The following is a 144,179-nucleotide window of genomic DNA, read 5'->3' as shown; positions in this document are numbered from 1 at the left end:
CAATAGACAAACCGGCTTCTCCTCCCTGCCCTGCAGCGTCACCGACATTAACCTCAGGTGGAAAGTCTAATAGAAAAAAAGTTCCAGCTACGTATCACGGCTTGTGGTTTAATAAAGGCGCGTGACTACTTGTTGAGGTGTGTGTTATTACTACCTGATGAATTGAAGAGGAGTTTTGATTGAAGCGGAATTCCTACACCCACATGATGATTGTGACGATAGTGATGATTGCTCCTTTTGAATTTTACATTAAAGGGTTTCCAAACACACCCATAACTACTGGATATAATAATAAGGATCGTCGTATAATTTTAATCAATTATGAGACGTTCAAATTTGCATTTAAATTCTCACTGAGCGATAAAAAAAAGAAGAAGCCATGAAGAAACCCAGCCATCATAGAGGAGAGATTTAACCAGAAATCAAACATTTCTGCTGAAAGTAAATGCAGGGAGTGAAATATGTATAATTAAACCCTACATTCCATAATATTCACTTATTTTCAGTAACACAGATGTTATTGGTTCCTCTATACTCGATCTCTTGGTGAGGTCATATCCTCACATGGGTTCTCATACCACTGCTATGTGGATGACACTCAACTAATCCTCTCCATCCCTCCCTCAGACCCTCTTGTTTGGGTCAATCAGCCCACAACACATGTCTTTGGACTGCGGGAGGAAACCGGATTACCCGGAGGAGACCCCTGAAGCATGAGAAGAACATGCGAACTCTGGGACCCGGGGTTCGAACCACCAACCCTGGAGGTGACCAAACAGTCTGCATAACATAAACATTTTGCTTGCTTACTCAGATTGTCTGTTGTTAAAAGCTCTTATACTGTACAAATAAAAATTTAATTGAGCATAAGAGAAAATAATCTCTATTTGGACAATAATAACTGATTTTGGAGCTCAGTGTGGTTTGTGTAATATTGCAGCAAATTTCAAACCCCTGCAATAAATAATACATTAGCACAGTGTGTTTGGGTGGATCTGTTTCACCACCTGTTAATACAATCATTACACAGTAATTTAAGATTTGAATTCCTGCCCTACAAATGTCTGAAAGCTAATCATGTGATTAGCCTCGTTAGCGAGAGCCGGGCCCTTTTCCACCGTAGAGCTTCACCCCGGCTCAAGAGCTTCAATCCAGCAGCGTGGAATGAGCTGTAATTATCTCTGGACACACAGTTGTTGAAGAGCGGAAGATTAGAGTTGAGTAACTCAGTAAGCACTCCACTGAAGTGTGAACCTCATGTTCTAAATATACACAGCTTCTGTGAATTCACAGGCCAAAGTTCTCAAATTAAAACAAATCATATTTAATCATTTAATTTAAAAAACCTAAATGGTAACACAGCATATACGACCCTTTGCTATTTTTTAAATGATTATTAAATGACCTGTCTGTCCACACAGAAATGCATTATTAACATTTTACTCAGATCCACGCTGTTTTTGGTAGCTTCTAGACTAAATGACCATGTGGTAATATCGATTTGCACTATGCTGTGACACGATGAAGAATGCAGGGCTAACATTAACTAGTTAGCTTTCTTCACAGATGTGCACTAAAGGTCAATTCGCATGGGATTAGTTTAACCTGGGGTAATATTTACAGTTTTTATAGAAGGTAAAAGACACTGTAATTTTCACCTGCACTGGAGCGCGCAGTCCGGAAAAAGTCCGGAAAAAGAAATGACATGACCAGTTCGCACACGATTAAAATCTCAGAGAAGCTCGGGTGATTATTACATTACCCCACCTCTCCATATAAAACTAATCCCATCCGAATAGGGCTTAAGTAATGGCAAGAAGAACAGTTTTTAAAAATGGGTCCATGGTTCACAAATTCACAGGTCAAAGTTCACCAATCGCAAAGAAGCAATTACTACCAGAAACAAATAGAAGTCTTTGACTGTGGGATTTTATTCCCGTGTTGTCTGATTGCTGAATTAATGAAAAAATAAGGAGAAGCAGTAGAGCCAAGAAAGCAAAATTGGGCATCATGCTCAATGAGTACGAGGGGAACTCTCTTTCTCTCTCTCTCTCTCTCTCTCTCTCTCTCTCTCTCTCTCTCTCTCTCTCACTCTCTCATCTGTCAATCACAGAGACACTAGCCAATCATGTGCATCTGTAAGGTCGTGTATGTGGAAGAGGGCAGATAGCGATTTCCCCTGAGTGTGTTATACCACCCTGAGATGCAGCATGTGCAGCAGTTTGAATTAACATGTTTCCGAGTGAACACGTGTTACCCTTCACCCTCCCTGTGTGGTAGCTTTCGTATGATAGACCTAAATGTTTAAAGTCTATCAGCTCAACAAGAGCTCATCAACTGAGTCAAATTCCTGGTATACAAAGGGTTTTTTCCACCAGTACAGCACAAACCCATTTCCAGTAAAGCATAATTCAGATCATTTGTAAATATTAATGAGAGAAATAAGGAGTATAGCGTTTAAAAGCGTGGTAGCCAGGCTTGTGAGGACATGTGGTAGAACACAGTTGATGAGTTCTCCACTGAACTTCATCTGTGTGTTGTTTCATCAGATTTGCATGAGGAGCACACTCCGCTCTACATACAGCATTTCAGCAGCTTGGGTTGTTTTTGTTTTTGGAAGGAGAGTAGTGTAAAAGTAGCTTAGTGGGTGTTTTGAATTGTCTTAAGAGTTTTGCATACATGCTTGTCATGAGCAGTGCATTAAATCGGGAATCAGAATGTGGAGCACGATGTGTTTATCTAGGACGCCGTAATGTGTGTAATTAGTAGTTAAGATGTTTCTTGTGCCACTGATGTGAAAAAGTTCACATTCCCAAGATTTCAGATGTATTGTACACTGTATATGCTACAGCGCTGTGTTTGACACACCAATGATTTATTAGTTTAGAAGGTGTGTAAAGCAACACCTATCATTACTGAGCAGTAATTACGAGAGGCAGAATTTTTTATTGCGGGATGCATTAACACAGTGTGTAGAATTTAGCATTTAGATTAAATGGGTTTAATGAATTAACGGCTGTTTAATTTGAGCTCACAATAGAAAGAATAATAACAATAATAATAATAAGTATAAACCCCGTACAGCACTAAACGTGCTAGTTGATAGCAGGACCTTGTAACAATTAGAGCAGCTAATAATGCTAAAGTTTTTATTTGATAGATAATTTAGATTATCAGACTATTAATATGTACATCTCAATATATTTATATTTAAACCTATTTATATTTATATCTCTGTACATTATATATTTATACCGGTTCTCAGAACCAGTGATTATTCAAACTGTTACTACCCGAAAGTTGATTATTTTCCTACAACAGCACACTTCTTCAAATCCCACCAGAGATTTTCTAGGGGGATCAAGTCAGGTGACGGTGATGGCCCTTGTATTGCAGTCCCTGCAACTGCTAACTGAAGAACTGGAGGCCAATCAGGGATTCGTACAAGAATATTGAAATAATTGAACATGACCATGGATATTCCTTAAGGTCACCATATGGGCACAAGGAAAGATTGAATGAATGACTTATTCATTTTATTAATTATTAATTATTACACTTATTAATTACCATGTATACTCTTTAATTATGTCGTATAATCTAAAATGCATTAATCATACAAAGAGGCATGGAACGAGGAAGCAGAAACAGAGAGAGAGGAAAAGAAGAAAAAGAGCTCAGAGAAAAAAGCGGCACCACCGGCGAACCTGCACAAAAGCATCCTACACTCTACGGGGAGTTCAAGAGGAGAGCTACATGAACATTCCCGAAACCTGGTCTCCCCTCACGGAGGCTCGCCCAGTGATATGGGCCTCAGCTCTCTGGAATATCATCCCAACAACTGGACAGTGAGATTGAGTCCAATGAATAAATATTAAAACAACAGCTGCATAAAGCTCTTGATCAAATGACTTTCTGCCTACACTATATTGAACAAGCCAGAGCTCGGGTTGCACAGATGAGAAAGTATATAAAGCCGAATGGAAGTTGTGAGCTTTTTGCCAAGAACTTGTGTGGTGAAGATTTACGTCGTGGTTTTGCTCTTGTGCCACTCAAGCCCTCCGGGGCTGTATACCTGTCATGTCTGTCTTTATGTGTGATGTGTCTATCATCTATCATCCCAGTGATGAGATGCTTCTGTAACCCTGTCTGTATGGTCCTATATACTTATGTAAACATATTTACTCTCAATTATCATCCGAGTGATGAGACTCTTATGTACGCACCATCATCGATGCCAATGTTAAATATTTATTTATTTTGAACCAATAAACCGAAGCCTCATCATGGGCGATTCAAATACACTTCAAATATCTAGCAACGACATCTGACTGAGTGATAGGTGAATTTTTATTTATTTTATTATTTTCTTCCCACTCCACAAGATCGGCTTCCTAAACAGAAGGTTCCGAGCCCAGAGGTCCCGAACTCCACCTGATAAGGTAAGAAGGAGTACTCATTACTGAGCATAAGCTGAAGACCACAAAGCAAGCATATAAGTGGGATTATACTGCAGGTAAGAATCTCTTTTAGGGGGAATCTGAAATACACCCTGTAGAATCTTCCAGGACTTCTCCTGCAACCGAGCCTTGTTGGAATTTGAGGTATGCTTGGGATCATTGTCCTGTTGGAAGGTCCAGTGATGCCCAAGCTTCAGCTTCCTCACAGATGGCATGACATTTTCTCCTAGGATTTCCTGATACTTGAATGAATCCATCTCGCCTTCCACACACTGCAGGTTTCCAGTGCCAGAGGATGCAAAGCAGCCCCAGAGCATCACCATGCTTGACTATGGACAGAGCGTTCATTCATTCTTCTTCCTCCAGACATACCGAACGAACTTCATTAATCTCTTCAGCAAAATCATCAACTTGTATACTAGATCCTTTGCCTATATGTTTCTTTAAACAGATTTGTCCTGGAGTAATTGAACCTCTTCTAAAAATAATAAATTCTTGGCGGGAATAAGGCAGGCCAGGTACATCTCGGGAGGTCATCCAAACCCACCTTAATTCACACCAAAATCATCAAACACTACATACACCATAACAAAGTTGTTGTGTCTGCACACTGAGCCTGCTGTGAAGCAAACACCACAGAATGAAGGCAGCTAGCCTCCCTGTCCCACACCAAGACTCACTGGCTCCTGGAGAGAAAGAAAACACCCATTGACCAAAATTTCACAAAAACACTAAACAGTAAACAAAGAAAGAAAAACAAAAGTGTGGTGGCTATAACACTCAGGCTCACTGACACCACCACATGCAATAGAGGCACTTAAATAGCACCTAAGCAGAACCAGAATTATGGTTAAGAGTAAATAAAATGAGAAGTATAGCCACTATATCATGGAGACAATAGGACAAAGCCACAATCTACACCCCATCAATAGTAAGGTGATGGTGTCAGAAAACAAACCTGAAAGAACAGGTTTGAGGCTGCAAAATGCACCAATTTAACAATTAGCCGCTCTCACTACATGTGGTTGTAAGCCAAAAATATATCCAAAGCTAAAGTCAACAAAAGTAGGAACAAACAGACACCAGAACAACAAAACATAACAGAAAAAGAAAAGACAGCACAAACCGAGAAAACAAAATAAAAATTACACCAGCAACAAAGAAAAAGCTTATATGCAACAGAGCAGAGGCGAGGCATGTAAACAGACAGCCAAGTGTGCCACTAAGCAACACGACCAAAGCAAAGCCTGTAAGCGAACCAGCCCAGCAAAATGCCCATAAGCAAAGCAGTCAAGCAAAACAAAGCAAAACAATCAAGAAAACGATCAAGCAAAACAGTTAAGAAAATGACGGTCAAGCAAAACAATAAAGCAAAACGGTGACATGTCACTTGTTAGTGTTACAAGGTCTCAGGTGTGAATGGGGAGCAGGTGTGTTAAATTTGGTGTCATCGCTCAGTTTGCTGAAGACAAGCAGACTAAGGACATGGATTACTGGAACCATGTCCTGTGGTCTGATGAGACCAAGATAAACTTATTTGGTTCGGATGGTGTCAAGCGTGTGTGGCGGCAACCAGGTGAGGAATACAAAGACAAGTGTGTCTTGCCTACAGTCAAGCATGGTGGTGGGAGTGTCATGGTCTGGGGCTGCATGAGTGCTGCCGGCACTGGGGAGCTACAGTTCATTGAGAGAACCATGAATGCCAACATGTACTGTGACATACTGGAGCAGAGCATGATCACGACCCCAAACACATCTCCAAGATGACAAGACCTCCACTGCCTTGCTAAAGAAGCTGAGCGTGAAGGTAATGGACTGGCCAAGCATGTCTCCAGACCTAAAACCTATTGAGCATCTGTGGGGCATCCTCAAATGGAAGGTGGAGGAGCACAAGGTCTCTAACATCCACCAGCTCTGTGATGTCATCATGGAGGTGTGGAAGAGGACTCCAGTGACAACCTGTGAGCTCTGGTGAACTCCATGTCCAAGAGGCTTAAGGCAGTGCTGGAAAGTAATGGTGGCCACACAAAATATTGACACTTTGGGGCTAATTTGGACATTTTCACTTAGCGGTGTACTCACTTTTGTTGCCAGCGGTTTAGACATTAATGGCTGTGTGTTGAGTTATTTTGAGGGGACAGCAAATTTACAGTTATACAAGCTGTACACTCACTACTTTACATTTTAGAAAAGTGTCATTTCTTCAGTGTTGCCACATTAAAAGATATAATCAAATATTTACAAAAATCTGAGGGGTGTACTCACTTTTGTGAGATACTATACATATCATTCAGCCACTGGCTAACGTTGCGATCACTGAACGCAACTCGCCACAACGCACAGGCCACCAGCTCCACTCTAAAACTATACAGAAACATATTAGCCTTGAGATGTTCATTTCATTACACCATGAGCCAAGCCTCAACATACCTGAGCAGAAACGGAAACGGAAACTGAAACGGAAATGGAAATGCCAGGGAGTGAGGAATTCTGAGTCACCAAGAACACATATGTGCCTGTCAAAATAGGGGTCCTTAAATAATAGGGTAGCTCCCACCTCATTTATATGCCGAAGCCATACCCCGAGCAGGGCCAATAGTTCAGTCACTTATCCTGTCACATTCTATCCCCTTTTATTTGAATTGGCGTCCCGATGATGACCCAACAAACACACACCCCTGGACTATTTCAGACTTGCATCCAATGGCCTTAACCAAACTGAAATTCTATTAGATGTAGGGCCTAGTATAGTGACTACGCTCATGCCCCCCTCCTCCACGGCCTGTGGTCGATGGTATGGGTTCGAATGGTGGCCTGCAGTGGCCCGCCCCATTCTCCACAAGGGCATGTCATCCATACATGACCGGCAAACCATCATACCCTGATGGTACGAGAAATACAAAACCAGGAACCCCAAGGACCCCAGAGGCTGTGGTTCCTCCATCAACACTTACCAGCTTACTCTATGATGGAACAGGGTCCTGAGAAACAGGAACCTGAGGAGCTGTCCCCCGACTTACTGGAGAGGTCTCCGGTACCAAACATCAGCAGATCAACATCCTCTGATGATACTACTGACAGCACCTCTTCCCCAAAAACAGGGGGATGTGTCAAGGCAAGAACCGGGCAATCCTTCCGGAACTGGGTCTTCAAGGCAGAGTGCTGAATGCACCTAACCTTGCCCATGTCATCCACTGGTGCAGTGGTGTATACTACACAACTCGTCTTGGGTGCCTTCATGACTTGATACACCACTGGGCTCCACAGGTCTTGAATTTTATGACGTCCTCTAGCGCCATACTCATGTAAGTGCACACTACCAACCCCTACCTCCTGGACTGGACCCAAAAGGAAGTCCACCGTAAGTCATGGCTCCTGCCCGAACCTTAGAAAATATGCAGATTCACCAGTCGCCTGATGAAGGGTGGTATTGTAGCAGAACATCAGCTGTGGGAGACATAAGGACCAATCAACCTTCCGGGACACAGGTAGGGCACATAGGAGGTTATGCAGTGTCCTATTAAAACGCTCGCTCTGACCATTAACCACTGGATGGTAAGGGGTAGTGCAATACTTTTCAACCTTATACAGGGCACAACGCTGCCATTCCAGGAAGGACTCAAAGTTATGGCCCTGGTCTGAATGGATAAGACCAGGAATGCTGAACTTATAAAACCATTCCACCACCAAAACTTGGGCCACTGTTTCCGACTGTTGGTCCCGTGTATGCACCGCCAAGGTGTACTTGCTGAAGACGTCCATCATAACCAGTACATTCCCCAACCCTGAACAAGTCGACTCCAGCACAGTGAAATCTAGTGCCAATATTTCATTTGGCTGAGAGGCCAGTAGATGGCTCATGAAGCTACTAGGAAAAGGTTGCGTGTCTTTGACTGCCTGGCACCGGTCACAGTCTCGACACCATTGTGCCACATCAGATGTCAGGCCCGGCCAATAACAACGCTGCCGCACCAACTCAGTGGTGCGTTCAACTCCTTGGTGCCCATGCTTATGGTGTAACTGCATTAAAACTTCTCCATGCAACCAACAGCACCAGCTGAAGTGCCTCTTCGCCCCCATCAGAGCGAAACACCCAGTGATGTAATAGAAATGGCCCAATTGGCATAACAAATTCACAACAGCCTTGGGAAGCTACCGGCACTCCTCATGCCTCCAAAACATTAGGGCTTCACCAATAACAGGATCCTCTTCCTGCAAGAACTGCATAGCCAGAGTTAGACTGGGCAGCACAGTAACTACTGCTTGAGAAAGCACCCCTGTCTTCCCAGCCTGCCTTACACTGGTGGGGAACACTGTGACAGGCAGTAACTCTTCTAACTCACCCTGGTTTGAAGGACCCTGCCAGTAGAGAGCATCTGCATTACGGTTGCTTCTTCCTGCGCGGTACCTCAGCCCAAAATCAAATACGGCCAATAGCGCAGCCCATCACTGATCCATGGCCCCGAGCTTGGCAGTAGTCAGGTGGCTGAGGGGCTTGTAATCAGTGAAGACAACACTCCTCTGCCCTAGCAGGTATTCCCTAAACTTCTCAGTCATGGCCCACTTGAGCGGCAAGAATTCCAACTTCATGGAGCTGTAGTTTAACAGATTGCACTCAGTGGGCCTAAGACTATGGCTAGCATAGGCTATAGGCCGCACCTCCCCCCCTGTTCCTGAGATAGAACTGCTCCCAACCCCCAATGACTAGCATCTACCTCCAAGATAAAAGGAAGGGAGAAGTCAGCATAAGTCAATACGGGGGCAGAGGTGAGCCTACGCTTCAACCCTTCAAAACTCACCTGACACTGCTCCGTCAATGCCGCAGCAAAACCTAACTCTGCCTGAGCCCTAGGCTTACGACTGGCAAATTCGGCCACCAGCCGGTACAGAGGGGCTGCCAACTTAGCAAAACCCTATACAAACCGTCGATAGTAACTGGCAAACCCCAGGAATGAGCAGAGTTCTGCCACCCCTGTAGGGCATGGACATTGCGCCACAGCCTCTATCTTGCTCGGATCTGTAGACACCCTTGTGGCAGAAATGCCATGTCCCAGATAACTTACCTCCTGCTGGAAAAACATACATTTAGGTAGTTTAGCCTTCAAACCCACTTGCTCCAGCCAACACAAACATGCTGTCATCACATGCAGCATCTTCGGCTAAGGATTTGTCATGGAGAAGATTTAGATGCTCACCTCCCCACTCTTACCTTAATACAAAGATCGGAGTGTCAAACTAAATGTACCAAGTCCCAATGTGAAAAATGGAGAGGTGTACTTACCATTGGGTTGAACAAACACCAGGTGCAATGTTGTATGATTACTCACAGGTACTGCGGCTCAATATAGATATACATATCATTCAGCCACCGGCTAATGTTACGATCACTGAACGCGATTTCCGCTGTAATCTCCGCCGCCAATTTGCCTCAATGCATGCGCCACCAGCTCCGCTCTAAAACCATATATAAACCTATTAGCTTTGAGATATTCACCTGATTACACCGTGAGCCGAGCCTCAACGTACCTGAATGGAAATGGGAACTGAAACGGAAATGCCAGGGAGCTAGGAACTCTGAATCACCAAGACACATATGCGCTTACCAAAATAAGGGTCCGTAAATAATAGGGTAGCTCCCACCTCATTGGGCTGCCGAAGTCATACCCCGAGCAGGGTCAATAGGGTAGTTCAATCACTTATCCTGCCACACATTTATCATACTATTCTCCTTGATAGACTAGAAAATGTTGTTGGCATTAAGGGAACGGTCCTCTCCTGGCTCAGGTCTTATCTGACCGATCTTTATCAGTTCGTAGATGTAAACGGAGGAAAAGTTTGGTGTTCCACAAGGTTCTGTTTTAGGCCCACTGCTTTTTTCTTTATATATGTTACCTCAAGGTAGAATCAGAAGATATGGCCACATCACCCCGATCTTATCTACACTGCATTGGTTCCCAGTAAAATTTCAAATTGATTATAAAATACTACTACTGACCTATAAATCACTGAATGGTCTTGTGCCACAGTATCTGAGTGAAATTTTGGTCTTTTATGATCCTCCACACCTACTTAGATCAAAAGGTGCAGGATGTTTGTTGGTACTCGGAATAGTGAAGGCTACAGCAGGGGGAAGAGCTTTCTCTTACAAAGCCCCACAGTTATGGAACAGTCTTCCTATTAGTGTACAGGACGTAGGCCGTCAATTACCACATTCAATTTTGCACTCAAGTCTCCTTTAGTAAACAGTGGACTAGTTCAACAAATAGACTTCATATAAAAATCATAATGAACTTTCTTTTACTTTCACACTATCCGTTGTTACCCAGATGAGGACGGGTTCCCTTCTGAGTCTGGTTCCTCTCAAGGTTTCTTCCTCATATCATCTTAGGGAGTTTTTCCTCACCACCGTTGCCACCGGCTCGCTCAATAGGGATAAACTCACACACTTAAATATCCTGGGTTTATATGTTTCTGTAAAGCCGCTTTGAGACAATGTCCCTTGTTAAAAGAGCTTTACAAATTAAATTGAATTGAATACCGCTGATCCATTGTGCTGAAAAGTTCCATGGAAACCTTCCGCATTTAATACATGCCTTAATGTACTCACTGAAACCTCAGTGCCTGTTGCCACCAAGTCTTGCTGCAGATCTTTTGCAGTCACTTGAGGGTTTTTTACAACCTGCCTTCTCAGAAGTTTGGTTGCAGCTGTTGACAGCTTCCTTTTTCTTCCCTGTCCATGTATTTCATGTATTTCTTTTTACCCCTAGCCAGTTCAGGTGTTTCATGTGTTCCAGCTCAAGCACACCTGGTGCAACTAATGAAGCCCTTGATTGAAACAAACAAACACATTGCTCTGTTCCTTCAGCCCCGGTCCTGCAGGCATTATACAGTATTTATTCCACTATATGCATATTTTTGAATTGGGTGACAGCTATATTTGATCTGATTTATTTATCGAGACTGATCCAGAATCCAGACAGTCGTTTATAACCTGGCTACAGTGACTTTATTCTTGTTAACACAAAATACTCAAAATGTTGAATGTGTTGTTTGTTAAATAAGACTAATGCTTCTTTCTGGCAAATAAATAAGTATTTATTTATTATTATAACTCAGATGAAGATCACGTTAGGTTAAAAATCCTTTATAAAACTTTTCCCCACAACTGCAGTAAACGTAAATATTCCATAACCTTTAATCGTTCCATTAAGACGGTATAATAATACAAAATTATACAGTCCGAGGGGGCAGTTACCCGACAAGGTACAGTGAGGAAACAAAAGGAAATAAGGACAAGTGAAATTCTTCGTGCTGTATATTACCATTTAAAGATTCCAGCTCTTCATATTATTTCAGTGATGCACAAACCTGAACAACCGGTGCTGCTCAGAATAAACTCTCTCAGCATATCAAAATGTACAATAAATAAAGTGGGCAAAAGTTCAGTCGTTTGTGCACAGTTAATCGTTACAGATTAACATCTTTCTTTGCGCAATTTAAATCTTTCCGATGTATTTCATTCCAGAGAAGGAAAATCTGATGAGGGAAGAATTTGTGGCCGAGAATAATCTCACGGTAATGGCAGGGATCATAAATGTCCAGTTTGTCAGAAGGAATAATGAGGCCGTCGGCCCAGACTCCCTGGTGATCCATGGGTCGGAGTCCGGCTCGTTGCAGACACATGCCCATGTAAACGTCGTCAATGGGCATCAGGGTGATGGACTGGGACATCTGGAGAATGGTCCTGGCAGTGAAGCGGGAGTACAGGTAGCCACCTCCACTGCAGTACGGAGCGTACACTTCGGCTTTCTCAATCAGTTCCGGGATGAAATATTTACTGGTGTTGTCCCGAATAGGTGTGCTGTCCAGGAGCAGCTGGCCGATGTACAGGTGTTTGCTTCCATCGTTATCTCTTTGCCCTTTGAGAAAATCCACCATGTTGTCCGTGTTGGCGAAAATGTCATCATCTCCATTAAAGAGGAAATCTGCAGTGGGACACCAGTTCTGCATCCAGTCCAGGAACAGGACCTGCTTGAGCGTGAGGTTATAGAAGGAATCCGCAAAGTCCCACTGCAGGATGTCCTGGTACCTCGTGTTCTCCAGCTCCAGGAGTTTGTTTACCCTTTGTTTCTTGAAGCCTGTGCCGGTGGTGCCGGTCAGGAACACGGTGCGGATCCACATCCCGTTCTGTAGTCTCTCCGCCGCCCATGTTTTGCGCAAGACTGCCCGCCGTTCGTAGTTCTCCGGTGAACTTTTGATGGCCAGCAGAAAAAAGGGTTCTCCTGACCCCTTTGGAATGGTGCACTTGTTAGGAACGGTGAGCAACATTGGGAAATACCTGCAGTGGCGGTAATACAGGAAGTCCTGGACAATAATTGGAAACGTAGAAAATTCCTCAGTGTTAGCGAATGACACGTTTTGTTCACACCTAGGAGTCGTCATCTCCAGAGGCTGGGCCTCACGAACCATCTTCTGTGATGTGATTTTGTCGCATTTTTCTGGCGTGATGATATACAGGATCAGAAGAAAACACAGAGAGTTCATAATGAGCAGAGCCATGGACTCCAGAGCTCGTCTCCTGCCCCAGGTTCCTTAAAACAACACAAGCAACAATTACAAACTTGAATCAGTCGAGCTGTTGTTGGAAAAATCAGTCGAGATTCCTGAATCCATTAACAATCAGTGTTCAAATTTAACATTGATCACTACAGTGATGTGTGACATTCACTGCTATGCTAAATGCCATGAAATTATCCTAGCCACATTGCTAACATGCTGTGTTGGGCGTTAGCATCTGGCATGTGTTAGATTTAGCTAATATGCTCATGTGACCTTAGGGGATGTTTATTAAACTTTTAGCTAGCAGTTTTAATCATTTACGGCATCCATTTACGCCATGCTCATAATAACTACGTTAATATCTGCACTAAAATCTTCTTTAAAAAAACCCAGTGTATTTTAATTTTAATTGCAAAGAATTATAAAGCTTGCTAATGTTATGGTTTATATTATAGCTTGTCTCATCACTCAAACATGATGGGTATTTATTTTTTACGATAAACGCAGAGTCCGTTCATGAGCAGGCGCATGTTCTGAGTTATGATGTCAAATGAATGCATTAATTAAATGTGGGAAATAAAAGATCATAGATTCCTTGAGACTTTTGTAGGAATCATTTTTCAGACTTCTTCATAATGAGAAGCTCCCACATCGGCTCCACATGATAAACAGAAACAACACCCTGAACTTCAAACTTTTATTGGTTAAAGTGTAAATTTGGATATTAACCAACGCTACAGCACATTCGTTCTCGTACCACGGGATTATAATTATAAAGACTTTATAGCTGATGTAATGCTTTAGAGATGGCAGTGTGAGTATATAAGTAACCTTTTTTGTTTTTAGTCGCAGAAACTTGAAAAAAAGTAAAAAATCAGAAGAATTTGTCTACTTACTGTACAGCCAGCTGACGTTCTCCATGTTCACCTGAGGACACCTGAGAGAGACAGAAAAAAACAATCTTGATCTTCTTCATCTTTACTTGGTCGCACGACTACAGAGGAAATGCATAAACAGTTTAAAACAACAACAACAACAAAATTGAGATTACCGGATATTTTCGAAGTGCTTAAACACTGCTGAAAAGTGTGTGCTGAATTGAAGTAGCTGGTCCATTTTGTCGTAGTAAGTCTTGAGAGTGTGTGTGAGTGTGTGTGAGAGAGAGACTGAGCAGTGAGACCAGCTCATAGCAAGCTTTATCTGGTAATCAGTATTTCAAATATTGTAATTGGGTGGGCGTGGCTAAATACAAACAAATGTTAATTACAATTTAACGACCTGACCTTCCCATCTCTTTCTTTCTTAATTCTTTACCAGTTCACTCCCTACTGCACGTCAGTGTGTGTGCGCACGTGTGTGTGTGTGTGTGTTTCTGTGCATGTGCGTGTGTGTGTGTGTGTGTGTGTGTGCGTGTGTGCGTGTGTGTTTGTTTGAAAGAAAGAGACGGTGACGGTAGTTTATGAAAACTGGAAAATGGTGTCATGAAGTTTTAATGCGGTCAAAGCAAGACAAGTGATTAATATAAACTAATTAATAAACAGTAAATAAAGATAAACAGAAATGAATATGCATGAATTAATAAATAGAAATAAACCACCAGGATTTAACAAATGTGTTTTTATTTTTCACGCACGATTTTTCATGTTAATCTTACACGTGATTTTCTCACGAGAATAATCCTTTTTCACATATGATCACAAATGGTTTACATACACACAATCACGTGTGAAACGTGTGCGATTTTTCACACAGTCACCATGACAACCCAACAACTCAACAGGACATTAATGTCAGCGTGTCGGATTAACTTGATTGTCCTGGTTGACCTCGTTAACCTCGTCAAGAAGGACATCTGGAGTTGATCCACATCTACATTCGCTTTTATCTGACAGTGATGCTCAGAACTCAACTCAAAAACTTTTCCTAATATCGAGCTTGACATCTTTTAAGGGTTCCTCCAGAGGAACAAGCGAAGAACCCTTATGGATGTAGTGTTGTCGATTCTGCATGTCTTCAAGTGATTTTAGTCTCCTAAATTTATATAAAATTATATATATATATGTGTGTGTGTGTATATATATATATATATATATATATATATATATATATATATATATATATAGTGTATAAAGTGTTCTTAGTCTCCTAAAAGGGTTCTACATGGAATCCCATCTGATAGCAGAACATTTTTGCAGGGTTTTACATAGAACTTTTAAGATTTTCCCTTCAGAGGGACAACTAAAGGACAGTCAAGAGTGTAGTGTATGAGATTCTTCAGTTCTTTATTAAATAATTAAGCTTTCTTAATCTGTTGTAAGGTTCTACACTCTTTTGTTTTTCCTTGTTGTTGGGGTGCTACTGTCAAGGGTACAGCTTTCGTGTGTATCGTTTAAATGATCCAGAAAATGCACCGTTCAGGGTAAAACATCCACACGGTAGGTACCACTTCAGTGACAAGGAAAAGAACTGTTTAGTACTGAAGGGTTCCCTCAGAGGGATAACCCAGTGTGCACTGAGAGCAAACAGTCAAACACAAACACACCCAGTGAAGACAATGCGTTTAAGCTTAATTACTGAAGTGGAAAATTCTTTAGCTAAACATCTCATACCTGCGTATGACAATATGGTTCGTTAGCTGCAATCTCGGTCTCCTCATACCTCTCTACAACACCAAATGATTTATGTTTTACGGCATTTGACAGATGCCCTGTGGTACCACCACTACCACATCAGAGCAGTGATTCCTACAGATCCTCAAACATCAAAGAACACTGCAAGAATGTTTACTAAGAACCTGACCGACGACCACCAGTTCCATTTTCTGAGCGTCCACCCAGGAAACCTGCCAGGGAGCGCAAGATAAACATCACCATCATGGCTCTGAGAGTGAAACGAGCAGTCCAAACACTGATACAAACTCAGAGATAATTACCTTGCCCAGAAATGTGGAGCCACACCCTTTAACTTGCCATAGAACCTTCACCACACCTACTGCTTTCTATTCTCCTTTTATTGTTTACATCACAAGTGACCTTTAGAAGCATTGCTAACATATCACTCTCAGACCTCTAATAAATCAATCAATAAATACATAAAAATATATATTTTTTCACAGATCAGCAGTAACATTAAAAATAACTGCGTAATATTTTGCCACCAATCAATGCATTTTCCCATCAATGCATGGACTCCACAAGGCCTCTGATGATGTGCTGTGGTATCTGGCACCAAGACGTTACCAGCAGATCCTTTAAGCCCTGTAAATTGTAAGATGGGGCCTCCATGGATCGGACTTGTTTGCCCAATGAATTGTCTTGGGAAATCTGGAGGATGAGTCAACACCTTGAACTCTGTCATGTTCCTCAAACCATTCCTGAACAATGTTTGCAGTGTGTCAGGGCACATTATCCTGGTGAAAGAGGCCACTGACATTAGGGAATACCGGTTCCATGAACTTGGTCTTCAGCAATGTTTAGGTTGGTGGTACGTGTAAAAGTAACATCCACATGAATGCGAGGACCCAAGGTTTCCTAGCAGAACAGTGCTCAGAGCATCACACTGAATCTGCTGGCTCGCCTTTTTCCCATAGTGCATCCTGGTGCCATTTCTTCCCCAGGACAAAAAATGATGCAAAAGAAAACCTGATTCATCAGACCAGGCCACCTTCTTCCACTGCTCCATGGTCCAGTTCTGATGCTCACGTTCCCATTGAAGGAGATTTCAGAGGTGTACAAGGGGTCAGCATGGGTGCTCTGACCGTTCTGCAGCTACGCAGCTCCATACGCAGAAAGCTGTGATGCTCTGTGTGTTCTGACTCCTTTCTATCAGATCCAGAATGAACTTCTTCAGCAGTTTGTCATACAGTAGCTCTTCTGTGGGATCGGACTAGACAGACTACACATCTCTCCTCAAACGCATCAATGATCCTTGGGAGCCCATGACCCTGTCACTAGTTCACCAGTTCTCCTTCATTGGACCACTTTTGGTAGATACTAACCCCTGCATACTGAGAACACCCCACAACACCTGATGTTTTGGAGATGCTCTGACCCATTCAACTAGACATTAAAATTTGGCCCTTGTCAAAGTTGCTCAGATCCTTACACTTGCCCATTTTTCCTGCTTCCAACACGTCAACTCCGAGAACTGACTGTTCACCTGCTGACTAATAAATATATACTCCCCCCTTTAACAGGTGCCATAGTAAAGAGATAATCAATGTTACTCACTTCACCTGTCAGTAGTTTTAATGTTATGTTATGATTTTTTCCCCTCTACCCTCTTCATGATGTGTTTTATTATTAGTATAAGATCTCATAATCTACATAATTATTCACATTATTTTTAATATTTATAATGAACCATCATTAGTACCTTTGACCCAGATCTAACACACAGGAGGACGGAGCTGGAGCTCTTTTAAGTCTGAAAACTTTCATATCTGGCCTGAGGGCAAAAACAGGTTTAAAAAGCAATATATATCATAAGCAAACAACAACCCACAATTCACAACTGGAAATACAAGACATGCTGGATCCACACTGAGTAAGGAATCATTGACTCCGGTCCGTTGGATTATTATTATTATAACACACACCCCGAGGTGGTAATGTGAGGCGAAGTGAGGACGTTACACCTCGGGTCTGCTTTATTTTCTAATAATTCAACAGACCGGAGTCAATTATTCCGCTTATACCCCAGTTACCACCTCACGACACTGTTCAGATCTTTTATTTCCAGATATTTGACGGGTTTTTCGTTCTTAAAACGCTCTTGGGTGTGGATCTAATTTATTACACATCCCATCTCCAGCCTCTGTTGCTAATTCCAAATTGTCATTTTAGTGCTAGCAATGGAGGCTCGAGCCTCTGAAATGCAATTATTGGAGAGAGAGCGAGAGAGAGAGAGAGAGAGAGAGAGAGAGAGAGAGAGAGAGAGAGAGAGAGAGAGAGAAATATCAATAAGCCTACTTGTTCACATGGTTTTTTGTTTTTTATTACTGCAATAATAAATAAAAAAAATAACGAATAAATAAATAAATATTATCGGGGTTCACCCCGTTTAGGGCCCTTAAAGATGTTAAAAGATGTTACTTAATATTGTGCAATCCTATAAGCAGCAAAATCAAAGAAAAAAGAAGATCATTTTAAGTAATCTTGGCCTTGTCTAATAAAAAAAGCTTGTCTAAAAGCTGCTGAACATTGATTGACCAATGGCAGCCATGCTTTTCAAGAATCACAATTGTCCTCGTGTACGATGATTGGACCTTGGACAAGGACAATTCTTACAAGATTTATTTATCAAGTCGTTTGGGCCATTGATTCCACATTTAGTGCCAATTTCATGTTTTGTTCTGTTAGAGTGCCACCAACTGGTCACAGTGAGTAATTTTAGATCTGTCCTCAGATTGAGCCCAAATATCTCATTCCGTTCAGGAGTTATAGCCATTTAAGTAAAAGTTGATGTGCTTTTGTGAGGCTAAATCAAAAGTTAAACTTTTTTTTGTGCTAATATTGAACTAAGGCATCTGCTAAATAGTCATGCAAAATATAGATACATACAGTAGAACATCTTTTAATTACATACCTAATTATTTATTTATGTATTTATTTATTTACTTTAATACCCATACACTCATGCAGATGTTTAATACTCAACAGATTTCTAGAATTCTTTTTACCTTTATAAGGGCCTTAAAAAAAAAAAAAATCTTATTAAAACTGTAATCTTTTATGTCAAATTCTTAAATTTAATCAATAAATGTATTTCGAATAATACGACACCATAGGGTTGTTACTAATCTAATGAAATCAGTATATTTGCACTGCAGAGGTGCCACAGGAGCTGCATCTGAAGTGTTTAATGCAGCTCAGATGTGGCATGAATGCATCTACACTGCAATTACAACTGCATAAATAATGTTATGAGATTAATGTTTTAAATATAAAACTTAGCCTATAGAAGTATGAAATGCTGGGGGGGAAACCAAAATGAAAGTTTTATATATAAAAGTAAGACCACCAGTAGGTGGAGGCAAATCACTGTCTTAATAAGTGAGTCAATGAATCATTCATTCAAATGATTTGTTCAAAACAACTGACTCATTCATGACCGAAGCAAGGGTGCGACTCAATCAACTCCCTAGTTCAGTAGTCAGGGCACTGATCAGGGAGTCGGCCATTTTAAGGGCTGTCTCAATCAAAAAAAACTTCCAGTGCACTGGAATGTTCGCTCCTGTTACGTTCCCCTTTCTACGTCTAGGGGTCAGAATGAACATGGGCACAGAGGGAGAGTAATGTGACCGAAACATTCATCATTCTCAAGAATAAGAAACCATGAGTGAAATTTCCAACAGAACGTGCATAGCTTGTGGAGAACGGTCTTATTTCAGATGAATCCAAACTGCACTTGCATGGATCTGATAGTCGAGTGTTTGTGTAGAGAAAGTCAGGAGAAGAATAGCAGCAAAACTACACTGAGGGTACGATAAAGCACTGAACTGCCTGGGGTTGTTTTTCCTACAGTGGTGTTGGTGAACTTGTGTTTATTGTTGGTATCATGAACTCAGAAATGTACAAAGGCATTTTAGATGCCTATAATACCACAGCCAAATGATCCAATAGATAAGGGAGTGGTTTGTATGTATTGTAACCTTATTTTTGACAGGTCTAGGTCAAAGGTCATCATCAATCATATATATTTTGACTGGTCTTGACAGGGGTCGTTAACGGTCATTACCAACTGAGCGTTATCTGACCGTCATTATCTTAACAGTTGTCGTTAAAGATGGTACATGTGTTAGGTTTGTTGTAATCTGTTGCATTCCAACACACACACACACACACACACACACACACACACACACACACACACACAAACACACATCCAACCAAAAATATCACACACACAGACACACACGGTCTTTCACATGGATCAATACATTCATGTGCATTCCAGACGTACAAAACAAATGTTTAGGCTCAACAACAACAAAAAAAAACCCCACGAGAACTTTTAATGAAATTAATTTCAACCAACGAACTACACTGAGTTAGAGAAATTACCTTTTCCTCTACAAGCAAATGTATTTTCAATTAACACTTAATTAATAATAAACACAAGTTTTTAAGTGGATTACTCATAAAAATTAAGTTTTCCACCTAGTTTTTACACATTATTTAAAAGTAATTGAAGTGTTAAGTACTTAATTACCATAATTATGAACACAAGTTTTTAAGTTCATTTTAAGGACCCTTTAAGGACGTATGTTTCATCCATAATGGTAAAAAAGAAAAATGGCTGTGAAATAAATTGGTGGAGACATACTGAGTACATTTCTGTTCCACAGTCTATAAGGATCCCCGCCCTTAATGTGGTGTGAAAAATGTACACACCCTCCGTGACTACATTACTTAAGGTTTAAACATTTTTATTTTGTGGTGGCAGCAAGACAAAACTTTTGTACATTTGGTATCTGGTGATTTTAGAATTAGACCCACCTGTCAGATATGTTTTGTGAATGTCTTTGTCAGGTAAAGAGCACGATGGCATGGAAAGAGTATACAGGAGTAATTGTGGTGAGCTAATGCTTAGGAGTTCTACAGTACTTTGACTTGGGAACATTCCAACATGGTCCTCAGAGAGGCATTATCTAAGGTACGTATATATAATATAGATCAGATCACCTGTCTGTCTTTACCCACTCCTGATCTGGAGTCAAAATGATTACTTTTTATTTCCTCGTATGGGTTTATGACACTGAGCTGTCATATACACTATAAGCACTATAACACTATAAAGGTATAGAAGCAGGCACGTTATTTTTAAAGGTTCCAAATTAATTGAACAGTTAAGGCATATTTCCAACAGAACAGAATATTAGACATTTAGTGTAAACTAGTGTAAAAAAAAACAAACCCTCAAATATTTCCGTGAAAAGATTGTCTATATTAAATGCATTATATTAGAAATGATAGTACAGTATTTGTTGATAAGTTGCAAACTCATACTTTATTCATTAACTAAATTTAATAATTTGTTTAGGAGCATCTGACTCTGGCAAAAAACTTTTATTGCATTTAGGCATACAATAAAAGTTAATAAACAAATGAGGAAGAAATGATTTGTACACTACTGCTGCAGATATTAAGTCAAACCATTTTGTTCAAACTTCAGCATGATCCATAGAGTAGCAGAAACTTATGGCACCTTATGAATACCATGTGAAGGATCAAGTTGACTCGTCACTTACAGTTGCAAAGACATGTCCTTGTGCAGGCAATGTAGCCAATAAATATTTCAATTATTTAAAAAACCTCACGTTGTTCATTTCTTGACAGAAGGATTACACATAAATCATACACATAGGTAGCTACACATGCATAAAATGTCCACAATTCTAACACATCTACCACATTCAGTCTCCAGGTTTAGTATTTTCTGATAGATTAGTTACACAAACTTATACTTACCACAAAAGTAATTTCAGAAACAAAGATTCACATAAACCACAAATGTACACATTGTTGCATATAGACCCGTGGGTAATTCTCCACTTGCTCTCTGGTTTATTGCTTGCTACTGTCCTTTGGGTTTTACCCTCATCCTACCAACATATTTAACATACAAGGACAACCAACTCCATCCTGCAAAGCTGATCTATTAACCGCTATTCGGGAAAGTTAGAAGCAGCTTAAGGGAGAATATTGTTTTTCTTTAGTGAAGTCCATCCCTCAAAGAATCCAGGCCATCATAAAAGCCCGAGGAGAAGCAACAAAGTACTAATTTTGATTTATTTTGTTTGTGTCATATCACAGCAAACCAGTGACTACATTTCCCATCCTGCACTGCGGCCTACAAATATGGATGCCATGGACCGCAATTCCCAGAACAATCGCCTTCATTCGAATCATGCACACCTGCATCCAATTCACAGCACAATCACAACCACAGTTTGAAAGGACATTCTATGCATTCACTCTTTGTGTAGTATACACTTATTTGCCTGTCTCTGTTGTTACCAAGCCTTGATACCATGCTTGTTGATTCTGGTTTTGACCTTGTTCTTGTTTTTGACCTCGCCTTTTTGCCTTGCCTTGTTTGGACTGTTTGCCTGACCTCTGCCTGTCTTTGTTTATTGATTTCTGCCTGATCCTTTGGACTTGTTGTTGTTTCATTAAACTGCCATACGTGCACTTGCTTCTGTCTCAGCCCCCATTACATGAGACTATACTTGGAAGCAGCAGGAAAGCGAAGGAGACATCATGCCAAGGTAGTAAGGAACACCCAACCAAGACACAACTCTAACAAGCTTCCTCAATGGGTTCCATAGATCCTCCAGAGCCATACGATGGATTTTTTGGCTACCCTGAGTATTGTCTTTTCGACTGCCCATTACATTTTTTGATGAATGGGTGTGTGAGTGTGTATGTGATTGTGCCCTGCGAGGGACTGGCACCCCATCCAGAGTGTACCCTGCCTTGTGCCCGATGCTCCCTGGGATAGGCTCCAGGTTCCCCGTGACCCTGAAAAGGAGTAAGCGGTAGAAGATGGATGGATGGATGGAGCCTGGTGCACCCCAAGCCTGACCAGAGGCAGTGGCTGGGGTTCATACTCTACTGGCTGGTTGACCAAGCCCACCAGTGGGCGGAGCGTCTGGCCCGTACAGAATCCAAGGGACTTCACAATGTAACTCAGTTTGTGGGAACTATTGATAAAGGCATTTGGGAGTCCAGTCCCTGCCATAGGTCAAAGTGGCGACCTCATCTCCAGAGCTCCAGACTGAGACCCACGAGGTGGTCTCACCTGCTGAACTCCCGTCGGAGGTCAACATGGCAACCTCCTCCCCAGAGCTCCATCACGAAACCCATGAGGTTGTCTCATCTCCAGAGCTCCAGCATAAAGGCAAATTCCTGTCCGAGGTTGAAGAGACGGCCTCCCAAGACACAATCCTGTCTGAGATCGAAGAGACAGCCTCCCAAGATACATTCATGTCCAAGGTCGAAGAGACGGCCTCCCGTGGCAAGTTCCAGCTAGGGGTCGACGAGACGACCTCCCATGCCAAGTTTCAGCAAGGGGTCGACGAGGTGACCTCCCGCTCCAAGTACCAGTCCGGGGTCGACGAGGCTACCTCCACCACCAAGTTCCAGTCCGGGGTCGATGAGGTGACCTCCCGTGGTAAGTTCCAGTCCGGGGTCGACGAGGTGACCTCCCGCACCAAGTTCCAGCTAGGGGTCGACGAGGTGACCTCCCGCACCAAGTTCCAGCTAGGGGTCGACGAGGTGACCTCCCGCACCAAGTTCCAGCTAGGGGTCGGCGAGGCGACCTCCCATGCTAAGTTCCAGCTAGGGGTCAATGAGGCAACCTCCCACGCCAAGTTCCAGTCCGGGGTCGACGAGACGACCTCCCATGCCAATTTCCAGTCCGGGGTCGACGAGATGACCTCCCACACCATGTTCCAGTCCGGGGTCGACAAGGTGACCTCCCACGGGAAGTTCCAGTCTGGGGTCGAAGAGACGGCCTCTCAAACCATGTTTACACCCGAGTCTGCTAGCATGGCCAACCAAATTCAGCTCACGCCGAGTCTGCTGACACAGTCAACCAAGTTCTCCTCATGCTTGAAGCAGACATCATGACCAACCAAGTTATGCTCAAGCTTGAGACTGATGACACAGCCAACCAAGCTCTGTGTACATCTGAGTCTGGTGACACAGCCAACCGAGTTCAGCCAGTAGAGTGAAGAACGACACTCAGCCTGTCTGCGTGACTGAGGACGCCGCTCAGCATCCCTATACAGCCAAGGACGCCACTCCGCCTCCCTGCTCCGCTGAGGACGTCGCTCCGCTTCCCTGCGCAGCCGAGGACATCGCTCAGCCTCCTTGCTCTGCTGAGGACGTGGCTCCACCGAGGACTTTTTTTTTTATTGTAAACCTTTTGCTGTAAACATTTCTAGTGTAACAATTTCTACACAACTTTTTACTGTAAATCTTTCTAATGTAAAACTTTAACTTAAACATTTCTTGTGTAGACTTTTTTTTACTGTAAACTTTTCTCCTGTAATAAACCTTAAATTAAACCTTTTGCTATAAACAGTCTAGTTAGCAAATTCTACTCTAAACTTGTTAGTGTAAATCTTTCTCATGTAGACTTTTGCTATAAACACTTCTACTGTAACCAAGGAGAAGTGCATGAGTGTGTGTTAAACAGAATATTGACATTGGTTATATATGTATTTTCTGTAAACCAAACCCAGAAAAAAAACATCTATCTACCACCTGGTATTTAATAAGGACTGGATTGTTTGCGAAAGAGGCTAATCGTCCTAACTTTGTTTGCACAGCTGTTTACAGGCCTGTTTTATTTCAAACAGCAGGTAGGTTCCCATGGAGGTTTCATCATGAGAAATGTTTTATGGAATGATGCCACTTTGTGGGACAGACTGCTGTGTTCCGCTTTAAGACCTTTATGTACTGCAGACTTTCCTGCTTTTTTTCCTTGCAGCTGTCATATTACAGCAAATCAGTGACTACATTTCCCATCCTGCACTGCTCCACCATGGACTGCAACTCCCAGAACACTCGCCTTCATTCGTATCAAGCACACCTGCATCAAATTCACAGCACAATCACAACCACAGTATAAAGAGACTGTTTCAACACAATGGCTTTGTGAAGTGTTGGGTGTTCTCACCGTACCAAGCATTTGTACCCTGTTCCTCGTTTTGTTTCATGTTCATTGATCTTGTTTCTTGCCATGCCCAGTTTATACCTGTTTGCAGATCGCCTGACCCATTGCCTGTTATTTGACCACGCTATTGTTTCATCATTTGGATTTGTCTGCCTTCCTCTCTTTATTAAAAGCTCTTATCTGCACTTGCATCCGTCCTAACCTTCATTACGTGGATTTCGTGACAGCAGCAAAAATAACAACAAAAAACATGATGGCATCTTTAGACTGTGTGTAGACTACGGTTCCGCGATGCCACGGAACACGTTAGCGTATTTCAAAAACGTATTCCATATATATTGTTGATGTATTAAATCTTTATGTAGCTTATTCCTTATTTGAAATAAGTTGTATGAATTTTAATGTGTGTATTTCACATTTCACTCTCTATAATGATTTAGAATGAAATGGTTCGGTCTACAGATAAGAATAATACAGTATAATATCATGAACCCTCTAAGCACTTTTTGTGCAGCATACTGATGGACAATTTTCTATTATACTGTACCTTTTAAGAAAACTTGTTGTTTTGCACTGTCTAACATTTTGTCCTTTTAGGAAATTCCTCATTTGGGAAAGCGACTCAGTGGAGAACAGATTGTTTGGTGCAAAAAACCACACCACGAAAAGAACATCATCTCCACAGTGAAGCACAGTGAAGCTTTTATCAAGTGGAGGGAATCATGAATATCTGCAAATTCCAACCTTCAGGTGTCTGCTAGTGAACTGTATACGGAAAGGAATTTCACCTTTCAGCAGGAATATGACCCAAGACCCAAGCCACAACTAAACAGTGTACTTAATGTTGCTTATCTTGCTAGCACATAATTCACACAATAAAATATTTAACTGAATCAGATAACTCGTTCCGGAGACCTAACCTAACCTCTAACCTGGCTAACACTGAACTGAACACATTCCCTGGATAATGTGCTGGTCTGATTGCTGTTGGTTGTTAATGTGACTCTGGCAACTTCTTTATATGGAAATATTTAAATCATCTCCTTTACTAACACTACTGCGCTGAATCACTGACGCGGACACAACAACACACTGCTATTCCCTGCTGAGCCTTTAATAAATCAGTAATAAACTTATTCCTTTTACAGCACAGCGATTTACCAACAACTTCCATTTCTTATTTCGTGAAGAACGACACATCGTGTTTTTTATATGTTTACAGTTACATTTAATGTTGTTGCGTGTCGGTGGAACCTCTGATGTCAGAAACGTTAAAGTTATAGCTTAACCACTGACACTGGAGACTCCTTCCATACAGAAAACTTCACCGTATCAGCGATTACACACTTTCAAAAAAAATCTGTCTATATAAAGCGTCCGCTGTACACGTCCCTGTGAACGAGCCGTTTCTATAGAAACCATAATGTATCAGGACGCGCGCTTTAATATAAACCTGTGCTACTGTCAGAGCTGCTGTTATAGAGAACTAATCACCTTCTGACCAATCAGAATCCAGAACTCAGCAGCAGTGTGGTGTAATGTTAAACATTAACAGCACTTCCCTGAAGCTGAGTTATATTTGTAAATAGTGATAAAGGGAGGGATATAAAACCTTTATAAGCATTTGTCCTGACTCCTTCCATTAAGGCTTCATAAACATAATAAACACGAATCAGTTTATTATCAGTGGAGCATCTGCTGTACACGTCCCTGTGAATGAGCTGTTACTATAGAAACGATAACATATTAAAACGAACGTATTCATTATAAATAAACCTGTGATTTGCAGCTGCGCTACTGTCAGAGCTGCTGTGATAGAGAGTTAATCAACACCTGCTGACCAATCACAATCTAGAACTCAGCAACGCCGTGGTGTCATAAACAAACAAAGAAACAAACAAACACGTTGCTCTGTTCCTTCAGCCCCGGTCCTGCAGGCATTATACAGTATTTATTCCACTATATGCATCTTTTTGAATTGCGTGACAGCTATATTTGATCTGATTTATTTATCGAGACTGATCCAGAATCCAGACAGTCGTTTATCACCTGGCTACAGTGACTTTATTCTCGTTAACTCAAAATACTCAAAATGTTGAATGTGTTGTTTGTTAAATAAGACTAATGCTTCTTTCTGGCAAATAAATAAGTATTTATTTATTATTATAACTCAGATGAAGATCACGTTAGGTTAATAATCCTTTATAAAAACTTTTCCCCACAGCTGCAGTAAACGTAAATATTCCATAACCTTTAATCGTTCCGTTAAGACGGTATAATAATACAAAGTTATACAGTCCGAGGGGGCAGTTACCCGACAAGGTACAGTGAGGAAACAAAAGGAAATAAGGACAAGTGAAATTCTTCGTGCTGTATATTACCATTTAAAGATTCCAGCTCTTCATATTATTTCAGTGATGCACAAACCTGAACAACCGGTGCTGCTCAGAATAAACTCTCTCAGCATATCAAAATGTACAATAAATAAAGTGTTACAGATTAACTTCTTTCTTTGAGCAGTTCAAATCTTTCCGATGTATTTCATCCCACAGAAGGAAAATCTGATGAGGGAAGAATTTGTGGCTGAGGATAATCTCACGGTAATAGCAGGGATCATAAATGTCCAGTTTGTCAGAAGGAATAATGAGGCCGTTGGCAAAGACTCCATGGTGGTTCATGGGTCGGAGTCCGGCTCGTTGCAGACACATGCCCATGTAAACGTCGTCAATGGGCATCAGGGTGATGGACTGGGACATCTGGAGAATGGTCCTGGCAGTGAAGCGGGAGTACAGGTAGCCACCTCCACTGCAGTATGGAGCGTACATGTCGGCTTTCTCGATCAGTTCCGGGATGAAATATTTACTGTTTTTGTTCCGAACAGGTGGGCTGGTCAGGAGCAGCTGGCCGATGTACAGGTGTTTGCTTCCGTTGTTATCTCTCTGCCCTTTGAGGAACTCCACCATGTTGTCCGTGTTGGCGAAAACGTCGTCGTCTCCGTTAAAGAGGAAATCTGCAGTGGGACACCAGTTCTGCATCCAGTCCAGGAACAGGACCTGCTTGAGAGTGAGGTTGTAGAAAGAATCCGTGAAGTCCCACTGCAGAATGTCCTGGTACTTCGTGTTCTCCAGCTTCAGGAGTTTGTTTAACCTCTGCTTCTTGAAGCCTGTCCCGGTGGTGCCGGTCAGGAACACGGTGCGGATCCACATCCCGTTCTGTAGTCTCTCCGCCGCCCACGTTTTGCGCAAGACCGAACGCCGTTCGTAGTTCTCCGGTGAACTTTTGATGGTCAGCAGAATAAAGGGTTCTCCTGACCTCTTTGGAATGGTGCACTTGTTAGGAACGGTGAGCAACATTGGGAAATTCCTGCAGTGGCGGTAATACAGGAAGTCCTGCATAGCAGTTGGAAAGGTAGAAAATTCCTCAATGTTAGCGACTGACATGTTTTGTTCACACCTAGGAGTCGTCATCTCCAGAGGCTGGGCCTCACGAACCATCTTCTGTGATGTGATTTTGTCATATTTTTCTGGCGTGGTGATATACAGGATCAGGAGCACACACAGAGAGATCATAATGAGCAGAGCCATGGACTCCAGAGCTCGTCTCCTGCCTCGGGTTCCTTAAAACAACACAAACAACACTTACAAACGTGAATCAGTCGAGCTGTTGTTGGAAAAATCAGTCGAGATTCCTGAATCCATTAACAATCAGTGTTCAAATTTAACATTGATCACTACAGTGATGTGTGACATTCACTGCTATGCTAAATGCCATGAAATTATCCTAGCCACATTGCTAACATGCTGTGTTGGGCGTTAGCATCTGGCATGTGTTAGATTTAGCTAATATGCTCATGTGACCTTAGGGGATGTTTATTAAACTTTTATCACTGTATTTTAATTTTAATTGCAGAGGAAAGAATTATAAAGCTTGCTAACGTTATGGTTTATATTATAGCTTGTCTCATCACTCAAACATGATGGGTATTTATTTTTTACGATAAACGCAGAGTCCGTTCATGAGAAGGCGCGTGTTCTGAGTTATGATGTCAAATGAATGCATTAATTAAATGTGGGAAATAAAAGATCATAGATTCCTTGAGACTTTTGTAGGAATCATTTATCAGACTTCTTCATAATGAGAAGCTCCCACATCGGCTCCACATGATAAACAGAAACAACACCCTGAACTTCAAACTTTTATTGTTTAAAGTGTAAATTTGGATATTAACCAACGCTACAGCACATTCGTTCTCGTACCACGGGATTATAATTATAAATACTTTATAGCTGATGTAATGCTTTAGAGATGGCAGTGTGAGTGTGAGTATATAAATCACCTTTATTAAGTAAAAAATCGGAAGAATTTGCCTACTTTTTTTTAAAGGTCCTAAAGCCATCACCATATTAAACCTTGAACTGAAAACACATACTCCAACTACAACACATTGTTGATATGCAAGAACCATTCTTGTGCAATATCATTATGAGTGCTCGATTTTTACGTATGGCCTTTGTTTGTAATATGCACTCAATTATGCTGTAACTGTATACATTGGCACATCCATAATTTCGTTGTATGTTTGTAGAATGACAATAAAGAAATCAATCGATCTCTCGAATTTGTCTACTTACTGTACAGCCAGACGTTCTTCACCTGAGGACACCTGAGAGAGACAGAAAAAAACAATCTTGATCTTCTTCATCTTTACTTGGTCGCACGACTACAGAGGAAATGCATAAACGGTTTTAAAAAACAACAACAACAAAATTGAGATTACCGGATATTTTCGAAGTGCTTAAACACTGCTGAAAAGCGTGTGCTGAATTGAAGTAGCTGGTCCATTTTGTCGTAATAAGTCCTGAGAGTGTGTGGGAGTGTGTGTGAGAGAGAGACTGAGCAGTGAGACCAGCTCATAGCAAGCTTTATCTGGTAATCAGTATTTCCAATATTGTAATTGGGTGGGCGTGGCTAAATATTGTGATGAATGCTGGGGGTTTCTCTTTGTTTGGCATTGGCCCCGCCTATCTGAACCATTCCACAGCATGTTCTCTTCCTGACTGAAGGCAGGAATGATAAACTCACCTGGAGTGGAGGATGATGGAGAGATGAGAGGTGATTGGAGAAATAAAATTTGGTGTGATGTACCCTCTGTTCTCCATACATCTGGTTAAACCTCTTTACAATTATATATATAGAGAGAGAGAGGTTTATTACAACATGAACAAATGTTAATTACAATTTAACGAAATGATCTTCCCATCTCTTTCTTAATTCTTTACCAGTTCACTCCCTACTGCACATGTGTGTGTGTGTGTGTGTGTGTGTGTGTGTGTGTGTGTGTGTGTGTGTGTATGTTTGTTTGTTTGAAAACTGGAAAATGGTGTCTCGAAGTTTTAATGCAGTCAAAGCAAGACAGGTGATTAATATAAACTAATTAATAAACAGTAAATAAAGATATACAGAAATGAATATGCATGAATTAATAAATAGAAATAAACCACCAGGATTTAACAAATGTGTTTTTATTTTTCACGCACGATTTTTCATGTTAATCTTACACGTGATTTTCTCATGAGAATAATCCTTTTTCACATATGATCACAAATGGTTTACATACACACAATCACGTGTGAAACGTGTGCGATTCTTCACACAGTCACCATGACAACCCAACAACTCAACAGGACATTAATGTCAGTGTGTCGGATTAACTTGATTGTCCTGGTTAACCTCGTTAACCTCGTCAAGAAGGACATCTGGAGTTGATCCACATCTACATTCGCTTTTATCTGACAGTGATGCTCAGAACTCAACTCAAAAACTTTTCCTAATATTGAGCTTGACATCTTTTAAGGGTTCCTCCAGAGGAACAAGCGAAGAACCCTTATGGATGTAGTGCTGCAAGTCTTCAAGTGATTTTAGTCTCCTAAAAGTGTTCTATTATATTATATGTGGTATTATAGACATCTAAAATGCCTTTGTACACTTCTGAGTTCATGATACCAACAATAAACACAAGTTCACCAACGCCACTGTAGGAAAAACAACCCCAGGCAGTTCAGTGCTTTATCGTACCCTCAGTGTAGTTTGGCTGGGATTCTTCTCCTGGCTTTCTCTACACAAACACTCGACTATCAGATCCATGCAAGTGCAGTTTGGATTCATCTGAAATAAGACTGTTCTCCACAAGCTATGCACGTTCTGTTGGAAATTTCACTCATGGTTTCTTATTCTTGAGAATGATGAATGTTTCGGTCACATTACTCTCCCTCTGTGCCCATGTTCATTCTGACCCCTAGACGTAGAAAGGGGAAGGTAACAGGAGCGAACCTTCCAGTGCACTGGAAGATTTTTTGATTGAGACAGCCCTTAAAATGGCCGAATCAGTGCCCTGACTACTATACTAGAGAGCTGAACTAGCACCCTTGCTTCGGTCATGAATGAATCAGCTGTTTTGAATGAATCATTTGAATGAATGATTCATTGACTCACTTATTAAGACAGTGATTTGCCTCCACCTACTGGTGGTCTTACTTTTATATATAAAACTTTCATTTTGATTTCCCCCCCAGCATTTCATACTTCTATACTCACCTACATCACCACTAGTTGTTTGGAAGGATTTCAAGAAAAAAGCCTCTACTCTCATGTGCAGACACTACTGGAACTTCAAATGGGATCGGGTTCTGTGGTCAGATGAAACCGAAATAGAGCTTTTTGGTAATAAACACAGAGGTGGTTTTGGAGCACACAGAGAGGTAGCCGTATGGAAAAGTACCTCATGCCCACGGTTAAATATGGAGGAGGATCTTTAATGTTTTGGGCTGTTTTTCTGCCAGAGGACCTGGACATTTTGTTAGGATTCATGGCATCATGGACTCCATCAAATATCAACAGATATTAAATGAAAACCTGACTGCCTCTGCCAGAAAGCTTCAAATGGGCCGTGGTTGGATCTTCCAGCAGGACGATGATCCAAAACATCAAAATCAACACAGAAATGTTTTACTGACCACAAAATCAAGGTCCTGCCCTGACCATCCCAGTCCCCTGACCCGAACCCCATAGAAAACCTGTGGGGTGAACTGAAGAGGAGAGTCCACCAGCGTGGACCTCCAAATGTGAAGGATCTGGAGAGGTTCTGTATGGAGGAACGCCCTCAGATCCCTCACCATGTATTCTCCAACCTCATCAGCGTTATAGGAGAAGACTCAGAGCTGTTTTCTTGGCAAAGGGAGCTAGCACAAAGTATTGACTAAAAGGGTGTCACTAATTGTTGCACACCTGTATTTAACAAAGATAATTGTTGGATAAACCTGTGTTTTGTTTGTAATTGTTTGATATCCATGAGAGCAGAGTATTTATGTGATTTTTTTTTTTTTTTTTTAACAAACGATAAATATAAAGACAATATAAAATTTTCACAGCCTTCTTTGCTCATATTTACCACCAGGGTGCCAATATTAGTGGAGGGCAGTGTAGTCTATTGCTATGTTCAAATCTTCACTGAAGACCCACTTTTATTTGTTATCTTTTAATTCGGTCTGGGAGTGTAGAATTTATTTGTCTCAGTTTGTTTTAGTTTGTTTCCGAGTGCAGGTTGGTTACTGAGATCTGGCCTCACTACGTGTTTGGCAGCTTTCCCATCACATGCTTTGTTGGTACTTTACGTGCAAAACATTGTTTTTGGTTGGTGTCACAAAGCGAGATGAACAAAGCGTAGGGTAAATTTTTGAAGAGTAAATTTTGAGATGACTGAAACAAACAAATCGCACCCACTTTAAATAAGGTTGTGGTTTCATGACGCTTTTTCAGTTATGAACCTTGTCTGTCAACACAGGTTTTATCTCTGCATCATTGTTTACTCAGCGTGCGCGTGCACACAACACCAGACCTTTGTAGCAAACAGTCAATAGTGTTCAACATGGAAAAAAGCATACTTTTCGTTTGAAGAACAAGGAATGATTATGTGGAAATATGAGGAATTTAAACCTCCATTAACCGTAAAAAGCAACGCTGCTGCGTCTAGCAAAGCTCGGGAACATTACAGATTGTGTAAGTTTACTTTAATAGGCTCGCAATGAGAATAAACAGACTGAAAACTTCTAACCACAACATTTCATATCATTTCATTTAATAAAATGTCCATTTTTAAATGAAATATTCATAAGATAAATATCAATATTTCAAAATATGATCCACTCGCAAAGACGCACAAAGCAACACGTACAGTTCGCGGCACAGAAAGAGCGTGACTTTGACGTGTCATTTATAACGAGAGAAAATTTGTAGGCGGTGTAGCAAAAAAAACAAACATTTAAGACAAAATCCAAGATGGCGGAAAATCTGTTTAGGCGGAAATTGACGTCATCTGATGCGTTGAACTCGTCTCAGCTCAGGGAGTCCAGGGTTTTGGACGCACGGTTCAAAAGTTATGGCTATAAAAGTACTTCCAAATTTGACCCGGAGGTGGCGATAGAGCGCCTGCAGCCTTTGGCCCAAATTTGCTCAGAATGTTCTTTAGACCCTCCCCAACCAGTGTGGAAAATTTCACAACTTTTTACCAGATGGTTCTGTGGGCTGTTATTGACACGCTAGCCAGAAGAAGAAGAACAGGAAGCAGAATAATAAGAAAAGGTAGAATAGCAAGAGAATGCCTATGCTCCTTCGGTGCTTGGCCCCCTAATAATATCAATATCAAACAGTAACAAAAGAAAATAAATATATATTTTTATTTAACTGTTTTTATTTTAAAAAAATATCAGTAGCAAGATCCATCACAGCAAAAATTACAACAATGACAAAATGACCGTGAAAATTACAATGAGCCAAAACAAGGTTTAAAATAACGCTGCTGTTTTTGTTGTTATTTTTAGTTAGCATTCCAGTAATAATTTAAATAATAGTTGCACCTGACTTTGGTAAACGTGTGTGTGTGTGTGTGTGTGTGTGTGTGTGTGTGTGTGTGTGTGTGTGTGTGTGTGTGTGTGTGTGTGTGTAGAGTGATGTGTACTGGAGTGACAGGCATACGGGAGCGATCTGCCGTGCTGATAAACACAACGGAAAACAGCTTAAATGTTCTGTAGTGAGTTCCCCGGCAGGATTGCTCATCTACCACCCGCTCCTGCAGCCGACAGGTGAGTGCTGAACCTCGTCAACACCACCAACACCTTTCAGTACTGATTTTAACACGACGACAACCTCTGTAGGTTAGGGATTTCCTCTCATTTCCTTTACACGTTGTCATGTGACTAACACAAGGCCCGCTGCCTCGTTTCATTCGAGGAGCTGACGTGATGACAGACTTGTGTACCGGGATTCGTCTCGTATCGTGTTTTAGTGCGTGGTTTCATGCCGGTCAGCTTTTATACAGGAGGACGAGAGATTACGGAGATGATTCGGCGTCCTCAGTTTCTGTTCCTGTAAATGGGGGAATGTTTGAGTTTGTTTATGTGAGTTTGTTTGTTATCTACAACCCCTTGCAAAAATGATGGAATCTCCACACTTAGAGGATGGTCTCCTGGCTATTTTTTACTTCGGAGCTTATAAACAAATCACACATAACGGGTCCATGGCAAGGCTCCATCCTGCAAAGCTGATCTGTTAACCGCTATTCGAGAAAGCTGGAAGCAGCTTAAGGGAGAACATTGTTTTTCAGTAGTGAAGTCCATCCCTCAAAGAGTCCAGGCCGTCATAAAAGCCCGAGGAGGAGCAACAAAGTACTGATTGTGATTTTTACTTTTTTTTTTTTGGACGATTCCATAATTTTCTTCCTCTACTTGATCTGGGGAAAAATCTATGCCATTAATTAAAATAATTTCATTTAACGTGTTTGAGGTGTTTCACAAAGCCAGAGTGTTCAGCTATTAAACTAAAACTGTTTTGTCTAATATCCGTGATTTGTTTATTTACGTAAGTAAAAAACCGATATCTAACATCTTTTGCCTAGAACAGGACAAAAACATTTAGAGTGTAAACTTTTTCTCATGTAAACCTTTTACTGCAAACATTTATGTAAAACATTTCTACTGTAACCCTTTCTAGTGTAAACTTTTTTACTGTAAACTTTTCTCCTGTAAACCTTTTGCTATAAACATTTCTAGTGTAACAAATTCTACTCTAAACTTGTTAGTGTAAATCTTTCTCATGTAGACTTTTGCTATAAACACTTCTACTGTAACCAAGGAGAAGTGCATGAGTGTGTGTTAAACAGCTCTCATTTGCAACCTTCTAACCGATACTTTCTTCAGTCGGAATCTTGGTGCACTTTATTCAGCTTTAAAAAAAGAAATAATTAATTGATTAGCTGAACCAAGTGTGCTTACTTTAGGGTTTAAATAACTTTCAGTTAGAAAACAGGGTGACTGAGCGGCGTCCTCAGACGAGCAAGGAGGTTGAATTACGTTCTCCGTCGACTCGGCATGCTGGACGAGATCCACAGTGGGGGAGGGAGGGTGGGAGATGGTTCCAGCCTGGTTGGACGGCTCCCACTTCGGCTTCTCCCTCTCGTACAGGGACTCTTGGACGCTGAAAAATTCTGCTGCATCCAGATTCATGGTCTCACGTTCAGTCATGATGGGAGGTTGAGACAGATGCAAGTGCAGAATTAAAAAGTTTGATAAATAACCAAATAACCATACAAAATACAAAGACACTATGACTATGAGGAAAAACATTGTGGCAAAGATTACACATAAACTAAAGAACAAAACACCACTACAGAGACAAAGGTAAAGAAATAGTAACATGAGACAAAGTGTGCAGTGCAACCTGTGGTTATATACACGAGTGCTCAATTACCAGGAACGTGATTCAGGTGCCGGTGGTCATGTGACTGTGATGCAGTGGCTGCTGGGAACTGTAGTTCAGAGTTCCTTCTCTGGTTTCATGACATATATCCATCCATCCATCCATCTTCTACCGCTTACTCCTTCTTCAGGGTCGCGGGGGAACATGGGAGCATGGGCACAAGGCGGGGTACACCCTGGACAGGGTGCCAGTCCATCACAGGGCACAATCACATGCACACTCACACACCCATTCATACACTACGGACACTTTAGACACGCCAATCAGCCTTCATGACATATATTCTAAGCTAATAGGTTTGACTAATAATTAACTCATTATACCGACGATTATCACCTGGCTACAAAATACAGGATTCATCCAGAACCAGACAGTCGTTTATCACCTGGCTACAGTGACTTTATTCTCGTTAACTCAAAATACTCAAAATGTTGAATGTGTTGTTTGTTAAATAAGACTAATGCTTCTTTCTGGCAAATAAATAAGTATTTATTTATTATTATAACTCAGATGAAGATCACGTTAGGTTAAAAATCCTTTATAAAACTTTTCCCCACAGCTGCAGTAAACGTAAATATTCCATAACCTTTAATCGTTCCGTTAAGACGGTTTAATAATACAAAGTTATACAGTCCGAGGGGGCAGTTACCCGACAAGGTACAGCGAGGAAACAAAAGGAAATCAGGACAAGTGAAATTCTTCGTGCTGTATATTACCATTTAAAGATTCCAGCTCTTCATATTATTTCAGTGATGCACAAACCTGAACAACCGGTGCTGCTCAGAATAAACTCTCTCAGCATATCAAAATGTACAATAAATAAAGTGTTACAGATTAACTTCTTTCTTTGAGCAGTTCAAATCTTTCCGATGTATTTCATCCCACAGAAGGAAAATCTGATGAGGGAAGAATTTGTGGCCGAGGATAATCTCACGGTAATAGCAGGGATCATAAATGTCCAGTTTGTTAGAAGGAATAATGAGGCCGTCGGCAAAGACTCCACGGTGGTTCATGGGTCGGAGTCCGGCTCGTTGCAGACACATGCCCATGTAAACGTCGTCAATGGGCATCAGGGTGATGGACTGGGACATCTGGAGAATGGTCCTGGCAGTGAAGCGGGAGTACAGGTAGCCACCTCCACTGCAGTACGGAGCGTACACTTTGGCTTTCTCGATCAGTTCCGGGATGAAATATTTACTGTTTTTGTTCCGAACAGGTGGGCTGGTCAGGACCAGCTGGCCGATGTACAGGTGTTTGCTTCCGTTGTTATCTCTCTGCTCTTTGAGGAACTCCACCATGTTGTCCGTGTTGGCGAAAACGTCGTCGTCTCCGTTAAAGAGGAAATCTGCAGTGGGACACCAGTTCTGCATCCAGTCCAGGAACAGGACCTGCTTGAGAGTGAGGTTGTAGAAAGAATCCGTGAAGTCCCACTGCAGAATGTCCTGGTACTTCGTGTTCTCCAGCTTCAGGAGTTTGTTTAACCTCTGCTTCTTGAAGCCTGTCCCGGTGGTGCCGGTCAGGAACACGGTGCGGATCCACATCCCGTTCTGTAGTCTCTCCGCCGCCCACGTTTTGCGCAAGACCGAACGCCGTTCGTAGTTCTCCGGTGAACTTTTGATGGTCAGCAGAATAAAGGGTTCTCCTGACCTCTTTGGAATGGTGCACTTGTTAGGAACGGTGAGCAACATTGGGAAATACCTGCAGTGGCGGTAATACAGGAAGTCCTGCATAGCAGTTGGAAAGGTAGAAAATTCCTTAATGTTAGCGAATGACACGTTTTGTTCACACCTAGGAGTCGTCATCACCAGAGGCTGCGCCTGACTAACCATCTTCGGTGATGTAATTTTGTCATATTTTTCTGGCGTGGTGATATACAGGATCAGGAGCACACACAGAGAGATCATAATGCGCAGAGCCATGGACTCCAGAGCGCGTCTCCTGCCCCAGGTTCCTTAAAACAACACAAACAACACTTACAAACGTGAATCAGTCGAGCTGTTGTTGGAAAAATCAGTCGAGATTCCTGAATCCATTAACAATCAGTGTTCAAATTTAACATTGATCACTACAGTGATGTGTGACATTCACTGCTATGCTAAATGCCATGAAATTATCCTAGCCACATTGCTAACATGCTGTGTTGGGCGTTAGCATCTGGCATGTGTTAGATTTAGCTAATATGCTCATGTGACCTTAGGGGATGTTTATTAAACTTTTATCACTGTATTTTAATTTTAATTGCAGAGGAAAGAATTATAAAGCTTGCTAACGTTATGGTTTATATTATAGCTTGTCTCATCACTCAAACATGATGGGTATTTATTTTTTACGATAAACGCAGAGTCCGTTCATGAGCAGGCGCGTGTTCTGAGTTATGATGTCAAATGAATGCATTAATTAAATGTGGGAAATAAAAGATCATAGATTCCTTGAGACTTTTGTAGGAATCATTTATCAGACTTCTTCATAAAGAGAAGCTCCCACATCGGCTCCACATGATAAACAGAAACAACACCCTGAACTTCAAACTTTTATTGGTTAAAGTGTAAATTTGGATATTAACCTACAGCACATTCGTTCTCGTACCACGGGATTATAATTATAAATACTTTATAGCTGATCCTTTAGAGATGGCAGTGTGAGTATATAAGTAACCTTTTTTGTTTTTAGTCGCAGAAACTTGAAAAAAAGTAAAAAATCTGAAGAATTTGTCTACTTACTGTACAGCCAGCTGACGTTCTCCATGTTCACCTGAGGACACCTGAGAGAGACCGAAAAAAACAATCTTGATCTTCTTCATCTTTACTTGGTCGCACGACTACAGAGGAAATGCATAAACGGTTTTAAAAAACAACAACAACAAAATTGAGATTACCGGATATTTTCGAAGTGCTTAAACACTGCTGAAAAGCGTGTGCTGAATTGAAGTAGCTGGTCCATTTTGTCGTAATAAGTCCTGAGAGTGTGTGGGAGTGTGTGTGAGAGAGAGACTGAGCAGTGAGACCAGCTCATAGCAAGCTTTAACTGGTAATCATTATTTCCAATATTGGTATTGGGTGGGCGTGGCTAAATATTGTGATGAATGCTGGGGGTTTCTCTTTGTTTGGCATTGGCCCCGCCTATCTGAACCATTCCACAGCATGTTCTCTTCCTGACTGAAGGCAGGAATGATAAACTCACCTGGAGTGGAGGATAATGGAGAGATGAGAGGTGAGAGGAGAAATAAAATTTGGTGTGATGTACCCTCTGTTCTCCATACATCTGGTTAAACCTCTTTACAATTATATATATAGAGAGAGAGGTTTATTACAATATGAACAAATGTTAATTACAATTTAACGAAATGATCTTCCCATCTCTTTCTTAATTCTTTACCAGTTCACTCCCTACTGCACATGTGTGCGTGTGTGTGTGTGTGTGTGTGTGTGTGTGTGTGTGTGTATGTTTGTTTGTTTGAAAACTGGAAAATGGTGTCTCAAAGTTTTAATGCAGTCAAAGCAAGACAGGTGATTAATATAAACTAATTAATAAACAGTAAATAAAGATATACAGAAATGAATATGCATGAATTAATAAATAGAAATAAACCACCAGGCTTTAACAAATGTGTTTTTATTTTTCACGCACGATTTTTCATGTTAATCTTACACGTGATTTTCTCATGAGAATAATCCTTTTTCACATATGATCACAAATGGTTTACATACACACAATCACGTGTGAAACGTGTGCGATTTTTCACACAGTCACCATGACAACCCAACAACTCAACAGGACATTAATGTCAGTGTGTCGGATTAACTTGATTGTCCTGGTTGACCTCGTTAACCTCGTCAAGAAGGACATCTGGAGTTGATCCACATCTATATTCGCTTTTATCTGACAGTGATGCTCAGAACTCAACTCAAAAACTTTTCCTAATATTGAGCTTGACATCTTTTAAGGGTTCCTCCAGAGGAACAAGCGAAGAACCCTTATGGATGTAGTGCTGCATGTCTTCAAGTGATTTTAGTCTCCTAAAAGTGTTCTATTATATTATATGTGGTATTATAGGCATCTAAAATGCCTTTGTACACTTCTGAGTTCATGATACCAACAATAAACACAAGTTCACCAACGCCACTGTAGGAAAAACAACCCCAGACAGTTCAGTGCTTTATCGTACCCTCAGTGTAGTTTGGCTGGGATTCTTCTCCTGGCTTTCTCTACACAAACACTCGACTATCAGATCCATGCAAGTGCAGTTTGGATTCATCTGAAATAAGACTGTTCTCCACAAGCTATGCACTTTCTGTTGAAAATTTCACTCATGGTTTCATATACTTGAGAATGATGAATGTTTCAGTCACATTACTCTCCCTCTGTGCCCATGTTCATTCTGACCCCTAGACGTAGAAAGGGGTCGAAAAAATAAAGGTGAAGAGACAGCCTCCCAAGACAGGTTCCAATCTGAGATCGACGATATGACCTTCCATGGCAAGTTCAGCTAAAGGTCAACAAGGTGACCTCCCATGTCAAGTTCCACTCTGAGATCGACGATGTGACCTTCCGTACCAAGTTCCAGTCTGAGATCGACGATGTGACCTTCCGTACCAAGTTCCAGTCTGAGATCGACGAGCCGATCACCCACACCAAGTTCCAGTCCAAGGTCGCTGACATGGACAACCAAGTTATGCTCACGCCTGAGTCTGTTGACATGACCAACCAACTTCTCCTCATGCCTGAAACCGAAGTCACGACCAACCAAGTTATGCTCACGTCTGAAGCCAACGTCATGACCAACCAGGATCTGCTCATGTCTGAAGCTGACGTCATGACCAACCAGGTTCTACTCACGCCTGAAGCCGACATCACGACCAACCAAGATCTTCTCATGCCCGAGTCTGCTGACACAGACAAGCATGTTCTGCTCACGCCTGAGTCTGTTGACACAGCCAACCAACAGCCATTCCCTTAATGTCAACAACATTTTCTAATCTATCAAGGAGAATAATATGATCCATAGTATCAAAAGCTACACTAAGGTCAAGTAACACAAGCAAGGAGACACAACCCTGATCAGAGGTTAGTAGTAGGTCATTTACTACTTTAACCAGCGCTGTCTCTGTGCTATGGTGAGGCCTAAATACTGACTGGTACATTTCAGGAATGTTGTTCCTATGTAAGTGTCATGATTCCCCCTTGAAGCAGCGTGCTCTAAGCGCGAATGCGCGAGCACCTGCTTTTCCATTGTTGACAGTGGTGACATCTGGACACGTGTGTTTTGTTTATGTTTCTGTCATGTCTCCTCCCTGTTCTGTCATTGGCTGGGATTTCACGTGTGTCTGTATTGACCTCAGCTGCTAGCAGTTTAGACGCTGTTCATGTCCACTTATATACCGCGTGCCTCCCAGCACACAACGCGGAAGATTATTGTAGAGTTAGATTAGTTTGTTTAGTAGTCATAGTCACGTTCCTTGTTTAGAGTTAGTTCACACTGGATTATCCGCTCTCAGTTCCTCGTCATAGTTCATGTTTCTCGTTTTGTTAATCGACCCTGTTTTCTGTGACCACGACCTTGATTCATGTTTAACCCTGTGTATGCCTGTTTGCCGATTGCCTGACCTGTGCCTGTTTTGGATTACGTTTTTGGATTTGTCTGCCTGTCTCTCTTTTAAAATAAACACTGTTGATTCTGCACGTGCATCCGTCCTATCTCCGCTCCGTCACGATACGTGACAAAATCTTCCGCCAAAACATGGATGCAGCAGGAGGACGGAGAAAACGCAGAACCCGGAAGTCGACGCCAACCGTCCCCGCGATGGACTCAGTCCAATTCCCACAATGGACATTTATGGAGTTTCCTGATCCATTTGATGGATTTTTCGGTGCCCCAGAATATTTTCTGGTAGACTGTCAATTCTATTTCGCCAGCCTGTTAGACCCTAAGCCAGAGGAGAAGCAATGGCTCCAATTCATGTGGTCCCGGTTCTTTGGACCAGCCTGTCAGTGGGTGCAGTTCCAACTGGATAAGCACTGTAGGAACCTGGACAGTGTAGAACAGTTTGTGGAGGAGTTCATGATGCGGTTTGGGAGTCCGGAGGCGAGGGTTGAGCTAGAACAACTTTTCAGTGGGGTAAGTCTGGCAGGCAAACCTGCCCTGCTGTTTACCCACTACTACAGGCAAAGTCATGCAGAGCCCCAGCCGGAGGTTAACCTGGCGACCTCTGAGCTCGAACCTGAGACCCACGAGGTGGGCTCACCTGCCGAGCTCCAGCTAGAGGTCAACAGGGAATCTCCAGCATCAGAGCCCCAGCCGGAGGTTAACCTGGCGACCTCTGAGCTCGAACCTGAGACCCACGAGCTGGGTTCATCTCCCGAGCTCCAGCTAGAGGTCAACAGGGCGGCCCCAGCATCAGAGCCCCAGCTGGAGGTTAACCTGGCGACCTCCGAGCTCGAACCTGAGACCCACGAGGTGGGCTCACCTACCGAGCTCCATCTAGAGGTCAACAGGGAGGCTCCAGCACCAGAGCTCAACCCTGAGGTCCAAGTCCAAGTCAAGTCTCCAGTCTCTGAAGTCCAAGTCAAGTCTCAAGTCTCTGAAATCCAAGTCAAGTCTTAAGTCCCTGAGGTCCAAGTCCAAGTCAAGTCTCAAGTCCCTGAGGTCCAAGTCAAGTCTCAAGTCTCTGAAATCCAAGTCAAGTCTCAAGTCCCCGAGGTCCAAGTCCAAGTCAAGTCTCTAGTCTCTGAAGTCCAAGTCAAGTCTCAAGTCTCTGAAATCCAAGTCAAGTCTCAAGTCCCCGAGGTCCAAGTCCAAGTCAAGTCTCCAGTCTCTGAAGTCCAAGTCAAGTCTCAGGTTCCTGATGTCACGTCCAAGCCTGCTGATCCAGTTGACCAAGTTCCGCTAATATCTAAGCCTAACAACCAAGTTCTGCTCACGCCCAAGTCTACTGACATGGCCGACCACGTTCTGCTCACACCCAAGTCTACTGACATGGCCGACCAAGTTCTGCTCACGCCCAAGTCTAACGACACGGCCGACCAAGTTCTGCTCACGCCCAAGTCTAATGACACGGCCGACCACGTTCTGCTCAAGCCCGAGTCTACTGACCCGGTCGCCCAAGTTCAGCCCATGCCAAGTCTACCGACCCGGTCACCGAAGTTCAGCCCACGCCCAAGTCTACCGACCCGGTCACCCAAGTACAGCCCACGCCCAAGTCTACCGACACGACCACCCAAGTTCTGCCAAAGCCCGAGTCAGCTGACATGCACAGCCAAGTTCTGCTCACGCCCGAGTCTGCTGACACGGACAATCAAGCTCTGCTCACGTCCATGTCTGCTGACATGCACAACCATGTGTCTGTTGACATGGACAACCAAGCTCTGCTCACATCCCAGTCTGCTGACATGACCAGCCAAGTTCAGCTTGCAGGCTCCGCTGAGTACGTCACTCTGCCTTCCTGCTCAGCCGAGGACGTCACTATGCCTTCCAGTTCAGCCGGGGACGTCGCTCTGCTTTCATGCCCCGACGAGGACGTCACCGTGCTTCCCTGCTCTGCTGAGTACAATGCTCTGTTTCCCTGTTCAACCGAGGACGTCGCTCTGCTGTCCAGCTCCGCCGAGGACGTTGTTCTGCCTTCATGCTCCGCCGAGGACTTCGCCCAGCCTGTCTGCCCGGCTGTGGTCGTCGCTCTGCCTACCTGTTCAGTCGGGGAGGTCGCTCCGCTTTCATGATCCGACGAGGACGTTGCCCGGCTTCCCTGCTCTGCTGAGTACAGCGCTCTGTTTCCCTGTTCAGCCAAGGACGTCGCTCTGCTTTCTTGCTCTGCCGAGGACGTTGCTCTGCCTTCATGCTCCGCCGAGGACTTCGCTCAGCCTGTCTGCCCGGCTGTGGTCATTACTCTGCCTCCCTGTTCAGCCAGGGATGTCGCTCCGCAGTCCTGCTCTGCCGAGGACATCGCTCCACCATCCTGCTCCTCCGAGGACGTTGCTCCGCCGTCCTGCGCCGCCGAGGACGTCATTCAGCCTGTCTGCCCGGCTGTGGTCTTTACTCTGCCTCCCTGTTCAGCCAGGGACGTCGCTCCGCTTCCCTGCACCGCCAAGAACACCGTGCGGTTTCCTGGCTCTGCTTGGGACATTCAGCCCAGGGGGCCAGGGCCACCAATGAAATGGGATGACTCATGGCACTCCGGGAGAGGTGCCTTTGGGGGGGGGGTGGGGGGGGGTGGTTCTGTCATGATTCCTCCTTGAAGCAGCATGCTCTAAGCGCGAATGCGCGAGCACCTGCTTTCCCATTGTTGACAGTAGTGACATCTGGACACGTGTGTTTTGTTTATGTTTCTGTCATGTCTCCTCCCTGTTCTGTCATTGGCTGGGATTTCACGTGTGTCTGTATTGCCCTCAGCTGCTAGCGGTTTAGACGCTGTTCATGTCCACTTATATACCGCGCGCCTCCCAGCACACAACGCGGAAGATTGTCGTAGAGTTAGATTAGTTCGTTTAGTAGTCATGGTCACGGTCCATGTTTAGAGTTAGTTCACACTGGATTATCCGCTCTCAGTTCCTCGTCATAGTTCATGTTTCTCGTTCTGTTAATCGACCCTGTTTTCTGTGACCACGACCTTGATTCATGTTTAACCCTGTGTATGCCTGTTTGCCGATCGCCTGACCTGTGCCTGTTTTGGATTACGTTTTTGGATTTGTCTGCCTGTCTCTCTTTGAAAATAAACACGGTTCATACTGCACGTGCATCTGTCCTATCTCCGCTCCGTCACGATACGTGACAGTAAGTATACAAAGAAGTATACACTTTCCTATGTAAATGTACAACGTTTTCTAAGATCTTGGACATAAAGAGGAGATTTGATATTTGTCTATAGCTGGACAGTTGACAGGGGTCGAGGTCAGATTTTTGAATCAAGATTTTGATAACTGCTAGTTTAAATGATTTAGGTGCATAGTTACTGCAAAGGGAAGAATTTATTATTTTTAGAAGCGGTTTCATAGCTTTAGTATATTTAACCTGCAAACAGAAATATGGTACAGCTTTAAAATAATTTAAAGTACTTTAAGGACCGCTGATCTGCCTTTTTAGCCTTACTTTAAAATCTAATTAAAGGTACATCACAGCGACATTTGAAATCTATTTCTGTGAGTCTAATGCCATCGTCATCATCATCCATTTGATTATGTAAAGTTGGTTTAATTTACTCGTTTCATGGATAAACCTGTTATGGAATTTAAATCCCAAATGTAGATATAATTTTTTTGTAGCTGCTGTTATTTCAAGGCTTTTAAAAGTATGTTCATGACATTCCACATGATCAAGGTCTGTTTGATGAAAATAGAAAAAAAAATGACCAAAAAAAGGCATTATGAAATAAAAAATATTTTATAATAGGCCTATAATGTTTTATTATAATAAATTCTGTTATTTATTAGTTAAATGATTTAACATGTTGTAACATATTTATTGATGCATTTACTTGTTTCATTATTTATGATCATAGGCATATTTATTTAATTCATTTGAACTAAACATGTTTTAAATAATGGTTGTGATTTCTGCACAGCACAATTTAAGGAGCACCGAATCCCTGGGCTCTTCAAATCACACACCTGTCTGGACTCATTCACATAGATTGGTGAATAGAATAGAGTAGTTATGCAAATATATATGTGTGGGTGTGTATATGTATGTGTATGTGTGTGTGTGTGTGTATATATATATATATATATATATACATTTACGGTGTGCTATGGATATGTCATACAAAGTATACGAGTTACAATATTTAAATGATACAAAGCAGTGGTCACAAACTCGAGGAAGGGAGGATATACTGCACAACCTGTGAAGTGAATTGAATTAATAAGACGTTATACGGCAGCTGAGAACTGATAAAAACTGAGAGCTGAGAACTGGATGCAGGTGTGTGTGACCTGGGAATTGCAGTCCATGGCAGCCAGCCATGTTTGTGAACCGCAGTGCAGGATGGGAAATGTGGTTTGTGACATGAGTAGATTTAACACTACCTTAATATGGTCAAAAACAGTTTAAATGAAATGGATACATTTATAGGACGAATCTTATGCCTTTCACAATTGGGCGTTCAGCCAAGGTAACAACTTGGTGGTAAATTGAAACAAAGCTCACAGATGATAAATTTTATTTTAGACTAAGTTAAATACATATTCACATTCCTCCAAAGTGAGCAACATTTAAATGTCATGTATGAAGGATCTGAGTGATATTTTGAATGTGGTACAGTTATAAGTTAATAAGAAACAAAATGCACGTACATGCATGTATACCATTTAGACTAAACACTAGTGCTGTACACATAAAGCCAAATTCACTAGGTTGTTTTGAATGAAAATTAGTGGGATAAAAGTGGCTAGAGGACTGCAAATGCATATCTAGATCTCAACCTCATTTACTCTATTTTAGTTCTATCTTATTGGGATTATCACTCGTTAGCACAGATGGGATATTAATATGCTCGGTTAGTGTACACCACAAATTTTTAGACTAAAGGAATTTTGTTTTCCTTTCTCAATATCTTTCTGGTGAATAAAAATCAGGAAGGGGTAAGAATGTATCTTTGCCAATTGGGTTTGTATTTTTAAAGTCAACAGACTTGAACTATTTTACAGGTTAACTATACATGAGAGTGGAAGACCCCATTAAGAGAGGTGTTAATCGTGTGATTAGAGCAGTAGAGGTTACTTTAGTAAATTTTTTAAATGATTTGATAGACCAACATTATTTAATCTCTGCAGCAATATTTCCTGATCCACTGTGTCGAGAGCCTTTTATAAATCAGCAGACAGGGAAGTGCACAGGGTACCGTGACATTGTCTTAAGACTTTCAAAACAACAGTTGTGCTGATATGTTTATATGACCTTAGACTTCTTGCAGACTGATAACATGTGAACGGTTCACTGAAAAAGCTTTCTACAAGGGACATAGGCCAGGAGGCTTTATTATTGGACTGTAATGATCTAATATAGTTGGATGTCCCTGATTTAATTTAATAAAATAAAATAAATAAAAAAGAAAGCTGATTTCCAAATTTCTGGTATAACCCCGTTGTCAAATAAAGATTAAAATGATAAGTTAAAAGAGATGAAATACTATCAACTGCTAAGTTTAGAAATACAGACTCCACACAATCAGGGCCTTGTGATGTGTTTATATCGAACTTGAGTGATCTGTAAACATCAGAAGTCTTAACACGTTAAAAACTGAACTCCTCATTTTGAATTGTTTTTAATAGCTTCCTGCTTTATTAAAATCAGGGTATAGTAAATCACGATAAATATTCACCGTTTTAAGGCCTAGATCTGATGCATAAATTGAACATTTAATGATGGGTTGTGCAGTTGTGTGTTCCCAGTTGTCTGTCTCCAGTTTCCAGTACTATTGTCCTGTAAACAATATCTTCGATCCTCAGAAAAAGGATGAAAGGACATGCCCACTTAGTCTAGCATTATTACAGCAAGCTGTGATAACAAATGCGATAAGTTCTGCGATACAACCAACCCACCCAGTAACCATTATTTATAGTATGATGTATATAGTATACATATATATAGATATATATGTATATATATATATATATATATATATATATATATATATATATATATATATATATATATATATATATATATATATATATATAAGATGTCCCAATTGTAACCTGTAACTGCATGTGAGAGCTCAAGGCCGTGACTCCCCTTAACAATTCCTAGATCAGTAGTACACCTGGAAGCGTCTCCTTTGGGGGCTGTGGGGGCTCATCCTCCGCCCCATAAAAGCACAACAAATGTTCCTGGACGTTATCAAGTATGGTCTGCAGTAGATCACTGATTGCTCACTAAAGGACAACATCCTGAGATCCGGGTGTTCTTTGGACAAGCTTGACATTGAATGAACTTATGCTTTGCACCTGTACTATGGCTGGCAAACTACAACAAAGACTGTGTCTTACATGTGACTGAAAAGGGGGGGTGCTGCTTGGGGGGGGGGGGGGGGGGGGGGCGGCTCAGGAGAGTGGGGCACTTACAGGGCAGTAGTTTATGTACTGAAAACATTGGATTTGGTAGCACAAGGATTGCCAGGCTGGAGAGGCTCTCTTAGTGCGGATCATTGGGAAAATTGCTCTCTCACACATCGATCTTACGTTCATCACACCAGGTCATTTCTATTTTGAAAGAACAGGATATGGGGATATGGGGTTAATCTATGTACCACCCAAACTGAAATTCCTAAACCTGTTAGTGTGCCTAACACACCAACTGTAGTGGTGTAATTAATTCTGTGGAGCCAGTCCCTGAGAACACTCACGATTGCCCAGCCGAAATTCGTATTTCCTTGAGCTTAAAAGTTTTGGGTCTGAAATTTCACAAACATTATGAACACCCTGTTCTGCCCAATTGGCTGAATTAAAAGCTATCACTACAGAGTGCAACCTGGTTAAGGGTAGAATTGTTAATATATATAAATATACAGATAAATACTGGCGTTTAGGCCCATGGATTGTGTCGTCTGTTTGGAGTTGTTTGAATGCAATGTGGTTCTAAAAAAAAAAAAAAAAGTTGCAACGCCACTTATCGAGCAAGTAGTTTAATTGAATTCTAATTCTGACTGCACTTCTCGCTGTATGTATTACAGATGCCTATGATCTTAGCCAGTGTGCGAGGGGGAAGGTAGAGGAATGATCTCTCTACTTGCAGGCAACGGTGGAGGATAATCTAAGTGTGATATTTGTGCTCGAAAATTTCTTCCTTGACCAGGGATAGGTCCCAGATCTGACATACCATCTCAAGTTAACGTAATTTGTGCTGATACTAAACGTATTTCGGTAGATGCTCTACCTCTTGCACTAATGACCTAGCACCTGCAGACTAACAGCAATATGTATCTAACACCGCATGAAATGCTTACGGGTCGACCCATGTCTGTGTCTGTTCCTCATGATGAACTGCCGCTGGAGTAAATGCAGATGAATCAAAAACATATATGAGACCACTAACTATTATGTATGAAGCTATCTATTCACAGGAAAAGATCCATACCCTGGGTGTACGTGCTAGCCTAACCTCTCCCCAAAGGGTGGCTCTCTACAGTACGTAAAGTGCTCGAGCTGAAGACAACCAGCAGTATAGAGAGATACTGCCAACAGAGACTGACAAGTTGTATTGTTATGAAATGTTATAAAATGTTTGTGATATGACGCACTCAGGCACGAGAAAAGTATAATGGTGCTGTCGAGCACATAGTGCTGACAGGGTGGGAATTTTTCCTCGTAGGAGGTTTTTTCGCCCACCCCTGACTGCGAAAGACTGGGGTTTGGTTTTTGAGGGGAAGCAAGAATCTGCAAGTCCCAACAAATACAAAACTGTGGGCTGACAGGCCTAGTTGAGAAAGATAGGGATGTGTAGATCCAATCAAGTAGTTAGTTACTGTAGTGGCCACTCATACGTATGGCAGTAGTAGTAGTAATGACTGATTAGGGGAACTCAGTTAATCACCCTTATAATCGATGTAGGCAAACAAACGTATAATCAAGGTAGTTGGATTCGAAATAAGATATATATATATATATATATATATATATATATATATATATATATATATATATATATATATATATATATATATATATATATGTATATATATAGTTGAAAGGAGAAGTAAGTTAAGGGTTAAGAGTTATGGCTAGGTACATCTACACATGTCCGGCGCAAAGTGGATGTAGGGGGGTCCTAAGGCCCATTCTCCAGCTGCCAATCTACTATGAGACCCCGGGGCGCACAACACTAGCACGTCTCCCACCAGGTCTACAAAACCTCCTCAGCTCCTATTCGGATCAGTGTTGCGTAGAAGTGGTTAATGTAAGGGACACATTTGAGTACGGGGACGGGCGCAGGGATTATGGCTTCGTTAGAGTAATCCTCCGACAGCTAGCGGGGGACGGCCATGGGGTGCGGCAGAACCAGTTCCTCCACAGATACCCGCTTAATTAAGGTAGTGTATGAGGCTTTATAGCCTCAGAGGGGGGAAATGTTGTGGATAAAAAATGTCATAAAATAAACATGAGGGAGACCTAGTATCCAGTAAAGGGGAGAAGAAGAAAAGACGGGCACCAAGACACACAGAAGTAGTGTGAGGCGGATATTGACTGATATTGAATATTGAATTGGAATTACACGTTAAAGATCTTTAAGAGCAGTAGTAGTCAAAAAAGTCAAAAAGAGGTATACGAGCTGAGTTGAGGAGTGCTAATATATATATACACACACACACACACACACACACACACACTCGTACAGTCAAGGGCAGGCAAGTAGACATAACACACACACACACACACTCTCCCTCTCACACACATACTACAATAACTTTATAAGAATAATAAAAAGGAATATTAAGATATTTTAAGGGTAATATCTTATAATAATAATATATATACTCTTTATAAAAAGCAGAATAATAGGATATGTGGGACAGTAGAAGGGTAATATAATGATATTATGAAGTAGGAAGTACAGTAAACCGTGTTATCAAGCAGTATAACTATATATAAAATAGAGATATAGAGCTAATATGAAAATAAATTATAAACTAGAAATGCAGGCTCGCAAGGAAGGCCTTAATTTTAAGAAAGAACCATGAGGAGCCATTTATAAGGGTGGCTGAGTCAAGCTGCCCCCCCTCGAGATAACGATAAGACCAAGGTCCCTCTAGGTTGTTTAGTCTTGTCCACGTTCTATCCTCTGGGTAACTGAAAACTCTGGTTTCTAATTCTCTGGGTGACTGAAAACTCTGGTTTCTGATCCTCTGAGTAGCTAAAAACTCTGGGTTTTATTTTCTGGGTTATTAGAAATGCCTGGGTTCTGATTTTATGTGTAAATTAAAACCCCTGGTTTCAATTCTATGTGTAAGTGAAATAGCCCTTTTCTGGAACATAAGAGTAAGGTAAATGAGCTCTTTTTTAACCCTATTGGTAGTGAGATCATAGTCTTCTTGAAACATATGGGTTATTTACTGTGTAAGTACAGTATAAATACTGGAGCTTAAGCTCAGGATATTGGGATCACTTTTGAGAATTCTCATCGGTGTGGATCTCGTGTGGTGGAATGGAACAATAAAGCTGGACCCTTGCTTCTTCTCACTCACGGCTGGTGTATTTTTTCTATCTCCAAATGGGCTCAGAGGTAGATGTGAGTATTGGCTTCTAAGTTGAATTTTAAATGTTTTTGGGTAATAGGCTAAATTTGAGCCAACAGTAGCATCGTCTTTAGCATTGTCCATTTAGTTGGTTCTCTGAGTAATCCCCTCTTTACTCGGTCACTGACTTTTGGTGGACTACCTCCTGGTTGTGCCTCGTTCTTTCAATATGTTCAAAGTTTGAACTTCTTTTGCCGCTTTGCGTGCCCTTTTTGAATTTTTTTTGTTGTAATAGATATGTATATATTTTAAATATTAATGTTAATGAATCTGTGTATGCAGAACCCCATTCCTCTTCTCTTATTTTCTTACTATTTCTTTTCCAGGGGTTATTTTTTGTCTCTGTGTTAGTCGAAGATGGTTTTATATCATTCTCAAGCCTTTAGCAAGTAAAATTCATCCTTCTTCTGAAAACAAAGTTATTTCAATCCGATTTGCCTTTCTTTACTTTTCTTTTCTTTTCTCTAGCTCACTTGTTTTCTTGTCGAAAGCATCTCGTCTGTCCATGATTAAACATTCTAGAGTTTTGGCCGTTTTTCTTTAGCCAAGTTCCCATTCCCACGCAATGTTGCTCAGCCTAATACAGGAGTAATATTAAATTCCCACATGGCCATGTTTATGAGCCTGTAAGAGCTGTGAGGTTAGAGACAGGGAGTTAACGTGGCTTTATCAGAGGACATAAAATTCCTCAACAGGTTCTGGATTCTTGTATTTCCAGTCAGGCACGTCTCCTGTAAAAAGACAACACAAAGCCTCACTTCCTCAACACTGGGACAATATCTCACAAGCACCATTATCCTTTATCAGATCAAAGCCTGAAGCAGTTCTGCTTCAGCAAATGGTTCCACTTGGACACACAAGATTTATGTTTCCCCAAAACACCTCCTGCACAAGTCTCATCCATGTTTCTGTCTTCAGACTAATGCGATGTTCTGAATTGCACCACGACACTTCAGCACTTCAGTCTCACAAAACAAGAATAAGGATGTGTAAAAGCTTTAGTGTTAACACAAACATCACACTTTCCTAACAGTGGAGAGGCGTAGTGATGACTAATAATAATCACCGCTGTATTTAAACTTCTGACTTGGAAAAGTATGATTCCTTCTCATCAGAAATGATCATCCACTTTAAAAACAGTTAAGCTCACATTTAAGCCTTAACTACTGAGGAATTCACAATGAACGAAGAGAAAGAGAGAAAAGTGTTGATAGAGATTTCACTTTCTCACTGAACAGACACTGCATTCCTACATTTCTGCTTTCTGGACTTTTCTACACCACACGAAGATCTGAACCTCTCAATCTGTACTGATCACAGTTTACAGCAGGAAACACTGTTATAACAAGAGAAATAATTCTAGAGGACCCACACACACACACACACACACACACACACACACACACACACACACACAGAGAGAGAGAGAGAGAGAGAGAGAGAGAGCGCAAATGAATTAAACACAAAATAAAACTGATTTACCTGTAATAAGTGCTGAAAACACAGAGCAGATCTGTGGAAGAAGTGAAGAAGAGAAAAACATCAGCTACGAGTGAGTGTGTGTGAGTGGGTGTGTGTGTGTATGTGTGTGTGTGTGTTCTGAAAACAAGTGCCAGATTACTGTTTCTGTGTTAACAATTCAGAACATACCTGAGAGGTACAGAGAGAGAGAAGGGGGGGGGGGGGGGGGGGGTGAAAGAAAAGTGGTAAAGTGTAAATTGTGTATTAACACACACACACACACACACACACACACACACACACACACACACATTTTACTTTGATCCACCCAGAAACACATTTTTTTTTTTAATCTCAAGCAACATGTTGCTGATTTCAGTTACAGAAGTGAAAAAGCAGTTTTTGGAGATTTTTTTTTTCTCTATTCAGAGAATTTAAGGGTGTTTCAGGTTACAGATTAGTAACGAGAAGGACTAGACTTGGATGACTAGTACTAGTACTACTAGGGTATGCCAGTAACAGCATGCGATGTCACATGACCATTCATAACGGTCATATGGTAGGGGATTTGACGAATCAGGGAGGGATACGCGACAATCCAGACGACCCGATCAGGGGGCGAATGTGGGCGGAGTCACGCCTTTGTTTTCAAAAGTCTTCGTTTTGGTCTGTTTAGACTGAAACATGAGCCGGGGTTTTCAAACCAAAACGGTGTCTTCAGCGTTTCCGAAAGTCTCCGTTTTCGAGGGTCGAAAACGCTGGAGTAGCGTCGACAACAGTCGTAACCATAGCGACAGTTATGCGAAAATGCAGTAGTGTGAACAGGGCCACAGAGTCAGGTAAGTAAATACAGTGCTGTGAAAAAGTATTTCTTCTGTTTTTGTCTATATCTCGTACTAAATAGTTTTAGATCTTCGAACGAAATACAACATAAAACAAGGGCAAGATGAAAAAACACACAATACAGTTTTTTTATTTACTTATTGAAACAAGAAAAGTGATCAAACGCCCATCACCCATGTGAAAAACTAATTGCCCCCTTAAATTTAAAATCTGGTTGTGCCACCATTAAGAGCAATAACTGCAACCAAACTCTTCCGATAACTAGAGATCAGACTTTCACTTACTTCTAGGACTAGGATTTACTCGTACGCTTTGGATCGTTGTCTTGCTGCAGAATCCAGTCACGCTTGAGTTTCAACTTACGGACTGAAGACCGGACATTCTCCTTTAGGATTTTCTGGTAGAGAGCAGAATTCATGTTTCCCTCAATTACTGCAAGTTGCCCAGACACTGGTGTGATGATCTTTTTGTGGAATTCGAGGTTTGGTTTAAACCAGATGTAACTGGACCTGTCTTCCAAACAGTTCCACTTTCACCTCATCAGTCCACAGAACATTCTCCCAAAAGGTTTGAGGATCATCAAGGTGTGTTTTGGTGAAATTCAGACGAGTCTTAATGTTCTTCTGGGTTAGCAGTGGTTTTCTCCTCACCACTCTTCCATGGAGCCGTGTTCCCCCAGTGTCTTTCTGATAGTGGATTCATGAACAGTGACCTTTATTGATGTAAGAGAGGCCTGTAGGTCCTGTGATGTTGTCCTTGGCTCTTTAGTGACTTCCTGGATGAGTCGTCGCTGTGCTCTTGGAGGAATTTTGAAGGTCGGACACTTCTGGGAAGGTTCATTACTGTGCTGAGTTTTTCCATTTGGAGATCATGGCTCTCACTGTGGGTCTCTGGAGTCCCAGAGCCTTTGAAATAGCTTTGTACCCCTTCCCAGACTGATGTGTTTCAATCACCTTCTTCCTCATCAGTTCTGGAATTTCTTTCAGCTTTGGTGTAGTGTGTTACTGAGTAAGACCTTTTAACCAACTTCCTTTCCAACTTTGAAAAAGTTCTATGTAAGTGTAGATGTGATTGAACAGGGTTTGCAGTAATCAGGTCTGGTTGTGTCTCGTCCAGCTGAACACCATTATCACTGCACTTTCATAGATTTGAGGAATTAGTAAATGCGGGGGCAAATACATTTTCACACAGGCCCAGATGGTATTGGATAACTTTTTTGCTTCGATAAATAATATTATCATTTAAAAACTGTATTTTGTGTTTACTCAGACTGCCTTTGTATTATCTTGGATTTTGTTTTATATGAGAGCTACGCAAACACAGAAGACATCAAGATGGGGCTGTAAAAAAATGTATGCAATGTTGGACAACTCCCATATCAATGCTAATGTTACAAAGAAAAAAAAAAAAAAACTACAACAACAAACACACCCTCTGTGTTCCTGACAACATTCAAAGTTTTCGAATTGTGGTTTCAATGCCACGCCCTGATCGTTTGCAAAAAAGAGTTTCCACTGTCATTATGGATTGTTACGCTTAAAAACATTTGTCGCCATTAATCTAATCAATTTTAAATGAAACCTATAACACAGTACAGTCTGAATAGTTTATGAATGCACTGAAACACAAAATAAATAAACCTCTTCAATAAAAGTGAACACGAGGGAGAAAATAACGAGGAAATATAAATATCCACTAACACCAAAATCACACACACACACACACACACACACACACACACACACACACAACTTACATGCCAATCTACTTTGTCATCAGACTAAAACATAATTTACAAATTATTACATTAAGCAAAAAAAGTAATAAATAAAAACACAGTTTATTCAACTTTCTGGCTTTTAATAAAGCCGCAGCATTTGCTTTTTATTTCAGCAGGAAGAGCCACAGAAACAAAAAAATAAATACTAATCTCTCAACTAATAAATAACCCTACAGCATTGTCCCAGCCCCCAAAACAGGCTCTGTAACATTCACATCCTCACTGTAGTCACTCATTAACCCTAGTGCAGACTCAGAAGAAATACAATACAATAACACTTTGAAGTGTGGCTTAATCAGTTATTAGTGACAAACTCCAGCCCTTTAAGAAAACATCATAAACAAACCACAAACATTTCAAATCAACAAAACTAACCTTACTGACATGACTAAAAGTGCTAAGTAAATAATTGTTCGTTTGTTTGACTGGTTTCCCCAATTACACAAGTCCTGTAAATATAACATTACATTCAAATCACCGACCGAGTCAAATATATCCTGTTCCACCAGTAGTTCAGGAGGAGTGTATTCAGCATTCAGTAACAAGGCACAAGTTGAAAAATCTGATCCATATTTACACTACACACTCCAAAATCAAGCGTCATGGGTTGATGAAAATGAAAAGCTATAATATACATGGTACGTAAAACAGATTCGTTCACAAACAAATTCAGAAGAATCATTTCCATGAGTTCGAGTCATTGCTGTAAAATGAAACCTTTTGATTCACCGAGGTGGATTCCTCACTACGTACCTTAAACAAATAAAAACCCTAAAGTGATTCAGAGTCACTTCAAAACGATTCGTTTACAAACGTCACTCGGCTTCCAGCGCACAAGAAACGTTCATAGAGCTGTTTAGATCACTTTAGGATCATCTGTGTCCAATTCCATTTATAAAATCAAATTCGAAAACAGCAAACAGAAAACAACTGAAGTGACACGAGAGTGATTCAGTGAGCAATTAGAAGAAGATTCATTTGCATATGCAGATGAAATCATTCACATAATAGCCAGGTTAAATTAAACAGAGGTTAAATTACATTAAACCATCCAGACTGTTTCATCGCACGTTTACTTTGATTCACATTCAGAGTCGGCAAAGAATCAATTGCAAATGATTCATATGAATCTATTATAGAATGCGCTCACCCTAGAAACTAAGTGTGCGTTAAACAATTTATGAGCCGCAATTCTTCCTCCAAAATGTCCTAAAGATTCCGGTTTTAAATCGTAAAATATTCAGAATTAAATACGGTCAAAAAATAAAGATAAAAACGCATTAAATCTGAAAAAGAGTCATTTACAGAGCTGATTGAGATTCAGATATATGAAGCAGCGATTACAGAAGCGCCAATATCTCAAAAATGGAGAATAAATTAAACTGGAATATTCAAGCACAAATGCCCCAAAGATCCGAGAGTAATTCAGAAAAAAAATCAAATAAAATGACAGAGTCTGATCTTTAGATCTGACTCACTGAAGATTTGTTTACAGATTATGAGTACAATAAAGACAGAAATAAATAAATTAAACCATTCAGATCATTTCACTTCATTTGGATTAATGGGGGCATCATTTTGTCTTACACACACACAAACACACGCTCACACACGCGCACACACGCGCGCGCGCACACACACACACACACACACACACACACGAGTCTCGGTCACTCCCGTCTGTTGAAGTCACTTCCTGGTTCACACAGGTACAGGGAACGTGCTGTCCTGTGAAGATCAAAAACACCACAATTCAGAATTGTTAGGTTAGCTGAAATAACGGAGAAGCCTACTGTCCACCACATCACACAGATTTAACATCAAAAACAAAGTGACAGAACATTTTCATTTCCCACAAATAACCAAAAGGTTCTGCAGGGCTGGGAAAGAGGTCAGCTCTCATCCTCCTCCTCCATCTCCGCATTCGGACCTCTCCGTATCGTCACCAGGAAAAATCGATCTAACAAGCAGCCCCCTGCATTTAATCTACCTTCTCAGTGTCCAACTTTACAATGAATGGAAACGTGCAGTTTAAGTTCAATAAATAAAGTATTGACAAACAAATATAGAAATAAATAAACAGAATGAAGAGAATAATTAAATAGTAAAGTAAATAGACACTGATAGCCTATTTGTTCATGGTTTTTCCCTCCCCTCGTTTCATACTGACACCCACACACACACACACACACACACACACACTTGTTCACAGTATTACCACCTGGAGTGTGCATTATTTTTCTTGTAATCCAACGGCCCAATGATTCCTTACATATTTACAGATCTACTAATTACAGCTGCAAATAACGATTATTTTCATAATCTATTAATCGGGCGATTATCACAGCTCTAATCAGCACGTGTGTCATACTTTGTCCGCGTGTGCCTCTGTGTCTCCCGATGGTATGAGCGGATCCTGTGAGTCCTTCATGATGGGTTCTCCAGGAGAACAAAAGGGAGACGACGAGAACGTTCCCATCTTCCTGCAGTAGAAAAGAGTGGCGAAGAGAAAGCAGGGGAGGACTAAAGAGGAAAAAAACACACAGAGGAAGAGGAGATCATAATAATAATAATAATAATAATAATAATAATAATAATAATAATAATAATAATAGTAATAAAATAACCCCTTCCTGGCGCTAGAAGTGTAATATTAGATAAGGTTACTACTTTAAATGGTTTTAAAGTAACAGGATCCTGAGTACTTAGCAGTTGATGGTGAATTGGCTAACCTCTGTCTACCAGTAGATGATGTCATCACAGGCATACATGTATATAAATGATTTAATCAAGAAAATAACAGTGCGATGCCTCCACTGAAGAATCACCACACTCACACACTATGAGCTATATGGGTATTCCCCAGAAACAAATATAACTATGTCAAATATATACAGACCTTATTAAATGGAAAAGAAAAGTTCAATGCAGCCAAGTAATATGTATAACAAAAATAAGTTTATTTTCCTTATGCTTTAACTCAAAAAAAAACCTCAAACTGTATGAATGTATATAAGGCAAATTTAGATTAGTAAACTCAAATATTCCTTTCTTACTTATTAAACACCACAAACAGTATAGTTTGGATATAACAACTTAAACCCTTTTTTGTTAAATGTTCAAAACCTTTACTAAGCGCTTGGGTTTTCTGTTGGGGCCCGTGAGTTGGTGCACATACAAAAAAAAAACGAAGAGAAGAATCATCTGACTCGGAGACGCGCTGAGTGAATGAATCCGCTGCAAGTAAGGTTCCAGCAGGTAATAGTTGATTCAGCGACGCAGGTTTGGCGGTAGAGTCCCTCCTTAAGCAAGTGTAGTTACTGTGCTACTTAGCACAGTTCTCCACAGCCCTTGTCCCTTCAGTTCCACGGTGAAAACTGCGGCTGGCGGTTACAGCGGTCCGTCTCTCACGACGACATTAGCTTAAAGTCCACGAGTTACAGTTTGTACTTTTTTTTTTTTTTCCCAAGCTAGCAATCTTTTCCCCATCTTTCTTACAAAAACATTCCAGATCCATCAGATTGTGAAGACGTCTCCTGTGCACATCCCGCTTCAGGTCACCACACAGATTTTTAGTTGGGTTCAGGTCTGGGCTTGGGCATTCCTTTGTTGATGTGGACGTGTGCTTTGGGTCATATTCCTGCTGAAAGGTGAAATTCCTTTCCATCTTCAGTTCACTAGTAGACACCTGAAGGTTCTGCACTAAAATCCATTGTTTTTTTTGTAGATAATCATGATTCCCTCCACCTTGATAGAAACCCCAGTTCTGGATGAAGAAAAGCAGCTCTAAAGCGTGATGCTGCCACCACCGTGCTTCACCGTGGAGATGGTGTTCTTTTGGTGATAAAACAAACCTTTTGTAATTATGGAACTATTATAGCTTTTGGAATTGCTCTCATCAGACTAGAACACATATGGTTGGGTATTTTATGAGAAAGGGATTCGGTCTAGCCACTCATGATGCTACAGAAGGCCCTACCTGAGGATGTGCAAGAAAAATTTGAAGGCGTAGTGGGACTGAATACAATGGAATGGAACTCATTCATACCACATGTAACACATAATGTAGATCAATACAGGAAAAAGAAAAAGGAAATTAAAGAAGCAGCCGAGGCATTGATGACCCAACTGTACAAGGTACAGCTGGGAGAGATAGTAAGAGCAAAGCAAGAAAAGAAGGAAAAGAAGAAAGAGAGTGCCAAACAAGCTGCGCTGATGGTGACACCACAAGCCACGGCACCTCAGGGACAGCCAATTGTGGCCGCCGTCCCAGTAGCAGCACCGACACAAGCACGAGTGACATACGCTCCTGTACAGATACCTACAATGCAGCTAGCACCTGTTGAATACATGTATGCAGGAAGGCCCCAAGCTCCCCAGAATTACAGATTCCAAGGACTGATGCCTCGGAACAGGGGCCGAGGCAGAGGGTTCTTTCGTGGAGGTCCAATGCAAGGACCCAACAGACAGAGCATGTCTGCTAAAGGATGTTGGACATGTGGAGACCCAAGGCACAGGCAATGGCAGGAGAAATGCAGGAGAAATTGTCCACAGGCAATGGCCAGGTACACATGGGGAGATCATGTGGATAGGGCTGAGAGGAGAGGTCAGACCCTAGGGGACGAGGGACAGAGACGAGGGAACCAATGGTTGGAACAACAATGACAGCCCCCAGTGCCTCCTGGAGGGTCGATGTTTGGCCCAAATGGAGGGACAAACCCACACCAGAGTTGAAGAGGCCCAGAGAAGTCAGAAGGGGAGCTGATGCAGTATGTCACCACACTGCACCCGGAACAAGAACCAACGGTCCCGGTGTCGGTTGGGAAGGGATTAAATGTACCCTTCATGATTGATACAGGGGCTACTATTCAAGCATCGGGAAAGAAGGCTCACAGCTCCCCCTCATGTGTAAAGCAATTCAAACTATGGGCTTCTCGGGAAAAATACTGACTTTACGCTTTACAGAACCTCAGGAACTTATACTCGATGATGTTACTATACAGTGACCCCTGCTATATTCTCTCTGAGGAGTTTGCCCAGTTGTGGGAAGAACTCAAAGAAGGATGTAAAGCAGCAGTACAGACTTTGAATGTAATAAGTGGGCCCCAAGGGATAGCAGACATGGTACAACTCCCAGAAAGACTGAAAAATTGGTACCAAGTGGAGGATGCAGTCCCCCATGTCTCTCTTATGGTCGCAAATAAGTTTGAATCTAAAGATTTAGGACCAATGGTTAAGCAGGCTAGGGAAGTGAGGGAATGGAAACCAACTGAAAACCCATACTTACACAGGTCACCTGATGGGCAGTTCATACGAATCTCTGTAACAGCAGTAGACCCAATGGTAGCAACATGCGTCGTGATTCATAAGGTAGCTGCAGGGCAAAAACAGATGGTAATGGTAGAGGAAGGAAAAGATCCAAGAACTGCTAAGAAAAGTGCCAGATGAGTTATGGACAAAGCACCCAACAGATGTAGGGTTAGTTGAATCAGGAGGGCTAGCAAAGATAAAAGTCAAAGGGAACATTTGCCTTCCATATCAAAGACAATACCCATTGTCCTCAAAAGCTAGGGAAGGTATAAGACCAACCATACAAGGGCTAATCGAAGCAGGTGTATTGATTCCCACCAGGAGCCCTTGCAACACTCCAATCTTTCCTGTCAAGAAGCCCGATTCAGATAAATGGAGGTTGATGCATGATTTGAGAGCTATCAATCAAATAGTGGTACCTGAAATGCCAATTGTTCCAGACACACACACATTTTTATCAAACATACCTGAGGGAACAAAGTGGTAAACGGTAATTGATCTGTGCTCTGCATTTTTTAGTGTACCTCTCCACCCAGATTCGCAGCATCTATTTGCGTTCACTTATGCTGGACAACAATACACATACATGAGACTTCCCCAGGGATATTGTGAAAGCCCTTCTATATTCAACCAGGTTCTAGCTTGTGACCTTGATACTCTGAATTGTCGTAGTACCCTGTTGCAGTACGTGGACGACATTTTACTCTGTAGCCCGACCAAAGAACAATGTCAGGAAGATTCGGTAAAGGAGTTAACTATTCCATCTGAAAATGGCCACAAAGTGAGTAGAGAAAAACTCCGGTTTTGTAAACCTAAAGTAGAGTACTTGAGACGTGTCCTAGAAGGGACAAGCCACAAATTTTCGCCTAAGCACATGGAAGTCATTTGGAAAGCACCGCAAACCGTACGACAAAAGTTTGCATTCTTAGGAATGGCGGGTTTTAGCCGACCATGGGTCTGTGACTTTGTGCTAATAGTTCAACCTCTCCGTGATTTAATCAAAAGCGCAGACCAAACACAGCCAAATGCTCCTCTTACCTGGACCCCTGGGGCGTTAGCTGCATTTGAATCACTCAAAGCTACATTGACGTCAGCACCTGCATTGGCAAACCCTGATAGAGAATCAGCCCTTGTCAAACACACAACATGTGTTCTTTGTAGATGGGTCGTGTTTTCGAGCTGATACAGGGAATAAAGCTGGGTCTGCTGTCGTAGAGGCTAGGGTGGATCCTCTTTCATTTAAAACAGTAATGGAGTTCTCTTTACCCCAACCCTGCTCAGCACAATTGGCAGAAATAAAGGCTCTGACTGCTGCGTGTGAACTAGGATGTGGTAAAAGCTGTACAATTTATGTTGATTCAGCATATGCATATGGAGTATGTCATGTATTTGGGCCTATATGGGCACAGAGAGGATTTCAGAGGGCAGATGGGTCCACAATTACTCAGCTATATCATACTTGTTGTATGCTATGACCTTGCCAGCGGAACTTGCGATCGTGAAATGTCAGGCTCACAAGACTGATGGTACTTTTGTTACTAGGGGTAACACAGCAGCAGATGAGGCAGCAAAGAAAGCTGCTTTAGGAACAGCACCAATGATGGCCTTGATAAACCTGGGGGAGGAAGAGATCCGACACCCGCAAGAGGATAATGTGGAACAAATTGTGGAAATACAAAAAGAGGCTAGTGAGGCAGAAATAGCTAAATGGATAGCTAGAGCTTCACAGCCCCTATAAGGCACATTCCAGAACCAAAGGCATATACAGTATCTCACAAAAGTGAGTACACCCCTCACATTTTTGTAAATATTTGATTATATCTTTTCATGTGACAACACTGGAGAAATGACACTTTGCTGCGATGTAAAGTAGTGAGTGTACAGCTTGGGTAACAGTGAAGATTTGCTGTCCCCTCAAAATAACTCAACACACAGACATTAATGTCTAAACTGCTGCCAATAAAAGTAAGTACACCCCTAAGTGAAAATGTCCATATTGGGCCCAAAGTGTCAATATTTTGTGTGGCCTCCATTATTTTCCAGCACTGCCTTAACACTCCTGGGCATGGAGTTCACCAGAGCTTCACAGGTTGCCACTGGAGTCTTCTTCCACTCCTCCATGATGACTTCACGGAGCTGGTGGATGTCAGAGACCTTGTGCTCCTCCACCTTCCATTTGAGGATGCCCTACAGATGCTCAATAGGGTTTAGTCCATCCCCTTCACCTTCAGCTTCTTTAGCAAGGCAGTGGTCATCTTGGAGGCATGTTTGGGGTCGTTATCATGCTGGAATACTGGCGTTTACTCAGGGTCCCTACAAGGGCCCACCTCTTGAACAACTAGAGGGCGAAATGCAGGAATATGTGTGCCACCTAACCCAAATCCACAGGCATTTGTATTCGCAGGTGCACGAGGCAATCCATGGTGAAGACGTCACCACACCTGAAAGACTTGTGGAACCAGGGGACTACGTGTACATACGCACATTCAAAAGGAAGCACTTCAATGACCCTCGAAGGGAAGGACCATTTAAGGTGGTTGCAGCAACCCCAACTGCAGTAAAGGTTGAAGGTAAGGAGCACTGGTACGACCTAAACCACTGCAGCCATGGGGTGGGAAAAGGCAGACTTTTGCGCCCTACTGAGGATGGGGAAGATAGGCTCCAGCATCCTAATCAAGGAGGGAAAGGTAGACTTCTGCATCCCGCCGGAGAAGCAGATGACACACACTCTGTAGTTAATCAAGAAGACCTAGACTTCGCAAGCGATGGCGATCCAGACGACCCCCAGGCGGGTCCATCCTACAGAATACGTGGACAAGTTAAGAGGAGGGGAGAGCACAGAGGACGCCGACAGGCAGCAAGTCCCAGTGACCTGGGACTGATTTTCTGCATCAGAGAGCAGGCATGCTACAATCTGTCCAATTGGCCGCACAAGTAGGTCTATTAAAGATCACCAGTTACCCATAGTTGTTTCTTTGCTCAGCAGGTGTTATCTGCTGTGTCATCCCCCTTGGCAAGCGCCTTATCCTAGTTGCTGTTAATAACATTGCTGGCCAGTATGTGGTTGTCCAGCCTTAGAACCGGTCCCTCGTTCCCTTCTCGCCTATGGTTGAAGCATGTCCGCCTCAAAAGGGGGGAGGGGGGTTATATTACAATGTGTGTTAAATGTTCTGGAATACTCAAGCTTGCAGGTATTTTATGCAGTGTTAATACTAGTAGATACTGGTATCTACTTATATGATACTGGAAATTTTTATACTGATGTTTGCATAACCCCATTTGGCATGAAAACATTGGGTCACTTACACACCTACTAGTTGTTATTGCATGGCAATTATAACAAGTAAAAAATGCTGAAGCTACACTCTGTAATGCATGATCAAGGCTTGCTGTTAGCATATGCGAGTATGCTAAGTGTCTAGGTGCAGAGAACGGACTTCACTGGACTTCACACCACAAGTCATCACTTGCAGTACTTGCATAAGGCAGGACTTCTGGCGCAGGAGAAACAAGAGGTCCTGGAACTCAGTATAGTAAAAGAGGATCGATGAGCCATGCCCTATGTGTAAGTGCTAGCCTAACCTCTCCCCAAGGGCGGCCCCCTGCAATATGCAAAGTATCTGGGTCGAAGACATCGTTTCCGTAGAGGTGGACAAGGACATAACACAAGGTGTTCCCCGTGTGGACCACCTTATGGACATAAAGCATGATGAACTGTTCGTGGCATGAGCCCCATGAACAATGAAGCATGGATCAGAATGGACTCTTAGAATGTTTATACTTATATCATGATGTGTATTGTGGTTACATTGACACATATTGTCAAAAACTGAGCCAGGTGTAGCCACTGTCGAGCACAAAGTGCTGGCAGGGTGGGAATTTTTCCTCGCAACTGGGTTCAGAGCTTTTGTCGCCCACCCCTGGGTCAGACTTCTTTTGGGAAAAGCAAATGAACCCTTGAGTCCTGAAGATACAAGGTAGTGGTCAATAAGGCCTATCCGAGAAAACAGGGACGCTATAGGGACATTATCATTGGACGTAGTTAAAAATAGGAGCATTGTTAGTGCTTGACGTAAACAGAATATAGTCAAATTGTATCACTTATGTACAGTATAACAACATAGTATCAATTCACATCAACTAATTACCTGAGCACCTTGACTTAGTCATCTGCACAAGTAGAAGCCATGGCAGTGTATTGGTATGTGTGTCGTGCTCAGCCTGGTGAAAGGTCAGTTTTACAGCTGCCGTGTTATTTTGAATGGAACAGCAATACCAGAGTGGACTTTTTACCTCCGATAACTCGAAATTTGTTCGAGACACCCAGGTCAGGCAATTGTAGAGGACTCCACTGCAGTGGATGATATAGGGCTGGAGAGATTGGACAGACTGCACGCAGGGTATATAACAGTAACAATAAAACAGTTGACGCATGGTGGCCAAAGGTTGAAAAAGGCAGTATTTATACATAGGTATCCCTTAAATTAAGAGAAGAGTGAGGCTTAGAGATCCTCAAAGGGGGAATGTGGGAATAAATTTAAGACACAGGAAAACACGAGGGTAACAGAGTATGTAGTTTATTGAGAATCACTATCATACACATATTCTGGGGAGGGAATAGGTCTTGTAGGAGAGTAATTTGTAGGTGAAAGGTCATATGATGTGTTTGCAGCAAAGCTACTATCATCATCAGAGGAAAGAATAAACGAGCCCTCCACAGAAGTTATGGGAAGAAGTTGAACTTCAGTTTGAGTGGAAGCATGAACATAGGTCACCGAACCTATGGAATGATACGATAAGTGGGAGAATAAGGAAACCCTGTGGGTACAGGTGAAGAGCAGAGACGTTCCAGCAGAGCTGTAATACCGATGGCCAAATAAGCCAGCTGATGGCATATATATTCACCCAGGCCTGTGAGATTGAGCAGTCGAGAGAGTCCAGCTGCAGGTGGGCGTTGATCAGCTGGACAGAGATCAGAGAGAAAGGACAAAAAATTTGATAAAACAGTAGTGGTAACACTTCAAATATATTTACATAAATACATGTACAAGCACATGCAAAGAATGTAGGAAACAGGTATCAATACATGGCATGATAAAAGCATAAAATTTAAAAAAAACACACTCATATGATGTTTTGAGAAAAACACACACACCCACACATTCACAAAAATGTTCAAGAGAAACACACACACACACACACACACACACACACACACACACACACACACACACACACACATACTCACAGAATGTCTAAGAAGCACCAAAAAGCATATAAACATACTTAGAATTAGAGAAGAAATATTTGTAACATTAAGCAATAATTAAAATAAATCTCACCCATAATGAAGAAGTGATGAAAATATCCAAATTGTTCAGGACAACGGGCGATGAGATGCGCACAGCTTGATTAACAGAAGTGGGAATGGCAGTAAGGGCCTTGGAAAATGTTTAAAATACCCAAAAGAAAAAGATGAAGATAAGGGGATATCCAATGGCTGAAAATGTGTTTTAAGGGGATTTCAGAACGAGAAAAGCTCCTTCTAATGGTATTTTAAAATCCAATAAGTAGTGTTTAAGGGGAATCAAAAAAAGACGTTAATAAAGCATATTGGGTTTCCAAAAGAATGAGATAATTGGGCATAAACTAAAGATAAGACTGTATAAATAGGGCATTGAATATGTAGCCGTCATGGACCACAATTCCCAGAACACACCTTCATTCTAATCACACACACCTGCATCCTGCTTATACTCACAATCACACCACACATATAAGAGACTGTTCAAACACTTAGTCATTGCAGAGTATACGCTAAGTTGCCTTGTCTCTGTCATTACCAAGCCTTATATCGTGTCTGTTTATTCTGGTGTTTTGACCTTGCTTACGTTTACAACTTTGTCTCTTTGCCCTGCCCTGTTTGTGCTGTTTGCCTGATCACCTGATCACTGCATGTTCATGATTATTGTCTTCTGCCTTATCCTTGGGACTTGTTGTTGTTTGATTAAACTGCCATACCTGAACTTGCTTCCGTCTCAGCCTCCATTACATGACGGAATACTTCGCCTCAACATGGAAGCAGCAGGAGAGCAAGGAGATCATCATGCCAGTGTACATAAGGATGTCTGGCCACCATTCATGTCAGTCCAGTTTCCCCAGTGGACTGACATAGAGGTTCCAGATCCAAATTACGGATTGTGCGACTACCCGAGGCAGTTACATTTACATTTATTCATTTAGCAGACGCTTTTATCCAAAGCGACTTACAAATGAGAAAATACAAGCAAAGCGATATCAAGCAGAAAACAATACAAGTAGTGCTACCATACAAGATCCATTAATTGAGTTCCAGAAGAAGCAAAGTGTGCAGAGTAGAGGTGAAATTGCCAGAGTTTTTTTTTTTTTTTTTTTTTTTTTTTTTTGGGGGGGTTGGTTAGGTGTTCACGGAAGAGGTGGGTCTTTAGCTGTTTCCTGAAGATGGTGACAGATTCTGTGGTCCGGATTGAGGTTGGAAGTTCATTCCACCACTGAGGAACAGTTAGTATTAAGGTTCTTGAAATAGACCTTGAGCCACGCTGAGTAGGTACTACTAAGCGTTGGTCGTTGATTGAACGCAGATTGCGTGAGGGAATGTAAGCCTTCAGGAGAGAGTTGAGGTAGGAGGGTGCTGTTCCAGACAAGGTCTTGTAGGTGAGCACCAAGGGCTTTAATTTTGATACGGGTGGCTACAGGAAGTCAGTGGAGGGAGATGAAGAGGGGTGTGACATGGGTTCTGTTGGGCTTGTTGAAGACAAGGCGTGCTGCTGCATTCTGAATCATTTGAAGGGGTTTGATGGAGCTGGCTGGGAGTCTCGAGAGTTGTTTGTTGCAGAAGTCCTGTTTTGAGATAACAAGAGCTTGGACTAGTAGTTGTGTAGCCCGTTCAGTGATGTAGGGTCTGATTTCTTGATGTTGTACAGAATGAACCTACAGGACCGTGCAGGTGTTGAGATGTGGTCTGTAAAGGTCAAGCTGTCATCAAGAATCACCCCAAGGTTCCTGGCCTTCCTGGTTGGCTTGAGTGTGGGTGAGCCGAGCTGTACAGTGAGGTTGTGGTTGATTGAGGGACAGGCTGGGATGATGAGAAGCTCAGATTTTGCCAGGTTGAGCTTTAGGTGGTGTTCCCTCATCCAGACCGAGATGTCCAACAGCCAAGCAGAGTTTCTTGCAGAGACGGACAGATCGTCAGGCTGGAAGGACAAATAGAGCTCGGTGTCATCTGCACAGCAATGTTATGAAAAGCCATGAGACTCAGTCACCTGTCCCAGAGATGTAGTGTGAATAGAAAAGAGCAGTGGACCCAGAACTGACCCCTGCGGAATGCCAGTTGTGAGATGCTGAGTTTCAGAAATACTTCCCCTCCACAATACCTTGAAGGATCAGTCTGAGAGATAGGATTCCATCCAGTACAGAACCGTTCCAGTTATGCCCAGGCTGAGGACAGATGATCTAGAGGTTGCTCTTGCTAGTCGTAAGGCTTCAGTGACGGAAAGCAGAGCAGTCTTTGTGGAATGATTGCTCTTGAAGCCAGACTGCTTGCTATCCAAGAGGTTGTTCTGTGTGAGAAAATTGGAGGGTTGATTAAAAACGGCTCTTTCAAGGGTTTTGGAAAGAAAAGGGAGGAGGGAAACAGGTCTGTAGTTGTCAACCGCAGCAGGGTTAAGTGATGGTTTTTTAAGCAGTGGGGTAACCCAGACCTGTAGAGAGGGATGTGTTAAAGATGTGTGTGAGTGCAGGTAATAGCATGGGAGAGATGGACTGTAGAAGGTGAGAAGAGATAGGTTCAAGAGGAGAGGTTGTGGGATGGCTAGAGAGGAGGAGTTTTGAGACATCAGTCTCTGAGAGGGGAGAGAAGGAAGCCAGTTGGGAGTTACATGGAGGAGGAGCCGGTCTATGTATGTCTGGGGTTGAGAACTGGTTCCTGATTGATGTAACCTTGATGGAAAAGAAAGTGGCAAAGTCATCTGCAGTGAGAGAGGTAGGGGAAGGGGGAGGAGGGGGACAGAGAAGAGAAGAAAAGCTTTTTGAAGAGAGTGTGAGTGTTGGGAGAACTGCCAATCTTCTCTTGGTTCCTGTTCCACTGTTCCTGTTCCACTGCCAAATGTATGTTTCAAGCCTGACGAATCCCAAGCTGGACAAGAGGCAGTGGCTTGGGTTCATTTTGTCATGTTTTTATGGCCCTGCCTACCAATGGGTGGAGCATCTGGCCAGGACAGGGTCCAGTGCCCTCACCAAAGTAACTCAGTTTGCAGAATTATTTCTAAAGGAGTTTGGGAATCCAGTGCAGAACTGCAACCTGGATGAACTTTTGAGGGGAGTCAGCGTGATGAGCAAGCCCGATCTACCATTCCACATTCCACACATTTTATGATTGAATTGACAGGTCAGTTTCTGCCGCTCAGCTCCAGTGCCAGGCTGACAGGGCGGCAGTAGGGGTGATGCAGGCATGCAAGACTGAGGGCTGCCATAAAGAAGCCACCATACAGTGTCCAATGTGCAGTCAACAAGATACATAAATCATATTTCTGCTCCCAGGAATGTTTCAAAGGCAGCTGACACACCCATAAATGGCTCCACAAGAGAGCAAGAGCTGAGCTCAAGCTTGAGACCCATGAGGTGGTCTCACCTGCTGAGCTACAGCCGGAGGTCAACGTGGTGACCTCCTCTCCAGAGCTCCAACCTGAGATCCACGAGGTGGTCTCACCTGCAGAGTTCCTGCCAGAGGTCAGCATGTCGACCTCTGCTCCAGTCCTACAGCCTGAGATGCATGAGGTGGTCTCCACTGCAGAGCCCATGCCAGAGGTCAACATGGCAACCTGTGCTCCCGAGCTACAGCCTGAGATCCACGAGGTGGTCTCCACTGAAGAGCCCCTGCTGGAGGTAAACGTGGTGACCTCTGCTCCCGAGCTACAGCCTGAGATCCATGAGGTGGTTTCCACTGCAGAGCACCAGTCGGAGGTCAACAAGGCGACCTCCTCCCCAGAGCACCAGCCCAGACTTATGAGGTTGTCCCATCTACAGAGCTCCAACCTGAGACCCATGAGATGGTCTCACCTGCCGAGCTCCAGCCAGACGTCAACGCGGCGACCTCCTACCCAGAGCTGCAGCATGAGATCCACGAGGTGGCATCACCTGCACAGCTCCAGCATGAGACCCATGAAGTAGTCTCAGCTCCAGAGCCCCAGTTGGAGGTCAACGTGGCGACCTCATCTCCAGAGCTCCAACCTGAGACACACGAGGTAGTTTCAACTCCAGAGCCTCAGTCGGAGGTCAACATGGTGACCCTCTCCCCAGAGCCCCAGCACAAGACCCATGAGGTTGTATCATCTCCAGAGCTCCAGCATCAGGCAAAGTTCCTGTCCGAGGTCAAAGAGACTGCCTCTCAAGCCATGTTCCTGTCTGAGCGTTACAACACAGACAACCACATTCTGCTCATGCCTGAGTCTGCAGACACGGCCAACCAAGTTCTCCTAATGCCTGAAGCTGACGTCGTGACCAACCAAGTTATGCTCAAGCTTGGGACTGACGTTACAATCAACCAAGTTGTGCTCATGCCCGGGTCTGCTGGCACGGCCAACCAGTTCTACTCACGCCCGAGTCTGCTGGCACACCCAACAAAGTTCTGCTCACGGTCGAGTCTGCTGACACAGACAATCAGGTTCTGCTCACGACCGAGTCTGTTGGCATGGCCAAACAGGTTCTGCTGACGCCTGAGTCTGCTGACATGGACAACCGAATTCAGCCGGCAGAGTCGGTGAAGAATGACACGCAGCCTCTCTGCGTGACTGAGGACACTGCTCAGCATCCCTATACAGCTGAGGACGCCGCTCCGCCTCCTTGGTTCGCTGAGGATGTCGCTCCGCTGAGGACATTGCTCCACACTCAAGAAAGGCTGACAAAGTGGCCCAACAAGACAAGCCCCCGACTAAAGCTGACAATACAACTTCCCAAGGCTGGGTAGCCCCTAATGACCCCGGCAAACCAGACCCCGGTTACACCTCAGGTCTGCTTTATTTTCTAATAATTCAACGGACCGGAGTCAATTATTCCGCTTATACCCCAGTTACCACCTCACGACATTGTTCAGATGTTTTATTTCAAGAAATTTGTCAGGTTATTGTTCTTAAAACACTCTTGTGTGTGGATATAATTTATTACACATCCCATCTCAAGCCTCTGTTGCTAATTCCAAATTGTCATTTTAGAGCTAGCAATGGAGGCTCGAGGCACTGAAATGCAGTTATTGGAGAGAGAGAGAGAGAGAGAGAGAGAGAGAGAGAGAAATATCAATAAGCCTACTTGTTCACATGGTTTTTTGTTTTTTATTACTGCAATAATAAATAAAAAAAATAACGAATAAATAAATAAATATTATCGGGGTTCAACCCGTTTAGGGCCCTTAAAGATGTTAAAAGATATTACTTAATATTGTGCAATCCTATAAGCAGCAAAATCAAAGAAAAAAGAAGATCATTTTAAGTAATCTTGGCCTTGTCTAATAAAAAAAAGCTTGTCTAATAGCTGCTGAACATTGATTGACCAATGGCAGCCATGCTTTTCAAGAATCACAATTGTCCTCGTGTACGATGATTGGACCTTGGACAAGGACAATTCTTACAAGATTTATTTATCAAGTCGTTTGGGCCATTGATTCCACATTTAGTGCCAATTTCATGTTTTGTTCTGTTAGAGTGCCACCAACTGGTCACAGTGAGTAATTTTAGATGTGCCCCAAGTTTGGTGAAATATCTCATTCCGTTCAGGAGTTATAGCCATTTAAGTAAAAGTTGATGTGCTTTTGTGAGGCTAAATCAAAAATTAAACTTTTTTTGTGCTAATATTGAACTAAGGCATCTGCTAAATAGTCATGCAAAATATAGATACATACTGTAGAACATCTTTTAATTACATACCTAATTATTTATTTATGTATTTATTTATTTACTTTAATACCCATACACTCATGCAGATGTTTAATACTCAACAGATTTCTAGAATTCTTTTTACCTTTATAAGGGCTTTAAAAAAAAAAAAAATCTTATTAAAACTGTAATCTTTTATGTCAAATTCTTAAATTTAATCAATAAATGTATTTAGAATAATACGACACCATAGGGTTGTTACTAATCTAATGAAATCAGTATATTTGCACTGCAGAGGTGCCACAGGAGCTGCATCTGAAGTGTTTAATGCAGCTCAGATGTGGCATGAATGCATCTACACTGCAATTACAACTGCATAAATAATGTTATGAGATTAATGTTTTAAATATAAAACTTAGCCTATAGAAGTATGAAATGCTGGGGGGGAAACCAAAATGAAAGTTTTATATATAAAAGTAAGACCACCAGTAGGTGGAGGCAAATCACTGTCTTAATAAGTGAGTCAATGAATCATTCATTCAAATGATTTGTTCAAAACAACTGATTCATTCATGACCGAAGCAAGGGTGCGACTCAATCAACTCCCTAGTTCAGTAGTCAGGGCACTGATCAGGGAGTCGGCCATTTTAAGGGCTGTCTCAATCAAAAAAACTTCCAGTGCACTGGAAGGTTCGCTCCTGTTACGTTCCCCTTTCTACGTCTAGGGGTCAGAATGAACATGGGCACAGAGGGAGAGTAATGTGACCGAAACATTCATCATTCTCAAGAATAAGAAACCATGAGTGAAATTTTCAACAGAATGTGCATAGCTTGTGGAGAACAGTCTTATTTCAGATGAATCCAAACAACGCCATCTTTTAAAAAGTTTTTTTCACCCTTTAAGGACGTATGTTTCGTCCATAATGGTAAAAAAGAAAAATGGCTGTGAAATAAATTGGTGGAGACATACTGAGTACATTTCTGTTCCACAGTCTATAAGGATCCTCGCCCTTAATGTAGTGTGAAAAATGTACACACCCTCCGTGACTACATTACTTAAGGTTTAAACATTTTTATTTTGTGGTGGCAGCAAGACAAAACTTTTGTACATTTGGTATCTGGTGATTTTAGAATTAGACCCACCTGTCAGATATGTTTTGTGAATGTCTTTGTCAGGTAAAGAGCACGATGGCATGGAAAGAGTATACAGGAGTAATTGTGGTGAGCTAATGCTTAGGAGTTCTACAGTACTTTGACTTGGGAACATTCCAACATGGTCCTCAGATAGGCATTATCTAAGGTACGTATATATAATATAGATCAGATCACCAGTCTGTCTTTACCCACTCCTGATCTGGAGTCAAAATGATTACTTTTTATTTCCTCGTATGGGTTTATGACACTGAGCAGTCATATACACTATAAGCACTATAACACTATAAAGGTATAGAAGCAGGCACGTTATTTTTAAAGGTTCCAAATTAATTGAACAGTTAAGGCATATTTCCAACAGAACAGAATATTAGACATTTAGTGTAAACTAGTGTAAAAAAAAACAAACCCTCAAATATTTCAGTGAAAAGATTGTCTATATTAAATGCATTATATTAGAAATGATAGTACAGTCTTTGTTGATAAGTTACAAACTCATACTTTATTCATTAACTAAATTTAATAATTTGTTTAGGAGCATCTGACTCTGGCAAAAAACTTTTATTGCATTTAGGCATACAATAAAAGTTAATAAACAAATGAGGAAGAAATGATTTGTACACTACTGCTGCAGATATTAAGTCAAACCATTTTGTTCAAACTTCAGCATGATCCATAGAGTAGCAGAAACTTATGGCACCTTATGAATACCATGTGAAGGATCAAGTTGACTCGTCACTTACAGTTGCAAAGACATGTCCTTGTGCAGGCAATGTAGCCAATAAATATTTCAATTATTTAAAAAACCTCACGTTGTTCATTTCTTGACAGAAGGATTACACATAAATCATACACATAGGTAGCTACACATGCATAAAATGTCCACAATTCTAACACATCTACCACATTCAGTCTCCAGGTTTAGTATTTTCTGATAGATTAGTTACACAAACTTATACTTACCACAAAAGTAATTTCAGAAACAAAGATTCACATAAACCACAAATGTACACATTGTTGCATATAGACCCGTGGGTAATTCTCCACTTGCTCTCTGGTTTATTGCTTGCTACTGTCCTTTGGGTTTTAACCCTCATCCTACCAACATATTTAACATACTAGGACAACTCCATCCTGCAAAGCTGATCTATTAACCGCTATTCGGGAAAGTTAGAAGCAGCTTAAGGGAGAATATTGTTTTTCTTTAGTGAAGTCCATCCCTCAAAGAATCCAGGCCATCATAAAAGCCCGAGGAGAAGCAACAAAGTACTAATTTTGATTTATTTTGTTTGTGTCATATCACAGCAAACCAGTGACTACATTTCCCATCCTGCACTGCGGCCTACAAATATGGATGCCATGGACCGCAATTCCCAGAACAATCGCCTTCATTCGAATCATGCACACCTGCATCCAATTCACAGCACAATCACAGCCACAGTTTGAAAGGACATTCTATGCATTCACTCTTTGTGTAGTATACACTTATTTGCCTGTCTCTGTTGTTACCAAGCCTTGATACCATGCTTGTTGATTCTGGTTTTGACCTTGTTCTTGTTTTTGACCTCGCCTTTTTGCCTTGCCTTGTTTGGACTGTTTGCCTGACCTCTGCCTGTCTTTGTTTATTGATTTCTGCCTGATCCTTTGGACTTGTTGTTGTTTCATTAAACTGCCATACGTGCACTTGCTTCTGTCTCAGCCTCCATTACATGAGACCATACTTGGAAGCAGCAGGAAAGCGAAGGAGACATCATGCCAAGGTAGTAAGGAACACCCAACCAAGACACAACTCTAACAAGCTTCCTCAATGGGTTCCATAGATCCCCCAGAGCCATACGATGGATTTTTTGGCTACCCTGAGTATTGTCTTTTCGACTGCCCATTACATTTATTGATGAATGGGTGTGTGAGTGTGTATGTGATTGTGCCCTGCGAGGGACTGGCACCCCATCCAGAGTGTACCCTGCCTTGTGCCCGATGCTCCCTGGGATAGGCTCCAGGTTCCCCGTGACCCTGAAAAGGAGTAAGCGGTAGAAGATGGATGGATGGATGGAGCCTGGTGCACCCTAAGCCTGACCAGAGGCAGTGGCTGGGGTTCATACTCTACTGGCTGGTTGACCAAGCCCACCAGTGGGCGGAGCGTCTGGCCCGTACAGAATCCAAGGGACTTCACAATGTAACTCAGTTTGTGGGAACTATTGATAAAGGCATTTGGGAGTCCAGTCCCTGCCATAGGTCAAAGTGGCGACCTCATCTCCAGAGCTCCAGACTGAGACCCACGAGGTGGTCTCACCTGCTGAACTCCCGTCGGAGGTCAACATGGCAACCTCCTCCCCAGAGCTCCATCACGAAACCCATGAGGTTGTCTCATCTCCAGAGCTCCAGCATAAAGGCAAATTCCTGTCCGAGGTTGAAGAGACGGCCTCCCAAGACACAATCCTGTCTGAGATCGAAGAGACAGCCTCCCAAGATACATTCATGTCCAAGGTCGAAGAGACGGCCTCCCAAGATACATTCATGTCCAAGGTCGAAGAGACGGCCTGCCGTGGCAAGTTCCAGCTAGGGGTCGGCAAGGCGATCTCCCGTGCCAAGTTCCAGCTAGGGGTCGACGAGACGACCTCCCATGCCAAGTTTCAGCAAGGGGTCGACGAGGTGACCTCCCGCTCCAAGTACCAGTCCGGGGTCGACGAGGCGACCTCCACCAGCAAGTTCCAGTCCGGGGTCGATGAGGTGACCTCCTGTGCTAAGTTCCACTCCGGGGTCGACAAGGTGACCTCCCACGCCAAGTTCCAGTCCGTGGTTGACAAGATGACCTCCCACACCATGTTCCAGTCCGGGGTCGACAAGGTGACCTCCCACGGGAAGTTCCAGTCTGGGGTCGAAGAGACGGCCTCTCAAACCATGTTTACACCCGAGTCTGCTAGCATGGCCAACCAAATTCAGCTCACGCCGAGTCTGCTGACACAGTCAACCAAGTTCTCCTCATGCTTGAAGCAGACATCATGACCAACCAAGTTATGCTCAAGCTTGAGACTGATGACACAGCCAACCAAGCTCTGTGTACATCTGAGTCTGGTGACACAGCCAACCGAGTTCAGCCAGTAGAGTGAAGAACGACACTCAGCCTGTCTGCGTGACTGAGGACGCCGCTCAGCATCCCTATACAGCCAAGGACGCCACTCCGCCTCCCTGCTCCGCTGAGGACGTCGCTCCGCTTCCCTGCGCAGCCGAGGACATCGCTCAGCCTCCTTGCTCTGCTGAGGACGTGGCTCCACCGAGGACTTTTTTTTTATTGTAAACCTTTTGCTGTAAACATTTCTAGTGTAACAATTTCTACACAACTTTTTACTGTAAATCTTTCTAATGTAAAACTTTAACTTAAACATTTCTTGTGTAGACTTTTTTTTTACTGTAAACTTTTCTCCTGTAAACCTTTTGCTATAAACATTTCTAGTGTAACAAATTCTACTCTAAACTTGTTAGTGTAAATCTCTCTCATGTAGACTTTTGCTATAAACACTTCTACTGTAACCAAGGAGAAGTGCATGAGTGTGTGTTAAACAGCTCTCATTTGCAACCTTCTAACCGATACTTTCTTCAGTCGGAATCTTGGTGCACTTTATTCAGCTTTAAAAAAAAAAATAATTAATTGATTAGCTGAACCAAGTGTGCTTACTTTAGGGTTTAAATAACTTTCAGTTAGAAAACAGGGTGACTGAGCGGCGTCCTCAGACGAGCAAGGAGGTTGAATTACGTTCTCCGTCGACTCGGCATGCTGGACGAGATCCACAGTGGGGGAGGGTGGGAGTTCGGCTTCTCCCTCTCGTACAGGGACTCTTGGACGCTGAAAAATTCTGCTGCATCCAGATTCATGGTCTCACGTTCAGTCATGATGGGAGGTTGAGACAGATGCAAGTGCAGAATTAAAAAGTTTGATAAATAACCAAATAACCATACAAAATACAAAGACACTATGACTATGAGGAAAAACATTGTGGCAAAGATTACACATAAACTAAAGAACAAAACACCACTACAGAGACAAAGGTAAAGAAATAGTAACATGAGACAAAGTGTGCAGTGCAACCTGTGGTTATATACACGAGTGCTCAATTACCAGGAACGTGATTCAGGTGCCGGTGGTCATGTGACTGTGATGCAGTGGCTGCTGGGAACTGTAGTTCAGAGTTCCTTCTCTGGTTTCATGACATATATCCATCCATCCATCTTCTACCGCTTACTCCTTCTTTAGGGTCACGGGGGAACATGGAAGCATGGGGCACAAGGCGGGGTACACCCTGGACAGGGTGCCAGTCCATCGCAGGGCACAATCACATACACACTCACACACCCATTCATACACTACGGACACTTTAGACACGCCAATCAGCCTTCATGACATATATTCTAAGCTAATAGGTTTGACTAATAATTAACTCATTATACCGACGATTATCACCTGGCTACAAAATACAGGATTCATCCAGAACCAGACAGTCGTTTATCACCTGGCTACAGTGACTTTATTCTCGTTAACTCAAAATACTTAAAATGTTGAATGTGTTGTTTGTTAAATAAGACTAATGCCTCTTTCTGGCAAATAAATAAGTATTTATTTATCATTCTAACTCAGATGAAGATCACGTTAGGTTAAAAATCCTTTTTAAAACTTTTCCCCACAGCTGCAGTAAACGTAAATATTCCATAACCTTTAATCGTTCCGTTAAGACGGTATAATAATACAAAGTTATACAGTCCGAGGGGGCAGTTACCCGACAAGGTACAGCGAGGAAACAAAAGGAAATAAGGACAAGTGAAATTCTTCGTGCTGTATATTACCATTTAAAGATTCCAGCTCTTCATATTATTTCAGTGATGCACAAACCTGAACAACCGGTGCTGCTCAGAATAAACTCTCAGCATATCAAAATGTACAATAAATAAAGTGTTACAGATTAACTTCTTTCTTTGAGCATTTCAAATCTTTCCGATGTATTTCATCCCACAGAAGGAAAATCTGATGAGGGAAGAATTTGTGGCTGAGGATAATCTCACGGTAATAGCAGGGATCATAAATGTCCAGTTTGTTAGAAGGAATAATGAGGCCGTCGGCAAAGACTCCACGGTGGTTCATGGGTCGGAGTCCGGCTCGTTGCAGACACATGCCCATGTAAACGTCGTCAATGGGCATCAGGGTGATGGACTTGGACATCTGGAGAATGGTCCTGGCAGTGAAGCGGGAGTACAGGTAGCCACCTCCACTGCAGTACGGAGCGTACACTTTGGCTTTCTCGATCAGTTCCGGGATGAAATATTTACTGTTTTTGTTCCGAACAGGTGGGCTGGTCAGGACCAGCTGGCCGATGTACAGGTGTTTGCTTCCGTTGTTATCTCTCTGCTCTTTGAGGAACTCCACCATGTTGTCCGTGTTGGCGAAAACGTCGTCGTCTCCGTTAAAGAGGAAATCTGCAGTGGGACACCAGTTCTGCATCCAGTCCAGGAACAGGACCTGCTTGAGCGTGAGGTTGTAGAAGGAATCCTCGAAGTCCCACTGCAGGATGTCCTGGTACCTCGTGTTCTCCAGCTTCAGGAGTTTGTTTAACCTCTGCTTCTTGAAGCCTGTCCCGGTGGTGCCGGTCAGGAACACGGTGCGGATCCACATCCCGTTCTGTAGTCTCTCCGCCGCCCACGTTTTGCGCAAGACCGAACGTCGTTCGTAGTTCTCTGGTGAACTTTTGATGGCCAGCAGAATAAAGGGTTCTCCTGACCTCTTTGGAATGGTGCACTTGTTAGGAACGGTGAGCAACATTGGGAAATTCCTGCAGTGGCGGTAATACAGGAAGTCCTGCATAGCAGTTGGAAAGGTAGAAAATTCCTTAATGTTAGCGAATGACACGTTTTGTTCACACCTAGGAGTCGTCATCACTAGAGGCTGCGCCTGACTAACCATCTTCGGTGATGTGATTTTGTCATATTTTTCTGGCGTGGTGATATACAGGATCAGGAGCACACACAGAGAGATCATAATGAGCAGAGCCATGGACTCCAGAGCTCGTCTCCTGCCTCGGGTTCCTTAAAACAACACAAGCAACAATTACAAACGTGAATCAGTCGAGCTGTTGTTGGAAAAATCAGTCGAGATTCCTGAATCCATTAACAATCAGTGTTCAAATTTAACATTGATCACTACAGTGATGTGTGACATTCATTGCTATGCTAAATGCCATGAAATTATCCTAGCCACATTGCTAACATGCTGTGTTGGGCGTTAGCATCTGGCATGTGTTAGATTTAGCTAATATGCTCATGTGACCTTAGGGGATGTTTATTAAACTTTTATCACTGTATTTTAATTTTAATTGCAGAGGAAAGAATTATAAAGCTTGCTAACGTTATGGTTTATATTATAGCTTGTCTCATCACTCAAACATGATGGGTATTTATTTTTTACGATAAACGCAGAGTCCGTTCATGAGCAGGCGCGTGTTCTGAGTTATGATGTCAAATTAATGCATTAATTAAATGTGGGAAATAAAAGATCATAGATTCCTTAAGACTTTTGTAGGAATCATTTATCAGACTTCATAATGAGAAGCTCCCACATCGGCTCCACATGATAAACAGAAACAATACCCTGAACTTCAAACTTTTATTGTTTAAAGTGTAAATTTGGATATTAACCAACGCTACAGCACATTCGTTCTCGTACCACGGGATTATAATTATAAAGACTTTATAGCTGATCCTTTAGAGATGGCAGTGTGAGTATATAAGTAACCTTTTTGTTTTTAGTCGCAGAAACTTGAAAAAAAGTAAAAAATCTGAAGAATTTGTCTACTTACTGTACAGCCAGCTGACGTTCTCCATGTTCACCTGAGAGAGACAGAAAAAAACAATCTTGATCTTCTTCATCTTTACTTGGTCGCACGACTACAGAGGAAATGCATAAACGGTTTAAAAAAAACAACAACAACAAAATTGAGATTACCGGATATTTTCGAAGTGCTTAAACACTGCTGAAAAGCGTGTGCTGAATTGAAGTAGCTGGTCCATTTTGTCGTAGTAAGTCTTGAGAGTGTGTGTGAGTGTGTGTGAGAGAGAGACTGAGCAGTGAGACCAGCTCATAGCAAGCTTTATCTGGTAATCAGTATTTCCAATATTGTAATTGGGTGGGCGTGGCTAAATATTGTGATGAATGCTGGGGGTTTCTCTTTGTTTGGCATTGGCCCCGCCTATCTGAACCATTCCACAGCATGTTCTCTTCCTGACTGAAGGCAGGAATGATAAACTCACCTGGAGTGGAGGATAATGGAGAGATGAGAGGTGAGAGGAGAAATAAAATTTGGTGTGATGTACCCTCTGTTCTCCTTACATCTGGTTAAACCTCTTTACAATTATATATATAGAGAGAGAGGTTTATTACAATATGAACAAATGTTAATTACAATTTAACGAAATGATCTTCCCATCTCTTTCTTAATTCTTTACCAGTTCACTCCCTACTGCACATGTGTGTGTGTGTGTGTGTGTGTGTGTGTGTGTATGTTTGTTTGTTTGAAAACTGGAAAATGGTGTCTCAAAGTTTTAATGCAGTCAAAGCAAGACAGGTGATTAATATAAACTAATTAATAAACAGTAAATAAAGATAAACAGAAATGAATATGCATGAATTAATAAATAGAAATAAACCACCAGGATTTAACAAATGTGTTTTTATTTTTCACGCACGATTTTTCATGTTAATCTTACACGTGATTTTCTCACGAGAATAATCCTTTTTCACATATGATCACAAATGGTTTACATACACACAATCACGTGTGAAACGTGTGCGATTTTTCACACAGTCACCATGACAACCCAACAACTCAACAGGACATTAATGTCAGTGTGTCGGATTAACTTGATTGTCCTGGTTGACCTCGTTAACCTCGTCAAGAAGGACATCTGGAGTTGATCCACATCTACATTCGCTTTTATCTGACAGTGATGCTCAGAACTCAACTCAAAAACTTTTCCTAATATTGAGCTTGACATCTTTTAAGGGTTCCTCCAGAGGAACAAGCGAAGAACCCTTATGGATGTAGTGCTGCATGTCTTCAAGTGATTTTAGTCTCCTAAAAGTGTTCTATTATATTATATGTGGTATTATAGGCATCTAAAATGCCTTTGTACACTTCTGAGTTCATGATACCAACAATAAACACAAGTTCACCAACGCCACTGTAGGAAAAACAACCCCAGACAGTTCAGTGCTTTATCGTACCCTCAGTGTAGTTTGGCTGGGATTCTTCTCCTGACTTTCTCTACACAAACACTCGACTATCAGATCCATGCAAGTGCAGTTTGGATTAATCTGAAATAAGACTGTTCTCCACAAGCTATGCACGTTCTGTTGAAAATTTCACTCATGGTTTCGTATACTTGAGAATGATGAATGTTTCAGTCACATTACTCTCCCTCTGTGCCCATGTTCATTCTGACCCCTAGACGTAGAAAGGGGTCGAAAAAAAAAAGGTGAAGAGACAGCCTCCCAAGACAGGTTCCAATCTGAGATCGACGATATGACCTTCCATGGCAAGTTCAGCTGAAGGTCAACAAGGTGACCTCCCATGTCAAGTTCCACTCTGAGATCGACGATGTGACCTTCCGTACCAAGTTCCAGTCTGAGATCGACGATGTGACCTTCCGTACCAAGTTCCAGTCTGAGATCGACGAGCCGATCACCCACACCAAGTTCCAGTCCAAGGTCGCTGACATGGACAACCAAGTTATGCTCACGCCAGAGTCTGTTGACATGACCAACCAACTTCTCCTCATGCCTGAAACCGAAGTCACGACCAACCAAGTTATGCTCACGTCTGAAGCCAACGTCACGACCAACCAGGATCTGCTCATGTCTGAAGCCGACGTCATGACCAACCAGGTTCTACTCACGCCTGAAGCCGACATCACGACCAACCAAGATCTTCTCATGCCCGAGTCTGCTGACAAAGACAAGCATGTTCTGCTCACGCCTGAGTCTGTTGACACAGCCAACCAACAGCCATTCCCTTAATGTCAACAACATTTTCTAATCTATCAAGGAGAATAATATGATCCATAGTATCAAAAGCTGCACTAAGGTCAAGTAACACAAGCAAGGAGACACAACCCTGATCAGAGGTTAGTAGTAGGTCATTTACTACTTTAACCAGCGCTGTCTCTGTGCTATGGTGAGGCCTAAATACTGACTGGTACATTTCAGGAATGTTGTTCCTATGTAAGTGTCATGATTCCCCCTTGAAGCAGCGTGCTCTAAGCGCGAATGCGCGAGCACCTGCTTTTCCATTGTTGACAGTAGTGACATCTGGACACGTGTGTTTTGTTTATGTTTCTGTCATGTCTCCTCCCTGTTCTGTCATTGGCTGGGATTTCACGTGTGTCTGTATTGCCCTCAGCTGCTAGCGGTTTAGACGCTGTTCATGTCCACTTATATACCGCGCGCCTCCCAGCACACAACGCGGAAGATTGTCGTAGAGTTAGATTAGTTCGTTTAGTAGTCATAGTCACGGTCCATGTTTAGAGTTAGTTCACACTGGATTATCCGCTCCCAGTTCCTCGTCATAGTTCATGTTTCTCGTTTTGTTAATCGACCCTGTTTTCTGTGACCACGACCTTGATTCATGTTTAACCCTGTGTATGCCTGTTTGCCGATTGCCTGACCTGTGCCTGTTTTGGATTACGTTTTGGATTTGTCTGCCTGTCTCTCTTTTAAAATAAACACTGTTCATACTGCACGTGCATCCGTCCTATCTCCGCTCCGTCACGATACGTGATAGAATCTTCCGCCGAAACATGGATGCAGCAGGAGGACGGAGAAAACGCAGAACCCGGAAGTCGACGCCAACCATCCCCGCTATGGACTCAGTCCAATTCCCACAATGGACATTTATGGAGTTTCCTGATCCAGTTGATGGATTTTTCGGTGCCCCAGAATATTTTCTGGTAGACTGTCAATTCTATTTCGCCAGCCTGTTAGACCCTAAGCCAGAGGAGAAGCAATGGCTCCAATTCATGTGGTCCCGGTTCTTTGGACCGGCCTGTCAGTGGGTGCAGTTCCAACTGGATAAGCACTGTAGGAACCTGGACAGTGTAGAACAGTTTGTGGAGGAGTTCATGATGCGGTTTGGGAGTCCGGAGGCGAGGGTTGAGCTAGAACAACTTTTCAGTGGGGTAAGTCTGGCAGGCAAACCTGCCCTGCCGTTTACCCACTACTACAGGCAAAGTCATGCAGAGCCCCAGCCGGAGGTTAACCTGGCGACCTCTGAGCTCGAACCTGAGACCCACAAGGTGGGCTCACCTGCCGAGCTCCAGCTAGAGGTCAACAGGGAATCTCCAGCATCAGAGCCCCAGCCGGAGGTTAACCTGGCGACCTCTGAGCTCGAACCTGAGACCCACGAGCTGGGTTCATCTGCCGAGCTCCAGCTAGAGGTCAACAGGGCGGCCCCAGCATCAGAGCCCCAGCTGGAGGTTAACCTGGCGACCTCCGAGCTCGAACCTGAGACCCACGAGGTGGGATCACCTGCCGAGCTCCAGCTAGAGGTCAACAGGGAGGCTCCAGTACCAGAGCTCAACCCTGAGGTCCAAGTCCAAGTCAAGTCTCCAGTCTCTGAAGTCCAAGTCAAGTCTCAAGTCTCTGAAATCCAAGTCAAGTCTTAAGTCCCTGAGGTCCAAGTCCAAGTCAAGTCTCAAGTCCCTGAGGTCCAAGTCAAGTCTCAAGTCTCTGAAATCCAAGTCAAGTCTCAAGTCCCCGAGGTCCAAGTCCAAGTCAAGTCTCTAGTCTCTGAAGTCCAAGTCAAGTCTCAAGTCTCTGAAATCCAAGTCAAGTCTCAAGTCCCCGAGGTCCAAGTCCAAGTCAAGTCTCCAGTCTCTGAAGTCCAAGTCAAGTCTCAGGTTCCTGGTGTCACGTCCAAGCCTGCTGATCCAGTTGACCAAGTTCCGCTAATATCTAAGCCTAACAACCAAGTTCTGCTCACGCCCAAGTCTACTGACATGGCCGACCATGTTCTGCTCACACCCAAGTCTACTGACATGGCCGACCAAGTTCTGCTCACGCCCAAGTCTAACGACACGGCCGACCAAGTTCTGCTCACGCCCAAGTCTAACGACACGGCCGACCACGTTCTGCTCAAGCCCGAGTCTACTGACCCGGTCGCCCAAGTTCAGCCCATGCCAAGTCTACCGACCCGGTCACCCAAGTTCAGCCCACGCCCAAGTCTACCAACCCGGTCACCCAAGTACAGCCCACGCCCAAGTCTACCGACCCGGTCGCCCAGGTTCAGTCCATGCCCAAGTCTACCGACCCGGCCACCCAAGTTCAGCCCACGCCCAAGACTACCGACACGACCACCCAATTTCTGCCAAAGCCCGAGTCAGCTGACACGCACAGCCAAGTTCTGCTCACGCCCGAGTCTGCTGACACGGACAACCAAGCTCTGCTCACGTCCATGTCTGCTGACATGCACAACCAAGTGTCTGTTGACATGGACAACCAAGCTCTGCTCACATCCCAGTCTGCTGACATGACCAGCCAAGTTCAGCTTGCAGGCTCCGCTGAGTACGTCGCTCTGCCTTCCTGCTCAGCCGAGGATGTCACTATGCCTTCCAGTTCAGCCGGGGACGTCGCTCTGCTTTCATGCCCCGACGAGGGCGTCACCGTGCTTCCCTGCTCTGCTGAGTATAGCGCTCTGTTTCCCTGTTCAGCCGAGGACGTCGCTCTGCTTTCCTGCTCTGCCGAGGACGTCGCTCTGCCTTCATGCTCCGCCGAGGACTTCGCTCAGCCTGTCTGCCCGGCTGTGGTCATTACTCTGCCTCCCTGTTCAGCCAGGGATGTCGCTCCGCAGTCCTGCTCCGCCGAGGACATCGCTCCGCCGTCCTGCTCCGCCGAGGACGTCATTCAGCCTGTCTGCCCGGCTGTGGTCGTTACTCTGCCTCCCTGTTCAGCCAGGGACGTCGCTCCGCTTCCCTGCACCGCCAAGAACACCGTGCGGTTTCCTGGCTCTGCTTGGGACATTCAGCCCAGGGGGCCAGGGCCACCAATGAAATGGGATGACTCATGGCACTCCGGGAGAGGTGCCTTTGGGGGGGGGGTGGGGGGGGGTGGTTCTGTCATGATTCCTCCTTGAAGCAGCATGCTCTAAACGCGAATGCGCGAGCACCTGCTTTCCCATTGTTGACAGTAGTGACATCTGGACACGTGTGTTTTGTTTATGTTTCTGTCATGTCTCCTCCCTGTTCTGTCATTGGCTGGGATTTCACGTGTGTCTGTATTGCCCTCAGCTGCTAGCGGTTTAGACGCTGTTCATGTCCACTTATATACCGCGCGCCTCCCAGCACACAACGCGGAAGATTGTCGTAGACTTAGATTAGTTCGTTTAGTAGTCATAGTCACTGTCCATGTTTAGTGTTAGTTCACACTGGATTATCCGCTCTCAGTTCCTCGTCATAGTTCATGTTTCTCGCTCTGTTAATCGACCCTGTTTTCTGTGACCACGACCTTGATTCATGTTTAACCCTGTGTATGCCTGTTTGCCGATCGCCTGACCTGTGCCTGTTTTGGATTACGTTTTGGATTTGTCTGCCTGTCTCTCTTTTAAAATAAACACTGTTCATACTGCACGTGCATCCGTCCTATCTCCGCTCCGTCACGATACGTGACAGTAAGTATACAAAGAAGTATACACTTTCCTATGTAAATGTACAACGTTTTCTAAGATCTTGGACATGAAGAGGAGATTTGATATTTGTCTATAGCTGGACAGTTGACAGGGGTCGAGGTCAGATTTTTGAATCAAGGTTTTGATAACTGCTAGTTTAAATGATTTAGGTGCATAGTTACTGCAAAGGGAAGAATTTATTATTTTTAGAAGCGGTTTCATAGCTTTAGTATATTTAACCTGCAAACGGAAATATGGTACAGCTTTAAAATAATTTAAAGTACTTTAAGGACCGCTGATCTGCCTTTTTAGCCTTACTTTAAAATCTAATTAAAGGTACATCACAGCGACATTTGAAATCTATTTCTGTGAGTCTAATGCCATCGTCATCATCATCCATTTGATTATGTAAAGTTGGTTTAATTTACTCGTTTCATGGATAAACCTGTTATGGAATTTAAATCCCAAATGTAGATATAATTTTTTTTGTAGCTGCTGTTATTTCAAGGCTTTTAAAAGTATGTTCATGACATTCCACATGATCAAGGTCTGTTTGATGAAAATAGAAAAAAAAATGACGAAAAAAGGCATTATGAAATAAAAAATATTTTATAATAGGCCTATAATGTTTTATTATAATACATTCTGTTATTTATTAGTTAAATGATTTAACATGTTGTAACATATTTATTGATGCATTTACTTGTTTCATTATTTATGATCATAACCATTATTTAAAACATGTTTAGTTCAAATGAATTAAATAAATATGCCTGTGATTTCTGCACAGCACAATTTAAGGAGCACCGAATCCCTGGGCTCTTCAAATCACACACCTGTCTGGACTCCTCTCTGGAGAGCAGAGATTATGGTCTACTCAAAGTCATACTGCCCCCTGCTGCTCATCTAAATGTACTGAAAATGCCATCTAAGCAGAAAATTCCACCATGGCTCCCTGTCTTTCATAAATGGGTCCCAAATGGCTCCATGGTAGCCAGAAAATCGTGAGAAATGCATTCAGCTTTTCTTTTGTATTAATGGCTCAATAAATCTAGCAATAAATCACGTCAGTAATGACTTCAGGAAGTTAAAAATCCCACGTCATCCAACCATCATCTCTTTCATGTTTCTGGTTATAATCTGAACTTCTTGTGAAAACACTGCACTTTGATCAGAAATAAATAAATAAATAAATAAAGGCAGATGCTGCACCTAGTAGAGGGCAGGTGTAAGGTTAAATTACATTTGAAGGCTACATTAAAACTAAGTAAATTAGTAATTGTAAAATGCATAATTTACATTGAGACTGGGCTGTAACTGGTCTCTCTATAGTCAGGGTCTTATAACTGGTCTCTCTCTGTTAAAACAGTTTCTTCATCGCACTTGAGCGGCTTTTATGGATCTGCTGTAATTACGTGAGTCACTGGGACTGAGAAACTACGAGCTGAAGAATAAAAGTCTGTTTAAAATCTTACATACTGTACAAGTACAGACGGAGAATTGCTCTGATGTAATAACTTACCTCAGCCAGTCATGAGTGAGGTCATATATTTAGACCCAGTTGGACTTGAGATGATGTTTACTCATTTTTTCCTCTTTTGGGAAGTGAGGCAGGCTCATCTGTACATTACTCTAATCCATATGAGCATCCACATGACCCCGGAGCTCTGGACCGATTCCAAGAGAAATCTCAAGTTAAATGTTCTCGCAATTCTTAGTCAAAGTTCTTAAAAAAAGTTTATTAACGAGCCAGGCTGTAAAAAAAAAAAAAAAAAAAAAAAAAACTTTTACGGAAATATTAAATACTTTTACAAGTATACTCAGCCAAGAAAGAAATCCTCGCCCTGCTGTGTGATGTGTGAAGATGCTTTGCAGAAAGGAACGACCCAAAGCTGAACCACAGCGCTGCAGAAAATGAATCACTTCTCACCCGAGACACCTCCGAGCTGGAATTACCAACAACTTTTTACCAACGGGGTAAAAAGTTACCCTGAATTACCCTGAATTACCAATGGGGTGGCTGTGGCTCAGGTGGTAGAGCGGGTTGCCACTAATCATAGGGTTGGCAGTTCAATTCCCGCCCCACATGACTCCACATACTGAAATGTCCTTGGGCAAGACACTGAACCCCAAGTTGCTCCCAATGGCAAGTTAGCGCCTTGCATGGCAGCTCTGCTACCACTGGTGTGTGTGTGTGTGAATGAGACACAGTGTAAATCACTTTGGATAAAAGCGCTATATAAGTGCAGACCATTTAACGTTACAACAAAGTACAACTGTTGCTCATGTGTGTATTTTTCCTCCTGTCCTTTCTGTTGTCTTTATGTACGTTTATGAATGCATTATGTTTTGTTTATATTTATTAGTATGAAGTTAAAAGATACGATGTGTATAAATGTGAAGTGGATATATGGACTGGAATTATATTAAATAACATAAACAAAAGTGTATGAATAATTATTTCCCCTCACTATATTCATAAACACTTTTTAGTGATTGGTAATAAAATCTTGATGTTATAGCTTTTTCCTGAAAAACTGACTGCAATGTTTCCAGAAATCTACACATAACAGTCCATAATACTGAAGTGTGGTGGTGGTAGTGTTGTGGATAAAAAATGTCATAAAATAAACATGAGGGAGACCTAGTATCCAGTAAAGGGGAGAAGAAGAAAAGACGGGCACCAAGACACACAGAAGTAGTGTGAGGCGGATATTGACTGATATTGAATATTGAATTGGAATTACACGTTAAAGATCTTTAAGAGCAGTAGTAGTCAAAAAAGTCAAAAAGAGGTATACGAGCTGAGTTGAGGAGTGCTAATATACACACACACACACACACACACACACACACACGCTCGTACAGTCAAGGGCGGGCAAGTAGACATAACACACACACACACACACTCTCCCTCTCACACACATACTACAATAACTTTATAAGAATAATAAAAAGGAATATTAAGATATTTTAAGGGTAATATCTTATAATAATAATATATATACTCTTTATAAAAACCAGAATAATAGGATATGTGGGACAGTAGAAGGGTAATATAATGATATTATGAAGTAGGAAGTACAGTAAACCGTGTTTTCAAGCAGTATAACTATATATAAAATAGAGATATAGAGCTAATATGAAAATAAATTATAAACTAGAAATGCAGGCTCGCAAGGAAGGCCTTAATTTTAAGAAAGAACCATGAGGAGCCATTTATAAGGGGGGCTGAGTCAAGCTGCCCCCCCTCGAGATAACGATAAGACCAAGGTCCCTCTAGGTTGTTTAGTCTTGTCCACGTTCTATCCTCTGGGTAACTGAAAACTGAAGTTTCTGATTCTCTGGGTGACTGAAAACTCTGGTTTCTGATCCTCTGAGTAGCTAAAAACTCTGGGTTTTATTTTCTGGGTTATTAGAAATGCCTGGGTTCTGATTTTATGTGTAAATTAAAACCCCTGGTTTCAATTCTATGTGTAAGTGAAATAGCCCTTTTCTGGAACATAAGAGTAAGGTAAATGAGCTCTTTTTTTTAACCCTATTGGTAGTGAGATCATAGTCTTCTTGAAACATATGGGTTATTTACTGTGTAAGTACAGTATAAATACTGGAGCTTAAGCTCAGGGGATTGGGATCACCTCTGAGAATTCTCATCGGTGTGGATCTCGTGTGGTGGAATGGAACAATAAAGCTGGACCCTTGCTTCTTCTCACTCACGGCTGGTGTATTTTTTCTATCTCCAAATGGGCTCAGAGGTAGATGTGAGTATTGGCTTCTAAGTTGAATTTTAAATGTTTTTGGGTAATAGGCTAAATTTGAGCCAACAGTAGCATCGTCTTTAGCATTGTCCATTTAGTTGGTTCTCTGAGTAATCCCCTCTTTACTCGGTCACTGACTTTTGGTGGACTACCTCCTGGTTGTGCCTCGTTCTTTCGATATGTTCAAAGTTTGAACTTCTTTTGCCGCTTTGCGTGCCCTTTTTGAATTTTTTTTGTTGTAATAGATATGTATATATTTTAAATATTAATGTTAATGAATCTGTGTATGCAGAACCCCATTCCTCTTCTCTTATTTTCTTACTATTTCTTTTCCAGGGGTTATTTTTTGTCTCTGTGTTAGTCGAAGATGGTTTTATATCATTCTCAAGCCTTTAGCAAGTAAAATTCATCCTTCTTCTGAAAACAAAGTTATTTCAATCCGATTTGCCTTTCTTTACTTTACTTTTCTTTTCTCTAGCTCACTTGTTTTCTTGTCGAAAGCATCTCGTCTGTCCATGATTAAACATTCTAGAGTTTTGGCCGTTTTTCTTTAGCCAAGTTCCCATTCCCACGCAATGTTGCTCAGCCTAATACAGGAGTAATATTAAATTCCCACATGGCCATGTTTATGAGCCTGTAAGAGCTGTGAGGTTAGAGACAGGGAGTTAACGTGGCTTTATCAGAGGACATAAAATTCCTCAACAGGTTCTGGATTCTTGTATTTCCAGTCAGGCACGTCTCCTGTAAAAAGACAACACAAAGCCTCACTTCCTCAACACTGGGACAATATCTCACAAGCACCATTATCCTTTATCAGATCAAAGCCTGAAGCAGTTCTGCTTCAGCAAATGGTTCCACTTGGACACACAAGATTTATGTTTCCCCAAAACACCTCCTGCACAAGTCTCATCCATGTTTCTGTCTTCAGACTAATGCGATGTTCTGAATTGCACCACGACACTTCAGCACTTCAGTCTCACAAAACAAGAATAAGGATGTGTAAAAGCTTTAGTGTTAACACAAACATCACACTTTTCTAACAGTGGAGAGGCGTAGTGATGACTAATAATAATCACCGCTGTATTTAAACTTCTGACTTGGAAAAGTATGATTCCTTCTCATCAGAAATGATCATCCACTTTAAAAACAGTTAAGCTCACATTTAAGCCTTAACTACTGAGGAATTCACAATGAACGAAGAGAAAGAGAGAAAAGTGTTGATAGAGATTTCACTTTCTCACTGAACAGACACTGCATTCCTACATTTCTGCTTTCTGGACTTTTCTACACCACACGAAGATCTGAACCTCTCAATCTGTACTGATCACAGTTTACAGCAGGAAACACTGTAATAACAAGAGAAATAATTCTAGAGGACCCACACACACACACACACACACACACACACACAGAGAGAGAGAGAGAGAGAGAGAGAGAGAGAGAGAGAGAGAGAGAGAGAGAGAGAGAGAGAGAGAGAGCAAATGAATTAAACACAAAATAAAACTGATTTACCTGTAATAAGTCCTGAAAACACAGAGCAGATCTGTGGAAGAAGTGAAGAAGAGAAAAACATCAGCTACGAGTGAGTGTGTGTGAGTGGGTGTGTGTGTGTATGTGTGTGTGTGTGTGTTCTGAAAACAAGTGCCAGATTACTGTTTCTGTGTTAACAATTCAGAACATACCTGAGAGGTACAGAGAGAGAGAAGGGGGTGGGGGGGGGGGGGGTGTGAAGGAAAAGCGGTAAAGTGTAAATTGTGTATTAACACACACACACACACACACACACACACACACACACACACACATTTTACTTTGATCCACCCAGAAACACATTTTTTTTTTTAATCTCAAGCAACATGTTGCTGATTTCAGTTACAGAAGTGAAAAAGCAGTTTTTGGAGAATTTTTTGTCTCCATTCAGAGAATTTAAGGGTGTTTCAGGTTACAGATTAGTAACGAGAAGGACTAGACTTGGATGACTAGTACTAGTACTACTAGGGTATGCCAGTAACAGCATGCGATGTCACATGACCATTCATAACGGTAAAATAGCGTGTCATGCATATGATCGACGTGCACTCAGAGATGTTCAGGCCTTGGTGTGAGTGTGGGAAAAATCAGACACAAAGGTAGGAAATGTTTGCTCCTCCGGTCACGTGCCAGAATGCCCTGAGCATAGCATGAGCCAAATCATACGCTATAACTGCCTGGAGCGTGTGCTGTTCATAGTTTAATGTAAACACCATTCATTTTACATTATGTACAAATTTAAAAAGCTAAATTTGAATTGCATTTATTCAACCGTTATACTGACAGCGAATCATACTGAGACCAAGATCTCGACCTACTTCTGTCTTGAAAGTCAAATAAAATAAAAAAATTGTTGAAGCTTGAATGACTACGGGTGCAAATGCAAATAAGAGCAGTATTCTACGAGAGACAGGCAGACAAATCCAAATTGTAAAATACAGATGTGGTCATAAACAGGTAAAACAAGGGGTGAAGAATGAGGGTGAGAACAAGATCTAAACTTGTTTTGATGATGGATGACATGAAATGAGGAACAAATGCTTGGTATTCTGAAAACTCACGTAATACTTCAGGAAGTACAAAGAGACACGTGGGGTTTAACTGACAAACTTCATCAGAAAACACAAAACACCCGGGACTAATGACGACACATACGGTGAACACCCAATGACAATACAGAGTTAGGAGGAGACAGGACATAAAACATAACAAAACACGACAAAAGTCATCAAAGTCAACGTCACTGAAAAACTCAAGCTCGCGCTACAGCGCTGGCGCGAGGGCAAATCGTGACGGTGGGTTTATTTCAATTATTTTATATTGGGCTCAAAATGACCCGTTGCTTTCACCATATAAATATAACACAAATAATGTTTACTGGAAATTTCTGAAAACTGAATGATACAGTTATTATTTACCACCCAAAAGGACAGTAAATAAGCTTTTAAGTGCTAATGTGGACTGTACTTGGTATAAAAGCTGCAATTTGTATTAAAGAAAAGAATTTATTTTCATTTCACACAATACGCAAATTAACTGTAACTTTCCTGAAATAATTAATATGTTTGTTTTTTCCAGACAAAATTAAGTACATAACTAATAATGTTTTCAGAAGAATTAAGTGAACATTTTGCTATGATGTTTAGTAAAAGTAGTTTATTCTTGGGGACCCCAGCTCCTGTATGTCCCTGGATGTGAAATACGTTGGTAGGATGAGGGTTAAATTGATAAATAAATAAACATCATTTTTTTGTGAAGAAGAGTTCTGTCCTCTGACTCTGTAGCTCTAAATTCGAACATTTCACTACAGTAAAAAGTTATTAGTTATTTACACGTGTGGGAACGAACTTGAACGTTTCCTCAGTTTCTTCACGCAGATGAAGCTCTTTTGTCCCCGGGTTAATGAATATAACGTCTCCCGGCAGTTTGTGAGAGGGGTCCTACAACACTGTGGTGAGAACAGCAGTGAAACTTGTAGTAATATTTCCTCTTACCATAAATAATGTGCAGCACCGCCATGTTCACCTGAAACACATTCAAACTGTACATTAATGTACGAGACACACTGTCGTGTGGAATACTTCACTTCTGACTCGAAAAAGCACGATCCCTTCTCATCAGTAATGATAATCCACTTTTAACAACAGTTAAGCTCACATTCAAGTCTTGACATTAGAAACAGAATGAACAGGAATTCATAATGAACGAAGAGAAAGAGAGAAAAGTGTTGATAGAGATTTCACTTTCTCACTGAACAGACACTGCATTCCTACATTTCTGCTTTCTGGACTTTTCTACACCACACGAAGATCTGAACCTCTCAATCTGTACTGATCACAGTTTACAGCAGGAAACACTGTAATAACAAGAGAAATAATTCTAGAGGACCCCCCACACACACACACACACACACACACACACACACACACACACACACAGAGAGAGCAAATGAATTAAACAGAAAATAAAACTGATTTACCTGTAATGTGCTGAAAACACAGAGCAGATCCGTGAAAGAAGTGAAGTAATACTACTGTGAAGAAGAGAAAGACATCAGCTATGAGTGAGTGTGTGTGTGTGTGTGCTAAACAAAGTCTACATTACAGTTTCGGCAACAGTCGGCGATTTATACACCCTTCCCTGGCGGGGGGTGGGAGTGGGGGTGGGGGAGTAATTAAACACACACACACACACACACACACACAAACACACACACACACACACATTTTACTTTGATCCACCCAGAATGACATGAAAAAATTTTATCTCAAGCAACATGTTGCTGATTTCAGTTACAGAAGTGAAAAAGCAGTTTTTGGAGAATTTCTTGTCTCCATTCAGAGAATTTAAGGGTGTTTCAGGTTACAGATTAGTAACGAGAAGGACTAGACTTGGATGACTAGTACTAGTACTACACACTAGTATTACACTAAAGGTCACAGTGACAGCTCAGGAGACAGTGAACATCAAGAAGTGATTATGAACTTGGCAAATGAAGATAAGATGAAGGTAAGAATAAACAGAAGTGCTGGCAATTAAAGCAAAGAGAGGACAACTGCGAAAGAAAGAAAGAAAGAAAGAAGGTAGGAAGGAAGGAAGGAAGGAAGGAAATACAGGAAGTTGCAGAAATTCAGAGACTGAGTGAGGAACTGAAGTAGTTTAAACATCTCCGATGATTTAAGAACCTTTAGGCAGTTTGTAGGAAGTCATGATTACATACTGACCGTGGAATTAGTGCAGAGATCATCTGAAACTTGTATCTCCAAATTCAAGCCTCATGGTGAGTTCAAATGAAAGGTGCATTAAAGTTTTGTGTTTTTCGAACAGCGCTTCAGTCTGAATGAAATAATGTGAAAGAGAATGCAGTAACAGGAGTGGAACAAAACCTGTTCATTTGTGCAAGAGAAATAAATAAATAGACAAACAAGAAAGTATCAAATATATACGATATACGTGTTTGCAGATGAAAGAACAATAACACGAAGAATTATAAGAATAAAGGGGATTACAATTACACTCAATCAACACTATGTTGTTCTAAATGGAAATCCCTTTTAGCCGATACAGTCCGAGTAAACGTATCTAAAATCTCCGCTGGCGTGCCCCAGTGCTGCACCTAACCCTGGATTATAGCCTGCACTACCCTGTTCATGGATTTGCAGTAACAAGGATTTAACGTAATCTACCAGAGACAACCATTTCAGGGTAGATCGGAATAAATTCCAACATCATTTATTACCCAGGTAATTTCAATAATAACTCTTAATCCAATTCAAAAGTTAACAAGCAGTAATTAATAATATATAAACATCACATAAAACACAAACAAGAGAACTGAGATGTTTACCTGGCAATGAATCTACATACAGCAGCTGTGCAGGAGATCTGTCTGTAGAGTCACCGAACCCTTGGCCAGCTCTTCCTAAATAACCAGACACTCTGTAGGTCCACCAAACGGTGTCGATTGTGGTTAGAATTGGAATTTGAACAGAATTAGGGATTAATCAGAACGTAATCGGGCCTACTCATAATGGTGGTCACACTCTTGACCTCATACTAACATACGGACTAAGTATAGAAAATATTATCATTTTTCCGCAGTCTGAAGTCGTCTCAGACCGTTATCTTATCTCGTTCATAATACGTACTGATCATAAAATTTCCACCTCGCCTCGCTACCGCGCAAAACCTACTTTCACATCAGCTACTGCACCGAGCTTCATAAATAACCTCGCAGAAACATCAGTTAGATTTGGATCACCGTCAGATCACACAGAACTCGATCAGGCGACTGAAAGCTTGGAGTCAACACTCCGCTACACGCTAGATAGAGCGGCTCCACTCAATAGGAAAATAATTAGAGAGAAAAAATTAGCACCCTGGTATAACGATCAAACGTTAAAGTAGTAAATGACCTTCTACTGACCTCTGATCAGGGTTGTGTCTCGCTGCTTGTGTTACTCGACCTTAGTGCAGCTTTTGATACTATAGATCACACTATTCTCCTTGATAGATTAGAAAATGTTGTTGGTATTAAGGGAACAGTCCTCTCCTGGCTCAGGTCTTATCTGACCGATCGTTATCAGTTCATAGATGTAAATGGTGATTTCTCCATGCGTACTGAGGTTACTTTTGGAGTTCCACAGGGTTCTGTTTTAGGCCCACTGCTTTTTTCTTTATATATGCTCCCTCTAGGTCAAATTCTTTGTAAACATGGAATTATCCTCCACTGTTATGCTGATGATACACAGTTGTATGTTTCAGTGAAGCCAGAGGACAGACAGCAGCTTAGTAAAGTTGAGGACTGTGTAAAGGACATTAGACGTTGGATGATTATTAACTTCCTTTTACTTAATTCTGATAAGACAGAGGAACTTGTACTAGGACCACGTGTAGCTAGAAGTAATCTTTCTGATCACATGGTTACTCTGGATGGTCTTTCTGTTTCATCATGTGCAGCAGTAAAAGACCTTGGAGTGATTATTGACTCCAGTCTATCATCTGATGCTCATGTAGATAATATTACTAGGATAGCCTTCTTTCATCTCAGAAATATTTCTAAAATAAGAAACATATTGTCACTACATGATGCGGAAATACTAGTTCATGCTTTCATCACCTCTAGATTAGATTACTGTAATGCCTTACTGTCTGGATGTTCCAGTAGGAGCATAAACAAGCTCCAGTTAGTCCAGAATGCAGCTGCTAGAGTCCTAACTAGAACCAGAAGATACGACACATCACCCCGATCTTATCCACACTGCATTGGCTCCCAGTAAAATCTCGCATTGATAATAAAATACTACTACTGACCTATAAAGCACTAAACGCTCTCGTGCCACACTATCTAAGTGACCTTTTGGTTTTATATGATCCGCCACGCCTACTTAGGTCAAAAGATGCAGGCTATCTGACGGAACCTCGAATAGTGAAGGCTACAGCAGGGGGAAGAGCTTTCTCTTATAGAGCCCCACAGTTATGGAACAGTCTTCCTATTAGTGTTCGGGACTCAGACACAGTCTCAGTGTTTAAGTCTAAGCTTAAAACGTATTTGTTTACTCAAGCCTACCCTGACTAGATTCTGTTCTACTACTTCGCAGTCATAATAATCTTTTTTCTCACTCTCTCCTTTCGCCGAGCCCCACACGAATTTACTGGAGATGCTAGAGATCCAGATCCTTTCTGCCTCTGGATGGAGCTCAAATCTTCTTTAATTCCAGACTGCTGGGACTACGGCTGCTCCTAACGCCATACAGACTTCATATAAATCCATAATGAACTTTTTCACACTATCTGTTGTTACCCAGATGAGGACGGGTTCCCTTCTGAGTCGGGTTCCTCTCAAGGTTTCTTCCTCTTAAAACATCTTAGGGAGTTTTTCCTCGCCACCGTCGCCACTCAGTGTCTTGCTCAGCTGGGATAAATTCGCACCTTTAATATCTGTACACCGTGTTGATATTTCTGTAAAGCTGCTTTGAGACAATGTCTATTGTAAAAAGCGCTATACAAATACAATTGAACTAAATTGAATTTGGACCAGTCTGGCATTTGGGAGTGCTTAGATATCTATGAACGGATGTACCTTATTTACATACAGGATATAATTAGTGTGAGAGCCCTGAGGAGGGTAGGCCATAACAGCATGCAATGTTTTTCTCTAGATCTTATATAATGTTTGAACTGCTGCTGCGGGAATGAGACCACATCTCCAGAAGCACCGAGACCTTGTGAAGGATACTAAACATGTATAGTCAACTTCTTATTCACATTAAAAACATACTATGTAATGCATATAGACCTTAGAAGGGTGTGGCCAGAGCCCATGACAGAAAGAGCTGCTCCAACGGAAGTTCAAAACGCTTGATTGTCACGTGATTCGCGTAGACTTCAGATATTTCCGGGAAGTTTTTAAAACGAAAACGTTCTTCGTCCACACTGGCGTTTCCACTGTGTTTCAGAAACGATCTCCATCCACACTACACGACTGAATATGCATGTCACATGACCATTCATAACGGTCATATGGTAGGGGATTTGACGAATCAGGGAGGGATACGCGACAATCCAGACGACCCGATCAGGGGGCGAATGTGGGCGGAGTCACGCCTTTGTTTTCAAAAGTCTTCGTTTTGGTCTGTTTAGACTGAAACATGAGCCCGGGGTTTTCAAACCAAAACGGTGTCTTCAGCGATTCCGAAAGTCTCCGTTTTCGAGGGTCGAAAACGCTGGAGTAGCGTCGACAACAGTCGTAACCATAGCGACAGTTATGCGAAAATGCAGTAGTGTGAACAGGGCCACAGAGTCAGGTAAGTAAATACAGTGCTGTGAAAAAGTATTTCTTCTGTTTTTGTCTATATCTCGTACTAAATAGTTTTAGATCTTTGAACGAAATACAACATAAAACAAGGGCAAGATGAAAAAACACACAATACAGTTTTTTTATTTACTTATTGAAACAAGAAAAGTGATCAAACGCCCATCACCCATGTGAAAAACTAATTGCCCCCTTAAATTTAAAATCTGGTTGTGCCACCATTAAGAGCAATAACTGCAACCAAACTCTTCCGATAACTAGAGATCAGACTTTCACTTACTTCTAGGACTAGGATTTACTCGTACGCTTTGGATCGTTGTCTTGCTGCAGAATCCAGTCACGCTTGAGTTTCAACTTACGGACTGAAGACCGGACATTCTCCTTTAGGATTTTCTGGTAGAGAGCAGAATTCATGTTTCCCTCAATTACTGCAAGTTGCCCAGACACTGGTGTGATGATCTTTTTGTGGAATTCGAGGTTTGGTTTAAACCAGATGTAACTGGACCTGTCTTCCAAACAGTTCCACTTTCACCTCATCAGTCCACAGAACATTCTCCCAAAAGGTTTGAGGATCATCAAGGTGTGTTTTGGTGAAATTCAGACGAGTCTTAATGTTCTTCTGGGTTAGCAGTGGTTTTCTCCTCACCACTCTTCCATGGAGCCGTGTTCCCCCAGTGTCTTTCTGATAGTGGATTCATGAACAGTGACCTTTATTGATGTAAGAGAGGCCTGTAGGTCCTGTGATGTTGTCCTTGGCTCTTTAGTGACTTCCTGGATGAGTCGTCGCTGTGCTCTTGGAGGAATTTTGAAGGTCGGACACTTCTGGGAAGGTTCATTACTGTGCTGAGTTTTTCCATTTGGAGATCATGGCTCTCACTGTGGGTCTCTGGAGTCCCAGAGCCTTTGAAATAGCTTTGTACCCCTTCCCAGACTGATGTGTTTCAATCACCTTCTTCCTCATCAGTTCTGGAATTTCTTTCAGCTTTGGTGTAGTGTGTTACTGAGTAAGATCTTTTAACCAACTTCCTTTCCAACTTTGAAAAAGTTCTATGTAAGTGTAGATGTGATTGAACAGGGTTTGCAGTAATCAGGTCTGGTTGTGTCTCGTCCAGCTGAACACCATTATCACTGCACTTTCATAGATTTGAGGAATTAGTAAATGCGGGGGCAAATACATTTTCACACAGGCCCAGATGGTATTGGATAACTTTTTTGCTTCGATAAATAATATTATCATTTAAAAACTGTATTTTGTGTTTACTCAGACTGCCTTTGTATTATCTTGGATTTTGTTTTATATGAGATCTACGCAAACACAGAAGACATCAAGATGGGGCTGTAAAAAAAATGTATGCAATGTTGGACAACTCCCATATCAATGCTATCAATGCTAATGTTACAAAGAAAAATAAAAAAAAACAAACAAACAAAAAACTACAAAAAAAACACACCCTCTGTGTTCCTGAGAACATTCAAAGTTTTCGAATTGTGGTTTCAATGCCACGCCCTGATCGTTTGCAAAAAAGAGTTTCCACTGTCATTATGGATTGTTACGCTTAAAAACATTTGTCGCGATTAATCTAATCAATTTTAAATGAAACCTATAACACAGTACAGTCTGAATAGTTTATGAATGCACTGAAACACAAAATAAATAAACCTCTTCAATAAAAGTGAACACGAGGGAGAAAATAACGAGGAAATATAAATATCCACTAACACCAAAATCACACACACACACACACACACACACACACACACACAACTTACACGCCAATCTTACTTTGTCATCAGACTAAAACATAATTTACAAATTATTACATTAAGCAAAAAAAGTAATAAATAAAAACACAGTTTATTCAACTTTCTGGCTTTTAATAAAGCCGCAGCATTTGCTTTTTATTTCAGCAGGAAGAGCCACAGAAACAAAAAAATAAATACTAATCTCTCAACTAATAAATAACCCTACAGCATTGTCCCAGCCCCCAAAACAGGCTCTGTAACATTCACATCCTCACTGTAGTCACTCATTAACCCTAGTGCAGACTCAGAAGAAATACAATACAATAACACTTTGAAGTGTGGCTTAATCAGTTATTAGTGACAAACTCCAGCCCTTTAAGAAAACATCATAAACAAACCACAAACATTTCAAATCAACAAAACTAATCTTACTGACATGACTAAAAGTGCTAAGTAAATAATTGTTCGTTTGTTTGACTGGTTTCCCCAATTACACAAGTCCTGTAAATATAACATTACATTCAAATCACCGACCGAGTCAAATATATCCTGTTCCACCAGTAGTTCAGGAGGAGTGTATTCAGCATTCAGTAACAAGGCACAAGTTGAAAAATCTGATCCATATTTACACTACACACTCCAAAATCAAGCGTCATGGGTTGATGAAAATGAAAAGCTATAATATACATGGTACGTAAAACAGATTCGTTCACAAACAAATTCAGAAGAATCATTTCCATGAGTACGAGTCATTGCTGTAAAATGAAACCTTTTGATTCACCGAGGTGGATTCCTCACGTACGTACCTTAAACAAATAAAAACCCTAAAGTGATTCAGAGTCACTTCAAAACGATTCGTTTACAAACGTCACTCGGCTTCCAGCGCACAAGAATCGTTCATAGAGCTGTTTAGATCACTTTAGGATCATGTGTGTCCAATTCCATTTATAAAATCAAATTTGAAAACAGCAAACAGAAAACAACTGAAGTGACACGAGAGTGATTCAGTGAGCAATTAGAAGAAGATTCATTTGCATATGCAGATGAAATCATTAACATAATAGCCAGGTTAAATTAAACAGAGGTTAAATTACATTAAACCATCCAGACTGTTTCATCGCACGTTTACTTTGATTCACATTCAGAGTCGGCAAAGAATCAATCACAGATGATTCATATGAATCTATTATAGAATGCGCTCACCCGAGAAACTAAGTGTGCGTTAAACAATTTATGAGCCGCAATTCTTCCTCCAAAATGTCCTAAAGATTCCGGTTTTAAATCGTAAAATATTCAGAATTAAATACGGTCACAAAATAAAGATAAAAACGAATTAAATCTGAAGAAGAGTCATTTACAGAGCTGATATCTCAAAAATGGAGAATAAATTAAACTGGAATATTCAAGCACAAATGCCCCAAAGATCCGAGAGTAATTCAGAAAAAAAATCAAATAAAATGACAGAGTCTGATCTTTAGATCTGACTCACTGAAGATTTGTTTACAGATTATGAGTACAATAAAGACAGAAATAAATAAATTAAACCATTCAGATCATTTCACTTCATTTGGATTAATGGGGCATCATTTTGTCTTACACACACACACACACACAAACACACGCTCACACACGCGCACACACGCGCGCACGCACACACACACACACGAGTCTCGGTCACTCCCGTCTGTTGAAGTCACTTCCTGGTTCACACAGGTACAGGGAACGTGCTGTCCTGTGAAGATCAAAAACACCACAATTCAGAATTGTTAGGTTAGCTGAAATAACGGAGAAGCCTACTGTCCACCACATCACACAGATTTAACATCAAAAACAAAGCGACAGAACATTTTCATTTCCCACAAATAACCAAAAGGTTCTGCAGGGCTGGGAAAGAGGTCAGCTCTCATCCTCCTCCTCCATCTCCGCATTCGGACCTCTCCGTATCGTCACCAGGAAAAATCGATCTAACAAGCAGCCCCCTGCATTTAATCTACCTTCTCAATGTCCAACTTTACAATGAATGGAAACGTGCAGTTTAAGTTCAATAAATAAAGTATTGACAAACAAATATAGAAATAAATAAACAGAATGAAGAGAATAATTAAATAGTAAAGTAAATAGACACTGATAGCCTATTTGTTCATGGTTTTTCCCTCCCCTCGTTTCATACTGACACACACACATACACACACACACACACACACACACACACACACACACACTTGTTCACAGTATTACCACCTGGAGTGTGCATTATTTTTCTTGTAATCCAACGGCCCAATGATTCCTTACATATTTACAGATCTACTAATTACAGCTGCAAATAACGATTATATTCATAATCTATTAATCGGCCGATTATCACAGCTCTAATCAGCACGTGTGTCATACTTTGTCCGCGTGTGCCTCTGTGTCTCCCGATGGTATGAGCGGATCCTGTGAGTCCTTCATGATGGGTTCTCCAGGAGAACAAAAGGGAGACGACGAGAACGTTCCCATCTTCCTGCAGTGGAAAAGAGTGGCGAAGAGAAAGCAGGGGAGGACTAAAGAGGAAAAAAACACACAGAGGAAGAGGAGATCATAATAATAATAATAATAATAATAATAATAATAATAATAATAATAATAATATAACCCCTTCCTGGCGCTGGAAGTGTAATATTAGATAAGGTTACTACTTTAAATGGTTTTAAAGTAACAGGATCCTGAGTACTTAGCAGTTGATGGTGAATTGGCTAACCTCTGTCTACCAGTAGACGATGTCATCACAGGCATACATGTATATAAATGATTTAATCAAGAAAATAACAGTGCGGTGCCTCCACTGAAGAATCACCACACTCACACACTATGAGCTATATGGGTATTCCCCAGAAACAAATATAACTATGTCAAATATATACAGACCTTATTAAATGGAAAAGAAAAGTTCAATGCAGCCAAATAATATGTATAACAAAAATAAGTTTATTTTCCTTATGCTTTAACTCAAAAAAAAACCTCAAACTGTATGAATGTATATAAGGCAAATTTAGATTAGTAAACTCAAATATTCCTTTCTTACTTATTAAACACCACAAACAGTATAGTTTGGATATAACAACTTAAACCCTTTTTTGTTAAATGTTCAAAACCTTTACTAAGCGCTTGGGTTTTCTGTTGGGGCCCGTGAGTTGGTGCACATACAAAAAAAAAACGAAGAGAAGAATCATCTGACTCGGAGACGTGCTGAGTGAATGAATCCGCTGCAGAGGGTCCAGCAGGTAATAGTCGATTCAGCGACGCAGGTTCGGCGGAGTTCCACCCTTACACAAGTGTAGTTACCGTGCTACTCAGCACAGTTCTCCACAGCCCTTGTCCCTTCAGTTCCACGGTGAAAACTGCGGCTGGCGGTTACAGCGGTCCGTCTCTCACGACGACATTAGCTTAAAGTCCACGAGTTACAGTTTGTACTTTTTTTTTTTCCCAAGCTAGCAATATTTTCCCCATCTTTCTTACAAAAACATTCCAGATCCATCAGATTGTGAAGACGTCTCCTGTGCACATCCCGCTTCAGGTCACCACACAGATTTTTAGTTGGGTTCAGGTCTGGGCTTGGGCATTCCTTTGTTGATGTGGACGTGTGCTTTGGGTCATATTCCTGCTGAAAGGTGAAATTCCTTTCCATCTTCAGTTCACTAGTAGACACCTGAAGGTTCTGCACTAAAATCCATTGTTTTTTTTGTAGATAATCATGATTCCCTCCACCTTGATAAAAACCCCAGTTCTGGATGAAGAAAAGCAGCTCTAAAGCGTGATGCTGCCACCACCGTGCTTCACCGTGGAGATGGTGTTCTTTTGGTGATAAAACAAACCTTTTGTAATTATGGAACTATTATAGCTTTTGGAATTGCTCTCATCAGACTAGAACACATATGGTTGGGTATTTTATGAGAATGGGATTCGGTCTAGCCACTCATGATGCTAAAGAAGGCCCTACCTGAGGATGTGCAAGAAAAATTTGAAGGCGTAGTGGGACTGAATACAATAGAATGGAACTCATTCATACCACATGTAACACATAATGTAGATCAATACAGGAAAAAGAAAAAGGAAATTAAAGAAGCAGCCGAGGCATTGATGACCCAACTGTACAAGGTACAGCTGGGAGAGATAGTAAGAGCAAAGCAAGAAAAGAAGGAAAAGAAGAAAGAGTGCCAAACAAGCTGCGCTGATGGTGACACCACAAGCCACGGCACCTCAGGGACAGCCAATTGTGGCCGCCATCCCAGTAGCAGCACCGACACAAGCACGAGTGACATACGCTCCTGTACAGATACCTACAATGCAGCTAGCACCTGTTGAATACATGTATGCAGGAAGGCCCCAAGCTCCCCAGAATTACAGATTCCAAGGACTGATGCCTCGGAACAGGGGCCGAGGCAGAGGGTTCTTTCGTGGAGGTCCAATGCAAGGACCCACCAGACAGAGCATGTCTGCTAAAGGATGTTGGACATGTGGAGACCCAAGGCACAGGCAATGGCAGGAGAAATGCAGGAGAAATTGTCCACAGGCAATGGCCAGGTACACATGGGGAGATCATGTGGATAGGGCTGAGAGGAGAGGTCAGACCCTAGGGGCACAAGCCATGGGACAGGGACGAGGGAACCAATGGTTGGAACAACAATGACAGCCCCCAGTGCCTCCTGGAGGGTCGATGTTTGGCCCAAATGGAGGGACAAACCCACACCAGAGTTGAAGATGCCCAGAGAAGTCAGAAGGGGAGCTGATGCAGTATGTCACCACACTGCACCCGGAACAAGAACCAACGGTCCCGGTGTCGGTTGGGAAGGGATTAAATGTACCCTTCATGATTGATACAGGGGCTACTATTCAAGCATCGGGAAAGAAGGCTCACAGCTCCCCCTCATGTGTAAAGCAATTCAAACTATGGGCTTCTCGGGAAAAATACAGACTTTATGCTTTACAGAACCTCAGGAACTTATACTCGATGATGTTACTATACAGAGACCCCTGCTATATTCTCTCTGAGGAGTTTGCCCAGTTGTGGGAAGAACTCGAAGAAGGATGTAAAGCAGCAGTACAGAATTTGAATGTAATAAGTGGGCCCCAAAGGGATAGCAGACATGGTACAACTCCCAGAAAGACTGAAAAATTGGTACCAAGTGGAGGGTGCAGTCCCCCATGTCTCTCTTATGGTCGCAAATAAGTTTGAATCTAAAGATTTAGGACCAATGGTTAAGCAGGCTAGGGAAGTGAGGGAATGGAAACCAACTGAGAACCCATACTTAGGTCACCTGATGGGCAGTTCATACGAATCTCTGTAACAGCAGTAGACCCAATGGTAGCAACATGCGTCGTGATTCATAAGGTAGCTGCAGGGCAAAAACAGATGGTAATGGTAGAGGAAGGAAAAGATCCAAGAACTGCTAAGAAAAGTGCCAGATGAGTTATGGACAAAGCACCCAACAGATGTAGGGTTAGTTGAATCAGGAGGGCTAGCAAAGATAAAAGTCAAAGGGAACATTTGCCTTCAATATCAAAGACAATACCCATTGTCCTCAAAAGATAGGGAAGGTATAAGACCAACCATACAAGGGCTAATCGAAGCAGGTGTATTGATTCCCACCAGGAGCCCTTGCAACACTCCAATCTTTCCTGTCAAGAAGCCCGATTCAGATAAATGGAGGTTGATGCATGATTTGAGAGCTATCAATCAAATAGTGGTACCTGAAATGCCAATTGTTCCAGACACACACACATTTTTATCAAACATACCTGAGGGAACAAAGTGGTATACGGTAATTGATCTGTGCTCTGCATTTTTTAGTGTACCTCTCCACCCAGATTCGCAGCATCTATTTGCATTCACTTATGAAGGACAACAATACACATACACGAGACTTCCCCAGGGATATTGTGAAAGCCCTTCTATATTCAACCAGGTTCTAGCTTGTGACCTTGATACTCTGAATTGTCATAGTACCCTGTTGCAGTACGTGGACGACATTTTACTCTGTAGCCCGACCAAAGAACAATGTCAGGAAGATTCGGTAAAGGAGTTAACTATTCCATCTGAAAATGGCCACAAAGTGAGTAGAGAAAAACTCCAGTTTTGTAAACCTAAAGTAGAGTACTTGAGACGTGTCCTAGAAGGGACAAGCCACAAATTTCGCCTAAGCACATGGAAGTCATTTGGAAAGCACCGCAAACCGTACAACAAAAGTTTGCATTCTTAGGAATGGCGGGTTTTAGCCAACCATGGGTCTGTGACTTTGTGCTAATAGTTCAACCTCTCCGTGATTTAATCAAAAGCGCAGACCAAACACAGCCAAATGCTCCTCTTACCTGGACCCCTGGGGCGTTAGCTGCATTTGAATCACTCAAAGCTACATTGACGTCAGCACCTGCATTGACAAACCCTGATAGAGAATCAGCCCTTGTCAAACACACATGTGTTCTTTGTAGATGGGTCGTGTTTTCGAGCTGATACAGGGAATAAAGCTGGGTCTGCTGTGGTAGAGGCTAGGGTGGATCCTCTTTCATTTAAAACAGTAATGGAGTTCTCTTTACCCCAACCCTGCTCAGCACAATTGGCAGAAATAAGGGCTCTGACTGCTGCGTGTGAACTAGGATGTGGTAAAAGCTGTACAATTGATATTGATTCAGCATATGCATATGGAGTATGTCATGTATTTGGGCCTATATCGGCACAGAGAGGATTTCAGAGGGCAGATGGGTCCACAATTACTCAGCTATATCATACTTGTTGTATGCTATGACCTTGCCAGCGGAACTTGCGATCGTGAAATGTCAGGCTCACAAGACTGATGGTACTTTTGTTACTAGGGGTAACACAGCAGCAGATGAGGCAGCAAAGAAAGCTGCTTTAGGAACAGCACCAATGATGGCCTTGATAAACCTGGGGGAGGAAGAGATCCGACACCCGCAAGAGGATAATGTGGAACACATTGTGGAAATACAAAAAGAGGCTAGTGAGGCAGAAATAGCTAAATGGATAGCTAGAGGAGCAAAGAAAGAACGAGGCATAGGGCTGTGGCGGAGTGTAGAAGTGTAGAAGGCTTGTGTGTGGCCCCACTGAGTCTCATACTGCTGCTCATAAAAGATGCACATGGGGTGGACCATGCTAGTAGAGGAGAAACCTTGAGGAAAATCAGGGAGGTTTGGTGGTCCCCCTACTTAGCTAGCATGATTAATAAGGAACTAAATCAATGCGAGACATGCATAAAACACAATGTCTGCAAGAGCTTCACAGCCCCTATAGGGCACATTCCAGAACCAAAGGCATATACAGTATCTCACAAAAGTGAGTACACCCCTCACATTTGTGTAAATGTTTGATTATATCTTTTCATGTGACAACACTGGAGAAATGACACTTTGATGCAATGTAAAGTAGTGAGTGTACAGCTTGGGTAACAGTGAAGATTTGCTGTCCCCTCAAAATAACTCAACACATAGACATTAATGTCTAAACTGCTGCCAATAAAAGTAAGTACACTCCTAAGTGAAAATGTCCATATTGGGCCCAAAGTGTCAATATTTTGTGTGGCCACCATTATTTTCCAGCACTGCCTTAACACTCCTGGGCATGGAGTTCACCAGAGCTTCACAGGTTGCCACTGGAGTCTTCTTCCACTCCTCCATGATGACTTCACGGAGCTGGTGGATGTCAGAGACCTTGTGCTCCTCCACCTTCCATTTGAGGATGCCCCACAGATGCTCAATAGGGTTTAGTCCATCCCCTTCACCTTCAGCTTCTTTAGCAAGGCAGTGGTCATCTTGGAGGCATGTTTGGGGTCGTTATCATGCTGGAATACTGGCGTTTACTCAGGGTCCCTACAAGGGCCCACCTCTTGAACAACTAGAGGGCGAAATTCAGGAATATGTGTGCCACCTAACCCAAATCCACAGGCATTTGTATTCGCAGGTGCACGAGGCAATCCATGGTGAAGACGTCACCACACCTGAAAGACTTGTGGAACCAGGGGACTACGTGTACATACGCACGTTCAAAAGGAAGCACTTCAATGACCCTCGAAGGGAAGGACCATTTAAGGTGGTTGCAGCAACCCCAACTGCAGTAAAGGTTGAAGGTAAGGAGCACTGGTATGACCTAAACCACTGCAGCCATGGGGTGGGAAAAGGCAGACTTTTGCGCCCTACTGAGGATGGGGAAGATAGGCTCCAGCATCCTAATCAAGGAGGGAAAGGTAGACTTCTGCATCCCGCCGGAGAAGCAGATGACACACACTCTGTAGTTAATCAAGAAGACCTAGACTTCGCAAGCGATGGCGATCCAGACGACCCCCAGGCGGGTCCATCCCACAGAATACGTGGACAAGTTAAGAGGAGGGGAGAGCACAGAGCACGCCGACAGGCAGCAAGTCCCAGTGACCTGGGACTGATTTTCTGCATCAGAGAGCAGGCATGCTACAATCTGTCCAATTGGCCGCACAAGTAGGTCTATTAAAGATCACCAGTTACCCATAGTTGTTTCTTTGCTCAGCAGGTGTTATCTGCTGTGTCATCCCCCTTGGCAAGCGCCTTATCCTAGTTGCTGTTAATAACATTGCTGGCCAGTATGTGGTTGTCCAGCCTTAGAACCGGTCCCTCGTTCCCTTCTCGCCTATGGTTGAAGCATGTCCGCCTCAAAAGGGGGGAGGGGGGTTATATTACAATGTGTATTAAATGTTCTGGAATACTCAAGCTTGCAGGTATTTTATGCAGTGTTAATACTAGTAGATACTGGTATCTACTTATATGATACTGGAAATTTTTATACTGATGTTTGCATAACCCCATTTGGCATGAAAACATTGGGTCACTTACACACCTACTAGTTGTTATTGCATGGCAATTATAACAAGTAAAAAATGCTGAAGCTACACTCTGTAATGCATGATCAAGGCTTGCTGTTAGCATATGCGAGTATGCTAAGTGTCTAGGTGCAGAGAACGGACTTCACTGGACTTCACACCACAAGTCATCACTTGCAGTACTTGCATAAGGCAGGACTTCTGGCGCAGGAGAAACAAGAGGTCCTGGAACTCAGTATAGTAAAAGAGGATCGATGAGCCATGCCCTGGGTGTAAGTGCTAGCCTAACCTCTCCCCAAGGGCGGCCCCCTGCAATATGCAAAGTATCTGGGTCGAAGACATCGTTTCCGTAGAGGTGGACAAGGACATAACACAAGGTGTTCCCCGTGTGGACCACCTTATGGACATAAAGCATGATGAACTGTTTGTGGCATGAGCCCCATGAACAATGAAGCATGGATCAGAATGGACTCTTAGAATGTTTATACTTATATCATGATGTGTATTGTGGTTACATTGACACATATTGTCAAAAACTGAGCCAGGTGTAGCCACTGTCGAGCACAAAGTGCTGGCAGGGTGGGAATTTTTCCTCGCAACTGGGTTCAGAGCTTTTGTCGCCCACCCCTGGGTCAGACTTCTTTTGGGAAAAGCAAATGAACCCTTGAGTCCTGAAGATACAAGGTAGTGGTCAATAAGGCCTATCCGATAAAACAGGGACGCTATAGGGACATTATCATTGGACGTAGTTAAAAATAGGAGCATTGTTAGTGCTTGACGTAGTCAACAGAATATAGTCAAATTGTATCACTTATGTACAGTATAACAACATAGTATCAATTCACATCAACTAATTACCTGAGCACCTTGACTTAGTCATCTGCACAAGTAGAAGCCATGGCAGTGTATTGGTATGTGTGTCGTGCTCAGCCTGGTGAAAGGTCAGTTTTACAGCTGCCGTGTTATTTTGAATGGAACAGCAATACCAGAGTGGACTTTTTACCTCCGATAACTCGAAATTTGTTCACGACACCCAGGTCAGGCAATTGTAGAGGACTCCACTGCAGTGGATGATATAGGGCTGGAGAGATTGGACAGACTGCACGCAGGGTATATAACAGTAACAATAAAACAGTTGACGCATGGTGGCCAAAGGTTGAAAAAGGCAGTATTTATACATAGGTATCCCTTAAATTAAGAGAAGAGTGAGGCTTAGAGATCCTCAAAGGGGGAATGTGGGAATAAATTTAAGACACAGGAAAACACGAGGGTAACAGAGTATGTAGTTTATTGAGAATCACTATCATACACATATTCTGGGGAGGGAATAGGTCTTGTAGGAGAGTAATTTGTAGGTGAAAGGTCATATGATGTGTTTGCAGCAAAGCTACTATCATCATCAGAGGAAAGAATAAACGAACCCTCCACAGAAGTTATGGGAAGAAGTTGAACTTCAGTTTGAGTGGAAGCATGAACATAGGTCACCGAACCTATGGAATGATACGATAAGTGGGAGAATAAGGAAACCCTGTGGGTACAGGTGAAGAGCAGAGACGTTCCAGCAGAGCTGTAATATCGATGGCCAAATAAGCCAGCAGATGGCATATATATTCACCCAGGCCTGTGAGATTGAGCAGTCGAGAGAGTCCAGCTGCAGGTGGGCGTTGATCAGCTGGACAGAGATCAGAGAGAAAGGACAAAAAATTTGATAAAACAGTAGTGGTAACACTTCAAATATATTTACATAAATACATGTACAAGCACATGCAAAGAATGTAGGAAACAGGTATCAATACATGGCATGATAAAAGCATAAAATTAAAAAAAAACACACTCATATGATGTTTTGAGAAAAACACACACACCCACACATTCACAAAAATGTTCAAGAGAAACACACACACACACGCACACACACACACACACACACACACACACACACACACACATACTCACAGAATGTCTAAGAAGCACCAAAAAGCATATAAACATACTTAGAATTAGAGAAGAAATATTTGTAACATTAAGCAGTAATTAAAATAAATCTCACCCATAATGAAGAAGTGATGAAAATATCCAAATTGTTCAGGACAACGGGCGATGAGATGCGCACAGCTTGATTAACAGAAGTGGGAATGGCAGTAAGGGCCTTGGAAAATGTTTAAAATACCCAAAAGAAAAAGATGAAGATAAGGGGATATCCAATGGCTGAAAATGTGTGTTAAGGGGATTTCAGAACGAGAAAAGCTCGTTCTAATGGTATTTTAAAATCCAATAAGTAGTGTTTAAGGGGAATCAAAAAAAGACGTTAATAAAGCATATTGGGATTCCAAAAGAATGAGATAATTGGGCATAAACTAAAGATAAGACTGTATAAATAGGGCATTGAATATGTGGCCGTCATGGACCACAATTCCCAGAACACACCTTCATTCTAATCACACACACCTGCATCCTGCTTATACTCACAATCACACCACACATATAAGAGACTGTTCAAACACTTAGTCATTGCAGAGTATACGCTAAGTTGCCTTGTCTCTGTCATTACCAAGCCTTATATCGTGTCTGTTTATTCTGGTGTTTTGACCTTGCTTACGTTTACAACTTTGTCTCTTTGCCCTGCCCTGTTTGTGCTGTTTGCCTGATCAGCTGATCACTGCATGTTCATGATTATTGTCTTCTGCTTTATTCTTGGGACTTGTTGTTGTTTGATTAAACTGCCATACCTGAACTTGCTTCCGTCTCAGCCTCCATTACATGACGGAATACTTCGCCTCAACATGGAAGCAGCAGGAGAGCAAGGAGATCATCATGCCAGCGTACATAAGGATGTCTGGCCACCATTCATGTCAGTCCAGTTTCCCCAGTGGACTGACATAGAGGTTCCAGATCCAAATTACGGATTGTGCGACTACCCGAGGCAGTTACATTTACATTTATTCATTTAGCAGACGCTTTTATCCAAAGTGACTTACAAATGAGAAAATACAAGCAAAGCGATATCAAGCAGAGAACAATACAAGTAGTGCTACCATACAAGATCCATTAATTGAGCTCCAGAAGAAGCAAAGTGTGCAGAGTAGAGGTGAAATTGCCAGAGTTTTTTTTTTTTTTTTTTTTTTTTTTGGGTTGGTTAGGTGTTCACGGAAGAGGTGGGTCTTTAGCTGTTTCCTGAAGATGGTGAGAGATTCTGTGGTCCGGATTGAGGTTGGAAGTTCATTCCACCACTGAGGAACAGTTAGTATTAAGGTTCTTGAAAGGGACCTTGAGCCACGCTGTGTAGGTACTACTAAGCGTTGGTCGTTGATTGAACGCAGATTGCGTGAGGGAATGTAAGCCTTCAGGAGAGAGTTGAGGTAGGAGGGTGCTGTTCCAGACAAGGTCTTGTAGGTGAGCATCAAGGGCTTTAATTTTGATACGGGTGGCTACAGGAAGTCGGTGGAGGGAGATGAAGAGGGGTGTGACATGGGTTCTCTTGGGCTTGTTGAAGACAAGGCGTGCTGCTGCATTCTGAATCATTTGAAGGGGTTTGATACAGCTGGCTGGGAGTCTCGAGAGTTGTTTGTTGCAGAAGTCCTGTTTTGAGATAACAAGAGCTTGGACTAGTAGTTGTGTAGCCCGTTCAGTGATGTAGGGTCTGATTTTCTTGATGTTGTACAGGATGAACCTACAGGACCGTGCAGTTATTGAGATGTGGTCTGTAAAGGTCAAGCTGTCATCAAGAATCACCCCAAGGTTCCTGGCCTTCCTGGTTGGCTTGAGTGTGGGTGAGCCGAGCTGTACAGCAAGGTTGTGGTTGATTGAGGGACAGGCTGGGATGATGAGAAGCTCAGATTTTGCCAGGTTGAGCTTTAGGTGGTGTTCCCTCATCCAGACCGAGATGTCCGACAGCCAAGCAGAGTTTCTTGCAGAGACGGACAGATCGTCAGGCTGGAAGGACAAATAGAGCTCGGTGTTGTCTGCACAGCAATGTTATGAAAAGCCATGAGACTCAGTCATCTGCCCCAGAGATGTAGTGTGAATAGAAAAGAGCAGTGGACCCAGAACTGACCCCTGCGGAATGCCAGTTGTGAGATGCTGAGTTTCAGAAATACTTCCCCTCCACAATACCTTGAAGGATCTGTCTGAGAGATAGGATTCCATCCAGTACAGAACCGTTCCAGTGATGCCCAGGCAGGAGGATCTGATGGTTCACAGTGTCAGCGGCAGCCGAGATGTGGAGTAGGATGAGGACAGATGATCTAGAGGTTGCTCTTGCTAGTCGTAAGGCTTCAGTGACGGAAAGCAGAGCAGTCTCCGTGGAATGATTGCTCTTGAAGCCAGACTGCTTGCTATCCAAGAGGTTGTTCTGTGTGAGAAAATTGGAGGGTTGATTAAAAACGGCTCTTTCAAGGGTTTTGGAAAGAAAAGGGAGGAGGGAAACAGGTCTGTAGTTGTCAACCGCAGCAGGGTTAAGTGATGGTTTTTTAAGCAGTGGGGTAACCCAGACCTGTAGAGAGGGATGTGTTAAAGATGTATGTGAGTGCAGGTAATAGCATGGGAGAGATGGACTGTAGAAGGTGAGAAGAGATAGGTTCAAGAGGAGAGGTTGTGGGATGGCTAGAGAGGAGGAGTTTTGAGACATCAGTCTCTGAGAGGGGAGAGAAGGAAGCCAGTTGGGAGTTACATGGAGGAGGAGCCGGTCTATGTATGTCTGGGGTTGAGAACTGGTTCCTGATTGATGTAACATTGATGGAAAAGAAAGTGGCAAAGTCATCTGTAGTGAAAGAGGTAGGGGAAGGGGGAGGAGGGGGACAGATAAGAGAAGAAAAGCTTTTTGAAGAGAGTGTGAGTGTTGGGAGAACTGCCAATCTTCTCTTGGTTCCTGTTCCACTGTTCCTGTTCCACTGCCAAATGTATGTTTCAAGCCTGGCGAATCCCAAGCCGGACAAGAGGCAGTGGCTCGGGTTCATTTTGTCATGTTTTTATGGCCCTGCCTACCAATGGGTGGAGCATCTGGCCAGGACAGGGTCCAGTGCCCTCACCAAAGTAACTCAGTTTGCAGAATTATTTCTAAAGGAGTTTGGGAATCCAGTGCAGAACTGCAACCTGGATGAACTTTTGAGGGGAGTCAGCGTGATGAGCAAGCCCGATCTACCATTCCACATTCCACACATTTTATGATTGAATTGACAGGTCAGTTTCTGCCGCTCAGCTCCAGCGCCAGGCTGACAGGGCGGCAGTAGGGGTGATGCAGGCATGCAAGACTGAGGGCTGCCATAAAGAAGCCACCATACAGTGTCCAATGTGCAGTCAACAAGATACATAAATCATATTTCTGCTCCCAGGAATGTTTCAAAGGCAGATGACACACCCATAAATGGCTCCACAAGAGAGCGAGAGCTGAGCTCAAGCTTGAGACCCATGAGGTGGTCTCACCTGCTGAGCTACAGCCGGAGGTCAACGTGGTGACCTCCTCTCCAGAGCTCCAACCTGAGATCCACAAGGTGGTCTCACCTGCAGAGTTCCTGCCAGAGGTCAGCATGGCGACCTCTGCTCCAGAGCTACAGCCTGAGATGCATGAGGTGGTCTCCACTGCAAAGCCCATGCCGGAGGTCAACATGGCAACCTGTGCTCCCAAGCTACAGCCTGAGATCCACGAGGTGGTCTCCACTGAAGAGCCCCTGCTGGAGGTAAACGTGGTGACCTCTGCTCCCGAGCTACAGCCTGAGATCCATGATGTGGTTTCCACTGCAGAGCACCAGTCGGAGGTCAACAAGGCGGCCTCCTCCCCAGAGCACCAGCACCAGACTTATGAGGTTGTCCCATCTACAGAGCTCCAACCTGAGACCCATGAGATGGTCTCACCTGCCGAGCTCCAGCCAGACGTCAACGCGGCGACCTCCTACCCAGAGCTCCAGCATGAGATCCACGAGGTGGCATCATCTGCAGAGCTCCAGCATGAGACCCATGAAGTAGTCTCAGCTCCAGAGCCCCAGTTGGAGGTCAACGTGGTGACCTCATCTCCAGAGCTCCAACCTGAGACACACGAGGTAGTTTCAACTCCAGAGCCTCAGTCGGAGGTCAATATGGTGACCCTCTCCCTAGAGCCCCAGCACAAGACCCATGAGGTTGTATCATCTCCAGAGCTCCAGCATCAGGCAAAGTTCCTGTCCGAGGTCAAAGAGACTGCCTCTCAAGCCATGTTCCTGTCTGAGAGGGACAACACAGACAACCACATTCTGCTCATGCCTGAGTCTGCAGACACGGCCAACCAAGTTCTCCTAATGCCTGAAGCTGACGTCATGACCAACCAAGTTATGCTCAAGCTTGGGACTGACGTTACAATCAACCAAGTTGTGCTCATGCCCGGGTCTGCTGGCACGGCCAACCAGTTCTACTCACGCCCGAGTCTGCTGGCACAACCAACAAAGTTCTGCTCACGGTCGAGTCTGCTGACACAGACAATCAGGTTCTGCTCACGACCGAGTCTGTTGGCATGGCCAACCAGGTTCTGCTGACGCCTGAGTCTGCTGACATGGACAACCGAGTTCAGCCGGCAGAGTCAGTGAAGAATGACACGCAGCCTCTCTGCGTGGCTGAGGACACTGCTCAGCATCCCTATACAGCTGAGGACGCCGCTCCGCCTCCTTGGTTCGCTGAGGATGTCGCTCCGCTGAGGACATTGCTCCACACTCAAGAAAGGCTGACAAAGTGGCCCAACAAGACAAGCCCCCGTCTAAAGCTGACAATACAACTTCCCAAGGCTGGGTAGCCCCTAATGACCCGGGCAAACCAGACCCCGGTTACACCTCAGGTCTGCTTTATTTTCTAATAATTCAACGGACCGGAGTCAATTATTCCGCTTATACCCCAGTTACTACCTCACGACATTGTTCAGATGTTTTATTTCAAGATATTTGTCAGGTTATTGTTCTTAAAACACTCTTGTGTGTGGATATAATTTATTACACATCCCATCTCAAGCCTCTGTTGCTAATTCCAAATTGTCATTTTAGAGCTAGCAATGGAGGCTCGAGGCACTGAAATGCGGTTATTGGAGAGAGCGAGAGAGAGAGAGAGAGAGAGAGAAATATCAATAAGCCTACTTGTTCACATGATTTTTCGTTATTTATTACTGCAGAAAATACAACGAATAAATAAATAAATATTATCGGGGTTCAACCCGTTTAGGGCCCTTAAAGATGTTAAAAGATATTACTTAATATTGTGCAATCCTATAAGCAGCAAAATCAAAGAAAAAAGAAAATCATTTTAAGTAATCTTGGCCTTGTCTAATAAAAAAAAGCTTGTCTAATAGCTGCTGAACATTGATTGACCAATGGCAGCCATGCTTTTCAAGAATCACAATTGTCCTCGTGTACGATGATTGGACCTTGGACAAGGACAATTCTTACAAGATTTATTTATCAAGTCGTTTGGGCCATTGATTCCACATTTAGTGCCAATTTCATGTTTTGTTCTGTTCGAGTGCCACCAACTGGTCACAGTGAGTAATTTTAGATCTGTCCTCAGATTGAGCCCAATCATACAGAATGTGCCCCAAGTTTGGTGAAATATCTCATTCCGTTCAGGAGTTATAGCCATTTAAATAAAAGTTGATGTGCTTTTGTGAGGCTAAATCAAAAGTTAAACTTTTTTTTGTGCTAATTTTGAACTAAGGCATCTGCTAAATAGTCATGCAAAATATAGATACATACTGTAGAACATCTTTTAATTACATACCTAATTATTTATTTATGTATTTATTTATTTACTTTAATACCCATACACTCATGCAGATGTTTAATACTCAACAGATTTCTAGAATTCTTTTTACCTTTATAAGGGCCTTAAAAAAAAAAAATCTTATTAAAACTGTAATCTTTTATGTCAAATTCTTAAATTTAATCAATAAATGTATTTAGAATATTAAGACAACATAGGGTTGTTACTAATCTAATGAAATCAGTATATTTGCACTGCAGAGGTGCCACAGGAGCTGCATCTGAAGTGTTTAATGCAGCTCAGATGTGGCATGAATGCATCTACACTGCAATTACAACTGCATAAATAATGTTATGAGATTAATGTTTTAAATATAAAACTTAGCCTATAGAAGTATGAAATGCTGGGGGGGAAACCAAAATGAAAGTTTTATATATAAAAGTAAGACCACCAGTAGGTGGAGGCAAATCACTGTCTTAATAAGTGAGTCAATGAATCATTCATTCAAATGATTTGTTCAAAACAACTGATTCATTCATGACCGAAGCAAGGGTGCGACTCAATCAACTCCCTAGTATAGTAGTCAGGGCACTGATCAGGGAGTCGGCCATTTTAAGGGCTGTCTCAATCAAAAAAACTTCCAGTGCACTGGAAGGTTCGCTCCTGTTACGTTCCCCTTTCTACGTCTAGAGGTCAGAATGAACATGGGCACAGAGGGAGAGTAATGTGACCGAAACATTCATCATTCTCAAGAATAAGAAACCATGAGTGAAATTTCCAACAGAACGTGCATAGCTTGTGGAGAACGGTCTTATTTCAGATGAATCCAAACTGCACTTGCATGGATCTGATAGTCGAGTGTTTGTGTAGAGAAAGTCAGGAGAAGAATAGCAGCAAAACTACACTGAGGGTACGATAAAGCACTGAACTGCCTGGGGTTGTTTTTCCTACAGTGGCGTTGGTGAACTTGTGTTTATTGTTGGTATCATGAACTCAGAAGTGTACAAAGGCATTTTAGATGCCTATAATACCACAGCCAAATGATCCAATAGATAAGGGAGTGGTTTGTATGCATTGTAACCTTATTTTTGACAGGTCTAGGTCAAAGGTCATCATCAATCATATATATTTTGACTGGTCTTGACAGGGGTCGTTAACGGTCATTACCAACTGAGCGTTATCTGACCGTCATTATCTTAACAGTTGTCGTTAAAGATGTTACATGTGTTAGGTTTGTTGTAATCTGTTGCATTCCAACACACACACACACACACACACACACACAAACACACATCCAACCAAAAAAATCACACACACACAGACACACACAGACACACACACACCCAACCAAAAATATGACACACACACACACACACACGGTCTTTCACATAGATCAGTACATTCATGTGCATTCCAGACGTACACAACAAATGTTTAGGTTCAACAACAACAACAACAACAAAAAAACCCATGAGAACTTTTAATGAAATTAATTTCAACCAACGAACTACACTGAGTTAGAGAAATTACCTTTTCCTCTACAAGCAAATGTATTTTCAATTAACACTTAATTAATAATAAACACACGTTTTTAAGTGGATTACTCATAAAAATTAAGTTTTCCACCTAGTTTTTACACATTATTTAAAAGTAATTGAAGTGTTAAGTACTTAATTATCATAATTATGAACACAAGTTTTTAAGTTGACAATCATTTTAAAATTACGTTGCTCCAATTACATTTTCTCCAGTAGAATACAGCCTTTTAAACCAGGAGAAATGACTAACTGTAAGTTGTATAACAATAGCAACTAAAATCCAGTGTAATTTACAATACAAATATCATACCTAACATCTCTGCAGGTTTTATAGACATAAAAGCACTGAATGTAATGAGCAATATAGACAAAAAAGAAACACTCTGCGTCTATTACTTTGATCTCTCTCATAGAACTATCCACAGTCCAAAGGCTGCTAATTCTGCTCAAAGTGCAAACTAACTACAATGGAGCTAAATAAAAATGTTTAAACCTTAAGTAATGTAGTCACGGAGGGTGTGTGCATTTTTCACACTACATTAAGGGCGGGGATCCTTATAGACTGTGGAACAGAAATGTACTCAGTATGTCTCCACCAATTTACCTCACAGCCATTTTCTTTTTTACCATTATGGACGAAACACCCGTTTATTCTAAAACATCATCTTAAAATGTTTTTCTACCTGCTGAAGAACCCTCGGACTTAAGAGACGACCTTCGGAGTTGTTGACGCTCTGCTCAGGGTTAAACAACAACGTCTTTACAATATCTTCATGAAGAAATTGTCAAACTAACATCTTGGGTTTTTTTCTTGGAGCAGAAGTCAGCTCCTCTCTCATTTCAGCAGGTCCTCTTGTTGGTGAAATACACAGCGTTCTTCTAGGGGTATTAGGATTTCTCAGAGCAGCCATTGTAACAGATAGTTGCAGAGTTTCTTCTGTGTTTTAAACACAACGTCTTAACCATTATTTAATCACTGAGAGGCACGACTCTCTTCTTAATTCATTAACATAAACACATTTGTAAGCATTCTTGTCAGCAAAACCCCCAAAAGAACACCTGTCTCTCTCTCTCTCTTTCTCACTCTCTCTCTCTCTCTCCTCTCTCTCTCTCTCTCTCTCTCTCTCCTCTCTCTCTCTCTCTCTTTCATCTCTCTCTCATGACATGGGATGTCAAAGCATAAACAAAAGCTTATGTATTTAGCGACAGTTCCGTGTAAGTATCCTCGTTGGCGAACCATTTTTCAAAAACTTGTTCATAGTTTAAACAAAACGCACAATTCTTTTAAAACACCATCTTTTAAAAAGTTTTTTTCACCCTTAAAGTACCCTTAAAGGACGTGTGTATAAAGGACCTGTACAACCCTAACCCTAACCCTATTTTTTACTACTCTAATTCATCCATCCATCCATCCATCTTCTACTGCTTACTCCTTTTCAGGGTCACGGGGGAACCTGGAGCCTATCCCAGGGAGCACTACTCTAATTCTTATTTTTCTATTCCTATTGTATATATATTTTCTAGATAGTTTATTTCAATTCTATTCCTATTTAATGTGTATTCTTTCCTATTTGTTTTTTTTTTCTGCATAACTGAGCTGCTGTAACGAGGGAATTTCTTTAGAGTGGGATCAATAAATGTTATCTTATCTTATCTTAGGTCGTTTACTATTAATTCGATCTCTCTAAGGGGAGTAAAACTTTCTAATTGTTGATCTGATATTATTATATTATTATCTACAGGGTTAATTATAAAACTGTCTGCTTTCAACTTAATAGTCTGAATTTTTGTCTAATATTTTAAATTTTCCATCGCTTATCATTTTTCCCTTGTTGTTTCCGTAGCAAGATAGATTTTACGGGATCAGGGTGCTAGCCTGATGCCCAACCCTCCTCCTTTTTCACCCGGGCTTGGGACCGGCGTCGGCGGAGATTTTTGGAAAAATGATAAGCGACGGGAAGATCGTCCTGTATTCGGGAGCCAAAGAACATCACGTGCACGGCGTCGGGATGGTCCTGAGCAAAACCGCGGCACAGGCACTCGTTGGATGGAAACCGATCAGTGATCGCATAATTACCGCCCGATTTCAGTCTCGCCATGCTAAAATTACTGTTATTCAAGTCTACGCACCGACAAATGAGGCAGATGATGAAGAGAAGGACGCCTTCTACGACCAGCTGCAAGACACAATCGTGGTTATCCCCAACCATGACATAAAGATCCTCCTTGGCGACATGAATGCGCAACTCAGTAGCGACCGGCAGGGCTGGGAAAACGTGATCGGACCTCATGGATCGGCAGCAGTAACGAGCGATAATGGAGAGCGTCTCCTATCCCTATGCAATCTTAACAACCTTTGCATCGGGAATACATATTTCATTCACAAACGGATTCACAAAAAGACGTGGCGGTCACCAGATGGGACCACTCACAATGAAATCGACTATGTATGCATCCATCGACGGTGGCGCTTGGCTTTACGTGACGTACGGGTTTTTCGCGGCGCCGACGTCGGATCTGATCACCACTTGCTTGTGACTTCAATCCGACTAAAATTGAAAAGAGTGGCCGGACGCAACACCGTTCGGTCATTTGCCTCCGAGAAATTGAAGGACCGCGTGAACGCCGAGCACTTCCACATTGAACTCGCTAATCGATTCCAGATTCTTGACAACTCGGCCAGCATCGAAGAACAATGGGCACAGATCAAGGATGCTGCCATAGAGACGGCAGAGAGAACGATTGGTCGACGGCGTGGAACGCAGCGAGAACGGTGGATTCAGGACCTACGAGCGCTCGATGTCAAGTGGGAAGATGTGGAAATCGACGCTTCCGACCGAGCCCGCTGGCGAATGCTTGTTGCCCGATGCGCCTCGCTGCGCGGACGGAACTAACTAACTATTTTAAATTTTGCCAGTGAAAACATTCATGAAATCGTCGCTGCTGTATAATGATTGTGATTGTGTGCCTGTTTCTGTTGTGGTTTTATTCATAGTTAATTTTGTTACAGTATTAAATAAGAATCTAGGATTATTTTTGTTATGTTCAATTAGGGTGGAGTTAATGTTGTGGAACGTCAGTGAAGTAAGTTAGTTCCTGTTGTCACTTACGTTACAGCAGCTATAAACTCTCGTTCCCTCAGCAGCCCTCTCTTTATTATTATTCTCTCTCGCAAAACGTAAACTCCTCTGTCCTGAAGATGTCAGAAAACAGTCATAGCGTTACCTCTGACTGTTACAAAGTGCTGACACTGGAGACTCCTTCCATAAATGTACATAAACACATTTATCCTTTTTTTTTTTTTTAAAATCTTCACCACATCAATGATTAATAACGATTCATTTCCAGCCTTTATCTGTTCTGTGTCTTTCCACTCAAGAGAGCTGATTAGCTTAGACAGGAAAGACAGGCCATTTTTGTGTAAAGCTGGACTTTACCCTGAAGGCATTAATCCCTTTCACTGACCACTGTTGTAGAAAGAATAAAGATGAATAATTAACTCACATGCATCTGTTAACACTCCAAAAACAAAAAGATATGAGTGTAAAGTTTTATTATCAGACAAGTGACACAATTTCATCACAACAGGTGATGTTGCTAATACTCCTTCACTAATATAACAAACTTTTACTGTGTTTAGTATCTGTACGCAAACCATACGCAAACACAAACCGTATGCAAACACAAACCGTGTGCAAATACAAAGGATGCATACAGTTCTTCACCCTTTCCCCTGCTCGGCCACTCAGATCACAACCTGGTCCATCTGCTGCCTGTTTACATACCTTTGGTGAAGAAACAACCACTAACAACAAGGTATGTCTTAAGTTCCTTGTCCGATAACAGTCACAGAACCAGAATGTGGACACTGCTCTGGCTGATTTCCTCTCGTCCGAGCTTGGGAAGAAGTCACACCGACACCATTGTTCAGTGAAAGCTTCTTAGTTTAATGATACAGAAAACATTGTGTATACACACAGCAATTTTGATAAAGAATGATGAATGCCAATTGGATCAGGTCACAGATAAAATCAAAACATCTATTAGGTAGGTTCATGTGATATAAGAACTAAAGACGTCTATTCTACCAGATAATAAGAGAAGAACTGAGAGAGAGAGAGGGCAAAACAATTAGATTTCGAGAACTTCAGAATTGAGAGACAGAGATCATGCCTGAATCATGCCTGTGAGAAAATGGTCTGAGGAGATTAGTGATGCACTAAGAGACTGTTTAGAGACCACGGACTGGGAAATACTTTGTAGGTCACAGGGGGAGGATACTGACCATCTCATTCACTGTGTAACAGACTATATTAATTTCTGTGTGGAGAACACCGGGCCTAAGAGGAAGTTTCTGTGTTTTTCCAACAATAAACCCCTGGATGACTCCTGAGCACAAAGCCCTGCTGAGTGAAAAAAGAGACAGTTTAGATTGGGGGACAAAAAAGAGTTGAGGAGTGTTCAAAACCAGCTCAGAGGGGAGCTGCTGGCGCACCTTCAACAGTACAACACGAGGGAGGTCTGGAGGGGACTGAAAACAATCTCCTGTCACAGCAAGGAGAGAGAGAGGGGCCCTGTATCCGGTGACTGAGACAGGGCAAAAGAATTAAATCTGTTTTTCAGTAGATTTGATTCGGCCCCATCTCCTCCCTGCTCCAACCAGACCTCAGACCTGTGGGTGACTTAACCTTTCCCTCTCAGGCTATTGTGCACCCCCTCCTCCCCACTCTGGGCTTCAGAGACATCAGCGTTACCCAATTCACACCTCTCCCTGTATAAAAAAGGTCAAAGTTGTCTCCACCTGCTGAGGAGACTGAGGTCTTTTGGTGTGTGCAGGACCTTGCTAAAATCTTTCTATGACACTGTGGTAGCGTCTGCTATCTTCTACGCAGTAGTCTCCTGGGGAGTCGGGAGCACAGAGGGGACAAGAAACATCTTAACAAATTGGTTGAGGGCTAGATCTGTCCTGGTCTGCCCTCTGGACAGCACAGAGATGGTGGGGGAGAGGAGGATATTACCAAAGCTGGTGTCAATCATGGGCAATCCCTCTCACCACCTGTATGAGACATTGGGGTCCTTGAGCAGCTCCTTCAGCAGCAGACTGCTGCAAACTCAGTGTAAGAAGGAGCGCTACGGCAGGTCCTTCATCCCTACAGCAGTCAGATCCTTTAATGTAAAAACAACATAATGTAGCACTGCTAGTTGTTTTTACATCATCAGTCAACACGTTCATAATATTCTGCACTATGTATATTTATCTATTAATTACTCTTTGTCGCTCACCCTCTACTGTGACCTGTGCAATATTCCAGTTGTGACTTATCAGTATATATCTGTCATGAATCGTGACGGAGCAGAGATAGGATGGATGCAAGTGCAGTATGAACAGTTGTTTATTTGAAAGAGAGACAGGCAGACAAATCCAAAACGTCATCCAAAACGTAATCCACAAACATGCAAGAGGTCAGGCGATTGGCAAACAGGCATACACGGGGCAAGGCAGGAATCTAGGTCGTGGTCATGGAAAACAGGGTCGATAAACAAAACGAGAAACGAACTATGACTAGGGACTGGAAGCGGATAATCCAGCGCGAACTAACTCTAAACATGGACCGTGACTATGACTACTATACGAACTAAACTAACTCTAAACATGGACCGGGACTATGACTACGACACGAACTAATCTAACTCTATGGTATTCCCCCGCGTTGTGTGCTGGGAAGCGCTCGGTATATATGCGGAAATGATCAGCGTCTAAACCGCTAGCAGCTGAGAGCAATACAGACCCACGTGAAATCCCAGCCAATGACTGAACAGGGAAGAGACATGACAGAAACAAACAAAACACACGTGCCCAGATGTCACTACTGTCAACAACGGAAAAGCAGGTGCTCGCGCACTCGCGGTTAGAGCACGCTGCTTCAAGGGGGTATCATGACAGAACCCCCCCCGCCCCCAAAGGCACTCCTCCCGGAGAGCCATGAGTCATCCCATTTCATTGGCGGCCCCGGCTCCCTGGGCTGAATGTCCCAAGCAGAGCCAGGAAACTGCACGGTGTTCTTGGCGGTGCAGGGAAGCGGAGCGACGACCCTGGCTGAACAGGGAGGCTGAGCGACGTCCTCGGCGGAGCAGGGAAACAGAGCACTGTACTCAGCAGAGCAGGAAGGGGGAGCGACATACTGAGAGAAGTAAAGAAAAGGAGCGACATCTTTAGCGGAACATGGAGGCAGAGTGATGTCCTCAGTGAAGCAGGATGGCAGAGAGACGACCTCAGTTGAACAGGGAGACTGAGCGACGACCTCAGCTGAACAGGCAGGCTGAGCGACGACCTCAGCTGGGCAGGCAGGCTGAGCGACGACCTCAGCTGGGCAGGCAGGCTGAGCAACGACCTCAGCTGGGCAGGCAGGCTGAGTGACGACCTCGGCGGAGCATGAAGGCAGAGCAACGTCCTCGGCGGAGCATGAAAGTGGGGTGACGACCACAGCCGGACAGGCAGGCTGAGCGACATCCTCGGCGGAGCATGAAAGCGGAGCGACGTCCCCAGCTGAACTGGAAGGCAGAGCGAAGTCCCCTGTAAGGCCAGGGAGAGGAGCGTGGGTCTCCGTGCGGCCAGGGAGAGGAGCGTGGGTCTCCTCGAAGCAGAAGGGGGGAACGACGTTTGCCATGGCGCAGGAAGGCTGAGCGACGTCCACAGCTGAACAGGAAGACTGATCGACGACCTCAGCTGAACAGGAAGACTGAGCGACGACCTCAGCTGAACAGGAAGACTGAGCGATGACCTCAGCTGAACAGGAAGACTGAGCGACGACCTCAGCTGACCAGGGAGGCTGAGGCTCTGAGGTCACCAGGTGAAGCTTGGGTGTGAGCAGAACTTGGCTGTGCGTGTCGGCAGACTGGGGCGTGAGCAGAACTTGGCTGTGCATGTCGGCAGACTGGGGCATGAGCAGAACTTGGTCGAACGGTTCTTCTGACTCTGGCGTGAGCATAACTAGGTGGGTCAGGTCATCAGATGGGAACATGAGCAGAGCTTGGTTGTTTGTTTCAGCAAATTCTGGCTTTGGCAGAGCTTGGGTGGTCATGTCAGTAGACTTGGGCATGGAAAGAACTTGGGCGACCGGGTCGGTAGACTTGGGCGTGGACAGAATTTGGTCGTTAGGCTTAAATATTAGCGGAGCTTGGTCAACTGTATCAGCAGGCGTGGACGTGACCTCAGGAACTTGAGACTTGACTTGGACTTCAGAGACTGGAGGCTTGACTTGGACTTCAGAGCCTGGAGGCTTGACTTGGACTTCAGAGCCTGGAGGCTTGACTTGGACTTCAGAGCCTGGAGGCTTGACTTGGACTTCAGAGCCTGGAGGCTTGACTTGGACTTCAGAGCCTGGAGGCTAGACTTGGACTTCAAAGCCTGGAGGCTAGACTTGGACTTCAAAGCCTGGAGGCTAGACTTGGACTTCAGAGACTGGAGGCTTGACTTGGACTTGGATTTCAGGGACTTGAGACTTGACTTGGACTTCAGAGACTGGAGACTTGACTTGGACTTGGACCTCACTGACTGGAGGCTTGACTTGGACCTCAGAGACTGGAGGCTTGACTTGGACTTGGACCTTAGGGACTTGAGACTTGACTTGGACCTTAGGGACTTGAGACTCTGGTGCTAGAGCCTCCCTTTTGACCTCTAGCTGGAGCTCGGCAGGTGAGCCCACCTTGTGGGTCTCAGGTTCAAGCTCAGAGGTCGCCAGGTTAACCTCTGGCTGTGCCTCTGCATGAGTTTGCCTGTAGTAGTGGGTAAACGGCAGGGCAGGTTTGCCTGCCAGACTCACCCCCCTGAGAAGTTGTTCTAGCTCGGCCCTTCCCTTCCGGACTCCCGAACCGCACCAGAATTCCACCACAAACTGTTCTACACTGTCCAGGTTCCCACAGTGCTTATCCAGTTGGAGCTGCACCCACTGTCGGGCCGGTCCAAAGAACCGGGACCACATGAATCGGAGCCATTGCTTCTCCTCTGGCTTAGGGTCTAACAGGCTGGCGAAATAGAATTGACAGTTTACCAGAAAATATTCAGGGGCACCGAAAAATCCGTCAAATGGATCAGGAAGCTCCATAAATGTCCATCGTGGGAAGTGGACTGAGTCCATAGCAGGGACGGTTGGCTTCCGGGTTCTGCATCTCCTCCGTTCTCCTGCTGCATCCATGTTTCGGTGGAGGAGTCTGTCACGAATCGTGACAGAGCAGAGATAGGATGGATGCAAGTGCAGTATGAACAGTTGTTTATTTGAAAGAGAGACAGGCAGACAAATCCAAAACGTGATCCAAAACGTAATCCACAAACATGCAAGAGGTCAGGCGATTGGCAAACAGGCATACACGGGGCAAGGCAGGAATCTAGGTCGTGGTCACGGAAAACAGGGTCGATAAACAAAACGAGAAACGAACTATGACGAGGGACTGGAAGCGGATAATCCAGCGCGAACTAACTCTAAACATGGACCGGGACTATGACTACAATACGAACTAAACTAACTCTAAACATGGACCGTGACTATGACTACGATACGAACTAATCTATCTCTATGATAATCCCCCGCATTGTGTGCTGGGAGGCGCGCGGTATATATGCGGACATGATCACCGTCTAAACTGCTAGCAGCTGAGAGCAATACAGACCCACGTGAAATCCCAGCCAATGACAGAACAGGGAGGAGACATGACAGAAAGATAAACAAAACACACGTGTCCAGATGTCATTACGGTCAACAACGGAAAAGCAGGTGCTCGCGCATTCCTGCTTCAAGGGGGAATCATGACAATATTCTTATTCATCTGTATATAAAATGAGGTGTTCATAGTGTACATATGACTATTATTATTACTCTTAATTCTATTTTTCTATTTGATTTGCCTTTCTTTCTTTACTTTACTTTTCTTTTCTCTATCTCTTATGTTTTCTTGTTGAAAAGCATCATGTCTATCCATGATTAGCTATTCTAGGTTTTTGGCCGTTTTTCTTTAGCCAAGATCCCATTCCCACCAATATTAATCACCCTAATACAGGTGTAATATTAAATTAAATGGACTGCAATTCACACACATTCATTCTAATCAAGCACACCTGCATCAACCACATTATAAAGATACTGTTTCAACACAATGGCTTTGTGAAGTGTTGAGTGTCCTCACCGTACCAAGCATTTGTACCCTGTTCCTCGTTTTGTTTCATGTTCATTGATCTTGTTTCTTGTTTCTCGTTCTTGTTTCTTGTCATGCCCAGTTTATGCCTGTTTGCAGATCGCCTGACCCATTGCCTGTTTTTTGACCACGCTATTGTTTCATCATTTGGATTTGTCTGCCTGCCTCTCTTTATTAAAAGCTCTTATCTGCACTTGCATCTGTATATATATATATATATATATATATATATATATATATATATATATATATATATATATATATATATATATATATATATAGTATCTCACAAAAGTGAGTACACCCCTCACATTATTGTAAATATTTGATTACATCTTTTCATGTGACAACACTGAAGAAATGACACTTTGCTACAATGTAAAGTAGTGAGTGTACAGCTTGTGTAACAGTGTAAATTTGCTGTCCCGTCAAAATAACTCAACACACAGCCATTAATGTCTAAACCGCTGGTAACAAAAGTGAGTACATAGCTAAGTGAAAATGTACAAATTTGGCCCAAAGTGTCAATATTTTGTGTGGCCACCATTATTTTCCAGCATTGCCTTAACCCTCTTGGGCATGGAGTTCACCAGAGCTTCATAGGTTGCCACTGGAGTCCTCTTCCGCCTCCTCCATGACGACATCAGGGAGAGCTGCCTAAAATAAACTCCTTAAAAGTCTAAACCTATTACACCTATTAGCTTACAAATCATGCAAGGTATCGATCAGGAGAGGGGTACAAAAGAACTTCCAAAACATTAGATGTATCATGGAACACTGTGAAGGCCATCATCAGCAAGTGGTGAAAACGGAGCACTATAGTAACATCACCATGAAAAGGACATCCCTCTAAAATGTACAAACGGGCAAGACAAAAACATACCAGGGAGGCTGCCAAGACACCATTAAATGAGATACAGGAACATCTGACAAGAAGTGATTACTTCCTGCATGTGACAACAATCTCTCATATTCTTCACACGTTGGTTACAGGGTAGGGTGGCTAGACTGAATCCCTTTCTCACAAAAAACATCCAAGCCCAACTAAATCACCCCAAACCATGTGGCAAAATATGTTCTGTTCTGATGAGAGCAATTCCAAAAGCTATAATAGTTCGAAAATTACAAAAGTTTTGTTTGGTGAAAAAAAACCCATATCACCAAAAGAACACCATCTCCACGGTGAAGCATGGTGGTGGCAGCATCACGTCTCTCAGCATATCAAAATGTACAATAAATAAAGTGTTACAGATTAACTTCTTTCTTTGAGCATTTCAAATCTTTCCCATGTATTTCATCCCACAGAAGGAAAATCTGATGAGGGAAGAATTTGTGGCTGAGGATAATCTCACGGTAATGGCAGGGATCATAAATGTCCAGTTTGTTAGAAGGAATAATGAGGCCGTTGGCCCAGACTCCATGGTGGTTCATGGGTCGGAGTCCGGCTCGTTGCAGACACATGCCCATGTAAACGTCGTCAATGGGCATCAGGGTGATGGACTGGGACATTTGGAGAATGGTCCTGGCAGTGAAGCGGGAGTACAGGTAGCCACCTCCACTGCAGTATGGAGCGTACATGTCGGCTTTCTCGATCAGTTCCGGGATGAAATATTTACTGTTTTTGTTCCGAACAGGTGGGCTGGTCAGGAGCAGCTGGCCGATGTACAGGTGTTTGTTATCTCTCTGCCCTTTGAGGAACTCCACCATGTTGTCCGTGTTGGCAAAAACATCGTCGTCTCCATTAAAGAGGAAATCCGCAGTGGGACACCAGTTCTGCATCCAGTCAAGGAACAGGACCTGCTTGAGCATAAGGTTGTAGAAGGAATCCGTGAAGTCCCACTGCAGAATGTCCTGGTACCTCGTGTTCTCCAGCTTCAGGAGTTTGTTTAACCTCTGCTTCTTGAAGCCTGTCCCGGTGGTGCCGGTCAGGAACACGGTGCGGATCCACATCCCGTTCTGTAGTCTCTCCGCCGCCCACGTTTTGCGCAAGACTGCCCGCCGTTCGTAATTCTCCGGTGAACTTTTGATGGTCAGCAGAAAAAAGGGTTCTCCTGACCTCTTTGGAATGGTGCACTTGTTAGGAACGGTGAGCAACATTGGGAAATACCTATAGTGGCGGTCATACAGGAAGTCCTGCATAGGAGTTGGAAAGGTAGAAAATTCCTCAATGTTAGCGACTGACACGTTTTGTTCACACCTAGGAGTCGTCATCACCAGAGGCTGCGCCTGACTAACCATCTTCGGTGATGTGATTTTGTTTCTGGCGTGGTGATATACAGGATCAGGAGCACACACAGAGAGATCATAATGAGCAGAGCCATGGACTCCAGAGCTCGTCTCCTGCGTCGGGTTCCTTAAAACAACACAAGCAACAATTACAAACGTGAATCAGTCGAGCTGTTGTTGGAAAAATCAGTCGAGATTCCTGAATCCATTAACAATCAGTGTTCAAATTTAACATTGATCACTACAGTGATGTGTGACATTCATTGCTATGCTAAATGCCATGAAATTATCCTAGCCACATTGCTAACATGCTGTGTTGGGCATTAGCATCTGGCATGTGTTAGATTTAGCTAATATGCTCATGTGCCCTTAGAGGATGTTTATTAAACTTTTATCACTGTATTTTAATTTTAATTGCAGAGGAAAGAATTATAAAGCTTGCTAACGTTATGGTTTATATTATAGCTTGTCTCATCACTCAAACATGATGGGTATTTATTTTTTACGATAAACGCAGAGTCCGTTCATGAGAAGGCGCGTGTTCTGAGTTATGATGTCAAATTAATGCTTTAATTAAATGTGGGAAATAAAAGATCATAGATTCCTTGAGACTTTTGTAGGAATCATTTATCAGACTTCTTCATAATGAGAAGCTCCCACATCGGCTCCACATGATAAACAGAAACAACACCCTGAACTTCAAACTTTTATTGTTTAAAGTGTAAATTTGGATATTAACCAACGCTACAGCACATTCGTTCTCGTACCACGGGATTATAATTATAAATACTTTATAGCTGATGTAATGCTTTAGAGATGGCAGTGTGAGTATATAAGTAACCTTTTTTGTTTTTAGTCACAGGAACTTGAAAAAAAGTAAAAAATCTGAAGAATTTGTCTACTTACTGTACAGCCAGCTGACGTTCTCCATGTTCACCTGAGAGAGACAGAAAAAAACAATCTTGATTTTCTTCATCTTTACTTGGTCGCACGATGTTACGCCACGGCCAGCAAATGGCACTGCGGTACGGCCGCTGACTGGTCACGTGACACTTTTGTTTTCAATCACTTCCCGCTTGGACACTGAGTTAAGTCTGATTAAGTCTCTGATTTGCCCCAGGTGTTAATGTTTTAGTTTAATTAGGTTTGTTATTTAACCCCCCCCCAGGCCAGGATTTGGGCGCTTCTCCGTTCGTCCCTGGAGTTGAGCAAACAGCTCGCGGAGGACATTTCTCAGTGCAAGGCCGAGCTGCGCGCCGCCTCGTCCCTCGCGCCATATACCCCGTCCCCGCCGCCAAGGAGCGACGCCTTGCAACACAGCCAGCAAAGTAACCTGAGCATCTGGGGCTTTCCACTGCAGGGGAGGTACACCTTGCTGCGCAGTCCAGAGGTGAAGGCTGGCCCAGAAATTTTTTGGGGCGGGGCAATGAGGACAGCAGAGCTCCAGCCTGAGGCCTACGGGGAGGTCTCAGCTGTGGAGCTCTCACCTGAGGTCAACATGGCGACCTCAGAGGGACAGGCTGAGGAGGCCGTCCCGCCGCCCTGCTCAGCCGAGGAGGCAGCCCTGCACAGCCGAGGAAGCCGTCCTGCTGCCCAGTCCAGCCGAGGAGGCCATCCTGCTGCCCTGTCCAGCCGAGGAGGCAGCCCCGCTGTGCAGCCTGGCCGAGGAGGCCGTCCCGCCGCCCTGCACAGCCGAGGAGGCCGTCCCGCTGCCCTGCACAGCCAAGGAGGCCACCCTGCCACCCAGCCCAGCGGAGGAGGCTGCTCCGCTGCCCTGCACGGCCGAGGAAGCTGTCCTGCTGTCCAGCCCAGCTGAGGAGGCCGTCCCGCTAACCTGCACGGCCGAGGAAGCTGTCCTGCTGCTCAGTCCAGCTGAGGAGGTCGTCCTGCTGCCCAGTCCAGCTGAGGAGGCCGTCCTGCTACCCTGCACGGCCGAGGAAGCCGTCCTGCTGCCCAGTCCAGCCGAGGAGGCTGTCCCACTGCCCTGCATGGCCGAGGAGGCCGTCCGGCTGCCCTGCATGGCCGAGGAGGCCATCTGGCTGCCCAGCCTGACCGAGGAGGCCGTCCCGCTGCCCCGCACGGCCGAGGAGGCCGTCCCGCTGCCCCGCCCGGCCGAGGAGGCCGCCCAGCCCTCCAGTGCCGCCAAGGGTGGCACCCAGAGTTCCAGAGCTGCCGGGGGTGGTGCCCAGCATCCCTGGGGCGGTGTCCTGCGTCCCAGCGCCGCCAGGGGCGGTGCTCTGACTTTCAACCCCGGTGGGGATGCTGCTCTGCTCCTCTGCTGCCCGACGGAGGCTGCTTCGCTTTCTGTCGCAGCGAAAGACAGTTCGCACAGGGGCCCGGGACCCCCGTTGGAGGGGGGTTCTTGGTGCTCCGGGAGGAGCACCCTTTGGAGGGGGGTTCTGTTATGCCACGGCCAGCAGAGGGCACTGCGGTACGGCCGCTGACTGGTCACATGACTCTTTTGTTTTCGTTCACTTCCCGCTTGGACACTGAGTTAAGTCTGATTAAGTCTCTGATTTGCCCCAGGTGTTAATGTTTTAGTTTAATTAGGTTTGTTATTTAAACCTCCCCCGTGTGACTGCGCACATCGCGCAGTATTATAGTTGGTTTACGTTCGTCAAGTCAAGGAAGTGTAACGGTATGTGCTAATGTGTAGCATGCTAGCGGTCGTAGCTAAATGTCCAGAGTTTGTATAGTCAGTAGAGTCCGCGCTCCCTGTGTTTGTTTATATGCTGAGTAATAAAGACTTTGACCTGCACCTGCATCCGCCTCCAGTCTCAGCCCGTAACACACGACTACAGAGGAAATGCATAAACGGTTTAAAAAAACAACAACAAAATTGAGATTACCGGATATTTTCGAAGTGCTTAAACACTGCTGAAAAGCGTGTGCTGAATTGAAGTAGCTGGTCCATTTTGTCGTAGTAAGTCCTGAGAGTGTGTGTGAGTGTGTGTGAGAGAGAGACTGAGCAGTGAGACCAGCTCATAGCAAGCTTTATCTGGTAATCAGTATTTCCCATATTGTAACTGGGTGGGCGTGGCTAAATATTGTGATGAATGCTCAGGGTTTCTCTTGGTTTGGCATTGGCCCCGCCTATCTGAACCATTCCACAGCATGTTCTCTTCCCAATTGACTGAAGGCAGGAATGATAAACTCACCTGGAGTGGGGGATAATGGAGAGATGAGAGGTGAGAGGAGAAATAAAATTTGGTGTGATGTACCCTCTGTTCTCCATACATCTGGTTAAACCTCTTTACAATTATATATATATATAGAGAGAGAGAGGTTTATTACAACATGAACAAATGTTAATTACAATTTAACGACCTGACCTTCCCATCTCTTTCTTAATTCTTTACCAGTTCACTCCCTACTGCACGTGTGTGTGTGTATGTGCGTGCAATGGCAATGCTTGTACTCAAGTCAATTTAGTATCAGATTTTAGCCAATTTTGCTTTCAGTGTCCCGTTAGCTCTTTCCACCATTCCCTGTGACTGCGGGTGATACACACATCCAAACCTATGCTTTATCCGTCATGCCTGCGACACTCTCTTTGCTACTTTATTCACAAAATGTGCACCGTTGTCTGAACTATTTTCATCTGGAATTCCAAACTGAGGTATGACTTCTCTACACAGAAACTTTACTACTGTATCTGCATCAGCATGTACTGCAGGGTGCACTTCCACCCATCTACTGAACCTATCCACTACCACCAAGATGTACCTTCTTCTTTCCCTTCTTTCTGTCATATCCACAAAATCAATTATCAGGTGTCTAAATGGTCTGTCTGGCTGTGGAATGTGTCCTATCGGAGCGGTCAAACTCTTCCTAATGTTATGTTGTGCACATATTTCACAACTTGCCAACATGTGATCAATCATAGGGTTCAAAAATGGAATCCACCAGTTTCTTTTGAGCCTTTTTACCACATCCTCCCTTGCGCAATGGTCTAAACCATGCACAGTCCTAATTAAAATGGGAATAAGGACAGCAGAGCCACAAAATGCCCCCCTGGCCCACACCAGAGTCCGGATTTACTATGCTTCCCTGCTCCCATTTCTTCCCAATGCGTGATTTCATGGAGTGAGGCAGCATTTTGTTTTTCTGTGCTAACCGCCTAGGATGCTTCATGGCAGAAACTATTAGTTTAGCATGTTAAATGGGCGTACAATCACTTTTTCTAACACCTCTTTTCTTCCAAACAGCTCCAAACAGGTGAAACACTTCATGGGCATGAGCAGAGTCAATATACATATTAATAATTCTACCCTTAACCAATTAGCACTTAATAGTGATAGCTTTTAATTCAGCCAACTGGACAGAGCAGAGGTGCTCACAATGTTTTTGTGAAATTTCAAATACAAAATTTTCCAGATGGAAAATCTGAAAAGTTCAAACGTAGGCTTGAAGAAATATGAATTTCAACTAGGCAATCATGTGTGCTCTCAGTGGCTAGCTCAAAAAAAATTAATTTAGGCAGTGGAGCCCTACAATAGGTGTGTTAGGCACACTAGTAGGTTTGAGAGTTAAATTTTACACGGCACAACGAATAACCTCATGACCTGGATTATGTTAAGTTGTCATGTGTTACATGTGTCTGTAAGTCAAAATACAGTGACCTGCTGTGATGAGTATAAGATTAATGTGCGAGAGTGAGCAATTTTCCCAGTGGTCTGCACAAAGAGAGCAGCTACAGCCATGGCACGGACACACTAAAAATGTTTGTGAAACCAACTCTAATTAATTTTTTTAAATTATTATTATTTTATTTTAAATAAATAAGCTAAAGGCCTGGAAGTGCCCCCCCTACTCCTGAGCCAAGACCCCGCTTCAGCCTCAACGTCTTCCTTTGGTCTCTGCTCCGGATTTCAGCGCTTCTAGCAGATTGTCCATCACACCAGTCTCATCTTTCTCTGCGTTGACCTCCAGCTACCTCTTCCTCCTCTGCTGTCGTTTCTGCTGTACAGCATTCTCTTCGGCAGCCTTTTCTCTCTTTTGAATATTTGTTGCATAAGTGAAAGTCTTTGCTGTAGGTAGACAGCCACAGTACAGATTCAGGGCAGAAGATATCTTTCAGAAGGTAGCTTTCATGCCATAAATCCATTCAATCTCAGGTTTTTCTTAGGACTCCCAGCTCTCAGGATTTTTATCAGGAACAGCTTAGTGTGGTACAGGGCAGAGAATGACCCCAATGATCTCCTTTTGGCCTTGGAAGCGTGAGAAATTCGAGAGAAATTTGAATTTTATAGTCACTGCAAGGAAGAGCAACAGTAAAGCTAGAGCCGACAAACTATCGTTACCTAATGTTAACGTTAGGTAACGTTATCATTAGCTCCTAATTAAGTGTCTGGCAAACTAACGTTAGCTAGCGTTTGTTTCTTCTACCTTCATACGGTTTCTGATTACTGGTCTATAAGTGAACTAAATGGAAATCTCGTTGAGTTTGCAAAGGTTGCCCATGTCAAGTATGTGACGTTACATCAGTTATGTTTACAGTATTTTGAAGAAGAGAGCAGCTAAAACTAGCTAGCTCATTTTAATCCTGATATGAGAACTGGGCATATCAAATTTACATTCAGATTATCAGACATGTGTGGTGGTTAATTTGAAGTTAGGACTCATTCACAAAGAGGTTTTTCATGCATACTAAAGGCTCTTTCACACGGGAAGCCACACCGCTAGTATTCAGTTCATTTTCAATGGGAAGTGGGCAGGTCAGTGGCGGTAACGTTACGGCAGTCCTGAGAGAGTTGGCGTTAGTGCACAAAGAGCACGTCCGCCCACCTCCGATATGAACAATGTTAAACTATAGAGGTGCAGGAATTACAGCCAAACCAACTGACACATGAATGCGATTGTCCTCAAATGATCAATTTTCGTCTCACTTTTCATAAGCAAGCAATAATCTACCTGATAGACAGAAAATGTGCTAAATTTGCTGACGTGTTTATTGCATATTTTGACATGAATTCACATCGTGCAATGCACTTCTGTGTAACAATGTCTTGTTTTAGAGAGGCATTAAGACTTTGGCTCCTGTTTGGACTGTGTCGGCCTGCCTTGATTAACAAATAGTTATTCTATATCCTTTTACAGGAAATGCTGGTGAAAGTGGAGATAGAAGGAGTGCAGAAATATATTAAAGTTCCATAGACTGATGAAGTCTTTCGATTTGAGAAGTTCCTTCAAAGAAGGTTTGTAGTTCATTTATGGGGATATTTTTGCAATATTACAGATTCTCTAAATAAAGAGTTTGCAAGTGCTATAGTGTTAGCATATGAATTACAGAAATGGTTCTGTCAGCAAACAAAAATCATCTCCATGCCTATTTAATATTGTATTCTCACAATGTACTGTACTCTTTATTCTCCTACTAACAGATCAGTTTATTCTGCAGCCAGACGGTTTCAGTCAGGGCCAGCTCTCAGTCACTGATGTGTCAGGAACAGAGGTGGATGGAGATGTCTTTGATGAACTTGTCAAGTCAGGTGTCTTGACCTTCAAGCTCCCTTTACCAGTAATGGGTAAGGATGTCAGGGCATGGGAAAAGGCAGGGGTTTGATGAGGTATCACAGGCAGTGTAAAATAAGAGGCATATAGTGTGTTGTCAAAAATGTCTTTTAGAGGGACCTCAAACCATTATCATTTGCTATACTATTGATCATTACGTTACGTACATCTTATTCGTATATGGAAAGTACTTAATGGAGATAATATACTTTATATTTTTTAATGTAACCATTCAAGTATTTGTTGAAATGCTTTTGTTACTGATAAATACATGTACATTTAAATTGATTTTGTTCTGTCTGTGATTTTGTAGATCTGGATGTTCAGCTGGTCTCAGATCAAGCGTACTCCTCTGTACTGACTCCACTATCCCCAGCTTCATCCCATTCATCAGATTCCACAGTTGTCTTTGAGTCCACAAGAAAGAGGAGGGACCCAACAGGGTTAATGGACCAGAATGAAGCAAGACAGGTAAGCTTTGAATAAATGCATTTAAAATCCTCAATTATGTATTTTTTATAATTTTTTATTATTAACACTTATCTGTAGAAGTGTTTTGTAAATGTATTCTCAGCATAAAGGAAAGGCATTAAAAATCCTCTTAAATTTCCATGCGCATGTCATAACAATGTAAGATGTTTTGGCAGCAAGCCCCCTAAAGCCCCTTATTGATGACCTGAAAATCTTACAAACCGAAGGCATACAGCTTCCTTGTTTTGAACAACCATTGTTTGGCTCAGTAATTCAAGTAACAGGAGATAATTTGGCTTTAAATGGCGTGCTGGGATTTGTGGAATCTTTCAGTGCAACTACTTTCTGTAGGTTTTGTTTAATTAGTAAGGAAGAAGTTCAATGTATATTTACTGAAGATCGTTCTGGGTTAATTTTCCGTTCCAAAGAGGTTCATACTGAACATTGTAAGGCACTAAATGAAAATCCTGCACTGCGGTCAAAATATGGTGTCAAAAAGTCATGTGTGCTCAATTCATTACAGTATTTCCATTGTACTGATAACTATTCTGTTGACATTATGCATGATCTGCTAGAAGGTGTGGTACAGTATGAACTTAAACTGGTTTTTGAGTACCTTGTTAAACAGGATTATGTCTCTTTGAACACACTGTCAGATAAAATGCAGAGCTTTAATTCTGGTTACACAGACCATAAAAAAAAAAGAAAGTGGGTTAAAAATGGATGATAAGAGCAAACACCTGGGTTTGAATGCCATTCAGTCATGGAGTCTTCTGCACAACACTCCACTGATTTGGTGATGTCATTGAAAGGAATAACAATCACTGGAACTTTCTCCTGCTTTTGATGCAGATTGTCCATATAGTGTTCTCCTACACCAGAACTGATGGGATGATATGTTACTTAAAACATCTGATCTGTGATCACCATACTCTATTCAAAGAATTGTTTCCTGACAAGAGGTCGATTCCCAAGCACCACTTGATGATAGACTATCCAAGATGCATAAAAAAAATTGGCCCTCTTATCCATATGTGGTGCATGCTCACACACACACACACACACACACACACACACACACACACACACACACACACACACACACACACACACACACACACAGCATTGCTTCCTGTAGGGAGTGGACGTTACTGCAGTCTAATTCTTGTTAAAAACAGTTTCTTCATCGCACTTGAGCGGCTTTTATGGATCTGCTGTAATTACGTGAGTCACTGGGACTGAGAAACTACCACCTGAAGAATAAAAGTCTGTTTAAAATCTTACATACTGTACAAGTACAGACGGAGAATTGCTCTGATGTAATAACTTACCTCAGCCAGTCATGAGTGAGGTCATATATTTAGACTCAGTTGGACTTGAGATGATGTTTACTCATTTTTTCCTCTTTTGGGAAGTGAGGCAGGCTCATCTGTACATTACTCTAATCCATATGAGCATCCACATGACCCCAGAGCTCTGGACCGATTCCAAGAGAAATCTCAAGTTAAATGTTCTCGCAATTCTTAGTCAAAGTTCTTAAAAAAAGTTTATTAACGAGCCAGGCTGTAAAAAAATAAATAAAAGCTGGCAAATTTTGCTAAACTAACTGAACGTATTTTTCCAAAACGTGGCTTTGTGGTTTGCACGTCTGCCTCGCAGCCCCGGGGTCGGGGGTTTGATTCCTGCAGGGGTTTCCTCTGGTACTCCAGTTTCCTCCCCCAGTCCAAAGACATTCTTTGTAGTAGATTGGCATTTCTGTAGTGTGTGAATGTGTGTGATGTAGCAGGACAAATGAGAAGAGAATTTAACCTCATCAGCCAAGAAAGAAATCCTCGCCCTGCTGTGTGATGTGTGAAGATGCTTTGCAGAGAGGAACGACCCAAAGCTGAACCACAGCGCTGCAGAAAATGAATCACTTCTCACCCGAGACACCTCCGAGCTGGAATTACCAACAACTTTACTACAAAGTACAACTGTTGCTCATGTGTGTATTTTTCCTCCTGTCCTTTCTGTTGTCTTTATGTACGTTTATGAATGCATTATGTTTTGTTTATATTTATTAGTATGAAGTTAAAAGATACGATGTGTATAAATGTGAAGTGGATATATGAACGGGAATTATATTAAATAACATAAACAAAAGTGTATGAATAATTATTTCCCCTCACTGTATTCATAAACACTTTTTAGTGATTGGTAATAAAATCTTGATGTTATAGCTTTTTCCTGAAAAACTGACTGCAATGTTTCCAGAAATCTACACATAACAGTCCATAATACTGAAGTGTGGTGGTGGTAGCATCGTCTTTAGCATTGTCCATTTAGTTGGTTCTCTGAGTAATCCCCTCTTTACTCGGTCACTGACTTTTGGTGGACTAGCTCCTCCGTGGTTGTGCCTCGTTCTTTCAATATGTTCAAAGTTTGAACTTCTTTTGCCGCTTTGCGTGCCCTTTTTGAATTTTTTTGTTGTTGTAATAGATATGTATATATTTTAAATATTAATGTTAATGAATCTGTGTATGCAGAACCCCATTCCTCTTCTCTTATTTTCTTACTATTTCTTTTCCAGGGGTTATTTTTTGTCTCTGTGTTAGTCGAAGATGGTTTTATATCATTCTCAAGCCTTTAGCAAGTAAAATTCATCCTTCTTCTGAAAACAAAGTTATTTCAATCCGATTTGCCTTTCTTTACTTTACTTTTCTTTTCTCTAGCTCACTTGTTTTCTTGTCGAAAGCATCTCGTCTGTCCATGATTAAACATTCTAGAGTTTTGGCCGTTTTTCTTTAGCCAAGTTCCCACTCCCACGCAATGTTGCTCAGCCTAATACAGGAGTAATATTAAATTCCCACATGGCCATGTTTATGAGCCTGTAAGAGCTGTGAGGTTAGAGACAGGGAGTTAACGTGGCTTTATCAGAGGACATAAAATTCCTCAACAGGTTCTGGATTCTTGTATTTCCAGTCAGGCACGTCTCCTGTAAAAACACAACACAAAGCCTCACTTCCTCAACACTGGGACAATATCTCACAAGCACCATTATCCTTTATCAGATCAAAGCCTGAAGCAGTTCTGCTTCAGCAAATGGTTCCACTTGGATACACAAGATTTATGTTTTCCCCAAAACACCTCCTGCACAAGTCTCATCCATGTTTCTGTCTTCAGACTAATGCGATGTTCTGAATTGCACCACGACACTTCAGCACTTCAGTCTCACAAAACAAGAATAAGGATGTGTAAAAGCTTTAGTGTTAACACAAACATCACACTTTCCTAACAGTGGAGAGGCGTAGTGATGACTAAGACTGATTACTTCTTAACGCAGACGTCTCGAAGCTGCAATCTCCAACAACGGCTGTATGAGTACTAATGATGTTCATGTGTGGTGTCGGAATACTTTTTTCAATTACAATTGAAATAAAAGACGTTTTGTAAACATTTCTTTGTTTACGAGTACATACTTTTTTGTTCAGATTGTACTTACTGTATATAAGTTATATACACAGGAAGTAGATTAAATTACAAAAACAAAAGTGTCCGAACACTTATTTTGCCCTCAGTGTATATAAACACTATATTTAGAGCTGGGAGGATGTAGTCCAGCGAGTTGAGCACTTCCTGTACAGAACAGTCACAGGCTGAGAACAGTCAAAATTTTACCTTCATTTATAGTTTTAATGGAAAATAAATGTGTACTTCTGTATAAATCCCCGCTAAGATGTGATGTAATCTTCATTTAAGGCATAAAAATACAGAATTATAATGTTTTTACATTATATCTTCAATAAAGATGGAACTTTTATAATAACATCTTCCTGAAAAGATCATCAATAAACAGAGGTAGAAATGAGTTTAAGTGTTTAACATTACAACAAGTAATATGACACAAATCGAAAAGTTTCTGGGAAAGGCTTACAAATGTCCACAGTCAGTGGGAGCTCTGGGTGTTCTGGAGTGTGTGAGAGTGTGTGAACACCACCGTTAAGTTTGGTGACAATTCTGTTGTGATGGGTCTGATCTCTGATAACAATGAGAAGGCCTACTTGGAGAACTGTCTGGAGAACTGGTGCCAGGAGAATAACCTCCTCCAGTTGATAGTGGACTTAAGCACGATGCAGGAGAGGAGCTACCTCCCCCTTATGATCAACGGGACCCCAGTGGAGACACCTTGGCATTCACATCACGCAGGACCTGACACGGTCATGTCAGGGAGACTTTAAACTGCCCTCGAAGGTGCTAAGGAACTTTTAAATCTGCACCATCGAGAGCATCACAATCTGGTTTGGGAACAGCACCAAGCAGGATAGACGGCTCTCCAGAGGGTGGTGCGATCAGCTGAGTATACCATCTACACTGAGCTCCCTGAGCTGGAGTCTATCTACAGCAAGCGGTGTTGGCCAAGACCTGGAAGATACTGACGGACTTCAGCCTTTCGAACAATGGACTCTTCTCTCTGTTGTGGTCAGGGAAGTGCTTCTGCTCCCTGAATGAGGAGGATCTTTTTCCCACAGGTTATTCAGCCCTCAACCAGGACACCACTAAGGACTATTTATACATCCAAACATTAATAAATATTTACTGTTTATAAATAGTTATTTTTCACCGCAACTACCTCAACCTGATGTTGCACAGCATTGTATTGCACATATCTGCACTTTATACCACAGTACATCAGAATGTTTAGCTGCCTCTAACAGATTACTCATATCTGGGAAAAAAAACCTCATATGGTTTTGTTAAAATATCCCAAAAATATATACACCAGTTGAAGTGACACTACTGAGTTGAGGTTTTTGTGGTTTCACAGGAACATGTCAAGGGGAAAATGAAATGACATTCCGCTGAGCTCGGTGTGCAGTGAGCTGGATTGTAAAGTTAATGGTTTGACGTTAACACGCTCAGATGCGTGAGAACACAGCACACTCTTCGTGCTCTATTGTACTCTCAAAACCAGTTCATTTTCAAAGCTCCAGTTCCTCTTGTAGTTTGTTGAACTAAGGTGCACTGCCGGGAATTTTGTAAGAATGACAGTCATGCAATTCTGTCTAATGAAAATCCACCACCAATGTGTAATTGATTTCTAAAGATAAACCAAAACAGAAAGATGTCTACGCCCTCCCTTTCATAGTCCCTCACAGATCTCAGAACATGTTAGGACACATAAAATCTCACTCTGTGCACTAAATTCTCAGCTTTCCACAACCCAAATCTTTCCGATGGATTTCATGCCACATAATAAAAATCTGGTGTGGGAGGAACCTGTGGACCAGGAGAACCTCGCGGTAGTAGCATGGATTGTACGAGTCCAGATTTTTTGAGGGGAGGTGCAGGCCTGCTGTCCTCACTCCCATATGAGACACGGGTTTAAGTCCAGCCTTTTCCAGGCACATTCCCATGTAAACATCATCGATGGGGAGCAGGGGGATGGAATGAGACATGTTGTAGATGACTCTGGAAGTGAAACGTGACAACAGGAAGCCGCCTCCACCGCAGTAGGGAGGATACCTGTCTGATTTTTGGACTTGGACCGGGATGTAGTACTTACTGGCCGGTACCCGGATCGGCCCCACATGTTGGATCAAGTGGCCGACAAACAGGTGTTTGCTTCCATCATTACCATGTAACCCTTTGAGATAATGCACCATGTTGTCTGTGTTGGCGAAAATGTCATCATCTCCATTGAGGAGAAAGTGCGCATCAGGGCAAAACCTCTCCATCCACTCCAGGAATAAGATCTGCTTCAGTGTGAGGTTGAAAAAGGAATCTTCAAAGTCCCATTGAAGAATGTCCTGGTTCTGTTGGTTCTCCAGCTCCAGGAGTTTATTCAGTCTTCCCTTCTCGAAACCGCCTTGTGCTGTTCCGGATATGAACACGGTGCGGATCCACATGTTACTCTGAAGTCTCTCAGACGCCCACGTTTTTCGCAGAACCTCCCGCCGCTCATAGTTGGACGGAGAACTTTTGATGGCCAGAAGCAGGAAAACATCAGCAGAGTTCTCTGGACCGCCACACTTACCAGGAACATTGAGGAGCATGGGGAAATGCCGACAGTGACTGTAAAACAGGAAATCTTGGATGTGCTTGGGCAAAGTGGAAAACCCGGTGATTTTGGACGCAGATGAGTTTCGCTCACATTTGTGGGCTGGATTCAGAAACAGATCTGGTGATGTAATCTGAGCTTCAGATTTGAAATTTTGTTTGTCGGTTGTTTTGATTTGCAAGTTTTGTGATTTCTTGTTCTGTAGGTCCATTTGCAGTATTACTAACAAACACAGAATGACTGCGATGAGCAGAATAGCCGTCTCCAGATTCCAACTCCTTCTCCTGCATCCTGCTAGAAAGAAATCGGACACAAATCAGGTTTCTGTTCAGAGTCAAAAGCTACATTTCTTTCTCCCGGCGGTGTAAACAATGTCAGAGACTTTAGAGATGTGGCAGCAGGTGATAGTTTGCTCAGAGGTGAGGTCATGTAAATTCGAAATCTAAACATGAATTCTAAATATATACCAGAAAATATTTTCTCTTTATTTAATTTCCAGCAATAATACTCTCTGAATGATGCAAAGTAATATTTATTATAAAGTTATATTTATTAATAATTCCTGCCCAAAACTGAGCCTCGCGGAACATACACTTCTTTTTAATGGACTTGTCCATTTTCCAACCTTAAGTCCCATCCAAATGAAACAGTTTATTTGGCTAGGTAAAGTAGCGTCTGTTTGTACAGTGAGTGTAGGGTTTTGTTTGTTATTTTGGCCTTGACTGGCCTGATGAATTCCGGTGACCGGAAATATCCATATTGTACAATTATACAGTACATACACTGATCATCCAGAACATTAAAACCACTGACAGGTGACATGAGTAACTTTGATTATCTCCATACTATGACACCTGTTGGGGGGGGGGGGGGGGGGGTATATTTATTTGTTAGAAAGTGAACAGTCAGTTCTCGAAGGTGACGTGCTGGAAGCAGGAAAAATGATTGTGATGTCTAGACGACTGGATTGGAGCGTCTCCAGAAAGTCAGGTGTTGTGGGGTGTTCCCGGTATGCAGGGGTTAGTACCTACCAAAAGTGGTCCAAGGAAGGAGAATCGGTGAACCGGAGACAGGGTCATGGGCTCCCAAGGATCACTGATGCACGTGGGGAGAGAAGGTTAACCCGTCTGGTCCGATCCCGATTGCACAGAAGACCTACTGCAGCACAAACTGCTGAAGAAGTTCATGCTGAATCTGATAGAAGGGAGTCAGGACACACAGAGCGTCACTGCTTGCTGTGTATGGAGCTGTGTAGCTGCAGAGCGGTCAGAGTGTCCATGCTGACCCCCTGTACACCTCCGAAATCTCCTACAATGGGCATCAGAACTGGACCATGGAGCGATGGAAGAAGGTGGCCTGGTCTGATGAATGAGGTTTGCTTTTACATCATGTGGAGGCCGGGTGCGTCTATGTCGCTTGCCTGGGGAAGAGACGGCACCAGGACGCACTATGGGAAGAAGGCGAGCCGGTAGTGGCAGTGTGATGCTAATTCTAATGCTAATTTAGTATTCCCTAATATCAGTGTCCTCTTTCAGCAGGATATCTGCCAAAGGGAGTGTCACTAAGTACTGACTGAGCAGTGTGTACAAACTTTTGCACATGCCACAAATACTATTATAATTTATCTATTTTCTACATTTCTAAAATGTAAAGTAACTGTGCATTAATATCTGCAGATTTATTCTTTTGCTGCAGAGGTTGTGTTTACGTCTTTACACTTCATAAAGCAACAAAATGTGTAAATTGGCCAGGGGTGCACAAACTTTTGCATGCGACTGTAGCTTTATCCAGGTTGATGAAGACAGTGGAAAGTCATATCATCAGGGGACTGCAGTGGAGTCTACTGGGACATGATGATGATGATCTTGTGAATGTGGTGGTGGTGTTTTTCCAGTGTATTTGATTTGAACGTCTTTGATCTTTCTCAGTGGAATCTAATGTAAATTTCCTCTAACGGAATTTCCTAAAACGTCCTCATTTTGTGTATTTGATAATTCTGTGCTAATAAACTCAACTCACTTAACTACTGAAGAGCAAAATACAGCACAGAAACTGTATAAACTATGAGATGCTGTCTGATTTCACCGGTTAAAACGTGTAGATGTGAAATGAACTTTTTTTAAATTTAGATTCTGTATTGAAAAATGATTACATTAAATAGACTTACACAAGATAAATCGTACTGCAATCATGAAATCACTTATTAGCAAGTGATTTAAACCTAGCCGGTATCTGTGTGTGATTACACACATGGACAGTCTTGCTCTGCTGACAGATAAAGCGCACTAGGTGACGTTCCCCTGGAGAGAACGTCAGCATTACTGGGTTCTGCTCAGCAGATTGTGTTTCACAGTTTTGTGTGTACAAGTTACGGAACACCTTTCTATCATAGCTCTTCTGTGGGATCGGACCTGACGGACTAGTCTTCACTCCCCACGTGGATCAGTGAGTCTTGGGAGCCCATGAACCTGTCGCCGGGTCACCGGTTCTCCTTCCTTAGAGCACTTTTGGTAGGTACTAACCACTGCGTACTGGGAACACCCCACAAGACCTGCTGTTTTGGAAATGCTCTGACCCAGACGTCTAGACATCATAATCAACCAAAGTCGCTCAGATCCTTACGCTTGCCCATTTTTCCAGCGCCCAACACGTCAACTTCGAGAACTGTCTGTTCACTTCCTGCCTAATAAATATACCCCCCCCCTCCCCCCGCCTTTAACAGGAGCCATTATAACGAGAAAATCAATGTCACTCAATGTTAACCACCTGTCAGTGGTTTTAATGTTATGGCTGACACAGAGTTCCACATGTGCTCTATCGACGACCCTAGATACTGCTCTTCCTAAGGTAAGATGATGTTCAAAGTCTGAAACACAATACAGAATTTCATAATAAAATGTTTTCTGCCTAACAAATTAAATGTTAATGTTC

At 42.6% G+C, this 144,179-nt stretch overlaps 7 protein-coding genes and 3 long non-coding RNA genes across 20 annotated transcripts in view; 2 read left to right on the top strand and 8 right to left on the bottom strand.

The window, feature by feature from the left end:
• Positions 1-11,340: 11,340 nt before the first annotated feature.
• On the bottom strand, positions 11,341-14,261 carry LOC108266016 (N-acetyllactosaminide beta-1,3-N-acetylglucosaminyltransferase 3). The gene is made up of 3 exons (XM_017468950.2): positions 14,071-14,261; positions 13,916-13,956; positions 11,341-13,051 (listed from the first exon to the last, which is right to left on the bottom strand). The coding sequence occupies exons 1-3, from the start codon at positions 14,205-14,207 to the stop codon at positions 11,928-11,930; spliced, it is 1,302 nt and encodes a 433-aa protein (XP_017324439.1). The 5' UTR covers positions 14,208-14,261; the 3' UTR covers positions 11,341-11,927.
• A 12,099-nt stretch (positions 14,262-26,360) lies between these two features.
• Positions 26,361-52,405, bottom strand: LOC108266017 (N-acetyllactosaminide beta-1,3-N-acetylglucosaminyltransferase 3). Of its 2 annotated transcripts, none has more exons than XM_053680503.1 (3): positions 29,482-30,303; positions 29,336-29,367; positions 26,361-28,320 (listed from the first exon to the last, which is right to left on the bottom strand). In XM_053680503.1, the coding sequence occupies exons 1-3, from the start codon at positions 29,616-29,618 to the stop codon at positions 27,197-27,199; spliced, it is 1,293 nt and encodes a 430-aa protein (XP_053536478.1). In that variant the 5' UTR covers positions 29,619-30,303; the 3' UTR covers positions 26,361-27,196. The 2 variants fall into 2 exon arrangements, with proteins under 2 accessions (XP_053536478.1, XP_053536479.1); XM_053680504.1 differs by lacking the exons at positions 29,336-29,367; positions 29,482-30,303 and adding exons at positions 38,234-38,264; positions 52,214-52,405 and having other exon boundaries at positions 26,362-28,320.
• Positions 33,700-85,851, top strand: LOC128632868 (uncharacterized). The gene is made up of 2 exons (XR_008396496.1): positions 33,700-33,841; positions 85,670-85,851. It is a non-coding gene; the product is annotated as an uncharacterized LOC128632868 (long non-coding RNA).
• LOC108265849 (N-acetyllactosaminide beta-1,3-N-acetylglucosaminyltransferase 3) lies at positions 35,992-92,745 on the bottom strand. 2 transcript variants are annotated; one of them, XM_053680505.1, is made up of 5 exons: positions 92,647-92,745; positions 92,162-92,208; positions 52,214-52,244; positions 38,234-38,274; positions 35,992-37,464 (listed from the first exon to the last, which is right to left on the bottom strand). In XM_053680505.1, exons 2-5 carry the CDS (start codon positions 92,184-92,186, stop codon positions 36,341-36,343), a joined length of 1,221 nt encoding a protein of 406 aa, XP_053536480.1. In that variant the 5' UTR covers positions 92,187-92,208; positions 92,647-92,745; the 3' UTR covers positions 35,992-36,340. The 2 variants fall into 2 exon arrangements, with proteins under 2 accessions (XP_053536480.1, XP_053536481.1); XM_053680506.1 differs by lacking the exon at positions 92,647-92,745 and having other exon boundaries at positions 38,234-38,264.
• LOC128632867 (uncharacterized) lies at positions 54,860-57,366 on the bottom strand. The gene is made up of 2 exons (XR_008396495.1): positions 57,187-57,366; positions 54,860-56,543 (listed from the first exon to the last, which is right to left on the bottom strand). It is a non-coding gene; the product is annotated as an uncharacterized LOC128632867 (long non-coding RNA).
• LOC108265514 (N-acetyllactosaminide beta-1,3-N-acetylglucosaminyltransferase 3) lies at positions 72,086-92,751 on the bottom strand. 2 transcript variants are annotated; one of them, XM_053680508.1, is made up of 5 exons: positions 92,647-92,751; positions 92,162-92,192; positions 90,150-90,180; positions 79,024-79,054; positions 72,086-78,253 (listed from the first exon to the last, which is right to left on the bottom strand). In XM_053680508.1, exons 4-5 carry the CDS (start codon positions 79,046-79,048, stop codon positions 77,130-77,132), a joined length of 1,149 nt encoding a protein of 382 aa, XP_053536483.1. In that variant the 5' UTR covers positions 79,049-79,054; positions 90,150-90,180; positions 92,162-92,192; positions 92,647-92,751; the 3' UTR covers positions 72,086-77,129. The 2 variants fall into 2 exon arrangements, with proteins under 2 accessions (XP_053536483.1, XP_053536482.1); XM_053680507.1 differs by lacking the exons at positions 90,150-90,180; positions 92,162-92,192; positions 92,647-92,751 and having other exon boundaries at positions 79,024-79,784.
• A 6,069-nt stretch (positions 92,752-98,820) lies between these two features.
• Positions 98,821-111,679, bottom strand: LOC128632866 (uncharacterized). Its single transcript, XR_008396494.1, has 2 exons — positions 101,116-111,679; positions 98,821-100,456 (listed from the first exon to the last, which is right to left on the bottom strand). It is a non-coding gene; the product is annotated as an uncharacterized LOC128632866 (long non-coding RNA).
• A 7,013-nt stretch (positions 111,680-118,692) lies between these two features.
• On the top strand, positions 118,693-119,721 carry LOC108265207 (craniofacial development protein 2-like; the record flags this gene model as incomplete). Its single annotated transcript, XM_017467334.3, has 1 exon — positions 118,693-119,721. A coding segment is annotated over one exon (1,014 nt), but the record flags the coding sequence as incomplete, so codon positions are not given.
• Positions 119,722-126,337: 6,616 nt separating this feature from the next.
• LOC128632865 (N-acetyllactosaminide beta-1,3-N-acetylglucosaminyltransferase 3-like) lies at positions 126,338-129,500 on the bottom strand. The gene is made up of 2 exons (XM_053680502.1): positions 129,134-129,500; positions 126,338-128,354 (listed from the first exon to the last, which is right to left on the bottom strand). The coding sequence occupies exon 2, from the start codon at positions 128,237-128,239 to the stop codon at positions 127,247-127,249; it is 993 nt and encodes a 330-aa protein (XP_053536477.1). The 5' UTR covers positions 128,240-128,354; positions 129,134-129,500; the 3' UTR covers positions 126,338-127,246.
• A 9,362-nt stretch (positions 129,501-138,862) lies between these two features.
• The window catches only part of LOC108265513 (N-acetyllactosaminide beta-1,3-N-acetylglucosaminyltransferase 3), a 7,472-nt gene continuing 2,155 nt past the window's right edge, over positions 138,863-144,179 (bottom strand). For 4 of the 8 annotated variants that reach the window (XM_017467909.3, XM_053680498.1, XM_017467911.3 and 1 more), the window contains one exon: positions 138,863-141,542. In XM_017467909.3, the coding sequence (XP_017323398.1) occupies positions 140,389-141,542 (1,154 nt within the window). In that variant the 3' untranslated portion in view covers positions 138,863-140,388. Of the gene's footprint in view, positions 141,543-142,279 lie in introns of all 8 variants that reach the window. The other 4 variants (XM_053680500.1, XM_053680501.1, XM_017467912.3 and 1 more) reach the window with 2 other exon arrangements.

The sequence above is a fragment of the Ictalurus punctatus genome, chromosome 5 (assembly GCF_001660625.3).
Source record: "Ictalurus punctatus breed USDA103 chromosome 5, Coco_2.0, whole genome shotgun sequence".
Taxonomy (NCBI): Eukaryota; Metazoa; Chordata; class Actinopteri; order Siluriformes; family Ictaluridae; genus Ictalurus; species Ictalurus punctatus.
Note: the sequence above shows the minus strand (reverse complement) of the source record. Positions and strands in the feature narration are given on the sequence as shown.

Coding starts and splice junctions, on each gene's coding strand:
- LOC108266017 (XM_053680503.1), bottom strand. CDS start 29,618: ATGAGCTGGTCTCACTGCTCAGTCTCTCTCTCACACACACTCCCACAC. Junction 29,368..29,481: donor AAGCACTTCGAAAATATCCG/GTAATCTCAATT, acceptor TGTCTCTCTCAG/GTGTCCTCAGGTGAAGAACG. Junction 28,321..29,335: donor GAAGAACGTCTGGCTGTACA/GTAAGTAGACAA, acceptor TGTTGTTTTAAG/GAACCCGAGGCAGGAGACGA.
- LOC108266016 (XM_017468950.2), bottom strand. CDS start 14,207: ATGAGCTGGTCTCACTGCTCAGTCTCTCTCTCACACACACTCACACAC. Junction 13,957..14,070: donor AAGCACTTCGAAAATATCCG/GTAATCTCAATT, acceptor TGTCTCTCTCAG/GTGTCCTCAGGTGAACATGG. Junction 13,052..13,915: donor GAACGTCAGCTGGCTGTACA/GTAAGTAGACAA, acceptor TGTTGTTTTAAG/GAACCTGGGGCAGGAGACGA.
- LOC128632865 (XM_053680502.1), bottom strand. CDS start 128,239: ATGGTTAGTCAGGCGCAGCCTCTGGTGATGACGACTCCTAGGTGTGAA.
- LOC108265514 (XM_053680507.1), bottom strand. CDS start 79,093: ATGAAGAAGATCAAGATTGTTTTTTTCTGTCTCTCTCAGGTGAACATG. Junction 78,254..79,023: donor GAACGTCAGCTGGCTGTACA/GTAAGTAGACAA, acceptor TGTTGTTTTAAG/GAACCCGAGGCAGGAGACGA.
- LOC108265849 (XM_053680505.1), bottom strand. CDS start 92,186: ATGGCGGTGCTGCACATTATTTATG. Junction 38,275..52,213: donor GTTTTCAGCACTTATTACAG/GTAAATCAGTTT, acceptor GGTCTCTCTCAG/GTGTCCTCAGGTGAACATGG. Junction 37,465..38,233: donor GAACGTCAGCTGGCTGTACA/GTAAGTAGACAA, acceptor TGTTGTTTTAAG/GAACCTGGGGCAGGAGACGC.